Source organism: Lissotriton vulgaris, chromosome 1_1, assembly GCF_964263255.1.
Source record: "Lissotriton vulgaris chromosome 1_1, aLisVul1.2, whole genome shotgun sequence".
NCBI lineage: Eukaryota > Metazoa > Chordata > Amphibia > Caudata > Salamandridae > Lissotriton > Lissotriton vulgaris.
Window position 1 is genome coordinate 1,016,000,758 of NC_141685.1, and position 144,179 is coordinate 1,016,144,936.

Genomic DNA, 144,179 nt, shown 5'->3' on the forward strand with positions numbered 1-144,179 from the left:
AAAAAGATGACAGAGTGCACACCGGTTGTCCAATTTTTTTCACAGTTCTTTGGTGTCCATTTGAAGTTGAACCTGAGCTGGGAAGCTTGAGACTAAGCTGAGAAACTTGTGAACGCAACTAAAGAACTTTGATTACAACCTGAAGAACTCTCTTTTTGAAACCATATCCTTGAACTGTATGTTGGATTTTTGCCGTTTTGGTCTTGTGTAGTTTAGAATAAATATCTTTATTTTCCTAAACTGTTGTGGAATCAGTTTGTGGTCTTTTCACTGTGTTACTGTGAGTGTTGGTACAAATACTTAACGCATTGCCTCTGGTTAGCCTAGACTGCTCAGGCCAAGCTACCTTGAGGGCGAGCAGGGGTTATCTGAGAGGGTTATCTCCTTGTCCTGACTAGAAGCAAGGGTCCCTATTTGGACAGTGGTACCCACCTCTGCCAACTAGAGACCCCCAGTTCTAACAACTGGACACAGAACGCCAGGTAAGTCTATTACTTGTTTTTTTTAGGGGTGTCATCTGTAAATGCTGATTTTACCAATGAGGAAAATAAATTGGTTTTCTACTTGATTCTCTTGGCACAAAGAGAGATATGTAAGAAATGGATTAGTAACGTGTCGCCAACTGAAATAGAATGGATAGGAGCTGTTAAAAGTATCATGAGTTTGGATAGAAATGTGGAAAAGAAGAGAATAGATATTGGTCTGCTTTAAAATGGTTGGAAAGAGAAGTATATGGAAGGATTTGGTCCAATGATTACGCCTTCTATTTATCTTCAAACTCCCAACTTGATCTGCACTTCAGCTGGTTTCGTCCGCCTGGGCAGTGGAAATCCGGAAGAACTTTAGAAGACATTAAGATCCTTGGTGTAAAGAAATAGCTCTGGATGGTGCTGGACCAGGGGGGGCCTCGAAATGTTTCTGATTCCAAGGTAAATGAGGGGAAAAAATGGAATGAGTACTGAACTGAAATTGATTCTATTGAATTAGGAAGTGTACCACGCATGTGAGGGTGTACACCAGTGGTCTTCAAACTTCATAATGCTGCCCCCACATGTACAGAAAAAAGCAGTACCCCCTCAGTTTTCACAATTATTCTGTTAAATTGGCAATGTTTAAATATGTCTAAACATATTTAAACATGGCAGTTAAACTCTGTTACTCACTTGTACACATACTCCCAGTCAACATGTAAATCACTAAAGATGTTAGTGATGGGCAATTACAAAGTGGCTTACTGCTGCTCATTTTGTAGTGCTTAAAACAAACGGGTGCTTCTCTTGCTGAGAGCCTGGCGCCCTAACCTGGGATCACTTAAGGTAACCCCAGGGGAGCCTGCCTCCCAGTTTGAAGAGCTCTGATTCACACCATTGATTAACAATGACATATTAAGGATTGAGAGATTCTCATGTTCTGTTTGACACCTTAAGTGCAATCAATAACCTGTTTCCCTATTAAAAGCAGCATGTGCAGAATGAAAGAGTGCAAAGAAAGGACTACATAAAGAGAGACAAAACAAGTGAGAAGCCAATAAAAATATTAAATGTGTATTTTCATATATAGCGGATGATAACGAGCATGGATAACAGCCAAGCATTTGAAAAGGACTTGGTCAGACAAAAAGACCCAATTGGGTATACCTAGATAATATGTTTGGAGACCTATTGGAATAACTATGTGGTGATAACAATCAGACTACAATAGGAAACGTACCTATATTGTTGTTTCAATGTCTTGATGCAATAGTAAGATTTAGATAAGCTGTTTATTCAGAGTACAGGCGAGGCCTGATGTTACAGTCATGTCGGAGAGCAATATTGTTGTCTGAGAAACAAAAGCACATGATCCTAAAAGATTTTGCAAACTTTCTGCGAAAGTATGATGATATGAGTAAAAAAAAATAATGCAATGCAACTTAATATGAATATGATACATATTGAAGAAATGTGGGAAAGATGGTAAATCATAGAAAGTAGAATATAAGCAGTATCATAATGACTATCCTCATTCATGATTTGGGTGTATGACAAGAATGAAGATGAGATTTAGAGAAGGTCCTGCATAATTTAAAGATTTTGATAGCACCAGCTTTAAAACAGTAACTCTGTATATTTAGGCATTTCATAGTATGGATATAATGCGGGTCTTCCCATGTTCACCCATCTATCAAGAGGGTGGTATGCAGGGTTTAGCCTGCACAAGAATCTCGATGTCATGCGAGGGTTAACTTAGCTTAGTTGATGCGTGTGTCCAAAAGTGAAGACTGGCTGTATGATCTGAGATCGGCTTAAACATGTGGCATGTGCTAACATATATGTTACCAAGTATTTTCAAAGCAAGTTAAAGATATTGCCGATGCTTCCCTGGTTAATCGACCACAGTTGAGAACATTTCCTGTCATGTTATGAGTTTATATACCATTGATAAGCACAGAAGTTTCAAATGGGAGGTTTGCAACATGGAATGGGTTCAAATAATCTACAAAGGCAACCAGGCTTTGTCAGAATACCACTCTGTATAAGGATTACAATATATAGCGAAGACCACTATAGGCACATCCACCACAAACTCTGCTAATTGTGCAGCCTCTTAGAGACTGTCTAGTATTGAAATTATATATAACAGTAGTGTGCACTTATTATCGTATGCATTACATATCAATTTGTATTAGTCCAACATTAAAACACAAGGATGCAGGGTTTCTTGTCCATTCATTCATTTTTTATTTACTATACAAATATTCAAAATGCCTCTATTCATGATTCTGTCACAGACAATATTCGAACAGCTAATGCTGTTCAATGCATAGGGAACTTCTTCAGGGCTGCAAGATATATGCATGGGTATATGAAAATTATATACTTTATTTTTCTTTAAAAAAATTATGATTCATCTCTACCACTTTATTTTCTTACATTTATATTAAAACTTCTCATATTCTTGAAGTGATATTATTGCTTGAACAAACCCACTTGTTTACAAATGGAGCACATTTCTACATATTCTTATGGTTAGAACAGTGACATAATCATTACATTACTGACTAGTAGAGTGTAAAAATTGTAAAACGTACTTCGTGTGAAAGAGCTATTAGCCCTATTAGCCAAAAAACGAATATCACGCTTTATAGTGATTTGTACCAATATATTCTATTAATATGCAATAAATAAATCATCTTCAATGTGATATGGCAGAGTGAAGCCATAAGAGCCGTAAATATGTACTTGGAAGGTGACTGCATAGTTGAGTTATATTGTACCATGACAAGATTAAACATGTTGATGGAGGGAGGAGGCTCGGTGATTGTTGGGGTAGGCCACCTGCTATTACCTTTTGCACTGAATGATACTGATGTAACTATGCCGTTGAGCTGCTGATTTGTAAGTTGGTTCTGTCTACTTATCTACTGGTGCTGTCGGATAATTTCTATGACGGTATATTGTCTCAGTTCTTATTTTATGTACAAAACTGTAATAAACAGCTCAAACAAAAAAAAAGAATATCATCTTCAATCCACAAATACATGTTTCTATGTAATTGCATATATCCCAAAAGTCATCGGTGGATGATTAAAAGCATGCATTTTTATTAAGTTCAATTTTTTTTAATAAACAACTTTTATTGTATTCATAAGGTAGCATGTACCAAGGCAATCTATGGAGCACCCATTTCATTATAAATACATTTTGTAGCAAAGACAGTAGCGTACCCAATCCAGCTTATATCACAATAGGAAACATAAAGCTTTTGTTTACATATTCAGTTTGACTTGGTTCCTGTATCCTTCGCCCCATTGCACTTACCCCAGATATGTTTAGCAGGAAATCCCCAGGCTTTGTACACAGGTTTCTCCTGTTGAGCACACCAGCCTCCACAGCTTGATTGTTGGTGCCCTGGCGGCTTTCCACCATGCAGCAATATCCTTCTTAGCCACCATAAGAGCAGTACCCATCAACTTCCATTTTTTAAATATAGCATCACAGTATTACATATCTGAATCAAGATATCTGAACTTAACCTGAACACAACTTTATTTTGTTGTCTAACATTGAATGCATTCAAAGTGACAAGGAGAAAAGACGAACATCTGTTTTACATGGACAAATAGCCACATTATCTGAAATTGAGCCAGCCAGCAGGATTACATCAAAGTCTACCAATTGTCTCCATGAGAATGATTGCCAACTTATTAGTCATAAAAGGCTGTTGAAACTGACATTGGAGAGGCTGTGAAAGTGTAGTGTATACCGCTGTGTGGCTTGATTATTGTCCATCTTTCTTCAGGGGTCTACGTCATTGCTTACAATGTATGGAAGAGAGTTTATCGGTATTGTTTGATAGATCATGTTAATGTTTGGTTATTCTTTGAATCTATGTTACTCAAGATCATCTAGGCTTTTTTTGACACTGCTGCTTTTTCATGAATTATTGCTGCTAACAATTAGACTGCATTATATGTTCTTATGGGGTGGCTGTTTCCTGTTATTTCTATATTGGTTATATTCACACATGCCAACCTCTAAAAGATCCTATAGGGTTAGCTGTCCTACCGGTGCACACCTGTTCAAGACATTTTGTTTGTGTGTGTGTGTCTTGTGTGTTATGTGTTTGTGTGTGTGTTGTGTGTGTGTTTGTGTGTGTGAGAAGTAAAGTGGCACCAACATACATGGATGCTCAATGATACCACAGGAAGTAACATCGCACAATAAAGACGGGGCCAGTGTGCTATACTTTACAACCTTTATGAAACAAATAATAGGCTGAATGTCACTAACGTGTGCCAAACACAACCACCCTTTTTAAATTCCCCAAAGGTCTGTGTTTTTAGGGAATAAATGCTTGCAGATGCCAATACTAAGCCTATTCCCATCCCTTCTTAAAACTCACCTCAACTCTAATCCTTCCAGTATCTGAAGCTACGATGTGCTTCAGCTAACATTTGTATATATGCTTAATCTGCCTTAATTTGGTCATAATATCTGTTTGACCTGGCACCATTGGTGTGGGTCTCCCCTGGATTTTTTCATTTGCCGCCTTTGTTTTTGCTGTGTGTTGGACTTTGTTTTGCTGGTCCAGAAGCTTGGGGCACTTTGCCACTGCTGTTCAGTGCCAAAGTACAAATGCTCCCTTTGTTATGGATTGGTGTTTTCATGACTGGCTGTTTGACTTACTTGTCAGCCCCTAGTATAGTGCACTGTGTGTGCCCAGGGTCTGTAAATCAAATGCTGCTAGTGGGCTGCAGCACTGATTGTGCCACCCACAGAAGCAGCCTATAAAATGTAACTCTGGCCTGCCATTGCAGAGCCTGTGTGCAGTCTGGGATTGCCAAAGGTGCACACACTTGCCAGTCCCTAAACCTTCTGTTTTCTACATATTAGTCACCCCTAAGGTAGGCCCAAGATACCCCTGTGGGCAGGGTGCATTGGATGTGAAAGGTAGGACATGCCCTGAAATGTGTGGCATGTCCAGATAGTGAACTACTGCCAATTTTGTTTTTCACTATTGCAAGGCTGCCTGTTCCCATAGGACAGAATGGGGAGTTTGTTTATAACATTGTATAAACATAACTGGCCCTGGGAACAAGGTAGGAAAATACAGTTTAGTATGCCTGAACTCAGAATGTTAAAGTGCATCTTTTAGTGAGGGGGATTTTTACATTCTGTGTTAGAAAATACCACTTTTAGAAAGTAGGTATTTTCTTGCCTAACCATCCAGTGTGCCTCTGCTGGGTCTGTGTAATGCATGTCTGTATTTTGGATGACAGGGGCTGGAGAGGGGCAGTGGCTCCAAAAGTCTGACGAGTCAGGGCTGGGCTGAATAGACCTGGGCTTCATTTAGAGTAGGAGGAGGAGATTTCCTTTCACCTGAATGGGCCCGGTCTGCCTTCAACAATGCTGTCTCCACCTCCTGCCAGGAAGCTACACCAGTGAGGACAGAACTGGTTTCGGCTGTGTACAGACACTCTCTGCCTTCAGAGAGCAAAGGATTTGTGTGTATAAAAAGAGGGGCCGAGACCCCACACTTTTAGATCACCTCTGGAAATCAAGAGGAACCTTTGCCAAGGAGAAGCTGAGGAAGAATACTGCCCCAGTGCTGTTTGCTGTCTGGAGTTGGCCATCAGTGGCTACTTGCTGCAAAGCAAAGGAGAAAAGGACTTTGCTGCTTGCTTTGTCCCCCTGCTTGAAGAAAAAGATTTCCAAGGGCTTGAACTGAGCTTGCCCCCTGTTCTAGATGTCTCAGGAACAGCACTGTGCCCACAGACACTATGTCTGTGGGCACAGTCTCTGATTGCCGTCGCAGACGAAAAGGGTAACCGACTCTGTCATCGAGTCCGTTACATGATTCGGTGTCCTGAAAGTACTGCAGAGAGCAACCGCTGCTTGAACTGCATCCTGTGGGCACTGCACTCCGCAACACTTCGCTACACGCTGCAAGGACTGTACAGACTCCGTCGCTGCCCAACCGGAACATTGACCGGCTCCATCGCCGTACCGTGACCTGCCAGCACCGCAGCAAGCACTTTCTCACCCTTCAATGCAAGCCCTGGTCTCACCGACTCCATCAATGAGCCGCTGCCTGCACCCAATCGTGGGACATCATCCGCCACAAAGCTCTGCTTCACAATGTGACCGCGATGTTTGCCCCGACCGACTCGCACTGACATGTTGGTCGCAACAAGAAAGGTACTGTGTCTGAGTCTGTTGACACTGTAGCTGGCCTGTATTGACAGGGTCGGCTGGAATTGTTAGACAAGTACTATTTTACAAGAGTACTGTATGTTGGATTTTTATCGTATTTGGTCTTGTCTTTTTTTTTCTTCATATTTAAAATGTATTTATTTATTTTTTCTCATCAATAATACAGATACAATATCAGCAAGTGTACATAAAATAGCTAACATGTAGCTCTAAAAAACTAGCAAAGATAAATAGTCTGCAAAAAGGCGGTAGCAACACTAATTCATTATACAGTCCACTTTGTAAACAGACTCCAGGATAAAAAGTGCATACTTAATGAAACATGTCCAGCCATGTTGTTAAAGCTCCCCATATCTTCCTCCCCTTCCTTTTAGCCTGCATGCCCTTACGAGCACACAGAGTCATTTCAAACTGATATACTTGTAGAACGAGCCCCTTCCATTGCTTAAAGGTCAGAGGTAAAGTATCTAACCATAATGAAGAAATACAGTCTAAAAACTGTCATTACGATAAAAAACATTTCCATCCCAGGACCCAACAATGTCTTGTCCACCCCAAAAACATAAGTTGCGGTGATAGGGTGATTTTACATTTCAATACCTCCCCCAAAGAGCCCACGATTTCTGATTCTAACAGTTTTAACCTGGGGCAGGAGTAAAATATATGAACAAGATCAACCTTCATTGCCTGACATCTGGAGCACCTTGTATCCGCCACGCCACCCCATTTTGCAGTCTTTGCTGGAGTTATATAAAGATTTAACAGTGTCTTATAATGTTGTGACTGCAAATTCGATGCAAACATAGTTGTTCCTGCCAGCTCTAGTGATTTCAAAAAGCCAGAGTCAACCAGCTCAAGTCTATCCTGCCATTTCCCACACTGTTTCGCCAAATCATCGGGAACCAATTCCAACAAACATCCATATAACTGAGAAATGAAAGGGGTCATGTTTTTACCAACACTTCCAACAAGGGTATTCGGTCAAAGCCAGCTATTCCCCCAGTCTTTTTCCGAAAAAAATCCCTGATCTGTAGGTACTTAAAAAAATCCTGTGGCCCAACATTAAATCTTCTATAGATCACATCGAAGGGTGCGAACAGATTACCAGCGAGGAGATCTCTAAGCCTGCCTAGCCCACAGCTGCCACATCTATCAAAGCAGCTGTCGTGAAATATGCAGGGCAGTTGTTCATTCTGGATCAGGGGAGTATATCAGCTATGCCTGCCTACCCCAGTTTTCTTTTGAACCACCTCCCAGTTTCTATATGCAGCATACAAAGTCTTAAAGCGGGTTTGCTTAGAATAGCTTGGCTCAAAAAACTTCAATAAGCATCCATAAGCTGCGTTGCCAGTCAGTAGCTCATAAATGACGGGTACATGATTGCCGGTGCGGCGCTCCGTTGTCTGACTGTTAAACAATATATCATAGCACTGCATAGCAGCGGCAAGATAGCATAGTCTGAAGTTAGGAAGCCCCCCCTCCCCCTTGCTCTGGGTAAGTACATGAATATATTAGTTCTTCTAGTTTTCCCATATGCCCAAATAAAGCTTGCTACCAATCTATCAATTTTCTTAAACCATTCACTGTTGAATTCCAGTGGGACAGAACTAAACACATATAGCAATTTAGGGAGGAAAATCATCTTGACTAAGTCAGATCTTCCCATTATAGACACTCTCAGATTGTCCCATCGTTTAAAATCCTGCTTGGCTTTCTCAAGAATGGTGATCAAATTTAAATCAATTATATACCCCACCTTAGGAGTAATACATATACCTAAGTAAGTAGCTTCACTCATTTAAGGCTGGGGTAAGGAGCGAAACCCTGAGTTTTAGCATCTCTAAACAGAAGAAGGCGGTGGATGCAGTAGAGAGCTTTATCAAACGCTGAGCAGTCTGGAAACAGAATTAATTAGTGATGTTAAAAACGGTAAAGTCTCAGCCTCTGTTTTAAACTTGATAGCTATTACTAAGGCACTCCCAAATGAACACATTGCAGAGGAAACTGCTGGGAAGTACCTGTCCAAGAGCAGGACCGCAATGAGTACAGTGAGCGCATTGGGCGGTTTTTGGTAGTTAGGGCACAGCAAAAGAGCACGGTTGGTTGTATCAGTAAAGTTGAGAATCTACTTGGAAACAGTTAGAGATCCCGTCAAAATTAGAGAGTCTTTTAGGGGCTTTTACGCCGATTTCTATAAATACTCCTCTAAGCATAGCCCCATGCTCTCCGATAATTGCTTGGTGGATCAGCCGGTACAATTACAGATGAGGAAAGGCTGATGCTAGGGGGAGTAATGTTACCTGAGGAGTTACAGACAGCTTTGTTTGTCTTACCATCGGGGAAGGCTGTTGGAGCATACCACATTCCTCTGGAATTTTACAGAAATACAGCAGGAACTGCTGTGTCTAGTAAATGAAGTTAAAACCGGACTCTGCCCCCTAGATCTTGGGGTATAACTAATATAATTGTCTTTTTAAAGAAAGGTAAAGACCTCATAGCTATGGGCTTATATAGACCAATCAGTGATGTGAAGGTATACTCTAAAATCTTTGCCACCCGATTAGCTGGTGTAATACACCAGTTGGTGTCTGAGCAGCAACATGGGATAATCCCAGGCAGAGGGACCCCGGATCACGTTCAGAGGGTCATATCTCTATTTGATGCAACTGAAGTTCTGGCAAAACCAATGGGGGTGGCCATACTGGATGCTGAAAAGGTCTTTGACTGTGTGTTGTGGGCCTTTTTGTGGAAAGTTCTGCAAGACAATGGTTTGGGAAGTAACTTCATTGGTGCAATTTGTGCAATGTATAGCAAACCTATTGCCCATTTGTAAATAATGGGACATGAAGCTGAACCCTTTCCAATAGAGAGAAGTATGAGACAGGGTTGTCCTATTTCCCATCTGTTATTTGCCTTATTTATTGACCCTTTTCCCAAGAGGCTAGAGTCTTCACCGGATATTGTACCCGTTAGACTACAGGGCTGGGACACGAAAACCCTGGCCTATGCCGACGATGTGGCCATAGTTACCAGCGAACCAGACAGGGCTCTGTGGGCGGCTGAGGAGATTGCAGAAAACTTTGGGAATAGATCTGGGTTTCTGCTAAACAAGGCCAAAACCCAAGTCTTGATTAACAGTCATACACTCACCTCTGACAGCAGGTGTTTTGGGTTTAGCTTATAATTTACTATTTTTCTAAACTGGTGTGGTGTTCTTTTGCAGTGATTTCACTGCATTACTGTATGTGTTCACAAATGCTTTACACACTGCCTCTGAGATATGCTGGCTGAGACCCCCATTAGAGAGACTAGACTAGAGACCCCCATTTCTCACAATATCCTCCGATTAGGAACCACAGGAATTGTGGTAACATGCCAAAGATTTTTGGGAGCCTACATTTTCTACTGTATGAGTACAAAGACATGCAAAGCACCCAGTGCAAATCACAGCAGAGCGGCACTAGTCATGCTTAAAGCAGGAAGTGGAATCAGAGAGGAGTGGGTACCCTGTTTCCTCTCACAATGTCCGATGTGACTGGTCACCTATTGGTAGGCGTCACTTCTGCCTTGAGACATTGCACCCACCGGGCAGGGTAAGGGGTACATATCCTTGAAGGTCATGATCTGTTAATAGCTCTACTGGTGGGGTAGGTTGCATTTGCCAGTGACCCCACCCCATTGTGGTAATTATGCCAAAATATATCATTTTATGACCTAGAACACCTTCATTTGATGTATCTGAGCCCTATACGAGGGTTCAAGCTGGGTAAAGGGCCTGGTTGGAGGGGAGTTGGCTTGCTGCTGCTCCATATCTTCTGTCCCTACACTGCTGTTGCCCAAAACATGATAATTTACAGGGTATGATCGATTTTGGTTACGTAGTGCCTTGAACTGGGATGGTACAGGAAGTGGTTTCTTGGTTAATGGTTCTATAAATAGGTAATTATGGGTTCAGCTGTAGGTTATGTGCTTACTTGAGCAAATGGTTAGTGGCTGAGGGGCGGTGCGATATCCGCGAGAAGAATGTACATATTATATGTGTAAGATGTTAAGCCAAAATTCTGGGAGCTACTATGTAAAGTATGCTATACAGTGTCTGTATTTGGAGAACAATCTGTACTACTTGTCACATGCAATTTCATGATGTGTTTGGAAGTAAATCTAAGCTAATTCCACACAGTTATCAGGGTTCTACTTTCATAACTGTTGGAGAGGGTGGGGCCAATTACCAGGCCATCTTTTGTCATGGGTGAGCTGGACCCAGGCCCAGGGCACCAATATTCTGATAGACATGTGTAGTCATGTGCAGTAAGGCTATGCAAACAGCAGCTCCCCTTTCACCTTGCTTCAGACGTGTCCGTGTCTTGAGTTATAGGTACTCTGTCAGATTTGCCAGTTAAAAGTGGCCCTTCCTTTTCATACCTTTGTAGGCGATGTTTTTAACATTCCAGTGGCCCCCTTTGTTGCCCTCCCTTTACCCTCTTTCCATGCTGGCATACAACAACAACCCCCCTCATCAACATGAGGCAGCAAAACTATGGGTGATTTAGGTGAGCTGCAAGAGGTACAGAGATGTTTGTGTGTTTGGGGGCCATTCAGTGCTCGGTCAGGGACTAACCAGTGAACACAAAGGTGACCCCCTGCTGCTTCATTTTATTCACCATCATCTGCAAGGGCCCCAAATTTCTCTCCACATAAGGTGCTATCTCAACGCAAAAAGATGATGGATGGAATACTGAACATAGTCAAACATTCACCTCCAGTCACAGATCTGGCTTTTTAATCCATCTTTATCTGTTCACCAAGCCACCCCAGTTTGGACCCAGCAATATGCAAATAAGTCTTGACCCTGCTCTCCATGGGAATAGTCCAGCCTGAAATTCCAGGCCAAGTCCTCCCTGAACCAGAACCAAGCTTCCTTGAGCACAGGACCCCTGTTTGGGCATATCCTTCACACTTAGGGTAACTTTAGCAACACAAAAAGATGATGGGTGGAATGCCGAGCATTGTAAAACATTTAGCCCCAGTCACAGATCTAGGTTTAATCCATATTTTGTTTGCTCCTCATGATCACCACAGTTTGGACCCAGCCATATGCAAATAAGTTGTGACCCTGCTCCCCATGGGAACAGTTCAGCTCGAACTGCTACGTCAAGTCCTCCCTGGACCAGAAACAAGCATCCTGGACCGGTTTTGGGATAGCACATCTCATCAGCCAGGCTAACCTGAATCCAGTAGCACCGTGAGCACGGGACCCACTTCTTGGCACACCCTTCCTACTTAGGCCGACTGTAGCAACACAAAAAGATGATGGACGGAATGCTGAACATCGTCAAACATTCACCCCTAGTCACAGATCTGGGTTTAATCCATCATTTTAGCAAGGGTCGGCTCTGCCCATGACCTTGCACAATGAGCGCACTTAAGCTGATTTACTCAATACCAACAGTGGTCGAAGTGGGCAGGATCGGCAGGGCACGGCGTGCCTCTACTTCTTCAATTCAAATTGTTCCTTTCCCCATCTTTTTTATTTTGAAAATGCGTCCCAGGACGCAAGAAATCACCATCGCCTATAAATAAAGCTCGGCGTTCCTGGCGTTCGAGGACGGGCGGCAGAGAAGTAACAGGACTCTGTCTTGTCCTTCTTGCCCAGAGAACAAAAATCCAATGTTCACTTCTGCTCAGCTGCTTCAGCTGCCCCCTCCCCCACTCTTTCCTTCTTCCCTCTGTTTCTGTCTAGCAGTTCTTCTCTTACCGAAAACCGTGACTTCAAGACAGGGTTTTCACTCTCTTTCCTCCCCTTTCTTTTATTTGCTCCCCTGTGAAATGGATCCAAAAAAAGAAAAACATTTTTGCTGGAAATGTCGTATTTTTCCGACAGTTTAATTCCAAAGTGCAGCATCTGGAATAAAAGGTTAAAAATATGAAAAAAAACTAAATAAAGTAAGACAGAGTGGTAGCAAACTGGCCAGATTGATTTTATTCACACCCAAACACATTAGCGCCACTTTTACAGAGTTTGCCAGTGAAGCTCTATATTTGTTTTCTTGTCTTTGTTTTCCCTGGGCTTGCAACTAGTGCACCAATCCTCGAGGTACTGCAATGTGTGGATTGGAAAAAAAATGTGTACTGCGGCTCTGCGTCCAGGGATGTGGTCTTTTTACCATACTGCTTACGATTTGTAAGGTTATAAACAATGGACATCGAAATGGGTCCATTCAGGGCCCTGAAGTCATGTCCTTAAATTTTCAGGCAAAAGCTCTCACTGACTTTTGAATTGTGAGTGTAAAAGCGTTAAGGTAACCATGTTGATCCTGCTTACATTTCACATGGTTTGCTAAATTTTGCATTCCCTATGTGTGTTTGTTTTTTCCGTCATGTTGTTACTTTTTTTGTAGGCCGCATATTGCTCTAGTCTAGTGCGTCATTTAAATTGAGCCACATCCAGGTGTTTATAGCCAGCAGCAATTGGGTTGTAGTTGAAGGCTGTGTGAGTTTTTCTCAGTGGGGTAGTATGGTGTTCAGTGGGGGAAGAGGATGTGGCACTATGGCCAGAGCTGCTGAATTTGGAACCGGTAAACCATGTTCAGCCGTAATAACCAGTCCACCAGATCACTCTCCTGAGAGAGCACAATCCCATGCTAGACCTTAGAAGGCTTTGCAAGACTTTAGACGCCCTGGTGTCCTAGCACCAACAGGTGGACTCCAGCAGTGACAAGTGTAGGTTAACATTCAAGGCTTGTCCACCGCTATCCATACTGAAGTTCACCTCCAGTCTTGCAGGCAGGCCTATGAAGCAGCACAGTCTAGAACAACAGTGACTCTGTCACTGTGGTCACAGGACCCTTGAGAAGGTCCAGCTCTAGGGCAGTGCTGACTTTGGGTGGAGGCATGATGTTTGCAAGTATATTAAGGTTTTAAAAGTGTGTGCTGCCTCCTTCCTGACCTCCAGCAATTTTTGGCAACAATAAAACAATAAAAATGTCATTATGACTCTGGTGTTTAATGTTCTTCCTAGAGAGATCATTTTGTCTAGTGGAAGTTTTGATTCATGGAAAGGTAGCTCAGAGGGTTAATGCGCCTGCTGCAAAGAACATGTACCATGCAGATCACAAAGTGCACATAAGGAAATAGGTCAGTGGGCTACTGCTTTTGTCAGAGAGATCCTTTTTGTTACTTAAAGTTTATAAGTTAAAATGCTAACATAGAACAGTGAGCTATTAATTTTCATCTAAGAGCTGCATACAAACTGCAAGGTATAAATTAGAGCGTTCTGTTTTTCCCCCCAGTCTTTGATTATCCTAATGCTGCAAAAAGTGTTCTTTTGGACAGAAATCAATTCTGATTATTAAAGAGAACCCCCAACCATGGTATTACGTTTTAAATTCTGAGTTGTTTCTCCAGACCAATCACTATTAAACTATGCGGCCTACTAGTATGGTTGTCATGTGACTCCTACATCTTGTAGTCCTTAGTCTAATGTAACATTTTCTATACAGTGATTTACACAGATATTGATTGTCTCTGAGTAATGTGTGTGATGTAAAGTGCTCTGACACCCTACACTGGTATGAGTGGCGCTGTAAATCAAATTAAATGCATCTGAGAGAGTGTGGTTATGGAGACTTGAGGGGCACTGTTAAAGGGTGGTGGTGAGGGAATCCATGGCAGAGGTGGTCATTGGGGGGCAATAACAAACATTAATGCACAGGGCACCACCAGTGCTAAGGCCGGCCCTGCCCTTGAGGCCAGTCTTCCTCACCCATAGGTACCTCTATTGGCCTTGTTTCAGAAGTAGTAGCTGCAACTCACCAGGGATTGGCAATGCAGGATTTGCACGCACACCAAACTATGTTCGCAAACTTCACAGTCTCTCTGCTACATTCACAACCCTTTTAACGTGCTGCTTGCTGTGGGGCCACTGGAATTAATTATGCAGCAAAGGAGGACAAAATGATGTTGCAGTGTTGACTAAATTATTTATTTTAAAAAAGGCTGCAGTGTAGTGCAGTATATTTTCTGATATTTTATTATTTTGACATGTGTACACATGCTAACAGTCTCTGGAAAGATTTTGCCTTATTAGTACCAGTGTAACATACAAATGCAACAGTGAGAAAGATGATCAGTCCACCTTTGCAATAAGCCATCCACTCCGCAGCAAAACAAGTCACATTTTCTATTAACTTTTGATACGTTTGAGCAATAAACAATTTATTAGTTTAAATGGTCAGATCATGCAGCAGATCTTGCATTATGAGGCAAATATGGCAGAGCCATAATTATATAGAAAACATTTGCCAACTAGGATATTTTGCCATTCACGTTTGAACTTCTGTTGTTTAAAAAAGGGAGATAGTGCTGATGACAGACTCCATGGCTCGGCGACAAATGGCTTGTGCTTCCACATTTTATCGTATTTGGGACATTCTGTGATTAGAAGCATGTCCAACTTTGTGAATGTGTTTTAATGTCAATAACTCATTATAACCTTAAATAATCATGTGTATCCATTAGTTGATTAAACTGGGCAGTGAAATGCCAAACAAATACAAAAAATTGGGATGTTTGCACATTCTGGCCACACCTCTGGCTCCGCCCACTGATTCAATCCTTGGGTTATTCTCGCCCTCTGATTCTCCGCCCACAGTTCCCCTACTTTTATTCCCCCACTTCGACCACTGAATAACAACAACCATTTTCATTACTGGCATTACATTACAATTGCTCTATGCGACCTTTAATCGTTTTATCGATACAGGGTTATCCAACATAAATCCAGGAGAACTGAATCAATGCCAGATTTTCAGGATATCCACATACAATAAATTTTGTATAGTTAATCTACACGAAACTTTTTCGCAAATTTAGTGGTCCTCCTTAAAATCTGGAACTGATCCGGCCATTACTTGATTAGATTTGGCAACTGTGGCTTAGTAGAATCAATGTTTTTACATGAAAAAACACACTACATTTGACATGTATGCCTACTTTCAAATCACAGTGTTCTCTGCGAACTTAAAGCACCCCAGTTTCCTTGCTAACGTTTAAACACATACCTAGCGCTCACATTTCTTTCTCGCCGTGGTCGAAGATATACAATTGTCCTACACAAACTGTGGAAGGTTTGCTACCTCCCTATCGTTTACAACGGTTGCGAAGGTGTTTGAAATTGCCGGAAGCCTGGAAACAAATCGTATTAAAAGTAGAAATGTCTGGGTTATAAGAGCTACCAAAAATTGTTCGTGGAGGAATTTTCAGCCACAGGCGAATCAGCGTTGAGGTGACATATGCCACTGAATTTGAGTGAAATTAGGTAGTCCAAAAAAAATTGCTGGTTGAATTATAATTATGGACACTTGTGACTTTTCAGACAACTTCCTTAACAAAACGGCAACCTTTGAGCTGCCCACCTCTATGCCGACCTGGCTACATCTATGTTTAAATTGTCCAAGCTATGTGGCTGGCTGTGAGGGAAAATAAATTGATTATTGCGCAGGTCTCTCTGCCCGCAGAGCAAAAACCTCGAAAAAAACAGTACCTCAGCTATCTGAAAGTATGTTTCATTTTCCATCCTGTTTGAAAATGGCAGGTTCTCAGATCGGCGTAAACAGGAAACAGCACGGGATTCTGACGGTTAATTATCTTATGTTTAGCCATTGTCTGCTACTATTAATTATTGCAAAATAAAGACATTTCTTGAATGAAAATAGCGGTCTGTCGGACTCCAACCCAACCCCTGCGACCTCTCCTATGGCTCTATTTCCGTCGAGATAATCTCGCTTCTTTCTTGGTAACATACATATGATATTCCCTTAACCTTCCCAGTAACCCACTAAGGCTGATATATAAGGCCTCTGCTGGTGTCTCTCTCTGACCTTGTCAGGATGCAGTCCGCCGTGGCGCGAGAAGGGCTCCAAGATGATGACTTCATGCTGTTCTCCGGTAAGTGGCTTTGGGAGATGTGGCCTAAAGGTTTAGGGGCACATGTACAATCCCCTATCGCCACCACAACGCCGCTTTTTCCGACGTTGCTTTGGCGATAGGAGCTTCACCTTATTTACAAGGCAGTGTTAAGCCACTTAACATGGTTTAACGCTGCCTTGTAAAAAAGGCCCCCTTTCACGCTATGGTTAGCCTGAAAGGGGTGGGCAGTGGGTAAGCCTGAAAGGGATGGGCAGTGGGTGAGCATGAAAGGGGTGGGCAGTGGGTGTTGCAGTAGGAGTTCCGCCGCAACACCCATTGAGTTTGACACTGCCCCCTATTTACAAGGGTGGCGTACATAGGAGGCAGTGCCACAATTAAGACCAGGGAAAACCTGGTCTTAACTTGGGGAAAGGAGGAATAATGCTTTATTTCTCCTTGTTTTTGTTTTGTTTTTTCCATGTGTGCTGCCTTGTGCAGCACACATGGAAAAAGCAAGCTGCCATAAACATAAACATAAACAATCCATGGAAAGTCCCCTTCCTGTACAGAAAAATCTGTTAGAATAAAATGCCATTTTGTGAGTTTCATGTTTGCTGCATGAAGCAGCACATATAAAAATGGCATTCTAGGATTGTTTATGTGCAGGAAGGGACACCTTCCTACACATAAACAATTCTTCCCTGCATGCAGACTCCCTTGCATTATGGTGCAAGGGTGCCTGCATTGGTGCTTCACTGCTAAATGTAGTAGCAGCGCAGGGGGGAACACAAGGCTGCACCCGATCCTTGTAAATATGGTACAGCCTTGCGTTTCTGAAGTGGCAGAGTGAGGCATTAAGCCATGAAGGCTAATGCCTCATTCCACCAGTTCCTCGTACATATGCCCCTTAGTTATTGACTTTGGCACTGAGAGACATGTATTCGAAAACCAGCTTTCCGACTGGATCACAAATCTGCTTGAATCCTGTTCAATTACTCTGTCAACATCGGGAGTGCTTAGAAACGAAAACCTTGACAAACCATGGTATTTTTTAAAGAAATATGGGATAAAATACCCCCTGCAGTTCACTGTAGGGATTTTGCAAGGTACATAGCATTTCCAGAACCATATAGAGGAAGGAGGCCAATGACCTAGTTCTTTTATAAGGTTATTGAACTCCGAGGTGATTTACAATATCCTTATCATGTATGGCAGGGGGATCTTGGTCCCATATAACACATGGTCACACCATCACCTTTTCAACAAACCACTTAAAACCTTGTGCGTAGCTCTTTGATATGAAAGAAAAAGCATGTCTGCAAATATGAAGAAGAAAAATCAAACCTCTAGTACAAAATTAAACATATCCAAAACATATTAAATACTTGTTAGAAAAAGATATTAGACACAGTTCATTACAAGTCTTTTTTTTAAGATGCCATGGCTCGGAACGGTAGAAACATGCAGAAAGATTCTAGCTTTTCTTTATCTAAGGAGTGAAAAAAATAAACATGATAGTCGAGTTATGACATCTTTCCTTTATAATCATAGTCGAGTTATGACATCTTTCCTTTATAATCAATGACTTGGCGTATCTCAAGTCACTGGTTATAAAGAGATTAATGCCTGCAATTTATACAGGGCAAACAATAATGTTCCACCCTGTTCGTCCTAGAAACTCATAAGATGTTTTCACATGATGTAGAGTAATGCAGCAGGGAGAATGATACCCGTTTTTCTCTGACTTTGGTGCATGACAGGATACTATCAAGCAGTCAAAAACATCTGCTCCCATTGTCTGAGCTCCTCATTGAAATATTTGAGATATGGGGGTTGAATATTTAAAGTAATGCACTTCTAAACATGGCCAATGTTTACTCATTTTTTTGTTGTTGAAATAAGTAATGATTATTATTTGCAAGAGAAATTTACCTGCATTGCTGCTACTTTTCAATAATCTTGTTTTGATGATGTTGAGTATGAAATAGCATGCTTGATTTTCAATGTCCTAGCAGTGTGCACCTGTTAAGCAACATCTAATGAAAACCCTAACTGCAATTTTAGGAAGGCACCATACTTTTTTTATCATATGGTCAGGGAGTCGCCAATGTCCCATGGGTACTTACCATTACATAAAACATCAGTGTCACAGACAATGAAATGAGACCATCTCTTTGGGTTAGGGGTTATAAGAACCATGGGCACATTTATTATTTACACACAAACATTTTTATCATAAAGTTTTGCACAGTAACCCCATTATTTACATCTTGTTAACAAGTGAGACCTAGCCTTAACAAAGACTCTTGTACGTAGAAATCACCTAACATAACTAGTCTGTTCCTGTGCAACCAACAAAATACATACTGTTCCGGGTGATATCATGACTTCCTTTGTGACCCTTCCTCTTACACCTCCTATGTCCAAAGGATGGGCCCCTACTTAAGGGAGGGCCCCACCGCCCCTTTCCCATATCGGAAGCTGTCCTGCCTCAGGAGTTCTTGTGCCGGGGGCCCGGATGCCCTAAGGATACCTGTCACAGGCACCCCTACACCCAGGTTCCTCTCCACCAAGGGCCAGTGCTACCTTGCCCCAAGTGCACATGCGCGGGTGGTTGATAGGTAAGGGCCGCCCCAAACAGCGTGTCCCTGCAGTCTCCTTTAGACTTGGTGCCAGCACCCATTGGATGGTCCAGTGATGCCAATGTACAATTTTTAGAGAAAGGATGCCCTAAGGGGACCCGAAGTGTACCCTCCAATTATGACCTCACCCGCCGACTGACCTAAATACGACAAATCAACAAAAAACACTATAGTATGAAATTCTAAAAGAAAAAGTGTTAAGCATGACATTAAATAGGACACATAAATCCTGAATAACTTCCTGTAAAAGAAAACAACAAGGTTATCCCAAACGTCCCAGATTGTATAACCCTTGCAACTGTAAGCCTCCCGCCTCCTTGGGGATCCTGTTCTTGGTATGATTGATAGGGAAAAACTCTTTAGGCTGTGGGGCTCCCGGCAAGGGCATAAAATGGAGGGGCACCAGATGTCCGTTCTGCTTGCAGCGGGATTAAGCGCGGCGTCGGGACGAAGACTTGGCTGCGTCAACCTAGTTTGCAAGCCGTAGCAGAGAGGTGTTGCCACCGCGCAGCCCTTTAAATATGGGTGGGGTTTGGTTGGAGCAACCTCGGAAGCCTGGCCCAATCACCACTGCCCTTACAATCAGGATTCTGTGCATGGCCCCCTCTTCCCGCTATATTGTCAGCTCTCCAGAGTGGGAGAGTCTCTTTAAATTGCATTCAACGTGAACCTCATATCAGGTGCTGTCCACTAACAGTCGTAAATGTACAAAGTTACAACAGACTTACAGCTTGGGGTTACGCATACTTTTAAGTAAGATCTGTGTAAAACAATGAGAATTATGGGACAGGAGAACTATTGTGCTTGCACTAAATTCCATAGACAATCATTTGTGGAAATCAGCTGCTTTCATCCCTGGTCACCTACCTGGTAAACTAAGCAGTCCCACAGGCAAAGCGACTTGCAACTTTAAATTTCACATATGCATGCAAATTGTTTGATTTCCAAGTGTAAGCCTTCACAAACTCTGATACAGCACATGTGAATTAATGTAATCTGGTGTAATATTACTCCAGTATATTGAATATTAGGCTTGTCTAAATCTCCAGGAGTTGCCCCAAAAACCAGTGAACTTCTTGGTATTAAAAAACATGTCCATGACCCCAGTGCTTTACATGGGGAGGTACAGCCCTGTACAGAGTACACACACTTTTTAAATTTGAATGGAAAAGTCCCTGCACTTCTCAGCACTTGTGCAATACTTTTAATGGGAGAGTACAAGCACTTCTTCAATTTGAATGTGGGAGTACCTGTACTTCTTAACAATTGCACAATACTTTTAATGGGATAATACCAGCACTTCTCAAGAGACATACTCTTGATAGAGAATGCCAACAGTTCAATAGTTCCATTTAAAGCATCACATGGCCCCATCCCATGATGGAAATGGTCAGAAATGGACTCCTTTCTATGGCAGGAGATAATCTCTTACCCTAGTAGAAATAGAGGCAAACCCCGAAAATCGGTTGTTTTAAGGGAAGGGATTTTTCGAAAGGCAACAATAATTCCATAGAGGAAAAAAAATTACAAAATATTCAATGACTCTCGCAGTGGCGTAGCTAGCCCTTAGACTGTCCAGAGCGGTCTCTGCGTTTGCCGCCCGAGGCGGCCACATTGGGTAGTTGGGGGGATGCTGTCAGTTTTCTCGGTTTCTTGCCTCCCCTCGATGGTCACATTAAAGAGCTGACGGGGAGAGATTGCCGCCCGAAACGGCAGGTAAGAGCTGAGGGAAGACTGCCGCCCCTAAATCTTGTGCCACCCGTGGCGACCCCCCCCCCACTTGCTAGGCCACTGAACTCTCATAAAATAGTATTTTCACATGCATCATTGATTCCTAATTACAATTACACATGTTGAAAGCCCTTTTCAAACAAATAAATTGGCATTGGCAAAACCTTTGTAGCGAACGTCAGTTGTGTGCGTTACAAAAAATTTGTACATCTGTGAAAGTGGGCCCGACATCCCTTCTTCAGAGAGTGAGAAAGAAAGAGATACAGAGAAACAGTGGAAGAGAGACAGTGAGTACAAAATAGCAAGAGAAAGCAATAGGGAGGGAGAGAGTGAGAGTGAGCCAGAAATAGAGAAAGCGAAGTAGAAAGAAAAAGACATAAACATAGAGAGAAAGAGAAAGAGAGGAGGAGAGAGAAAAAGTGCAAGGAAGAGACAGAGTGGAAGAGAGTGAGAAAGGAATACAGAAAGAGCACAGATGTAATGCCTGCGTTGTAGTGACATGAGTTGTAATGACATGAGTTGTAGTGACATGCGATGTAACGGCTGCGTTGTAATGCCATGCGATGTAAAGGATGTTGCGATATAATTACTGCTATGTAAAGGTAGTGTGATGTCATGACTGCGTTGTAAAGGTTGTTTCCCGATATAGATATCTCAATTTATTGCTGAATAAACCAAGACTGATGTATCGGTGGATACACAAATTTACAGAGGTGGATACACTTGTTTGACAAAGACTGTTGTGGGGTTACAAAGAACACGTGTCTCAGGTCTGCCCTATGTTAGGGTGTTAACATTTGTATGTGAGTTTTAATTGCACCACCAATATTTCTTGATAGAACTACAGGTTTTATCTGCCACTATCATATTGCCTATATTGGGTGTGTTTAATGTATTAAATCCTGGGGTTATGGTGTCACTGTATCTCTTTATATTTTGACCTTTTAGTAACATTTCCTAATCTTTAAATTAGACTACTGGTTGTAGACAGATATAGAAAATTGCTACAACACTATTCAGTCAGTTACTTTAAGTCAAGTACTCCATGATTAGTTTTGTTAAGCCAATTCCCCAACCTTCTGTTTCATAGATAGGTGTGTTCCAAGTTTGTAACTTCAAGCAAAAAGGAACACTGCCATAATTCACTGTACATTTTAAAGACCCTTGAGTTGGAAACCCTTGATTTACTTTTTTAACGATATTTTGGTAAAATGCCCTTGGTTCTCGAGGTCACTGGGTTTATTTCGGATGATTTGGCCCAAAAATGTGTTATTAGCATTGGTGGCTTTGTGCTTATTTAGTGCTCATATTATTGTGCGTTTATAAGAAAATAGAACATAATATAAAGGGAATAAAAACCTATATATATTTCCTTCAGCGACATTGCTAGTACCTAAGGATCACAGAGCACTGGGACTAGCGGAACCCATGAGACGGAAGTGGGACATCTTGTTACCATGCCTGCTGTTTGCCTACAGGGAGGTGCCTCAGAAGTCCTTAGGGTTCAGTCCCTTTGAACTCCTGTATGGCCACCCTGTTAGAGGCCCCCCAGGATGTGTTCCGCTATGTGCTGGCCATCCGCAACCAGACACAACGCTTCAGGAAGCTCGCTCAGGGGAACCTAGAAGCTAGCCAGGAAGAAATGAAGAGATGGTACCGTACGACCAGAATTCCACTCTGGTCGAATTTCAACCTGGGTAGAAAGTGTGGGTGATGGCGCCAGTGGAGCCTTGTGCACTTCAAGACAAGTGGACTGGGCCATATGAGGTGGTGGAGCGCAAGATCGAAGTAAACTTCCTGGTTAACTTGAGGACTCCCAGGCAGCCCTTGAGAGTCTTGCACGTGAACCGCCTCAAACCCCACTTTGAGAGGTCTGAAGTGACAATGCTCATGGCTACAGATGCTGGAATGGAAGAGGACAGTGACCCTCTCCCTGACCTCCTGGCAGCCAAGGAGCAAGATGGGTCAGTGGATGGTGTGGTCCTCTTGCCCACCCTGACCCCAGAACAGCAGAGGGACTGACGCCAAGTGTTGGGTCAGTTTGCCCCCCTGTTCTCCCTGACCCCAGTTATCACCTACTGGTGTGTCCATGATGTAGACACTGGAGATAGTTTACCTGTGAAACAAAATATTTACAGAGTAGGTGACAAGGTCAGCGCCAGCATCAAGGAAGAAGTTTCCAAGATGTTGGCGCTAGGGGTGATTGAGCCCTCCAGCAGCCCCATGGCTAGCCCAGTGGTTTTAGTACCAAAAGCTGCTGCGCCCGGTGCCACTCCAGAACTCCAGTTTTGTGTGGACTACCGTGGGCTCAATGCGGTCACGAAGACTGATGCACACTCCATCCCCAGAGCTGATGAGCTTGTGGATCGGTTGGGAGCTGACCTGTACCTCAGTACGTTTGATTTAACTTCTGGGTACTGGCAGATTGCCTTAACTGATGAGGCCAAAGAGAGGTCTGCATTCTCAACGCCAGAGGGGCACTTCCAGTTCTGAGTCATGCCCTTTGGGTTGAAGAATGCCCTTGCCACGTTCCAGAGACTGGTTAACCAGGTATTGACCGGGCTGGAGGAACTCAGCGCCGCATACCTGGATGACATTGCTGTGTTCAGCTCCACGTGGGAAGAACACTTGCAACACCTCTGTGAAGTGTTGAAGGCTCTGCAAAGGGCAGGCCTCACTATCATGGCCAGTAAGTGCCAGATAGGGCAGGGATCTGTGGTGTACTTGGGACACCAGGTAGGGAGCAGCCAGGTGGCACCCCTACAGGTGAAGATTGATACCATACTGACTTGGGAGCCCCCAAGACCTAGACAGAGGTGAGAGCCTTTTTAGGTTTCACCGGGTATTACCGATGGCTTGTCAAGGGATATGGCACCATCGTTGCCCCCTTGACAGAGCTGACTTCCAGGAAGCAGCCCAAGAAAGTGAATTGGACCGAAGCCTGCCAAACTGCTTTTGATGCCCTGAAGAATGCCATGTGCACAGCACCGGTGCTCAAGGCGCCTGACTTCTCCAGTGAGTTCATAGTGCAGACAGATGCTTCAGAGCATGGTGTGGGAGCAGTACTCTCACAGATCACTGATGAGGCCTGGGACCAACCTGTAGCTTTCATTAGCCGGAGGCTACTCCCCAGGGAACAGAGATGGAGTGCTATTGAAAGGGAAGCTTTTGCTGTTTTCTGGGCTCTGAAGAAGCTGAGGCCCTACCTGTTTGGGACACACTTCCGTGTTCAGACAGACCACAGGCCCCTCAGATGGTTGATGCAGATGATGGGTGAGAACCCAAAACTGTTTAGGTGGTCCATCTCCCTACAGGGAATGGACTTCACTGTGGAACACCGCCCTGGCACAGAACACACAAATGCTGATGGTCTGTCCAGGTTTTTCCGCCTTAGTGAAGAGAACTCCCAAGAGGGTGGGTAATTCTCCCCACTTTCAGCTGGAGGGGACACGTGTTAGACCTGGCATCTTTGGCGTTGTTTCCCCCTATCTTTCTGCCTCTACCTCCTGTATTTTTGATGCTGTGCTGGATTTCATTTTTGCTGGTTTAGATGCTTTGGGAACTTTGCCACTGCTGTTCAGTGTCAAAGTGCAAGTGCTCCCTGTGTAAATTGTTATTATGATTGGTTATCCATGATTGACATATTTGTGTCACCAAGAAGTCCCTAGTAAAGTGCACTGAGTGTGCCAGGGCTGGTGATAACAAATGCTACTAGTGGGCTTGCAGCACTGATTGTGCCACCCACATGAATAGGCCTTAAATGGTGTCTCAGGCCTGCCACCGCAGTGCCTGTGTGTAGTCTGTGAACTACCATGTCCTCCTGGTCAGTGTCCCCACTGACCAGGCCTAACCCTTCCCTTTCTGTACACAATGGTCACTCCTATAGAAGGCCTAAGGTACCCCCTTGGGCAGGGTGCAGTGTATGTGAAAGGTAGAGCATGTACTTGTGCAGGTGACATGCTCTGGTTGTGAATTACAGCCATTTTCGTTTTTCACTATTGTAAGGCCGTCTTGCCCCATAGGCTATCCTGGGGGATGCTGGCTACAGTGGCTATCAGCATATCTTCCCATAGGAGCAAGATGGGAAATAAAAGTCTGGTATCCCTGAACTCAGAATTTAATAACACATCTTTTAGGAAAGGTTGTTTTTAAATCCTGTGTTTGAGAACAGCACTTTTAGAAAGTTGCTGTTCTCTTGTCTGACCTTTCTGTGTGCCTTGGCCTGTTTGTGAATTGACTGTCTGGTTTGTGATTGACAGGGGCTGGGTGGCTCCCAGAGTCTGAGTGGGCCATCTCTGGGATGAATAGCTCCATCTGCATCTAGAGTGGTGGGAGGGGGTAGCACCTGGGCCTGAATGGGGCTGTGTCTGCCTTTCACAATGCTGGCTCCACCTCCTGCTGGGCGGCTGATGACCCTGCCCCTCTCTCTGAAAGGAAAGGAGAGGCCAGGTAAACAAAGTGCTCAAGGAACACCCAGAACTGGTTCAGACCGGGCTCAGAGCCCTCCTGCACAAAGGGATCAAATACTTTTAGGGGTATAAGTACAGGACCCCTGACTGCAGAAAATTAGATCATCCTGGAAACAAGAAGGGACCTCTGCCAAGGTGAAAGCTGGAAGTCTGAAGAAGAAGGACTGCCCTGTTGTGTGATGCTGGACTGACCTGCAGTTGCTTTGCTGCCTAGGAGAGGGGAAGGACTTGTTGTTGCTTTGTCACCTTACTTGAAGAGATCTCCAAGGGCCTGTTGTGAGCTGGCTCCCTGTTTTGAAGTCCCAGAAACAAAAGGACTTCACCCCCAGCTTCCCTGAGCTCTGCTGAGAGAGCTCTGTCCTTCCTAGAGTGCTTGGGCCAGTTGTGGTGCCTCTGGAAGTTGTACCTGTGCTGGGAAACTGGAAACCAAGATTTGAGAGACTTTGCTACAGAAAAGTTATCGCATCGCTCGCTTGCGGAGCGCATCCCTGACAGTGCAAGGAAATTCCCGCCGCTACGAAGGCCGAGATCATCGCAGCACCTGTTGCCGCTGCCTGAGACTTCCTTCCTTCGTTTGCGGGAAGATCACCATCGTTGCAGAGCCTGTCCTCGCTAGGTGAGATCGCTGCACCGCTTGCTTGCGGACCGCATCACGTTGCTGTGAACATCGTTGCAGAGCCATCGGATCGAGGAGCTGCGAGAGGAAGATCGCTTCTGGATCACACATCGTCGCCCCGGAGATTGTCGCAGCCCCTACAGATCATCGCATCGTACCTTTGCGAGAACAAACTTCCTACGGAACCTACGCACCGGAATCCATACAAGTAATCGCCTTCCTCCCCATACAGACCGGATTTGTCGCAACACGCCCGCTGCTGCAGCGGGCTGTCACCAACGCCTCCCAATGGTCTTAGGAGCAACGCATCGCTTGTTTTCCACCGCACCAGGTTCTGCTTTGGAACTTTGTCGCCTTTAAAGGTACTGTTGGCTAAACGTGATGCAACTGTGAACTTTTCACGCAACTGTGGATTATTTTTATCACAACTTTAAGAACTCTTTCGCAACCATATTCTTGAACTGTGTATGTTGGATTTTTGTTGTTTTAGTCTTGTGTAGTTTAGATTAAATACCTTTATTTTTCTAAACTGTTGTGGAGTCAGTTTGTGGTGTTTTCACTGTGTTACTGTGAGTGTTGGTACAAATACTTTACACCTAGCCTTTGGATAAGCCTGACTGCCTTTGCCAAGCTACCAAGGGGGTGAGCAGAGTTTATCTAAAGAGTGTTTCCTCCTTACCCTGACTAGAAGCAAGGGTCCCTATTTGGACAGTGGTACCTACCTCTGCCAACTGGAGACCCCCAGTTCTAACAGCGGAGAAGCGCCGCTCCATGAGATCATAGCGATCGTCAAAAAGGCTGAACTGTCAAAACGATGCGCTGCAGCTGCTTAAAAAGACAATGACGTCAAGCCGACAGTGTGCAAAGTGAGCTAAAAGAACACTCCAAGGGACAAACCTAGTCCCGCCACAGGACACAAATATGGCTGACGACCCATGAAACCCTCTGCTGGACCTCACAGGCCTTCCAAGGACTCAAAAAGCTCCTGTTACAGATGCAGCAGCCAGACGCACATGGCCAACGACAAACAATGTCCTGCCTTCCACGTTAAATGTTCCTTTTGTGGGGTGACGGGACACTTTTGCAAAGTCTGCAGGTGGAGACCCAACAGCAAGGCTGTTAAGTGTGTAATGTATGACTCAGAGCCCTAAGCAAGGGAAGAGGAGGGTGACGACGATTGCATTTTGTGCATAGATGAACAAGTGTTAGGCATTGAGAGCAGCTCCAGAATTAATACCTCCTGTCTCTTAACCATTGGGGAGGTCCAGATTTCCATGTTAGCAGACTCAGGGTCCCCATTCACAATCACACAGAAAGACATATGGGACAGGGATTTTGCCAACGCCATAGGACACCACCTATACCCTACTGACGTACATCCTGTCACCTTCACAGGGAAAAAGATCCCCATGGTAGGGTTCCGGTCACTACACTTTGAGTTCAAGGGTTCGGAGACAACAGGAAAATTGTATGTGGCCAAAACAGGTCCCTCGGTCCTCAGATGGGTCGACCAAGGAGTACTGGGCATCCAACTCAACCCCGATGGAGAAACGCAAGAACTAATGACTGATGACCCTCCTACACAGGAGGTGGCGAACCTGCGCAAAGAATTCCCCAACTTCTTTGGTGGGACCATCGGACAACTGTCGAAGATTAAACACAAAATCCAGATGAAGGACGGCATGGTACCGGGCAGCCACAAAGTGAGAGTGGCTCGCTCCCTTGGTAGTGGCGCGCAAGGCCACTGGCAAAGTACCCCTTTGCATCGACCTTCGTGAGCTTAACAAAAACATACTGGCGGACAAATTCCCACTACCACCGATCAACGACATGCTAGACCAAACCACCGGAATCAAGTGGTTTGTGACCATCGATTTAACGGCCGTATACCATCAAATAGTGCTTCACCCGTCGTCAAGGAAGTTGACCTCCTTCAATACCACGTTTGGCTGCTACAGATTTCGGCGACTGCCCTTTGGACTGGCATCCTCTGCATCGGTGTTCCAGAAGCTCATGCACAAGTTGTTCAAAGACTGCTTTGACGTCTTATTCTTCCAGGACAACATCCTATTGATGGGTAAAACCAAGACAGAACATGATGAGACCCTCAGCACAGTCCTGCAAACCCTCTCAACCAATGGGCGCATCGCCAAACTGGAAAAGTGGCAGTTCGATCGACGCTCCGTCACGTACTTGGGGAATGAGATTGGTGGAAACTGAATATCTCCGAAGAAAGCCAACATCGAAGACATCTGGTCGGCGCCCAGGCCTCGAACCAAAGACGAAGTATGCTCGTTTCTTGGACTGGCAGAGTTCTATAGCAAATTTGTCAGGAAAATTGCAACAAAGATTCACAACATGCGCCAGCTGCTGAAGGAGAAAATCACGTTCCACTGGTCGACAGAATCTGCCGCGGAGTTTGAGACCATCAAAAGTGACATCTGCGATGCCATCCCCCTGCAAGGTTTCAACAGCTCAGCCCCCAGTATACTGACGACTGGTGCCAGTGAAAAGGGCTTAGGGGCGGTTCTATTGCAGCGCTCCAAGGACGGCACGGAAGTCACCATTGCGTTCGCGTCCCGCTCCCTTGCGCCCGATGAGGAAAATTCAGCGTCATTGAGAAGGAAATGCTGGTTTCCATCTGGGCCATGGAGAAATTTCGGCAATATCTCTGAGGCTTCAAGTTCACGCCCTGCACAGACCACAAGCTGCTGAGCAGGGTCCTCACGTTCAGCGGGCCCACTAAAGCGACTCCACGCATCACCAAAATGATGATCCAACTCCTCGATTTTGTCTATGAAGTGGAATACATGCCTGGCCACAAGAACAAGTATCTGACTTTCTCAGCCGTTCTGCCGTGATGGAAGTTGCCCCACACGCCGACAACTGGGAAGAATGTCAAGTGGCACTCACAGCCGATCAAGAGTAAATCATCAGCGCGCAAGAGTGGCAGATGGCCTACGAACGTGATGCAGATCCCTCCAAAGTAAAGACTTTCATTACCTAGGGCTGGTCAAAAAAGAAGCACTTGAAGGACGATCTCGGGAAGTTTTGGGAAGTGCGTGATGAGTTATCTCTCAGCGACAATGCCACGTTCCTCCTCAGAGGGGACAAGGTTGTTCCCCCAAGGATCTGCTGGACCTCCTCTTCAGCATACTGCATGAAGGCCATCTGGGCATTGTCAAATCCAAACTCAGGGTGAAGCAGTCATACTGGTGGCCAGCGGTAGACAATGCAGTGGAAAGATTTGTCCGGGCATGCCAACATTGCGCCAATGCATTCAGAGTGCACAAGGTGTTAAGACCCCCAATGTGAGAATTCACTACGCCCACAAACCCATGGGAAGAACTGTCAGTGGACATCTTGGGCGCCATCCTGGGCCCATGGGGAGTAATAGTCCTTGTCGACCAGTACTGAAAATGGCCAGAAGTAGACATTTGCGACTCTGCAGTCGCTGATGCCATCATCACATTCTTGACAAACACATTCTTATGGGAAGGAATTCCGAGAATCATCACAAGCGACAACGGTCCCCAATTCACTTCGGTAAAATGGATCGCTTTCCTCAGGAGAAATGGCATCAAGAACTAACACACGCCATTGTACCACCCCGCAGGCAGCGGTCAAGCAGAGAGGTTCAACAGAGTGATCATGGGGTCAGTCCAGGCCGCCATCGGCGCAGGCAAGAACTGGGAGACGGAAGTAAAAAAACTGTTTGGGCCTATCGCATCCCTCCCACCCTCACAGGGTACAGCCCATTCCAGATATTGCGAGGAAGGGAACCATTCACGAGAGACAACCTGGTATGGCTGGACTTAAAATTGCAAAGTAAATGGTCACCGGCAGTGGTTCGAAGCAACATTCTGAAAGCTCAAAAGATCTACAAAGACCATTACGATAAGACACATGGAGTACAGGAAGTCTCTTTAGCCCGAGGGGACTGGGTGCAAGTGAGATTGGGTCACCACAGAAAGTAAGACGACAGTAAATTCAGCCAGCCTCTCCAAATCAGAGACATGTATTCTCGATCTGCATTACTGAGCGACAACAAAGTATGGTCCCAAAGCCGCATGGCGAAGAGCAACAAGGTCCTGCAGTGGCAGACAAATGACTCAACCTCCACAGCGGAATCCCAAGGTGAGGCGGTGGATCTGGTTGACGACAACCCCACCAATGGCACCAGGATTGGTGGTCCGAATGGGGGGACAGCGGGCCGTGCTGAGTCCATAGCAGTACAGGACAACCACACCTTCGCACAACACACACCACCCCAGAGGCCCGACCACACAGACACCCTATGGATAAGACAGAAAGCATCCACTTCACAAAGGTAACAGCCTGGAGGGAGAAACACATGAGAAACAGACATCAGGCACACGCACCCGCACAGGTAGCTTAGTAGTGTGACCAAATAGGTACAACGACTTTACCACATAGACACACTAGTGGCCTTTCCATCCCTCCCCCCCAGGAGCCCTAGCTGGAGCACATACGCCCCCCTCACCGTCACATCCCTTCCCCACCCTGCACCCCTCTAGAAACCACTGTTCCCTGCAGGCAGCAGCAAGGTTACTCCAGGGCTCCTCCGTTGAGGAGTCACCCTGCAAGATTTTGTGTTGACTAACCCAGGTACAATCATTGTTCTTGTAAGCGTAGGTAGTTGTTTGGACACGCATTATCTATTTCCTGTCTAGTTCCTGTCCTATTGTGGTAGCGTATCTTTCTGGTTGAGCGCGGGGATGCCCAAGGGTAACCAGGCGCTATATAAATCTCTAATAATAATAATAATAATAATAATAATAATAATAATAATAATAATAATAATAATAATAATAATAATAGGCATTGTTGTTAAAAGGGGGAGATATGTGGTGTCACAGTCTAGTGCTTGCTAGACATGTGACGAGAGCGGTGCCTCATGGGATACTGGAGGCACCCGCTGTGTCAGAGAGTGAGTGCAATTGTACGGGGACACTGTAGAGAGCACCTCCTATGGTCTCCCTCTGTTGAAGGAATAAACTACGTGTCACACTATCCGCTGTCTCCTGTGATTATTGCTGGGGCACGTTATGCACACTACAGTGAATTTTATGTGTTATGAGTTCCTTGCCTGTGACAGAAAGCAATGTGAATATGTTCAAACATATTTTAAACTTGCTTTACACAAAATATAAGATAGGTTGCTGCACAAAAATAGTTTGCTTTAATATAAACAAAGCGCTTCCAAAATATGGATTTGAGTGAAATGCAGACTTATCCTAGTGCAAACATGTTTTATACCTGTCCATTAAAATCACACACTCCGCGGCTCACTAGGTCAACTTACAATACCTCTCAACAAGAATTGTCTTCAAGTGACTCTTGCAATTAAGCTAGTACCAACTTTCAAACAGTCTTTACATTTGCAGATTAAGCAAAGGCGCAATGCTTTTTTTGTAGGCATGCCAGACTACCTCTTCAAACAACTACAGGTAGTGAAAAATGCTGCAGCCAAACTAGTGTGCAACAAAGACAAATTCAGCTCAGCGAAGGACTGCCTAAAACAACTCCACTGGCTGCCCATGCATCAAAGAGCATGCTTCAAGCTCCTTGGGCATGCCCACAAAAAACTTCATGACACAGGCCCCATGATCCTCCAGAACAAAATACACTTCTACACTCCCACCAGATCACTAAGATCACAACACCATGAACTTGCCGAAACGAAAAGGATAAATAAGTCCTGAATGGAAGGAGGCACCTTTTCACATCTCGCAGAACGGCACTAGAACAAGCTTCCAGTCGAACTCAGGCTGACTAAAGAATATCACATTTTTAGGAGAAAACCTAAAACACACCTATTCCCCAAAGACTGATTTCTGATCTGCCAATCTTGCAGATGCTACAGATCACCACAGTCCTTAGTTGCCGTGATATCCCTAGGGATGAATGTAGCGCTCTATAAATAAATAAATAAGTTGGAGGATTAATTCCCCTTGAATCCTGAGGGTCCCTGGGGGCCAACTAGCTCACCAGGTACCTCCGGTAAATGCTACAGAGCTGCATTGCAGAGAGGTGTTCTGGGGCCACGACCCTTTTTACACCTCTCTGCAACACAACTCTGGTGCGCTTACTGGAGGTTCCTGGTGGGCTTGTTGGCCCCCAGGGACCCTCAGGATTCAAGGGGATTTAATCCCCAACTTAAAACGCCCCACAGGGTGCTTTTGCACACTTTTCACATCAGGCCACGCCCTCTCCCTTCACCACTGTGCAAACGCACCCCATGGTGCATTGTAAATTGGGAGCCAACTAGCCCACCAGCTACCTCCAGTAAGCACCACAGAGCTGCGTTGCAGAGTGGTGTAAAAAGGGGGCATGGCCTTGACCACCTCTCTGCAATGCAGCTCCCCGCGGGATTGCCTCTTTTTTTTTGCGGGAGGGGTCTGTGTGGCTCCACTCCCTGGCCACTTCTGGCCACAGGTACCCCATCCCCCAGGGTTTGGCCATTATTTTTATTTTATTTTTATTTTTGAGAAGGAGGGATGTCCGGCCCCCCTCCCCAGGCCAATTTTGGCCCCCCTGGGACCCCATCCCCTGGGGCTGGGCCATTCATTTAGGTATTGCCCCCCTCCCGGGCCACTTCTGGCCCCAGGGACCCCATCCCCTAGGGCCAGCCCTTTCCATTGGGGACCCTGGGGGATCATGGGGGGAGCCCGTGGGTGGAGCTTGCAATGCCACGGGAGCAGGCATTGCTATTCCACAAAGGGAGCTGCTGACATGCAGCTCCCCTTGTGGAACAGCAATCCTGCTTTGCTTCATTGAAGCAAGAGCAGGTTTCCCTGCTCACACTTTTATGGAGCAAAGCAGAGTTTGCTAAGGCAGGGTGAGAGCTGTATGGCTCCCGCCCTGCCATAGCAAACAGCAGTGTCCCAGGGGTGGCCACCCTGGGACACTGCAGGAGCCGGCCTTGGAGGGGGGTGGTCCCCAGGGCCTTCGAGGGTTCCAGGAGGGGGGCCACATGGCCCCCCTCCAGTATGTTCCGGAGTAATTTTTTGGCCATCTCCAAGTGGATGTCTGCTAATTGCTTGCAGCTCAATGCCAGTAAGACTGAAATCTTGTTGGTTGGGCGGGATGGCGAGCTGTGGAGTGAACAGTGGTGGCCTACTACTGTGGGCCATGTCCCCATCCCCAAACAGTTAGTAAAGAATCTGGATATTTGGGTGGATTCGGCTCTCAGCTTCCAGGCCCACACCAAGAAAGGGGCAGGAACCTGCGTGGGCTTACACCACTGTTAGGATACTTTGACCCGTCTACTCTGCAGGTCATCATCCGAGCTGCCATCTTGTTGAGATTGGATTATGCCAACTCGATATATTTGGGGGCTAATAAGTCAGATATCCTTAGACTGCAGAGAGTCCAGAACGCCACAGCCAGAACCCTTCTTGGCCTCCCGAGGACTTGTTCCATTTCTGATGCCATCCGCCAACTTCACTGGTTGCCGGTGGCAAGACGGGTGGAATTCAAATCTCTTTGCATCGCTTTTAAGATCCTGAAGTCCTCCTCTCAGGCCCACCTGGCCTCACTGCTCTTGCCTTATACTCCCCCCTCGCAACCTCCGCTCAATGGACCAATACTTGGCGGTGGTTCCCAGGGTGAAGAGAGCACGGGCGGGGGGACATGCCTTCTGCACACTGTCTGCCAAACTTTGGAATTCTCTTCCACTGTCAATCCGTAGTCTAAACAATTATCTGGCATTCCGCAGGGCAGCCAAAACCCATCTTTTCCCCTCACTTTTAGACTGTTTTGTTCTTTGGTGGCCCTCCACCTCTGAGTGCTATTAGAGCAGTGACTCCCCTTTGCTGGGGCAGCTGTGTGCTCTATAAGCCATATAACGTAACATAAAGTGTGTTTAAACCCCCGGGGAGGTGGTGGTCTCCGGGGTGTGTGGGTGGGTTCAAGCCCCCCAACACATTTATTTTTTTCAAAAAGCAGAGCCCCAGGGAGGTGGCAGTTCCCAGGGCTTGCGGGAGACCATGAGGCCCTCACCCTGATTATTAAAACAGCCCCGGGTAGGTGGTGGTCCCCAGGGCTTGGAGTGGCCCTAGAGGCCCCCCTAATTATTAAAAAAGCTGCATGCCCTCAAACATCATTAGGCTGTGGGGTTTTAGGTTTAAACCTATAATAACTGATAAAACCCCACTGAAAGAAAAATAGACCTCACCGGTGAAAACATATAAACACTGAAAAAACACCTGGACAACCACAAACTAAATGCCATTCAAAGAAAGGAAAACGAGAGTGAAAGAGTCATGTTTTTCTTCCTGAAGGCGTCAACACAATGTAACTTTGTTATACAAGCTAGCAGAAAGAAAGACTGGCTAACATTATTCTGCTTGAGTTTTGTTCTTTAGGGGTGCCACTAAAATATTGTTTCATCTTCCTTTTACTTTTTCAGTTTTGTGGCCTTGGGTCTAAAGATGCAGGGTTAATTAATTGTGTGCTTATATAGCGCAGGAATCACTCCCGAAGGGGTACCTCCGCGCTTCGACCGCTGCGAAACCCTTTCTGGCTTCCCTGAGAGATGGTCCTTTAGTGGGTATCTCCAGGGTGAGACCAGGCATCCCCGGCGGGGCCATTAGTGAAGATGAGGCAAGCTAGTGCCCAGAGTTTCCGAGTGTGATCGCTGATCAGAGTGGGCACCGAGGCGAGAGAATTATCGAGTCCGCTGACCCTGGTCCAGAAACCTGCCGCGTCGGGAATCGAACCCTGGTCCCAGGCCGTCCTCTGCTCTCGGGTCTGCCGCCTCTAACCAGTGAGCCACACTACTTCTACTTTTAGGTTTAGTTTAATTATTTTATAAACTATACAGAATCAGGAAATATCAAACTCATATTTGATATTTTGGCTGCATTTGATTCTTTCACTGATAAGTGAAATGGCTGGTTTTATAAACATCTTTCCTGATATGTGTCATCACATTTACCCACAGAGAATGGGTAAAAACCCTTAATACATCAGACCATAGTTTCTAGTGGGTCAGTATTGATAGTAGGTGAAATGCCAACACCTCAGACTTTAAACATTCAATCCAAGGTATAGTGACCAGTATATATATAACCAAGCATCTGGGATAGTAGTGAAAACATGACAACAGACTTTTGGAAAACATGAAATGCAGTGTCACTTGTAATGCTCTGCAAAAAAGGTTCTTTCCAAGTTAAACAACGATTGAAGTGATATTGTTTGTATTTGCAGTGATTCGGCTACGTATATAAAAAAGTTGTGGGATGACCTGTCAAAAATTGATACCCGAGCTGAAGTGATTCCCTGTAGTAGATCCTTGCCACTTGTTAGATGGTATGCTGAAAGCATCTTTCAATCTTAAGAGTTAATGAGGGATGCTATTGACTTGTTAGTCCATTCTGGTGCACTGTTTTCTTATGCAAAGGAACTAAAATGCAAATATTTATCATTGCGTGCTTTATGAGGCATCAGAGAAAGAGTCATCCCAACTGTGCCCCTTAGCTGATGGTTCTCAGCCCAATGGGCTATGAATGCTGAGAGGGCCTTTTCACAGAAGCTTACATGGAAAGGAAAGAGCGAGCGCACATGATCCAAAGACTCACTGAAGAAGTATGGTATGGTGTACTACAATAAGATTAATTTGCAAAAATCTATTTGGACCTCATATACACTATAAGTACACTGTCTATATACCATATTCTTTCAGTGCAGAAAGCAATCAATAACAAAAGTAAAACATTTCGTAAACACCAGAAAAACACTTTTTCGGTTGTTTTTAGTGGCGCGAAAATGTGTAACCACTGATAAAAACAGATTTTTAAGATATTGAAAACACTGGAAAAACCCCACCAGAATTTACCAAAAATAGAAACTGAAAACAGGAAAGCCTAAACATCATTAACAAAGCCCCGAGAGGTGGTGGTCCCTGGGGCTGCAGGGGACCCCCATAGGCCCCCATCACATATTAAGGCTTGCCCCAGGACCTGGCCCACCCAGAGGCTTAAATACTTTTCTACATTTCTTTGTTTCTCGGCCAGATTCGCGACCCCAGCGCAAATTTGCCCGATTTAAAAAAAAAACTTTTTGGGACCTCCTGAGCAGGCCTCGAGGTCAGGGTGTTTCTACCCTGCCCCCTTTTCTTGCTTTGTGTTGACAGCCAATCAGAGTAAAGCTCATGCCCGGGAGGGTTCGCGAACTGACTGCTGCCCTAGATATCGAAACTTTTTATTTTTCTAATTTCTCAAGAACTACGAAACAGATTTACACCAATTAAACAAAAGGGCTCTTTCTGAACCAAGGGCTACCTTTTTGCCAAATTTGGTGAAATTCCGTTCAGCAGTTCGGGCTGTAGCTTTGACTAAATTTTCCTATGGAAAATAACATGGGGTCAACGCATTTTTTCTCGGCCCCCGCTTGACGATTCCCCCCCAAACTTTTAGGACTAGAGCTGACCGGAGCGCCCCACCAGCTTTGTAAGTTTCACGAACATTCGTCAACTGGCGCCAAAGTTATTGAGAAAAGAAAAATCGCTTTTTGAATAGAAACAAGGGCCTAATTATAACTACCTACTGAAGTGCTCGGCGCACTGTGGTAACTTTTGGAAGTCTCAATGCTCTTGGGAAGACGCCGAGCCACCGCAGCTGACAGCGCATCGAAAGGCCATTCACATTGGGAGATGACTGCATCGCGTCACCTCTGCCTACTAAGGGAAGTGACACTTGGGCGCTGTTAGTATTGTTGGTAGGGTGTAGGTAAAGACAGATGACCCCCTAACACTACAATGACCACAATCCTGGGAGAGCTGCGGACACCGCCCACTGGGGCAAGGACTTCCACTAGTGTATCTGCAGCCAATCAACTCGTAGCTGCGGGTTGAAATTCATCTTCCCCTCAGTGGCAACCGTTGTGTGCAGGTGAATTCTAAAAACATTAGGCATCCGAAGAAGGCACGTTATGCCGAAATGCATCATGCCGTTTGTTTCCTGACATTAAAGGAGGTTTGTTTCAACTTACCTGTGTGGGCTGACGTCTTCTTGCTGGAGAGGTTCGTTTGTTCATATATATATATATATATATATATATATATATATATATATATATATATATATATTCCGTCTGCTTGTGTAAGCCTGCAGCTCCTCCAGAACAGAGGGCGCTTCGTCGTACGGACCACCCAAGCAAGGTCCGATAATAATCAGCAACAATTCCTTAAAGTAAGGATGACAAAGCCATGTTCTTGACAAAATAACAGTTTATTTGTCAGCTGTCGGACGTGTTTCACCTGACCTGCAGGCTTTCTCATATATATATTACCCAGTGGGGGTCACCACTGGTTAGGTATAGTTAGGTCAGCTTTTCCAGAGGAAATACATTGTGTGTTGCTAATAACTTTAGCACCATTGACGAAATTGATGAAACTTTCCAAAAATGTGCTCTTTGTTGCTTAGTTTGCGCGTGGAAAGTTTCGGGGTCATTCATCATGCACGGGGGTGCAAGAAAAATGGGGACCCCAAAATGCAAAATCCCAATGCATTTTCCATGGACTTCTTTAAGAAGCACTACATCAAAAGCTGCTAAATCGAATTACACCAAATTTGGCAGAAAGCTAGACCGTGCTCCGCAGATTGTGCTTTTAGTAGTTTGGTGTAAATCCGTTCATTACTTTTTGAGAAATGATGGTTTAAAAATATTTGTATATCTAGATGGTTGAGTCTGCAAGAAGTTTGAGAGAGTCTTGCGAGAATGCCGATTTAAAATTAGAGTGTTCTGATTGGCCTAGGGAGCTTTTTTTCCCTAGGGCCATCTCACTCCCATGGGAGTTAAACTATCTCTAGAGTGAGCGCTCTGATTGGCTGCCAGCATCATGAGAAAAATGTTGCTGGCAGTCATTACAGGACTCAGGGACCTAGGAGGAGGGATCCAGGAGGACAACCTCCTGGTGCCAAAATTAAAAAACAAACAAATTTTGACATGATCCCAGGAGTCCCATGGGATAGCTGCAAATACTAAAAGCAAAATAGCGGCTTGAAATATTTAAGGGGAGGGAATGCATGGCCCCCCTTTCCCCAAGCCTTTTTCATCCCCCGGGGTTCCGTAAAATTATTTAAATTTTAAATTCGGACCCATTTTAAGCCTCACAGAATCCATCCCCGGGACCCAATGTAATTATTTAGGAGAGGGGTCATGCAGCCCCCCTTCACCAACCCCAGGGACCCCAATCCTCCAGGGCCCAATGTATTTATTAACAGGCGGGAGGCCTCGTGGCCCTCCTCTCTAAGCCTTAAAACGGTCCTGGGCACTCCATTACCCAGGGCTGCAACTCAACTTTAAAGGGAGGAGGGCCAAGTAGCCCCCCCTCCCTGAACTTTCAATGGCCCTATGAACCATCCTCCGGAACAAGCTTATTTGCTGTGTCCCAGGCAGGGATCCCGCCCTCAGGGCGCTGTAGTTTCCCTACCTACACTACTGCAGGCAGGGAAACATGTGTTTGCTCTCGTTTGGCAGGAACATTTTCAAATCTCCTGCCAAATGGGCGCAAGTACTAAGGGGCTGATAATGACTAGGGCGGCCCATAGTACTGTCACAGCTGTGGTGGTGGTCTGAGCACCGCTGGACTGGCGATCCGACTGCAGTATTACAAGTGCAGCGGTGGGAACGCCAATGGCCCATCGCAACCCCCATGGATCATGTATTGCGTGGCGCAGCGGGCTGAGGCTGCAATATCCTGGCAGTGCCACTGGAGCACTGCCAAGCTTATTACGAGTTGCCTCACTGCACTCCTTTTTTATGGTTGTAAGCCTGCCATGAAAAGGGTGGCAATGAGGAAACTCAGGGGGGCTTAACAGGGCCTCTTGTCACTTCTGTGCATGGGGGCATTTGGGGGGTGCATGTTGTGCATCCCCTGTTACTGAATGGGAAGAAATGCACAACATTTTGTGGGCTGCAGCGGTCTCACGGCAGTGCACTATGTGCCGTGGATATGCACCACCGTGGGACCATCGCAGCATCACCACCTGCACAGGATTAACTCGTAATCCGGTGGGTGGTTTAAATACTGGATTGGAGGTCTTGCAGCATGTCGCTGTAGGGGCAACCTGCTGCAAGACCACACAACTTGTAATCAGATCCTATGTCTGCTCCCAGTCAGCGAGAGCTTTAACCCCTTAAGCGCTGCCGTCAGCCAATGGCAACGCTACCTCCCCAGTGCTGCGCACGACCGTTGGCCGACGGGCCAGCGCTCGTTATTCGAACGTTCAGCACTGGATGCTGAACGTTCGATGCAGCTATGAGGTTAAAACATATCCCACTGACTGGGAGCTGGCTTTTGCTCTTTGTCCCTGCTCTGATTCGGGCATGGAAACAGAAGAACATATTGCTCCCACCTGGAGGGTGCATAAATAGCTGCCCCCCCTTGGCAGGAACTATGCGTGCTCCTTCACTATGTGGGGAGCTGGCAGGGGCTGCAGGGGTCTTGGGCTCCCTCCTAGGCCCCCAAAGTTGTGCTTGGTAGATGCCCCATGTGGGCACAGGAGCACCCACCTCTTTAATTTGCAGGCCCCAGGGGATTGGGTCCCCAGGGTCAAAATAGGCTTGATGAGTGGGGTATCATGGTTTCCTTTCCCTTTTAAAAAAGGTAGACCCCATGGGATGGGTTTCCTGGAGCCTGAGAAAGCTCACGGACGGTGGCCGCACGACCTCCTGCCTTTTAAAAAAAGTTCAGCCCTGGGGGAAGGGGCCTTAACATGTGTAAATGTTCAGGGAAGGGGACTGTGCAACCACCCTCACCTTTATTTTACCTTTCGGTCCCGGTGATTGGGTCCCAGGCCCTATTTAAGCACATGGAGTGGGACCACACGCCCCCTCCCTTTATTAATTACTTGACACCGCTGGATTCTGCCTCCAGGGCTTAATATGGCTTGGGGAAGGGGACCACATGCCCCGTCCCTTTAACAGAAAATTGCCCCGGGGTAGGGGTTTGGCTTTACGCATGGTAATAAAATATTACATCATATTTAAAAAAAGCCTGGAAATTCACTGAAAAAAACAAAGCTTAAAGTAGCGTTATAGTTAGGTGTGATAAAAAGATAAATTTTTGTTTAAAAAAACACCTTAGAAATTCACTGAAAAAAATGAATGGTAAAGTAAATTTATAGTTCGTGAATATGTCAGTGACAACATTAAAGTTTTGAACTAAAAAGAACTATAGAAATTCCACAAGTTGCGCCCTCGCTATCCACTGCCTATGACCTCACATATTACATCACTAATGACATGTTCTATGACATCATTTATGTCATCTCAAAGAACATAATTGATTACATAACTGATGACATCACTAATATATATAGAAATAGATTATATTATAGATAGATAGATTGAGGAGAAAATAGATAAAGGAGGCAATAGATAGGTAGATAGATAGAAAGATAGATAGATAGATAGATAGATAGATAGATAGATAGATAGATAGATAGATAGATAGATAGATAGATAGATTCACTGAAAAAACAAAGGTTAAAGTTGAGTTATACATAGGTAAGTAAATAAGATATTAACTTACATTAAAGAAAACTTAGAAATTCCCTGAAAAAAACATTGCTTAAAATCAGTTATATGTAGGTCTTCTAATATTAAAAGAATATTATTTTAAAATCAAAGATTGAAATTCACAGGAGAATAGGAGGCAAGATGGCCGCGGGAGGGTTGTGGTGAGCAGTCGCACCTAACATCTCTCCCATCTAGATGCAAAACCAATGGAGTAGAGGGAGCTGAAATGATAGCGCTAGATCATTCGGATGGCTGTTGACTTTACCTGCTTAAAGGACGGACCCAGAACTGAGAAGTGCGGTGTGAAGTTGACTACTAGTCAGCTCAAAAGCAGAGCGGTGGCGGAATTTTGCAGTCTCAAAAAGGCGCTTAGAACGCTCACAGGTAATCTGCTGAGGCAAGTGATTAGTATATCGGCAGCTGGACTGAAAGAGATAAGCGGTACACTACGCACAAAAATGCCACTAAGGTCGGCGAAGGCTGATAAAGCTGACAAAACAAAAAGCGGAGATGGGAATGAATCCAATAAACCAAACTCTAGCGGTCCGGAGATTCCCGCCGTAGCGAAACCACAATTACCGATGAAGAACCTGGGCGCTATTAGGAAAGTGACAGTCCCTGTTACAAAAAAAGAAATTGGATCAAAAAAAGGGAAACCACTTGGCGGTGAGGAGAGCGATACAGTAAAAGGACGCATAAAAGTATCCGAGAAGCCGGCGTTGACAAAACCAAAAAACAAAGGTACCCCCCATAGGCAGTCCACCTTACCAGAATCATTCACCCGCCCAGTCAATGCAGAATCGGCGGGCTTAGCAGCGGCAGCAGCAGGCACCCTCGGGAATTCAGAAACAAATCCTGGAGCCGTTCGGCAGAGCGTCCTCGAGGACGCAGCGGCAGCAACAACAATGGGAGCTGAGGACGTGGCAGGCGTTGAGTCGGCTGTTGCTAAGCAACCGCTCTCCGTGAGCCTCGAGCAGGCTGAGCGAAACGCTGACAGGAGCGAGGAGGAGAAGGCAGAGGCGAATGCGGGGCAGAAGACTCTGAAAGATGATGAAAAGAACGGAGAGATCGAGACTCCGCGGAGTGCCAAAGAAGGATTTGGTGTTGTCATTGAAAATGGTAAGGGGGCGCCAAGGGGGGCTGAAAGCTCGGATATGCTACAAGCAATTATGCAGGTGGAAGCTGAAATACTGGCCAAATCTCCCAACCCCACATGGGGAAGTTCAGTAAGTTTGGTGGCAGAAAATTCAGGAGCCGGTATTCTCAGGGAGAAGGAAGATATATGCTCATTGGAGGGGGACCATTTTTTCTCAGTAAATGAGGATTCTGACTTTGTACAGCAGGAGAGGGTGACAACAGAGGAAGAGGAGGAAGAGGAGGTAGAGAAGGAGGAGGATGAAGAGGAAGGTGAAGAGGACTCATGGTCGGAATCTACCTCCTCAGGAACTGATATAGGTAAAGATTTAACACAAAAAAGGAAACAGATAAGGCGCTCCAGGCACGAAAGATCACCCACAAGGGGCATCGAGAGGAAGCTAGACTGGGATTACTCGGCAACATCACAAACATATCAGGAAGAGCAGGAAACCGGCTCAAGGCAAGATGGCGCACTAGGAATGGTTTTTAACATGTTGAAACAAATACAAACCGAAGCGAGGTCTACAAGTCGTAAAACAAGACAAGATTTCAAAAGGATTCAAACAACGCTTCGAAAGACAAACAGGCTATATGAAGGCTTGGCTGGGAGAGTTGCTGAGGTAGAGGAAAGAACGGGCAAGGTGGAGGATGACGTCCGCAGCTTCAGCGAATTTAAGTCACAACAGGAAAAAAAGGCGGACGATTTCCTTTGGAAGATGGAGGATTTTGAAAATCGTCAAAGACGCAATAATGTCCGCATTTTGGGGGTGGCGGAAGGGCTTGAAGGGCAGGACCCCAGGGGGTTCGTGGTTAAACTACTAAAGGACGCTTTTCCTGAACCCAGTGGCAGTGGGAGGTAGAGATCCAGAGAGCGCATAGGTTCCCCTTTGTCCTGCGTAAGCCATATGGAGCCGAAGGGGGCTCTAAAGCAACTCTCCCCAGAGCAATTCTAGTGTATGTTGGGAATTTCCTGCTTCGGGAGGAACTTATTCAGAAAGCCAGACCAGATAGCAGAAGAACTGTGGAAGGGGTTACTTTCTTTACAAGACCGGATTTTTGTCATGTGCCTGTTGAGAGGAGGTGGAGGCTTAGGAAACTGATTCCACAGTTCCAGGCCTTGGGCTCAGAGGCATACTTGTTATTCCCAGCCAGGCTTAAAGTGATCACAAAAGGCAAAGTCAGGATGTTTATGTCAGAAGTGAAAGCGGAAGAGTTTATTCAGGAGCTGGGAAGGGAGAAGAGATAAGGGCCTTATTCAGGTGTGGGGAAAAGTTATACCAAAGGATTTGAGAAAAAGGTTTATGCGGTAAAATAAGAAGGACATGATGAAGGTGGGAGAGGGGGGCGACTAACACAACCAGGAAGCGGCCACACATAGGTCATTGCTGACCTATTTGCCTGTAGGGAGGGGGGGAGGGAGGGAAGGGGTGGGGAGAGAGAGGGGAGGGGGTGGGGGTCAAAAAATCAGTGGAAATGTATAGTTTGGAGTTGTCTTTTAGCACACGTTGATTGCACATATAGTTTGTTATTTATATTTATATTTTTGAGAAGAGAAGGGAGGAGAAAGCACGGAATAGATGGGATACGAAGGATGAGCTGGATATGCAATACACTATGTCTTATAAATTAGTCTCGCTAAATGTATGTGGATTAAATGATCCGAGGAAGAGGGCGAATGTAGCAGCCTATATTAGAACTCTACAAGTGGATTTAGTATGTCTACAAGAAACGCATATAGAGGAAAAGCAGATATATCTAATGAATCAATTGGGCTTTGATGTTCTCGCAGCTAGCAGGCAAGGATCTAGGACAAGAGGAGTTGCAATTCTTGGGAAAATAAGGGAGGTGATAGTCAAAAGAAAGAGGACCAATGGGGGAGATGGGTCATAGCGGAATTATATTTCAAAGGTCTCAGGTTAACATTGGTAACCGTATATGGCTCCACGGAGGATGATCCGGAGATATGGCAATTTATAGATACAGAATTAGCACAATGGCCCGAACCTGTCATTTGTTGTGGCGATTTCAATTTACATGACCCTACAAGTTCATTTATGAATACAGGAGGGATGTATAGTGGTAGGAAGAAAAAGGTAAATAGGGCCATTACTAACATGGTTTATAATAATCTTTTGGTGGATCCATGGCTGATGCAACATCCAATGTTAGATAGTAGCACCTTTTATTCAGCATCCCATCAGGTGTTGGTAAGATTAGACTATTTCTTAGTCTCAAAATCTTTGGTTATGGAGACACTGATTGAAAAACAACCAAGGATTATCTCCGATCATAGCCCACTTATATTAACAGTCAAGGTTCCGCAAGTGATGCCAAAAAGATCAACATGGACTTTTGAGAGGAGCCTCCTTCAGGATGCCGAATATAGGAAGCATATGGAGGGATGGATTAGGGTTTTTTGGGAGATCAATCATGGTACTGCCTCTATAGGACAAACTTGGGATTGCTTCAAAGCGGGTGTGAGAGGGGAAACACTGTGTTATATAGTGACAAGACGTAAGAAAGAGAGATTAAAGAATGAGGCTATCCGTCAGAAGTTGAATATAGAGGAAGAGAAGCTAGCGGCTGCCATAGAATCTAAAACTAGCCTGGATCATATATTGCTAAACCTGGTAGTATTGAAAGCAGAAGCTGTAGAAAGTTTTTCCAGAAAGCTTGCTGAAAAATATACGGCTAAAAAAGAGGAAGCATATGAGTGCAGTGAAAAAGTAGGGCATATACTAGCAGTCAAAGTTAGACAACAGAGGGCAGCTGCAGAGATAAAAGAAATATTGGATCCACTGGGTGTCATTGTTACAGAACCGGATAAGATAAGAGATGTTTTTAGAATATTTTATGAACAACTCTATACACGGGAAGACACAGGGGGAATAGTGGAAATTAGCAATTATCTTAAAGATGTAGCCCCATCACCTCTCTCAGGAGAAGAAAGAGAAATGCTAGAATCTACTCGAGGCCTAGAGGAATTCGCCGATGCATTGAGTAGTTTACCATCAGGAAAGGCATCTGGACCTGATCAAATTCCGGTTGAGTTTTATAAGGTATTTAGGGAGTGTTTACTGATTTATATGTTTGAGGTTATGCTGTATGTACAACAAGGGGGGCAGGCACCGGATTCATGGGGAGGGGCAGATATAATTGTCATCGCTAAAAAAGGGAAGCCCTTAACTCTCCCTGGATCTTACAGGCCAATTACATTGATGAACTCAGATATTAAGATATATTCGAAGATGTTGGCAAAAAGACTAGCAGGCTGTATAGAACACCTGGTGAGCCCATCGCAGCACGGTTTCATACCCGGGAGGGGTACTACACAGCATATTAGGACAGTCATCACTATGTTTGATGCGGCAGAGGCTGCAGGCGATCCTATTTCAGCTCTCTTCTTAGACGCCGAGAAGGCATTTGATAGGGTCGCCTGGGACTATCTATTGGAAGTTATGAAGTGGTGTGGTATTGGGCCAGGATATATTCAGGCTATACAAGCTCTATATGGAAACCCGGTCGCAAAAATAAGAGTAAATGGAGGGCACTCAGATCTAGTACATATACAAAGGGGGACTAGACAGGGTTGTCCGTCTTCTCCATTGCTTTTTGCCTTATACATAGAGCCACTACTCCGCAAACTAGAGGGAAATCCTGAGATTCAGTCTATGTCATTAAATGACAGTACCGTGAAAACCCTCGCTTATGCGGATGACGTTGCTATATTGACTCCCAACCCAGATATAGCTATGGTAGGTGTAGAAGCAGAGGCACAGGATTTTGGACTGGTCTCAGGATACAGCCTAAACAAAACAAAAACTCAAATAATCATGAATAGGTTTGCAATTAGTCGGGATACTAGGGTGGTTAACAGTGCAATATATTTAGGGATTGATATTTCTGCAAATTTGGAGGAGGTAGTCGAGTGTAACATCAAGCCATTGATTGCGAAGGTAAAAAGCGATTTGGCAAGGATAAACAATTTGCACCTTTCACTGGTTGGCTGCACGAATGTGTTGAAAATGATGGTCTTACCCAAATTCTTGTATCTATTCAGGTCTATACCTCTAATTTTCGAGAATAAATGGTTTAGTACGTTGGAGAATGTAGTTAACAGATTTATATGGGCCCAAGGAAAAACTCGCAGGGCTTATAAATTCATTACTTTGCCAAGGGATAGAGGGGGTTGGGGTGCACCGGATTTTAGGTTGTATTATTTGGCTTCTGCTCTCCAGTATATGCAGGGACTAATAGGTGGAGGTGGAGGGTCATCAAAGTCTATTAATACGTCAATTGAAGCCTACACAGCGGCATTAGGACAGAATGCGGTGAACTGCTTCCTCTATTTTACAGATTTGGGTCATCTTAGAAGACAGACTTATAAGACTCTTAGGGCGGCACTTAAAATATGGGGCTCCTTTTTGAAGAAAACAGGCATGGGCAGGTTTAATAGATATACCAAAGTCTATAAAAATAAATCCTTCCCTGAAGATATTTTTGCTGATCATGTAATGGCTGGCTGGGAAGATAAAGGGATACATCAAATTGGGGACTTAATAAACTCAGAGACTATGGTACAATTCGAGGATTTGGTGAACACATATAACATAAATAGAAGGGATTTTTTTAAATACCTTCAGATTAGGAGTTTTCTAAGAAACAAGCAAGGGGGGCCGTTGGGGTTTCAACCTAATGAACTGATGGAAGGGATAATCGCGGGAGAGGAATACTCCATTAGGTCAATATATGCTGCTTTGGCAAAAAATAGACCTGATGATCTAGATAAGCATAGGGTTAAATGGGAGGAGAGAATAGAGGCTACTCCGGAAGCTTTTAATGAATCCCTGGAATTAGGTCGGACTATGCTCTGTTCTGCCCCCCTGCAAGCCCAACACTACAAAACCTTATTTTCACTGTATTATACTCCATCTAGGATTGCGAAGTGGGGGGGTATAGAGGGTATCACTTGTCCCAGATGTAACTCCACTGAGGCTGATATTGTCCACATGTTTGCTACATGTCCCCAGTTACATACATTAATTAAGGACATTGAACACTTCTTAGTTAATACACTAAGGATACAGATAACCCTTACAGTAAATCTAATTATGTTGGGGGTCGATGGGGGAAATGCCCAAATGGATTCGGGTGACGCAATGTTTTTGTTTATGGCAGCTGCTGTGTTTAGATTAATGTTAGCTAGAGTGTGGCTAGATAAGAGTCCTCCATCCATACAAACATGGTTAGCAAATCTTATTGCTATATATAATCTTGAGAAACATATATATGCTAGAAAAGGCAGGGTCGGGAGGATTTGAGGCATCAAGATTTGGGGACCACTGGAGAAGTGGAGGGCAGGAATAGGATGATAGGGTTTGTTGATGTTTTTTTTAGGAACTGCTTTAAAATGTTAAAATATGATACGTTTATGTATTGGCTTCCTTCTCTTGAGTTTATATTGTTTTTTGACTAAGGATTTCCTTTGATACTGTGAGGTGAACAAATGTAAGAGGAAAATTTGTCTTTTACTTTAATGTGTGCTTTTTCTTTGAAGTGTAAAATAAAAATATATTTTTTTTAAAAAAAGATTGAAATTCACCAGTTATACGTAACTTATCTCGGTATAACTTGCACTGCCATTGATTACACAAGCCAGTGGTGTTATACGTGAGATCATAAGCAGTGCATGTCAACAGTGGAAGTTTATTCTTCAGGACTCGAGGACCAAGTCCTAGTGTCATGTAATGGTGGCTGCAACATTTCTCCTCATGTTGCGGCCAGCCAATCATAATGCTCTATCTTAAATTGTAGTCCTGCAAGATGACTACAGAAGCCCAGCAGCAGTAGATATCACCACTTATTTGAGGCTTAATTTCTCCGAAACGGTTGAGCAGATTTACACCAAATCACAGCAAGCATCCTTTCTGAATAAAGATCTAGATTTAACCAAATGTGGTGCCATTTTGTTCAGCCACCGGTTTCTTGTATAATTGTTTAATTTTCCTTATAAAATTTCATGAGAGAAAAAAGTGTTTTGGGGCTCCTGCTTTTTTTCGGGCTCTCTTTGACAGTGCACCTCACAACTTTCCAGGAAAAAGCTGAGGTGGATTAATTTAGTTTTTTGGAAAGTTTTGGGAAGATTTGTCAAATGGCACTGAAAGTTATGAGCAAAGCAAAAAACCTCCATACGGAAACTCTGACTTACATATAGCAGCACAGTGGTGATCGCCACTGGGCACTATATACATATATATAAAATGCGTGTTTATATATTACATATATATGACTGTCTTCCCTGGGTTCATTGACAATATTGTTAGCTACTCACCATAGGCACATGGTCCTTTGGCTTGATGAACATCATGTTCACCCAAGGAGCCATGTGTTCTTGTTTGCACCTCATTATGGGTTTCACTCAAGGCCGGGCACTCTTCCTCATTTCTCCTTCTATGGGCGAAAAAGTTAATCCTTTCTGACTTTTGAAGCGCACTTGGGGCAGGGTCAAAAACTGGAAAGCTCACCCATTCAGGGTTCAACCAAGACTGACACTGGGATGCCTTCCTCCATAGATGGCAAAAGAAGCTTATCTACAGCTTGCATAATTCCTCCCTGGGGGTCTGGTGCTAGAGATGTACATCTTCTAAATGTTTGAAGAAAAGGGATGTGGGTTTAGATCTTAGACAACCACCAAACAGGCTTCTAGCTACAGTAGGGTATCACTCAAATTGGTATGTGTGTTTTTCAGGTATACTGGGATAGCTCAGTGATATATTGAGGAGAAGATTGTACTGCAAACCCTAGCTGTAGTATTTACATCTATAGATGAGGTGTTTTTGCAGTGACCAATACCATCACTAAGGACAGAGGTGAACATTGCCTGCTAACTCACTAACACTGTGTGGCATCTGCCATACCTGGTCGCCATTAGAGAGGCAGTCAAGCCATATTTTATTAGAGAGCATGGCATTTTGCGTCAATAATATGACATTACTCCATCAGTAGATCATTGGGCACTCCATTGAACACAATCAGAGAGGCAGTAACTATAAAACTGGTGGATCATAGCCTTCAGCTTTCCAGTCTATCAGGTGTTTGTAAATAATTAAGTCTCCCTTTAAAGTCAGAACTTTGAATCCCCAGCAGGTACATGTTGCCTTTTATTCTTCTAAGAACAAGAACACAATTGTCATTGAGTTGAGTGATTACTGTTAGCATTACAAATGTCAAATGTGACAGCATAATTTTTCTCAAATGCTACACAATGATGATTATATTGAATTGCATCATTAAAATGAATGGTTGCTTTATTGTATTCAGCGATAGGTGTCACAGTCATACCTATTGTATTAATTAATGCCCTGTGTTTGTTTATGTTACTCTTTTTATTTAAGACAAGAAATACTTCCCGAGAAAGGTGAGACTGCTTCATGTGATCTGCGCCCTGCTGGCACTGTCTTATATGCTTATCGTGGTGTTATTTGTCACATCTTCCACTAATGGTAAGTAATTCACCATGTTTTTTTTACCCTTTAGGAAACTTGTGTTAGGTCTCTTTATATATCTTACAGTACAGGCACTTGGACCTTGTGTGGTTATACAAATATGATTGAATGAGTGAGTCACTGTGTGAGTGTGACAGTTTAAGAGATCATCTGAAGGGCTAGCTGGTGGTACAGTGTGAGTGAAGGCAGCCATACCCAAATGCCCATTGGAAATTTGTATAACTTGGGCAGTGCAGGACTTCAATGTATGGAATGGCTGGGCTTAATAAGCGGTGGGTGGGCTTACTGGACGAGAATGCAAATGGGCTGTCCCCTCTTCTTTAGTAATATTTCAGCTCTTTGTTGTGCGCTCCTTGTGTTTTCTGGTACAGCCTAGGTAGAGTAGGTGTTTGGGGGAATTTGTGTAGTGAAGGAAGTACTGTGTGGGTGAGTGTAGTATTTATCAAAACAAAAATGTCGAGGACCGAAATATCGTTAAAAAACTGATACATATATCAAATTTACTACATATAGACTGATATTTCATTTAATGTAGATATTAGAGTGAAGTAATAACATAATCAAACATAAATAAAGCTATCTAAAACATATTAAACAAAATTAAAAAGTATACTCAAAAAATCATAACATCTTATTTAAATGAAAAATGGCATTACAATTATTAACAATAACAAAACATATCAAATAAAATTAAAAGGTAATATTTCTCAAAAACTCAAAAGAAAATAACAAATTCCTTTTTTTATAAATAATAGAAAAATATTTTAAAGCAATAAAAACAATATAAAAAAATGAACAATCCTAACCAAGCAACAGTAAGGAAAATGTTGGACTTTTGAAGGGTTAGATTTAGTAATGACTCTGTCGGAAGCGGTCGCTCCCTTCTGCTCTGCTCTCTCCTGACCACGCTGGCTGGGTATCGTTAGCGCTGCTCTGCTGACCTTCTTTAGCGCTTGAACATAGCTGCTTAATTATTTCATTATTTTCACACGCCCGTTGTATCTGCTCGACAGTGCCTGCATTGATTCACTGATTCAGAGTGCCTGTGTTTAGATCATATTAGCGCTTCGTTTGTCTGTTTGTTACTGTGGGCCATTGCTTCTGCGCCCCGCTACCCACCACAAAATAAATAAATAAGTCAGTCTCTCCAACCCGGTCTGCACTTCCCTTTTAGCCGCCATTACTACTGTTGTTCTTGTTGTGCCCGGAGCCCGCCCCCTCCACCACGCACCCGCCTCCCAGCTGCTCCTCCCTCCCACTAAGAGGCAAGGCTTCTACCTGAACATCGAGGCGCTGTGACTGTCCTGACTCTGTCGGAAGCGGTCGCTCCCTTCTGCCCTGCTCTCTCCTGACCACGCTGGCTGGGTATCGTTAGCGCTGCTCTGCTGACCTTCTTTAGCGCTTGAACATAGCTGCTTAATTATTTCATTATTTTCACGCGCCCGTTGTATCTGCTCGACAGTGCCTGCATTGATTCACTGATTCAGAGTGCCTGTGTTTAGATCGCATTAGCGCTTCGTTTGTCTGTTTGTTACTGTGGGCCATTGCTTCTGCGCCCCGCTACCCACCACAAAATAAATAAATAAGTCAGTCTCCCCAACCCGGTCTGCACTTCCCTTTTAGCCGCCATTACTACTGTTGTTGTTGTTGTGCCCGGAGCCCGCCCCCTCCACCACGCACCCGCCTCCCAGCTGCTCCTCCCTCCCACTAAGAGGCAAGGCTTCTCCCTGAACATCGAGGCGCTGTGACCGTCCTGACTCTGTCGGAAGCGGTCGCTCCCTTCTGCCCTGCTCTCTCCTGACCACGCTGGCTGGGTATCGTTAGCGCTGCTCTGCTTACCTTCTTTAGCGCTTGAACATAGCTGCTTAATTATTTCATTATTTTCACGCGCCCGTTGTATCTGCTCGACAGTGCCTGCATTGATTCACTGATTCAGAGGGCCTGTGTTTAGATCGCATTAGCGCTTCGTTTGTCTGTTTGTTACTGAGGGGCAATGCTTCTGCGCCCTGCTACCCACCACAAAATAAATAAATAAGCCAGTCTCCCCAACCCGGTCTGCACTTCCCTTTTAGCCGCCATTACTACTGTTGTTGTTGTTGTGCCCGGAGCCCGCCCCCTCCACCACGCACCCGCCTCCCAGCTGCTCCTCCCTCGCCCCTCCCCCTCAAGTATCCATATATGTCAGATGCTATTGCGTGCAGCGTTTACGCGCAGCGGGCGCACCCCATGCGCGCCGAAGGTGCACCAAAGGTAAGCCCGTCTACGCCCGTCCGCGCCCGTCCGCGCCCGGACCGCGCCCAGCGCCAGACCCCCTGGCCCCCATCCCACCCACCCCACCCGCACTACATACGACGCCTCCACCCTCTTAGCCCTAAACTCCGGTCGACTCCCCAACTGCGCCCAAGCCGCTCCTGGACACACCCATGGACCCTTCACATGCAACTCCTGCAAGTTTGACAGCACCATGACCAACTCCTCATCCACTAACACCAAACAGAGATCTGACACCAACCACCTAAAATGCATCCTGCTCAATACCTGCTTGGTCCACAGACACGCCATCGACCTTTGGAATCTACTAGACACCATCTCTCCGGACGTCGCCTTCCTAACAGAAACATGGATGAACGCCTCCTCAGCCCCAGGTATCACCATTGCCATCCCGGAAGGCTACAAGATCATCCGAAAAGACCGCACCTACCAAACAGGAGGAGGCATCGCTATCGTGCATAAGAATTCCATCCGCATCTCAACCAGCTCAGACGTCAACCTCGCTAACGCCGAACACCTTCACTTCCAGATCCACACCGACCCCAAGACCACACTCAGAGGCACCCTCCTCTACAGGCCACCAGGACCCCGTGCACAATTCAGTGAAGACATCACTGACTTTATCACCCCACACGCCCTCCCCTCCGAGGACTACATTCTATTGGGAGACCTCAATTTCCACCTGGAAAAGAGCAACGACAGCAACTCCACCACCCTTCTGGACAATCTCGCCAACCTCGGACTCAAACAACTTGTTATTACCCCCACTCACTACGCAGGTCACACACTCGACCCTATCTTCCCTCCAGCAAACATATCTCCTTCAGTCACACCACAGTTCTCCATTGGACGGACCACAGCTGCGTTCACTTTGTCTACAAAAAGGCCACAACCATCCTCAACCTACTCTGCGAAGAAACTGGAACAAAATCACCATCTACCAGATCTCCTCATCGCTTCTTCAAAACCCCCCTGCCCACTCTTCGAACCCCAACCAAGCAGCCATTAACCTCACTCAATGGCTAACCAACAGCGCCGACAACCTAGCACCTATGAAAAAACGTCAAATCAAACTAGGCAGCAAAAACGCCCCCTGGTTCAACGATGATCTTAAGAAATCCAAGAAACTCTGTCGCTCCCTTGAGAAGGCCTGGAAAAAAGACCCAAACACCAGCACCAGGGACGCCTTCAAAAGCGCCACCCGCATACACCACCAACTGATCCGACTGCCAAGAAAGCCGCATTCAAAGACCGACTAGACAACAACGCCCTCAACAGCAAGGAATTATTCAACATCGTCAAAGAGTTTACCAACCCTACTGCCAACTCCAACGACATCACTCCCTCTCAAACCCTTTGTGACTCCCTAGCTTCGTTCTTCCACGACAAAATCGCAGACATCCACAACAGCTTCGACAACCAACCGGGAGACCAACCCACCCAACCTTCTGCCGTACCTTCACCCCCCCTTGAACATCCTAATGACTGGAACCCAATCTCTACTGAGGACACCATCCGCCTGATGAACTCCATCCACTCAGGATCCCCAACAGACCCATGCCCTCACCACTTCAACAAAGCAGACTCCATCATAGCACCACACCTCCGAGACGTCATCAACTGTTCCCTCAACTCCACCACCTTCCCGGAAAGCTGGAAACACGCCGAACTCAGCGCCCTTCTGAAAAAACCCACAGCTGACCCCACCGAACTCAAAAACTACCGCCCCATCTCGCTCCTTCCATTCCCGGCCAAAGTCATCGAAAAGCTGTCAACAACCAGCTCGCCGCCTTCCTCGAAACCAACAAATCCCTCGACTCCTCACAGTCCGGCTTCCGAGCCAAACACAGCACTGAGACCACACTCATCGCAGCAACAGACGACATTCGAAGTCTACTGGACAATGGAGACACAGTCGCCCTCATCCTCCTCGACCTCTCCGCAGCCTTCGACACAGTCTGTCATAGCACCCTGTTACAACGCCTCAGAAACATCGGAATCCAAGGAAAAGCACTGGAATGGATCACCTCGTTCCTTGCCGGAAGAACTTAGAGAGTCCGCCTCCCACCATTCAAGTCAGAGGCCACTGAAGTCATTTGCCGCGTGCCACAAGGATCTTCACTCAGCCCCACCCTCTTCAACGTATACATGAGCCCCCTCGCGACCATCGCACGCCAACACAACCTCAACATCATCTCCTACGCTGATGACACTCAACTGATCCTCTCACTCACCAAAGACCCTGACACCGCCAAAACCAACCTACATGAAGGAATGAAAGAAGTTGCCGAGTGGATGAAGCACAGCCGTCTGAAACTGAATTCAGAAAAAACAGAAGTCCTTATCTTAGGTACCTCCCCCTCCGCCTGGGACGACTCTTGGTTGCCAGAGGCCCTTGGAAAAGCACCCGTCCCGACGGACCACACACGGAACCTGGGCGTCATCCTGGACTCATTACTCTTGATGGCCAGACAAGTCAACGCCGTTTCATCATCTTGCTTCAACATTCTTCGCATGCTCAAAAAAACATTTCGCTGGATCCCCACCGAAACTAGAAAAACGATCACCCACGCACTGGTTACAAGCCGCCTGGACTACGGAAACACCCTATACGCCGGTACCACCACAAAACCTCAGAAAAAACTCCAACGCATCCAGAACGCATCAGCCAGACTCATACTAGACATCCCGCGTAAAGACCACATTTCTGGTCACCTGAAAAACCTCCACTGGCTCCCCGTCAATAAGAGGATAACATTCCGCCTCCTAACCCACGCACACAAAGCACTTTACGAACTTGGACCCGAATGCCTCAACACACGACTTTCCTTCTACGCCCCCTCCCGCCAACTACGCTCTTCCAACCAAGCCCTTGCTGCTGTACCTCGCATCAAAAAAACCACCATGGGAGGAAGATCCTTCTCCTACCTGGCGGCTAAAACCTGGAACTCACTTCCTATTCCCCTTCGCCTCACTCAGAACCACCTAGCATTCAGAAAGCAACTTAAAACCTGGATATTCGACATGTAATTCTCCACCCTTCTTCAAGCCCCTTGAGACCCTCTGGGTATGTAGCGCGCTATATAAATTAATTAACTTGAATCTTACTCCAATCTAAGCAACACGAGGGAAAGTGTTGGACTTTGGAGGGGTCAGAGTTACTATTCCCATTCTAGCGTAAGCAAAATTAAGAAAAGTTTTGGACTTTGTATGGGTCAGATTTAGTCTTCCCACTATAATCCAGAAAAAATATGGAAAGTGTTGGACTTTGGAGGAGTTGAATTTACTATTCTCACTGCAACTGAAGCAAAAGTAAGGAAAGTGTCAGATATTCTAGTCCCACTCCAATGTGAGCAACAGTAGGGAATTTGTTTGACCTTGGAGGGGTCCAATGTTAACAAAAGTTGGGAAAATGTGGAATTTAGAGGGTTTAGATGTTCTATCCCCACTGCAATCCAAGCAACAGTATAGAAAGTGTTGGTATTTGGAAGGTTCAAATTTACTATTTTCACTTCTATTTTTTTATTAAAATAAAACATTTAAACATCTTAAAAATAGCATCTCCATTCATAAAATGTAAAACAACTAACATTTTAAAATACAAAGTTTAAATTACAAATACAAAAACATTTAAAAAAATAAAAGTCTTTAAATTAGAACACTTCCCTCCCTACTTCCCTAAATAATGAACACTGACAAAAATTAAAACTATTAAAGATTTCATATGAAAATTATTTAGATCATAACAGTAAAATAAAATCATGAATATTAAAGCAATTAATACATTTAAAATTGAATAACACAATATATTAATTAATTTACATAGTTTAATTCATTATCAGTTAAAAATAAATCAAATGAAATTAATAATAAATTAAAACCAATAAAATACATTTTAAAAAGCATCTCATCCTAATCCACTACAAACGCAACAAACTGCTACTAAGTTAACTATTTCTGTTTAAATCAAAAAAATGTATCTTGTAAAAATGTAGAAATTATACTAAAACAAATTAAGCACAAACATTATTATACTACTAATTACTTATACTGATAAAAACGAACATTAAATATTTTATACAACTAGATTAAACAAAACAATATTATATAAAAAAAAACAACATTAGATACCTAAAATAACGATATTCATACCTTTGATATTAAGGATCCTGATATTTTAATATCACAATATTCTGTCCCACTATATTTTTGATTTAATATTTTGGTGAAATGCCAAGTAATGGAAACGCAGGGTCAGAGTGAGTTAAGGAAAATGGTTCTGGTGCAGGTTAATGCTGAGGAGTCACAGGATTGACTGAACAACTACTTGGCTGACAAGAGAGCTGCAGTTCTGGAGGAGGACTTAGGGTTGGGTTTCCGTTTACACGATAAGAGACTTACAGAGCAGTGAGCAGTGCCTAACACGAAATAATCTAGATTTGTTGTACCCTTTTGATAGTTTCAAAGACGGCCAAGAGTGAACTCGCATTGAATCGCCTCCCCTATTGAATGGAAGATCAGTTTGTAAATTATCTTTTTAGACAAGAATGAAGACCGTGCAACTCATGAGGAATTGTATGAAATTAGTGATAAAGCAGAATACGATATGACTTTTTTTGGTTTGAAATAAATATATGCGTGGACAAGAGCCAGCCATTGAACTGCTCTGTTTTGTGTGTTTTTTTAAAAAGTTTCTCACTTTTCTATCAGACTTTTCTGCATGAAATACATTATTTGCATAACTTCTAATTTCTCAGGAGGAAAGAGGGAGAGGTCAAGTCAAGTCTATAGTCTTTTCAGGCATGATGAATGAAGGTAGAGGATCCAGCGCTAATTTGAACGTTTATTAGGCACGCCTAATAATGTAAGATCACACTGTTTTGATGCTTTCGATGATTTGTATGTTAGGGGACTCAGACCCATTATTTTATATTCTGGGAGAGACATATGCCTGCAATGGACAATAACATGGAAATTGTGTTGCCCCATTGTAACTGACAGTGGATTCGTGGACACACACCAAATACAGACTGAGAGTTTCCTGCATGCCTCTGGAGATGTGAATGACGGGAGACAAAGGGGAAAAAACTTGAGAGATGGGCTGGGAAGACTGGTTATTGCCCCAATATTAAAGGGTGATGCTAGGGATATTGTAGAGGTTGATCCTTGAGAGGGATAGGCGGGTGTGTCGAGCCTGCTTGCTTCCAGAGCTTTTAATGTGAAAACCAATGGGCTGCGCAGAATATTTTACTATATAACAAAGGTGAATATCCTCAGTTACAAGCAGAAGTTAACTGGTTAGTTCATCCTTTCTCTTTTGTAAACGTGTGCACACTGGCTGCCTCATAGACAGTGATTCACCAAAATACCAAGGGTAGTGGAAGAGTCATTGTGTACTCTTTGATCCCTGCAGGTGACACAGGCTTGACTACTTGGTCTGCGCTTCACCTCTTAACACTTAACATACTACTACTGCTCTAGCGCGTCTAGAAGAAGAAAAATGAGTGTAAACCAGAGAAGTAAACATGGTCTAAGAGCACAGTTGGCTTAGCAGGGGTCAGTGCCATGGGTATTAAAGGGCACGCCAGGAGTCATAGAGGTCATTAGGACTTCCAGCAGCGGCTTCTATCTGCATAGTAATCATGTGGTTAAATTCTTAAATATAAATACTGTCCTAACCTAGATTGTGCTTGCTGTGCCATTGCCATCTACCTGAATTTTTGGCCTTTTAGTGGCCCCAGAATCTGAAAATCCAATTTGGGGTCAACATGGTCATTTATTTGCTTGTTTTGGCATTTATCTCCTCCTTTGTTATTTGCATTGCCCATCTTGTTATAATGTTTTGTTTGTGAAACTGAGTAATATGAATGATTATTATTTATGTGGTTGTACTACACAAATACATACTTCACATGCCCTATGCTTTTGGAAATAAAGGACTAAAAGTAAATTAACAAACATTTCCTCAATAACTGTAGGTAGGTGTTGTGCTGTGTGTTAAATATTTTTGATTATTTTCAATTCTGTTGCAGGCCGAAAAGAGTAACATGACTGTACTGCTTTTTCTTGCTCAATGCAGCCAGGAAACCGCCCCAGCAGGAGAACAGCAATGACACTTCTATGGTCCTCGCTGCCCTGCAAGGCAATGGTAAGTTTGACAACAACCACTTTTAACTGTGACCCATGGGGATCCTCTGACTTAAGGTAGTCGGACATATGTCCAGGTAGACAGGACCCAGGCCAGATTTTCGGGATTACCATGTGCTTGTAAGTGGGATTAAGAACTTTGGGGCATATTATCAAGAACGGCATTAAATTTATCGCCGCATTAGCGGCAGGAAACTGTAGCTAAAGCGTGCTAAGGGGCTTATTAATATACCCTTGTGAATTTCCACAGAAGCCCAGGTTCTGGTGTGAACCTGGGCTTCAATGGGAATTCTCAAAGGGCATATTATCAAGCCCATTATCACCGCTTTAGCTGCAGTTTCCTGATGTTAAAGCTGCGATAATGTTAACACTGTTCTTGATGACATGCCCTTATACATTTAAATAGGAGGGTAGCAGATTTTTGTTCAAGCCATTAATGCAATGCCCAACGCAAACTAAGTTATGTCTAGGAGTTTCAATATTGGACGCCTGTTATTAACTGATAGAGCAGGGATTCTTAAATCTCAATCTCTTAGTATAATCAACCAATTCAACAGTTATTGCGAAGTAAAAGGGCTAGAAATTAATTCATCAAAAACTAAGTATATGGCCATTAATCCCCCAAAAACCTTTAAGAAGAACTTGGCCCTAAAAAAAATTAAATTAGAGTACGTGGAATTTTTTGATTACCTGGGTATCAGGCTTGATAGTGAAATGTCCTGGAAAAAACAACTGGAAAAAAGCAGGCTGACACTTAAACACAGTTCACTTCCTATTCTAAAGATTCATGGAGGGAGTGCTTCCAAATCTATAACTCCTGTGATGGAAGTATTCAAAGCCAAAGCTCAATCCGCAGCCCTATACGGGGCTGAGATCCGGGGGCCACACTCAATCAAGACCTTTGACATTGATGAGAACGCGTTCTTTAGGCGACTACTAAGACTACCCTTAAGTGCCTGTCTACTTGGACATTAATGTAAAACGTACAGACATTTTATGTTGGTTAAGGCCACTTCTTTACTGGTTAAGATTATGGTCTACCCCGGAACTCACTGACTATAGAAGTGGTTTACTGGAAATTATGGAACTGGATACATTTAATTCAATCAAATGGCTGAGACATATATCCACTTGGTTCACAAAAATAGGTCTTTCGCACTTTTGGATTAGCCCACTTGTACTGCCAATTAATTGTAAAGAACAGGTAAAAGCTGCCTTTTGGTCCTATGTTGTTAATAATGCATATTCACATGAACGTGGTACTGGCTCCCTAACTCAGACGTTTCTGAAATTTAAGGACATTCCCATGTTTGAGCTGTTTATGAACGAAATTGAGCCACCTTTGGCCAAAACTGTATATTTACAATATAGATACGGCGTTTTACAAATAAATGCAAATACCTGCCGTTGGGGAAAAACCACGGGGAATGATTTGTACAACTGCAAATTGTGTGAACTTAACCATAAAGAAGACGAGGCCCATATTCTCTTTTTTTGTCCGGTGTACAAACACCAACGTACGAAATGGATCAAACCACTTTGTAAAAATTTGGGTCTAAGAACTTACAAAGAGGCAGAGAGGATACTTAAATCCACAACCTCTCAGTTGGTAGCTTTTGGAGTCAGTAGGTACCTCCTCAGTGTCTGCTTGATTAGAAAGAAACTTGGGGTTAAAACATAGCACTAAACTCCATAAGGAATTTCTGAAATTTATAAACAAGTTAAAAACAAGTTTTTTAATTACTGGCATTTTAATTATTTATATAATGTACATAGGTTTTTTTTTTTTAAACCGGTCTTGTAACTGATTTCTAAATGGTAGCACATTGTACTCTGTACGTCATATTATACATAATGAAATAGTAATGTATCTCCACATAAATTGCACATATCCCCTGATGTTGTCTTGGAGCTCCATACATGTACTTATTGCACTTTATTGGTAATCATGTTATGTTTTCTAAATTATGTATGTGAATGTATTTTAAATGTTTTTATGGCTTTATGACAAATATGTCGAAATAAAAGCTTTACTGACTGACTAGTATAATCATCAAAGAGAATTCCTCCAATGGTCGTATGGACCATTAATTGTCGACTTGAAGCGTAATAAAGAAGCTAGCATCAGCAATGCATTTCAATCACGGTTAGCCAATGTGACTCCACCAGGGCGACAAATAGGCTGGTGCCTAAATATTAAGGGTTTAGTAGCAATTTAGCCAGAGTTACAATCAATTAGATTATCTGAGTTTTAGTAAAAATATTGTAAGAGCATACATATTTAGATGGTCATGCAATTGGAATTTGCATATTTCCAGGAAAAAGATGCAAAATTCAACAACATATGGAAGGCCAAGTATAAAGTAAAATAATTCCACAAATGAGTTTCCCTATTCTAAATTTAGCATCGAAAGTGTCGAGGGGATTTCTAAAAGGAAGGTGTTAGCATCTTTTGAACTGTTTAAGCTTTGGGGGAAAGAGTATGAGTGCTCAAGCATAAAGCTCCACACCCGGGGGAAGGGGAAAGTAGTAGAGTTGAGAAAAGGTATTCTCTCCACGAAGTTAGGACAGATCTGCTAAACTATTCTAAGAAACACATACGTAATACGTGAAAAATTCTGGAAGATTCTTCGTATTGGTTCCCACAAAATGGACCAACCAGCAGGCGTTATTCTCTGGTAGCAGGTAGCCTTCACAGGTTCCCATACTCATTGGTCTGATCTGCCTGGTACAGGAGGATCTCTCCCACCACCAAATTCTACATGTCTGCACCTGCAGAGGAGAAAACACATGAAACTTGCAAAGAATTTATGAATGTAGAATATAAGTAATTTGGGCCAACTTTTAAATCAAAAATGGCTTCTAAGCAAACACAGTTAGTATGCCTAAATACATTGATTCAATGTTGGTAATATATACGTGACTCTCACTACTTAGCTATACGGTCTCCTATTGTTATTGAATTATAAACAATTCACATGAACTTAATACATTTTAACACATGTAAATAGTAAATGTTAGGGATAAATTGCAGATAAATGGGTGGAGCACTAAAGTACGTTGCACCATAACTACTCAGTAGTACATGTTTCATGGAACTTAGATTTATGAAGTCTGAGTCAACCCGCCAGGTGGGCATTCCTTCCTGGGGCATGGAGGATACATGCAGCTTACTAATTAGATACTAGGGGCCTAAATTATAGGGTTTTGGCGCAGGATAACGCCGGAAGGAATCTTGCTGCGCTTCCCTACGTCAAAACAACAGGGCAGGAATGCGCCATATTTATGAGATACATTGCATTTCTGTCCTTTTTCCCTGTGGGGGAAACACCCGTCACAACGCGACTTTTACAACGCACTTCCATTACAACGCTACTTTTACAATGCAGGATCCATTACATCGCATGCCTTTACAACGCATGACATTACATAGCAGATGCTATTACAACGCATGCCATTACAAAGTAAGTATAGGTAAGTATTTAATTTAATTTTTTATTTTATTTAACATTATTTATTTATTTTAATTAATATTATTAAAAAATAAATATATTAATTTATGTATTTTAATATAATAAATTAAATATATTAATTTAAGTAATTTTTAAAAATAAGTATGAATATCGGAGTATATGTTTTGGGGTACTGAGGTATATGTTTTGGGGTGTTTAGGTATTTTTAGGGTTCAGGGCTAGGTTTGGGTTATGGGGTACAGGGGTATTTTTAGGGTTCAGGGCTAGGTTTGGGTTTTGGGGTACAGGGGTATTTTTAGGTTTCAGGGTTGGGTTTGGGTTTTGGAGTACAGGGGTATTTTTAGGTTTCAGGGTTGGGTTTGGGTTTTGGGGTACAGGGGTATTTTTAGGTTTCAGGGCTGGGTTTGGGTTTTGGGGTACAGGGGTATTTTTAGGTTTTAGGGCTAGGTTTGGGTTTTGGGGTTGGCTAGGTTTGGGTTTTGGGGTAGAGGGGTATTTTTAGGTTTCAGGGCTGGGTTTGGGTTTTGGGGTACAGGGGTATTTTTAGGTATCAGGGCTGGGTTTGGGTGTTGGGGTACAGGGGTATTTTCAGGTTTTAGGGCTGGGTTTGGTTTTTGGGGTACAGGGGTATTTTTAGGTTTCAGGGCTGGGTTTGGGTTTTGGGGTACAGGGGTATTTTTATGTATCAGGGCTGGGTTTGGGTTTTGGGGTACAGGGGTATTTTTAGGTTTTAGGGCTAGGTTTGGGTTATGGGGTACAGGGGTATTTTTAGGGTTTTGTTTTAAAATAAATCTTTTATTTTAATTTTAAAAATTAATTTTAATAATTTTATTATTTACTAATAATAGTTCTTTATTAATAATTGTTCTTTTAAAAATAAACTTAAAGTAATATATGTAGAAAATAATTATTTAAAAATAATTTAATTTATTAAATTATTTAAATTAAAATTAATTACATTTAAAAAAAAATAATATACTTACCTATACTTACGTTGTAATGGCATGCGTTGTAATAGCATCTGCTATGTAATGTCATGCGTTGTAAATCCATGCGATGTAATGGATCCTGCGTTGTAAAAAATGCGTTGTAACGGTGTGCGTTGTAAAATTTCACGTTGTAACGTCATACATCCCCCTGTGGTGGTGCACAATGGTCTGCCATGCGTCAATACAGACACCCTTGCAATTCAGTGCAAAGGTGCCTGACCTGCAGGACTAATTGATTTTGTGCATGATGGGATACCTTTCTGCTCAAAATCAATCACTTTAGGCGATTTCCTCTTTCTATGTGTGCTGTAGAATGCAGCACACATGGAAAAAGGAAGAAACAATGAGAAATAAGGATATTTCTCCTTGCTAAGCCTCCCTAATGCCATCCATGAGGTTGCGTTAGGTTCTCACTAATTTCCAGGCTTATGATTTTTCGTAAATCTGAGAATGCTTCAGATTCCATGGGTTTTGCGTGGGAACACCCACAGCAACACCCATGGAACACCCCTTTCACGCAGTGTTTTACGTGAAAGAGGCACATATTTACAAGGCTATGAAATGTGGCCTTGTAAATGTGCCACGGCACTGGAACGTCACAAAAGTGACGTTCCGGCGGCGCGAATGTGCTGCAAGGGGCCTCATAGATGAGGCCCTAAATATCTTGTTATTTGTTAATATTGTCCATGATTCAGGATGTCAAGAAGTGGTGGCAAACTAGCTTTCATACCATCAAGTTGGTGCTCTAAATAGCTCTACAGTATAGCATAACACATGTAGCAAGTGAAAAATAAAAGGGAGCATAGCATGTCTAACACAAAACACAACTCAGGGCCTATTTAGTGGGGCACAGACTGGGAGCTACTGGGTTCAAATTGTTGTGGTTGAGTTAATTTGTCACTGGTGTCCTCGTTTCCATTCTACTATCACACTGCAAACTGGACCATGTATAACTCTTTCTTCATTTGACTCTCAGTGTAGTGAAGGCAAGTATTCACAGCCTTCTCTAACAGGTTGTGTGGTAGGCAGGACACAATTCGATGGCCAAACAACATACACTAAATCATAAGGTCCAAAAAAACACAATGTCTTGCTATGAATAGAAAGTACTAATTTCACAGCCGAATAAAATGCAACATAATTCAAATATTACATCAAACAGAATCATAAGTTATGCTTTAACCATGAGGCAATACACTTACCTTTCTTTCCCGTGTAACCATCTTCCCTCTGACAATAGTTGAGATCCCACTTTTGTGATCTCCTCTACATTAGAGAGTGAACAGGATTAGGCTCACATGCAGCTCACTCAAATGTTCTCACAAGTTAAGTATGCATGTCAGTGAAACATCTCCAGCGGCCTATGTACCAAATTCTGCCATTTGCTGCAGCCGATTTGCCTGCGCGCCTCAGTCTCTCATCCCCAGGTGCACGTAAGCCCTACAATGGCCTGTTGGTGAGAGGCAGCCACCCGGGCTATGCAGCAGGCACAGGTGGCATTCCTGCTCTTATGGGGTGTATTCATCCTTTGAAAATCACTGCAGAAGCTGCTGTGAGCATGGTGATTTGTAGAGTACTGGGTCTGTATGCAGCCACTTGTGTCAGCACAAGTCTTCGGTAGCAGCGACTCTTCAAGGTCGGCAATAGAGTGATACTCCAGCTTGTGAAAGTTGTGTCCACTGGGCCGGGTCTTCTTCATCATGTCTGGGGACAATTGCAGCCTCTGGGTTGGTTTGGGGCCTCTTGATTTGATGGCGGTTCAGTCTACTCCTTCTCACTATTGAGGCAGCACCAGCCACTCGACCAGTTGCAGGCTACGAGGTAGCACCTAATGACAGGCTCTGGTAGAATCCAATTTGAAGCTCCTCAAGAACTGTGTGGAGAGACTGGGGGAACTCTTCAAACCATTAGTCACTCCTGGATTGCTCTCTTTGGAACATCAACTTCCTCTGGGTGATCCTCATGCCTGGAACATTCTAGGCCTCTCTTCCTGGCCAGTCTCCCCTGCAGGTCCCAGTACCTTCCCTCTCTCATCAGGCAGGCAGGCAGGCTTACAGGCTGTGTAGGCAGATCCTTATAGCTTCAATCTGAAAGTGCTGACTTCAGGCGATCTCCTCTCCACTCATGGACACTGGCTGTCAGACAATCACTAGCCCTGGCTACACACCAGCTCTTTCAGTACTCTGCAGAAAATTCCCTTCCTTGCTCAAGAAGAACTCGGGACTGGATATAAGTAATTTGTTTGAATCACATTTTTATACACATTTTCCAGACAGGGGAGGCATATTCACTATCTGAGGCTTCAAGACTGGTATGGAATGGTTCTCTTTCAAATGTCTTTCACAGACTGCTCTCCAGACAAAGTCTTTAATTGGGGTTCTGGTTTTGACAGCAAGTAGCAATGAGGTGGGGGGAGGGGGGGGGGGAGGGGCCAATCTGGAGTACCCAAACAGGGGAACAATTAAGTCTGAAATCTCTACACATGATTGTCATAAGCCTTCCTGAAGTAGTAATCAGAGACAGACAAAAGGACAGGCCACACCAAGAAAATCCTCGCCTTGAACAACAGAAACTTCAGTCAACACTCATCCCTACAATTTATGTAACAGAAATCACCAGCATTCACTTGTTAATAAAGTCTTCATAGAATTTCTAAAGGCAAACCTGTGCCACTCCTCCTCGGTTCAATGTCTGGGTCTCCACCCCCCCAGCTACAGTTTTGTAGGTAAATACACTTTCACTGTCTGGGGAAACTACCCTTACCCTTAATCTAGTGCCAGGCTACAAATAGGGGCATCAAAAATGGGTCCTGCTGTCCTCAGTACTTACATTCACACAAACAGAATCCCACTACCATACGTGTGTCATGCGCTGACTGTAAATTCACACATACTCAAGATGCACATAGGATGCCAGCACTGGGTTCTGGTTTCACATAACAGCAGGACTTTACATTATGGAGGTCAGTAGACCATGGCAGTGCCAAAAACAAAAATCAGGATACCAGTTTTACTTGTATTTGGGTGACTCTGGCAGGGAAAAACATATGCATACCATGAAGGAGACATTCTTGTTCCATCAACGTAACATGAATTGTATACCTCACCGAAACAAAAAAAAATAACCAACCATAATAGAACTCCATATAAGAAATGCACCATAACCTAAAGCATACAACTCAATGTAACATAATACTCTAACATAACATAAGACAGTCGATTTTGTTGCCATGTGCCATAGTACTAGTTAAAATAAAAGGGAGAATCTTAGCATAAAAAGGTGTATATGTTTGCATTAGTGTCCTAATCATTATATGATCCCGCCTGAAATCGCCCGATTATTAAAAATTGTCCTTCCCCATGCTCATATCTTTGTCACCCAACCCAAATGGTCTTTCAATGGATGCCCCATCAAACAGCACATGGTCTTCAAAGCAATCTGCTGAGTTCACAAAGAAGGTCAGCACCAGGTACCAGACAAGACTGACAGACTGCAATGGGCAACTACCAAAGTAAGAACTTATGGCCTTATTTGGAGTTTGACGGACAGAACACTCTGTCACAAATGTGGGTGATATTCTTTCCACCATATTACAAGTGCCATAGACTAAAATGAACATTTAATTTGGTGAATGAGACATCTACCACTTTTGTGAAGGAGTATCCTGTTTGCCAAACTCTACATAAGACCATTATTTCTTATTCAAAGACACAATTCCTATCGCACTGTGGCTACCTCACCAGTTGCATTCATCTAACACACAAACTTCTAGATGTTGCTTATGTCATAGCAATGTATCTGCTACATATAAAATTTTAGATTTTGAATTTTAATTACATTGAAATTATTTTGTTACATTATATATACCTTCAAGTATCCATTAGAAAAATTGGGAATACAAAAAATGTGCATCCCACCCACTACTTGTGATTTTACCTTCAAGCGTCCTGTGGGAAATAGTGATGGAGAAGCATGGACAAATGCATGGTGCCATTTTCTTACTTGCAGTATGTTAAATACCCTCCTGGTTAACTTGATAGCGTGAGGGTCCTTTCAGAGTACGAGAGTAGGTTGGCTTCTTTTACTCTCTTCTGACTGCAGGAGAGAAGCACTGACCTCTATTGGATATGAGAAGGTGTCTGTCAATGATTCTGCCTTAGAACAGCTCTAGAACAGCCTCCTTTCACCCACATGATGAGATTATGAGGAGCTTAAGGTACCTGAACAGATGCTGTCAGGAGCTCTGGATACTGATGGTGTTAGAAGCTTTGTGCAGATCAAGAGGCAGGGTGAGAAGGGTGAGGTTTCTAGCCAGTGTTGGTAAATGAGGGTGCATTAACCGACACTGAGAGGCTTTAGGTTTAAGGACAGACAGACTGAGCAGCCTAAGGTCCATAGACATACGGTGTGAGTAACCAGTGTACATAGCTAGAATTAGGGGTTTGGAAGCACATGGACATGCACTGTGAAATACCTGTGACTAGGGTGGTGTCCTGTGGAGTGGGGCGCTGATTTCAGGGGGTGCACAGTGTTTACCAATAACTTATGATTGGAGAAATGAGGGACACTTTTGCCCGGGAGAAGAGTGAAGAGGTTATAGAGGTGCCAAAAATCATTGTCACACCAGGCGCCACTAGCGCTAAAGCCAGCCCTGCCTGAGACACGTGGACAAGGAGTGTGTACAGCTTCAGCTACAGAACCAGGCATTGTGTGGACCTCAGGAAACATGGACAGTATGAGGATCATGGGACGCACAGATAGTGTGAGGGGTACGGAGCATAGGAACATGAAATACGAGGATCCTGGGACCCTTGTACAGTGAAAGAAGCCTGAAACACTTGTACATGCAGTATAAGGAAATTGGTGCACACAGTCAAGCAGTCTGAGGAAGCTTTAGTCACATGGACAGATCCATGCATAATTTCAGTGTCCACTCCCCTCAGCTGCCACTTTTAGTTGACTGTTACCTAAGCACCCAGAGGAGATTTAGCTACTAGTCTGTGGCGGCTGGAAGGGAACAGCGGCAGAGGGGTGGGGGGGGAGGGGGATAGTGAAAAAAAGAAAAGAAAAGAAAACCTACCTGGTGGTCGCCACTGCCAGCCGCTGCCTCTCCTCCAGCAGGAACCAGGAAGCCCCCAGCCTCCCAGAAGCCCTACAGCAGTGATGTGATTGGCCTGAGCGCCGTGGTTCAGGGCTCAGAGAGGGACTGGGAGGCTGTGCATGTTCTCCACCCAGGCTGTACAATACAGCCTGTGGAGAACATGCAAAGTGCGCATGACTGTTTGGCCGGCCTAAGACGTCCGGCCAAACTGTCATGCGCACTAAAGGTGCAGCCACCACTCCTCCTCCTGTCAGGGGAGCCCGGCTCCACCCAAACAACTTGGCTGCAGTGCAACTGCAATACTCAATAAAATGATAACGTTCCAATATTATCACTTTCTTTTTCTTTTGCACTGCTTTAAAGCAGTGGGGCGACGCTCCCTCCGCCCTTATGGCATCCTATTTTAATAAAACACTTTATAAAAGAAGGACTTTATGAGCACTGATAGTGATTGATGAAACAAGGCAGATGGCACATCAGTAACACTGACATCATACTTGTGAACTTTAAAAGTAAAGTATATAAAATCTACACTAATTATCTAATTTTCCCTTTATGTGACAGTTCAAACTTCAGCTGATGGCCAGGGAACCCTTGGTGAACAAATGACTGCCCTGCAAAACAAAAGTGAGTTTCCCTTTTCTCTGTTTTATCGACATAGCATTGCAGACTTAGCATACTTTGCAGACTTTGCATAAGCACCAAAAAACCTGCTCTATTTTACAGCGTTGTCGATTCTTGCATACCAGGGAATGGTGCAAGGAGATTTCTTTTGTCCAAGTTGTATAAAGATTTCTGTATACAAGTATACAAATGGTACAAAAATTGCCAAAAATACAAACTCAGCTGTTGCTTAAACTGCATTCTACATGTGTAAACAAACTATTCTATAAATAACGTATGCAGAATAAGGCTTGATTTTACTGAATTCGAACAAATTGCTTTTTCCCTAAATTTAATTCAACGTTCTAAAATAGCAACACAGATAAATGTTGTTTGCTTCTTTCCTGTCTTTTGAGCTCAGCAAAATTTGTGGAAATTTCTTCTAACTCTATATGTGTTTTGCTCTTTCTAATTTACTTTGTTTGCTGTTTTGATTCTATCATTTAAGATTTCTGATTAAAATGAAATGAAATGAAATGTAAATTACAAACAAATATATATTATGTGCCCCCATATATCTAACAAAAGTATAGGAAACATTCACAATGTGCATACCACTTACTGGTGTTGGTTTTGCCTTGGATCTGATGTGAAAAAGTCACTAAAGGCGAGGCGGTGGGCTGGTGTGCATATTTTGACAGGCAATATATATTTAGATTGTGAAAAAGTTTAGCAAACTGCAGGATTTGCTGGAATGGGTACATTATCATTAACTAGAAGAATAGAGGGGCATATTAGCAAGGGATTCATCTCTGCTTTTTTGGCTTTAAAAGCCAAGAAAGCAGAGATAAAATGATCTCCCTATCAGCAACAGGGTGCTAACACACAAATTCACATGTTAGCACCCTTTTTCTCTACGCTTCCCCTTGCATCTCTAATGAGATGCAAAGGGGACGTTCCAGAGAAAAATAATAGGAGAAATGTTGTTAAGCGACATTTCTCCTATTATCAAGGATATCGCTAACCCTGTTAGTGATAAAAAAAAGCAGCGCTAACCGCGGTTAGCGCTGCTTTTTTTACACCTGGTATTTTCCTGACTTAGCCATGACATCCTATGGAAGGTGGATATCATGGCTAAGTTTGTGAGACCCTATCACCTGACTTAGCCATGATATCCTATGGAAGGTGGATATCATGGCTAAGTTTGTGAGAACCTATCATCAAGTTAACGCCAAACTTCGAGAGATTATCATTGGTTTTCCAGCAATAATCTCTCATTTGGCAGTTAGCGCGAGGATTTTTATCACTTCTGAGATAAGCGTTGCTAAAAACACGCTATCTCAGTGATAAATATCCACGCTACCCGGCGATAATTATCCTAGCGCTAAGTGCGCTTAGCGATAATTATCGCTGGGGCTTGATAATATGGCCCAGAGATATTTGTAATTTTTAGCGCATTTTATGAAGCGCTGCAAGAAAGTATTTCCTTTTATCATTATTATTTTATTATTATTATCATTATCAAGGAGCAGTATGACAGCAATGAGATGCAACTTGATGAATGACTTGATTGTAATTGTCAAATATTGAATCTGACTCTTCCCCATGAGTTGACTAAATATGAGCAGTCTTCCCATATTGTGAGATAAAACAACAATTGCAAGTAACTTGGTGATGTGCCCATTATCACACAATATGAAGTACGGAAGCTGTGATTCAAATTAGAAGTGATGTCTCTCAGTTTAATTCTCGTTCAATCATCCACCAGCAATATCTATCAAATTGTTTTAAACTGACAGATCCAAGTAAAAGTAGAGGGTGAGCAAGATAATCTGTACATGTCTACCAATTTTCATTGACATATAATCTGTTTGGACTATGTCCCCTCCTTCAAGCTTTATCGAGCCTGGTGCTATATCAGCCTTTCCTCCCTGTTAATCACCTGAGAGGTAGACTTCGAGATATACAGATTATGTAGATACCACTCAAACACATCACATATTATAATCTAAAATGTCGTTTATAGTTCAGACCCCAGTTCTAGAAGATCTTTTCTCCTAACCTGAGTGTCTAGGATGCCTCAGATAAACATAGTTCATTGGGAAAGAAGCCTTCAACTTTCCTTGCAAGAGAGCCGGGCAGAACACCTGGGCTAACTTTTGCACAGAGAAATTATCTGTTGAAAGGAGCATTTTTTATGCCCCTGATAAGATGCCCAACAGCAACTAACAATGGTCTCTTGTATTGACTTTCTGCGTGCTACACTGTGTCCTTCATGACCACCCATGAGCCACCATCTATTTGCATCCTGCTTGACACCAAAGTGTTTTGTGTCATTGAGTTAGTGCTCGTTGTCCATTCAAAAGTAATTTTGAAGCACTCAGGGACTGTGTTTTTTTTATTTTTTATTTTTTATTGAGAATTTTCTGGTACACAACAGCAATAGATAATTTAGATATTACATAATTCTATACATCAACATTATAAATAAATACAATAAATAATGTCTTCTGAATCTTTATTGGAAATGCCATATCTCTGTTGGATAGTCTCGAAACTCAGCACATCATTCCCTTCCATGACATCTCCTACTGTTCTGATTCCCTGCTGCTCCCAACATTTCCACATTCCATCAATGTTAAGTTGTGGAAAGATACCTGATTTCCACAGTGGCATGTGACAATTAATTTTTGGAATTGCCAGTGACTTTTGTACAAACTTCCAAACTCCCCGTGCACTGCATATGACCTTGTAGCGCATTTTCTTAAAGTACCGTCTATCTGTTCTCCTTTATAGTAATCCCACAGCCTCCCTGCCCAATAATAAATCGTAAATAGAAGGGAGATTTTGATAACCCCAGTGAACATACTTGATCCAAAGAAAAAGGTTGTGTCTAGCGGGGTAGTGATAGAAGTGGAACAATGCCATATCTCAGGAGGAGGAGATATTGGGGCAATAAGCTCTTCCGATGTCCCACTAAATGAAAAAGAAAAAGACAAGGAAAGGATGGAGTACGAAAAGGATAAAGATAATAGTGACTGGTTTCTTTCGGTCTCAGAAGGGGCTGAGTGGGCTGAAGAGGAACGGAGCTCATCTCCGGGGGAAAGCAATCTCGACTCAGATAGAGACCCCCCTACAACTACTAAAAGGCCTAATATCCTACCAGAAACTCACGATCAAGGTATAAAAGACTGGGGGTCATTTTGGGCGCCATCTTTCTTTGGGACACCTCAGCCAGCGGCGGCCGCCATCTTGGAGCGGAGCGGACTCGCACGCTCAGGGCTGATTGGAGCGCCTATTTAAAGTCGCTCCCTCACGCGCAGCGTGACGCGCAGGTGGACGCCTTCGCTTAGCCTGAGTCGTGCCGGAGTCCTGCCCGTCTGCGCCCGTCAGCGTCCCGGAGGCGACGGGGCGGCGGGGGACGCCGGTCCGGCGACACTCTGGCTGAGTTGATCTGTTACACCTCTGCGATGTTGCGGGATATGCGGGGCCACTCTAGCTCCTGCCGTTCCGTCTTCCCGGGGCGATTTAAGGGTAAACGCCGTTGTCCGGGTTGTGGCTGGACGCCTTCCTGGACCCATGTCAATGTTCCTCGTCCTGCAATGGCTGGCGCACAGCATCTTTGTTTGCTGCTGAATACGAGGTCGGTAGGTTGCCATGCCCTGCATATTTACGATCTTCTTGTTAGGGAAAATCCCCTTTGCCTGCTACTTACCGAAACCTGGTTGGGAGAGGCTTCCAATCCGGATGTCTTCTCAGCCATTCCTCCGGCGTATAATATCTTCCGGCAGGATAGAGTGGAGGGCAGAGGCGGGGGAGTGGCGGTAGTGGTGAAAAAGCGTTTCCTGCTCAGTTCTTCCCCTTAATTCCATCGGGAGCGCTGAGTCACTCGCCTTCACGCTCAGACTGTCCCTGGGCCAGGCTCTGAAGGGGTTGTTGGTTTATAGACCACCCGGCCCTTTGGGTTCTTTCCTGGAAGATCTGCAGACAGCTGTCTCTGAGTTGGTGCTGACCTCACAGCACTGCATCATGGCCGGTGATTTCAACTTCCACCTTGACGTAGCGGACGACCCGGATGCGGTTAAACTGTTGGATATCACATCTCCACTGGGTCTGATACCGTTCGTGTCGGGGCCAACTCATGAGAAGGGGCATACCCTGGATCAGGTGTTTTCGTCTGTCCCTCTTATGGAGGTTGACACCCTGCCGGTGCTCTGGTCCGATCACAGGTTGATCAGATTTTCGGTGCTGGAGAGTGCGCGGCCGGATAATAGTGCCTCGGTCTTGTCTAGATCGGCCTCGAGAGCGCTGCACAGAGTGACACCTGACATGCTGGAACAGGCGCTTCTGGATCACCCTTGTCATCTTTCGGGTGATCTGGATAGCGACACTGAGGCTCTGCAGCTGTGGCTCATTGATAGGCTGGACGATCTGGCCCCCAAGGCAGCCCCCCGATCCACGGTGGCACGGCAATCTGCACCGTGGTTTACGGAGGCTCTTCGTGTGGCTCGCAGCCTATGCAAGGTGGCCGAGAGGGCCTGGCGACGTTTGTATGATGGGGAGGCTAAACTCGCCTACAAGGCGGCGGTGAAGGCCTACCATCGGGACATTCTGGGAGCTAAGAGGGACTATTTGGCTAGGAGGATCGAGGCATCTGCGAACTCCTGTAAGGAGATCTTCACCATTGTGAAGGAGTTCACGACCCCTAGTTCCCAATCGCCCCCTTTAGTTTCTTCGGATACGTGGGCAGGTGATCTTGACGGCTTCTTTACTAATAAGATCAAGGCGATTCAGGCCTCCTTTGTGGAAGGACCGGAGGATGGAAGCGGCGTCACCGGGGCTGGGTGCGGACTTCCGCACACACCGGCGGCGGTGCTGTCTGATTTTCCTGCTGTTTCCAGTGATGTGTCCAGGCAGCTGTTGGCCAATTTGAAATCTGGCTCGCCACTTGACCCCTGCCCCGCCAAATTCTTGGCTGGGATGGCGGAGGTAGTGAATCCACTGGTTAATCCCATCCTCAACGCTTCTCTGAGGGAGGGGAGGGTCCCTAGCTCTTGGAAAAGAGCGATGGTGATCCCCCTCCTAAAGAAACCGGGTCTCGACGCCGAGGCTCTGGCCAATTATAGGCCAATTTCACTTCTTCCGGCCCTCACGAAGATCACGGAAAAACACGTCCACGGTGTCCTGTCACGCTTTCTGGAAGCTAACAATCTGCTCCACCCATCTCAATCCGGTTTCCGCCCTAATTTTAGTACGGAAACGGCATTGCTAGAGGTCACTGAGATCATCAGGGAGACTCTGGATGTCGGCGGGAGGGCCATGCTGGTCCTGTTAGATCTATCGGCGGCCTTCGACACCGTCCCCCATAGGGCGCTCTTAGCGAGGCTTTATGACATCGGCCTTAGGGGGACGGCGCTCAGGTGGTTTACATCCTTCCTTGAAGGCCGCCGCCAGACGGTCTGGGTTTCCCAGAGCTCTGCCGAGATGCCGCCATTGGGAGTTGGGGTTCCACAGGGTTCTGTGTTGAGCCCCACGTTGTTTAACATCTTTATGTCCCCTTTGGCGGCCTTGGTGGAAGCATATGGGGCCCAGATCGTCTCCTACGCCGATGACACGCAACTCCTCTTCACATGCGGGAAAGACCAGGAGTTTGATGGAGGGAGAATTCGGGACTGTCTTACATTGGTCTTTGACTGGTTCCAACAAAACAGTCTAAGGGCCAATTCTAGCAAGTCCGTGGTTCTATTCTTCGGTTGCGTTGTCGATCCGGAGTGGCAGCACTGGTGGCCGTCCGACATGAGCCCTCCTGCACAGTCTTCCTTGGTGGCTAAAAATCTGGGTGTCAAGCTGGACAACCAGCTGTCGCTGCGAACACATATTCTGGGTCTGGCTGGCACCTGTTATGGAATTTTGAAAATGCTCCGTAAATTCCTGCCCCTACTGTCTGAGGAGCACAGGCGTATTACTGTGCAGGCTCTCGTCGGCTCTAGGCTAGATTATGCTAATGCCCTCTTCCTTGGCCTCCCTGATTACCTAGTTCAGCGTCTACAGGTGGTACAGAACTCTGCCGCCCGGGCTATCTTTGGCCTGCGTAGACGAGCCCGAGCTTCCGGGCTGCTACAGGCGCTACACTGGCTGCCTATCCGGAAGCGGATCCAGTTTAAATCCCTGACTCTGATGCACAAAGCCCTGTTTGGATCAGGGGCTGGATACCTGCGGCGGAGACTGGCCTTTTATCGACCAGTCCGCTCCTTGCGCTCGGAATCCCTTTACAAAGCGATGGTCCCTCGGGTGAGGAAGGCCCGCACGGGAGGGCGCTCTTTCAGCTGCAAAGCTCCACAGCTGTGGAACTCGCTTTCTCTTTCGCTGCGCAGCACTGCCAATTTGTTCCAGTTCAGGAAGAGCCTGAAGACCTGGCTTTTTAATCTTTAGGCTGTTCTTATTGTTTCAGTTTCAGTTCTTTTTCTCATTCTTTTTGCTGTGTTGTGTTATTTTTATTCTGAGCTGCAGGTGGAAAGCGCCGGGACACTCTTTTCGAGTAGCCGTGCGCTATACAAGAACGCTGTAACATAACATAACATAACAACATAACATTAAGACGGTATTACTCATCTACCACCCCACTCTTGGGGGGTCCTAACACCGAAAACATCGCAACCCCCCCTATGTTGGAGGTAATCCATCAGGCTATTCTTTCACATAGGGAGGAACCACGCCAAGACAGTCGTAAATCCCAGGCAGCAATGAGAAAGATGCAGGGAGTGGTAAGGAAGCGCTCTAAGGCGTGTGTAAATGTTGCAGATAGAGTGTCAAATCTTGAGGATAGGATAGTCGCAACAGAATCTGAAGCTGCAGCCGCTTCCACCCAAGAAGAGGCCCAAAGCGCCCAGGTCAAGGATATTCAGTGGAAGCTGGAAGATCTGGAAAATAGGCAGAGAAGAAACAATCTTAGGGTGTTGGGGGTACAAGAGGGGGTGGAGGGGTCAGATGTAAGGGCATATGTAATTGATCTGTTTAAATCTGCTTTCCCTGAACTTCTGGAGTGGAACTGGTTGGCAGAAATTCAGAGGGGGCATCGTACCCCTTTTAAAATATGAGTAGGTTCAAGAGGAGGGGGACAAGCCAAGGGCAATACTGGTATTCCTGGGGAACTTCATCTTGCGGCAGGCAATATCAGAGAAAGCAAGACCAAAAGCAAGGAGATCAAGTGGGGGGGGTCACTTTCTTTGTGCAACCTGATTATTGTCACGTAATGGTGGAACGACGCTGGAGATTGAGACAATTAATCAAACCATTTGAAGAAAAGAATATTCAAGTATATCTTATCAATCCAGCACAACTCAAAGTGATAAATGAAGGACAGACCCGGTATTTTACATCTGAAATAAAAGCTGAAGAATATTTAGATTCTCTGGGCAACTAGGGGAGTGTAATACCTGAATGTTTTGTATCAGGTTAAGGGGGCTGGCCCATAGGCAATTTGCAAATAGTATGTGTAATATGTTTGGGTGGTAGGTTCTGAGACGGCTGCTCAGTCTATTTGTTTTCTCATTTTTTTTTTCTTTGGGGGGACTAAGGGGGTAACAAGCCAGTTTGAGTAGGATGACCTGTCCGCTATTGCTTCATGCATCACATGCACAGACCTCGGTCTGAGCGCTTCACTGGGGAGGGAGGGAGGGTTAGGGGTTTGGGTAGCAGGGAGGGCGGTAGGGGGTGAGGAAGGAGCCGAGGGGAGGAAGAAAATAGATTTTTTTTAAAAAAATGAGAATATCTGGTACTATTTTGTTTCTACTTTGATGCAGGATCTTCTATTTGGGATATCTTTTTTTGTCGGCACAAAAGGGAAATGGGAACCTCAAAGTAAAGTATTGCGAAACTTAATATATGCTTTGTCAATATTGGGAGGCTTAAATGACTGGAAAACGAGGCAAAGACTAACCGATTTTATAAGATCAATGCGTATAGATGTTATATGCTTAAAGGAGACACATCTACCATAGGGAAAGAAACAGTTGCTGAGCTTGAGAGGTTTTGATATACTGGCCTGTTCTTCCCAGACTTCCACAGTTAGAGGAGTAGCAATTTTAGGCAAACCCACACTTGGGGGCGCAAAGCGCCATAAGGCCGATACATTAGGGAGATGAGCATTGGCCAAGCTTTCTGTCGGCATTACAATTTGTGGGATCTATGGTTCCAATCAAGACGATCCGAAGATATTTGAGTTATTAGAAAATGAATTAACTAGCTGGCCTACCCCTATTGTAGTTTGTGAAGACCTAAATATTTCTGCAGATCTTACCAATAAATCCCCTTATGTAGGCCGGAAACCTAGGGTATTTCAGGCACTGAGTTCCCGGATTAAGTCACATGGATTAGCAGATGTCTGGGGGAACAAAGAGCCTAATAACCCAGGATATACCTATTTCTCTTTCCCACATCAGAGATATACAAAATTGGATTATTGTTTAATCTCTTTAACAGAACTGAGAAATGTTAGTATCAGGAAACTTCCCAAAATAATCTCTGATCAAAGTCCACTAATATTGAATTATGACCTGTGTATGTTCAAGAGAAAACAGGTAAGATGGACTTTCGATAGAAAGTTACTAGCAGATAGTGGGTATGTGGAGCATTTAATGAAATCGACCGTAGAAGTTTTTGATGCAAATCATTTCAGCGCCTATAGAAACAGCGTCTGGGATGCATTTAAAGCAGCTTTGAGAGGCGAGACAATTAGTTATGTTGCTCAGCTTAGGAAGAGGCATGGTCAGAAAATGAGAGGTTGACGGGGCAACTGATAGCAGCAGAGGAGTAACATGGGAATGATATCTCGCAAGGAAGGGAAGGAGAGCCAACAGAGAATTAGCACTATTAAAGCAGAGATCCATAAACAGATGGCCAAGAAAGCTGCTAGCGAATTTCAGGCCCACAGGTGCAGACTGTATGAAACTGGAGAACAGGCAGGTAAAGCACTGGCATTATGGATTAGGCATGGAACCACAAAGAATGTAATATCAAACATACAGGAGAATGGCCACGATTATGCGGAGCCAATGGATATTTGGAGAGTCTTTAAAAATTTCTATCAAGTATTATATCAGGAAGAGAGTGATATGGATATGATAAAAGGAGAGTTCGGGGATGAAGGTCCTAATCTGGATGATGTAGAAAAGAAAGCTTTACTTAAAGATTGGTCAAGTATTGAGGTGCTCGAGGCACTGCAAGAATTAGCAACATGTAAGGCTGCAGGGCCAGATAGCATCCCATTGGAAGTCTATAAGAGCATCTCGAGAGAAATAGTCCCAATACTGTTAGATTTAATTAGAGGGATAGTATGTACTGGCCAAATCCCCGAGACCTGGAAAGAAACAAATATTGTTGTATTCCATAAAAAAGGGAAACCAAAAGAAAATCCTTGGTCTTATAGGCCAATATCCTTCATAAATACGGACACCGAGATTTACGCCAAGATTCTCACTAAGGGGCAGGGGTTGATCATTGGGGGTTTGGTCTCCCCCCCGGCAGCATGGATTTATCCCAGGTGGTGGGACAACCGACCATATAAGGCATGCTATAGCTCTTTTTGATGTCCATGCTGCCACGGGGGGACGGATGGCCATGATCCCCCTCGATGCGGGAAAAGCCTTTGACCGCGTAAGGTGGAAGTATCTATGGGGGATATTGGACCACAGGGGTTTTGGCCCCAAAATCTTGACTGCCCTTAAGGTCATGTATTGGGATCCAGTAGCTAGAGTCCAGTTAATGGGAGAAAGTTCAGATACAATTCATATTACAAGGGGGACACGCTAGGGGTGTCCCTTTTCACCCATACTTTTTGTGCTATATATTGACCCGTTGGTCCAATGGATTCAGGGCTGTGTGGATATTATGCCAGTAGCTATTAATGGGTTTGAGACTAATCTATTGGTGTATGCCGATGATCTGGCAGTAATCACCCCGGAACCAGACCCGGCACTCTGGGACTGTGTGAAGAAAAAAAATGCATAAATTTTATCAGTTGTATCTCTGGGGAGGGAAATTGTACTACAAGTGGCCATCAAATTAAACTCACAGACTAACCAATTGGCGTTTAGCAGGTGTTGGTGAATAGACTGACCATTGAGTAGGAAACACAAGTCAGTGTTGGGATACGCTTTCACTGAATCCCATGTCCAGGACTGTTAGTGCAGACATTTTATATTTTGCCTGCTTTGTTTAGCATCTGGGACATCAGAATTTACTTTATATTCGACCATTGAATTTGTGTTTCTTGAATGCCACAAATCAGCTATAATGTGCTTACTGCACTGGATGATATGTGTGGGAATTCATCTGTCCAACAATTCCTTGCTAACCTCTTAATATTGCTCTAGGTTTTCACAGGAATTTGAAAAATGGGTAATATGTAAGATCCAATCTACCTATTTAAACCGCACTCTAAGATGATTGGTGCAATATAGGGATTTTATTTAATGTGGTTGTATTGAGCTTAAGCAATGTTTCAATTTTTCAGTTTGTATGGAAAAGAGTTTACGTCTTTTAGTGATTACATTGAACTTACAAATGGCAGACAATCACATGTCACTTTCTTTTTTGACTTTTAGTTGACACCCTCTTGGTAAAAATGACTGATTTGGAGAACACTATAAAGAAAGATTTCCCAGGTGAGTTCCCATTCCATCCTTTGTGTTTAGCGTGACGTCTGAAGAATTTTCCCACTTAGAGGTCCTGCTGTCAAGTGAGGTAATGTTATGCGGGAGATTTAATGTGATCTACGTGTTGCTCCATGATTTGCAGTTGTCATTAGAGGGTTTGTAGTATTCTTTGATTTGAATATATGCTATTCAATAGTATGGTATTTTAATTTTTAAGACGTTCTACCAATAAAAGACCTTTATAAATCGAACCATGAGTTACTGAGAAATTACCCCGGATCATGTTTAACTGGTCTTGTATTGAAATTCATGTTTGCAGTTTCAAGTTAGGATTTGTCATGCTTTATGTACAACTACTAAGCACCTTCTAAATGTTTGTCCTATCTATCTATCTATCTATCTATCTATCTATCTATCTATCTATCTATCTATCTATCTATCTATCTATCTATCTATCTATCTATCTATAGATCTGTCCATTGGCTTTCCAGCATTTTGCTTGTATGTCAATCATACCAGCAGTCAAGTAGGGTGTGGCCCCTGAAGATCGAACCCACAATATTGGTGGGACAGAATATCGAGGACAAAATATTTTAAAGAAATCAACAGGTAAGTGAGTTTAGATTTCCTATACCTAACTCCACATGTTTGTCCATACACTGTACATATATCTTCAAGGAACGTAGATGTGGATTTAAGGATAGTAAATCTAAACTTTCCTATATACACTGATCTTTCAAAATGTTGTCCCTCGATACTCTGTCTTCAATATTATTGTACCACGATATTTTTGATGTTGATATTTCATAGTACAACCATCAAGTGTGGTACCTGAGAATAGAATTCACAGCTTCCCAGGTCAGCTACGAATGATTTAACTCTTAGTGGTATCTGACAAATAGTTATTTCTTAACAAACACAAGAAAGACAAAGGCAATGAGAGAGAGGATTGCTAAATGGCCTTCCTAATTTAATTAACAAATGCCTTTTGAAACCCATCCCCTGAGGCTGCCTCAACATTATCATGTGCGGTGATAGCAGTAAGCAGCTCACACAGAGTAATACCAGAAACATCATGTCAGCATCTGTAGTTTTGTTATTAATACGAAACGTGTCTGGATGTGCCTGAAGGAAAATTGGGGCACTCTGTTAACACCAGAAGAGGAGGGATGGTGAGCTGGAAGAAAAGGCAATGGTCCTTTTCCTGAACTTGACACACTGTGGTTAACTTGTGGAATCATTGAGGCATGTTTTTTTGTTCAGCACCTACTTATGCAAGCATGAAGAGTAGAATTATTTGAAGACGAGAATTGGATTCTAGGAAGTCTTAGGATATTAACTATATCCTAGTGAGTGCTTGGCTGACCTCATAAAATACTTGAATTCTGGAGGGTGGTCAACCAAAGTCGTATCCACGCCACATTTTCAGGATACTCTTAAAGGATAAATTTACATGCAATTAATCTAAAGAGGAATCACTGACACAGTCAGTAGTTATAGTAAAAATCCTGCATGGATCTGTTGTCATGGACAAACAAAGAAGACCTTGGTTCTAACTTTCAAACTCTGTTAGTAGCATAGCTCATCCATTGCAGAAATCTGCATGTAACTCAGTGTGTTCCACTCCGCCTTTATCATTCTGAAGCCAAAGACATGAACATGGTGGGCCAATCATACCAAGGCTGATTACTTGAACATGGTGAAATAATCTTTTTTGGTGTTCTCTCAGTTACCTTTCTCGGCAGATTCCCTCATTACCACCCTCCAAAGGTTCCCACAATCTCTCATAGACCCTCTTTCCATTTAATTTTGTTGATAGGCCTATTCATCTTAATGTAGGGTGTCAAAGCTCTTTACTTGACACATACATAATAAACAGAGACAATGAATCACACAAGTGTGTAAACCAGTGTCTAGGAAATGTTACATAAGACAATGAGGGCTGCAAGGCCTAGGAGTTACATATCATCCATACTATTAAGCGTGTATTTTAGGAATGATTGTTCAGGAGAAACACAAACCCAGGATTTAAAATGTAAGAACGTTGTTCAGGTTATCTGCACTAGTAAGAAATTAATACCATTCACAGGAACCATTTAACCAACCTTAGCATAACAAAAGACTGAGGAAAATTCAATAAGGTACTTAACCTGTGCCTTGCAGTCTGAACGCAGCTCTTTGATGCTTGTTCATAGTTCCCTGTACTATATTAGGATTATAACAAATGGACAATAAGTAACAAAAGGATATCTGTGACAAAAGCAGTAACCCACTGAGATGTCCACAAAAAATACAAACGAGATCTACATGTTACATACTGTGCTTTGAACCAGGCACGTTAATCGTTGTGCTGCTTTATGAAGAGTCAAATCTTTGACTAGACAAGACACAATATAGATCTCTTACAAAGTACATTAATTACCACAGTTATCATGACATTATTATGAATCCCCTGAAAACCTGAACTAGATAGCATGTTGAAGGTTAAAATTGTCAAATTGTTCGTAAATACAAATGTGAACAGCACGGATATAAGACGGGAAAAGTTGTAATCTTCCAGAAAATAAAAACACACAGCTGCTGTGAACCACGTCCAGCAAATATGTAATTTGCTGGAGAAATAATTATTATTGAAGGCACTTGATGGTGTTTTTTTATTAGCAGTAATATGTGATAGTAATGCAAGATTTCTTATACACTTCTTGGTACTGAGTGTGTATACATAACACAGTGCCACAGTTTAACTGTGCTTTATTTGTTAAATCAAATATTAATAATAAATAAGTGCAGAGACCTTAAAGTTTCTTCTAAGAACAGCCAACATTGCCAAATACCATGGTTGCTTAGTTTTGATTCCCCCATCAGACACTTCCTGTCACTTTATCTCATTCTTATAGGTTCTTGTTCATCCCTGCCTTCCCTTTTTATTCTGCTTTCATATCATTCTCTTTCTTTCCTACTTTGCTGTGTTTCTCTCTCTTGCTCTGAGTTAATGTCCGATGAAAAATGAGACCCGGTCTGCAAAAATGATTGCCGGTGTCCAACACCTGCAACCACTGGAACAAATGAAGTACAGTATTTTAATCTTTGTAGTCTAGCTAGTAATATTGCCATCACTGTAAGACTTAATAATCAATTTAAGTGCTGTTTGCAATGCAAAGATTTAAAAATGATTTAAAATAGATACTATTTTGATGTCAAACATTTTCAATCTTCTTTGAATTGAACGTGTATGTCACACTGCATTTGTCTAAAGATTGTGCCCTTGCCCTGGGATACCCACTAAGTGGAAGGAGTAAAATATATGGCTTTTCACACTCTCACCACATGACAGAATAACTTTAGAATATGATGTCTATTGTAGATCTGGTCCACCTTTTAGATTCCCCGTTATACAAATAACAAAACAAAAATATGCACTTCATTCTAAATAGGGACAGATAAACTAGATAAAATATTTATTTGGTTTGCTTTAATTTTTGCTATAATTTAGGCTCCTAGTTTACCGGTTTTAGATTTTTACTCTTAGATACAGACAGTAGCAGCCGGCATGGATCAGGGGTGGCGGGGTGGGGGGAGAGAGGGTGGTGGGGGGTGGTAAGGAGATATCTAAAAAAAAAGAAAACCTACCTTACTGCTGTGTCTCTCTGTCATCTCTCCTCACGTCGGGAATGAAACAGGAAGCAGGCAGCAATGCAGCCTTGTGATTGGTAAGCACCCAGGCTCCCCTGACCAATCATGTGATTGATCTGAGCACCATGGTTCGGTGCTCAACCAGGGACTGGGGGCCTGGATGTGTTCTCTATGCAGGCTGTAATGCAGGCTTAATGGAGAACAGGGAAAATGTGCATGACTGTTTGGCCAGCCTGAGAAGGCCAGCCCAAAAAATCATTAAGCACTTAGGAGGGTGCTACTACTCCTCCCCTGCATCCTCGGCATGTCACGCAAAGCTGCCACAGCAGAAGGACAAAATACAATAACAATACGTGTTGGACTTGACCCTTTTGGCAGGTTCACCCCTAAACTTTTTGCTTTTAAATGAGACCTGATTTTAGTTGTTTTTGGCTTCTGCGCACTTTAGCACTGTGTCCCAGTGTAAAGTGCATGCGCAGTCTGAGTGCAAGTGGTGAGATTGGCCTGCCCTCCCATAGGAATGCATGGGGGTTATGTGTGTCCATGATCTTTTCTGGTGTGAGAGGAGTGCAGGGGCTAGTTTGGTATAGGCGAACTCGTGAGAATAAATACTGCGCAATGGTGTGCTCAGATTTATTGCGTCTAGTGGATAAGTGCCACTTTTAGAAGTTGGCATTTCTGTGTGCAGTGAATGTGAATTGCCTGTCTGACTTGTGATTGACAGGGGCTGGCTGGTGTGCCTGGCTCCAGCAGCCAGGATGGGTTTGCCCGGTGGTGAATAGGGAGATCTGCATGTGGATGGGAGAGAGGAGTTGCACCTGGAACCTGAATAGGGCTGTGCCTTCCCTACACAATGCTGGCTCCACCCCCTGTGGTATGTCTTATGTCCCTGGCCCATCCTGTGAATAGAATAAGAGGAGCTGAGCAAAACAAAGTGCTCAAGTACTCCCAAACCAGCTTCATCTAGTTTTCCCTAAACCCTGTGCTAGGAGACAAAGGAAATGTGTGTATAAGAAGGGGCTGTGACCGCCATGTATGTTGTTCTCTTGTTCCTGACTTGGGGGGCCTGCTGCTGCTGCTGGGCAGCAGGAGGAACCGCCACTAGGGACTGCCTCCCTGCTGGAGAACCCTGTGAGCTGGCCTCTGGGCCCAGCTTCTACCCCCCCTTCATTCAAAGACTTTTTCTTGGACTTTAGTGCCTGGGAGCGCTTTATTTTCTGCAGTGGAGAAAAGCAGAGATTTGTTTGTCCCTGGACAGAGCGCTGGATTGGTGCCATGGTGAGTGCTCTTTCTCTGCCCTGCTGGATAGGGCTTTGTCGTCCTCAAGCAGGTGACCACCCTGAATCTCTCTACTGAAATAATGAGCAGGAGCCCACCCCGCATTCTGTGCCTTGGTTATCCCCCTAGCGGGTGCCCACCCTACCAGGGACTTTGCGCTTTTGATATCCCTAGTGGGTGCCCACCCCTCCAGGGACTTTGTGGTGATTTTTAACCCCCAGCGGGTGCCCACCCCACCAGGGACTTGGTATTGAAATGGGAGCCTACCCCGTATTGTGCCCCATCACCGCCACCAGCCCGGGGGCTTCAAACGAAGCGATGCGCCCCAAAGAAATTACTGCAGCTCTGTCAGCGGTTACCTGGAAGAAACAGGAAGTCAGGCAGCCCTTGCCGAGACGTGGGCGGGGTCTGACTAAAAACCAGCAAGAAGTGGGCGTGTGGACCGGCAGGGCTCCCGTGCTGGTAGAGAGCCCCGTGGATGCCGAGAAGAAAAGCCTGAGTCCGGCGGGAGCCCACCCCACCTCTGTGTTGCCGTGCCTGCCGATCAGAAGGTGTCCCCACAGCTGATGAAAGGTGGGACCGGCCAAGGTTCACTGCCGGTGCCCTCCAGCCGCTGCCTCAGCAGCATCGCCAGAGAAGCCCCGCTGAGGAGGGCTCCCACGAGCAGTACACGCACCAGGAGCAGCGCCGGAAGGAGAGTCCCTGCAACAGTCCGGTGAGTGGGGCTCCATGTGAGGTGGTTGAGGGGTGTGTCGGGGCACACTTTCTGTGCCCGCCCCAGTGACCTAGTGCTCATTTCTCCTTCCCACTGCCCAACTGGACAGTGGGCAGGGGCAGCGCCTTGGGAGCATTTTTGCCTCATCTTCCTGTTGGCAGTTTGGAGTCCCGGAGTGGGGCTCCAAAGGCACAGTGGTGCCCGGGCTAAATTCACCACAGCTGCACCGCAAGAGAGAGCGGGCAGCTGCCACGTTTGGGGGCAAGTTTATTTCTGGATTCCCGGAGTGGGACGGAGAGCCACATTGGTGCCAGTGTCTGTTAGGTGGTGCTTCCAGCTGCCCCACGAGGGAGGGGGCAGCTGTAACATTTTTGGCCACATCTGTTAGAAAGCCCTGGTGGAGGCCCAGAAGGCACTGAAGTGCTTGTGCCCCCAAGTTGTGTCTACAGGTGCCCATGCTCCCTGCCACAGCTGTCCAGCACTTAGTGGGCAGCTGCCTTGTTTAGGCCTGACCTTTGCTTTAGCTGCCTAGGCAGCGCCCCCTGACTATTTTGGACATAGGGCTTCGGAGCCCTGTGAGAGGCCAGTTGGCCTGGGGACAATTTTCCTGTGTGGTGCCCCAGCCTGGGGCACACTATGTTTATGATGGTCAATGCCTAATGTGATTATGGCATAATGTATGTATGCACCCTGTTTTAGACCTCTAAATGTGTTTTCATGATTAGGAGGATGTTTTACCTAGTATGGTTTATGCTAATGAGTTCATGTTTCTCTGCGTGATCTATGCCTAGGGTGATTAGTATTATGTAGTGTGTTCCTACCCTTTACAAGTGGTTACTGGTTGTGTTCTACAATGTTTATTTTGTGCTACAGTTATTCTATGTTCTACATCTACTATTTCTACTAAGTGCTGATTCTGACAGTGGCCCTCTCATGTGTAAATAATCCCCTGTAAATACTGCCCAGTGCCAGTTGGCACAGTGTATATGTGTGATTATGATCTAATGTGTTTATTGTAATACAAAGGCTATTTTTATATATAACCTTTTTGTGGTGTGCCTAGTGTGTTGCTGCTGTGTGTGTGTGCTGCGCAAACGCTTTACACATTGCCTCCGGGATAAGCCTGACTGCTCGTGCCAAACTACAAGGGGGTGAGCAGGGGTTATCTTGGCGTGTAACTCCCTTGCCCTGACTAGAGTGGTGGTCTCTGCCTGGCTTTGGCACAAGCCTTAGCCAACCAGAGATCCCATTCCTAACAATACGTTATTATCATATTATTTTTTCCTTTCTTTTACTGCTTCAAGGCAGTGAGGCGACGTTCCTTTGCCTTAGCGGAGGAGCCGCCACTGGATACAGACAAAAAGAATGAGGTTCCCTTTCTGAAGTACTTTTTTTTCAAAAATAAAACACGAGATTGCCTCTCTCTTTCGGTGTCAATCATAACTGACAGGCCAGTAGATATTCATAATGACACTGTCTAAAGTTAAAATAGGAGATGGCGTCCTTTTGAAGATGGAGTTTCAATTGCTACACATGCTTGTACTACAATATTAGTTTTATTAGATGAATTCATTGTTGTGTTGTATATGGCTAGTTATAGCACTGACCACCTAAAGACATACAAGCCCAAGTTAAAATTGTGTTGACTAAATGAAAGTGGAAAAATAAAGGTGTACTTTTATTATTTTACAGAGCTAAAGCTAATAGAGATAAACCGAACTAAGGGGTCCATTAGGATGGCGGACGGATCGCCACCGCCATGCAGGCGGTGGCGATCCGTCCCCCATCCTTGCCCGTCCTCCACCTTTCTTCCCCCCGCCATATTACAATGGCGGGGGACCGTGGCGGAGGGGAAGACCGCCCGCCACTTATGGTGGCGGTGTCTATCAGACACCGCCAGCCATATTAGGATGGCCTGGGAGGAATGCCTTTCCATGGCGGCAATGCCGCCACGAAAAGGCATACGGTTCCTGCTATGGGGGCCCGTTGCAGATCCCCAAGGTGAAGGGGGGGTGCACATGGGGGGTACCTATGGTACGCCCCTGCGTTTTACAGCACATCATGGCAGACACCGCGCGGTGCCTGTCATGTTGTGCTGTGAAACGCACAACAAGCATTTTTCACATTGCGGCGGCCGGTGCTTTAAGCACCGTCCGCGGCAATGTTAAAAATGCGGGATGCACCCGCCACTGTTGCAGGTGCATCCTAATTGGGGGCACGGTTCCTCCACCCTTGTGGCGGACGGTACTGGGCCCCGACAGGATGGCAGACGGACTTTGTCCGTCCGCCATCCTAATGGACCCTTAAGTGAGAGCCCTGGATTGATGTTATTTATGAGGCTTTGTGATACTTCCACAGAAGTAGGCGCATTTTCGGTGATTGAGAGTCTTTAAACTGATGTAATGCAATGTGATGTAATGTGATGCAATGTGATGTATATTGCTATGTACTGTAAATTAGGAGCAATAATGTCAAGTAATTTAATGGTACGCGATATTATGATATATATATTTACCTGAGTTTTTATGTTACTTAATGTTGAGTATTGTGAACATTTTTGGTGCTACAAAACATTCGGTTTTAATTTATAAAAAATGAATGACTATACTATTCAATCCCACTCTGCCATTTGTCTGGTATCTACACGCTGATAGCAGGAGTTAATCATTACCATATTCAGTGGCACTAATTTTACCTACATCGAAAGGATGAAATATCCCCTGAGATCCAAATCTGTGACCTTTCTTCAGGTTATAGACAATGGGTGCACTCGTCCATAGATTTATCTTACCGGTTTCATGAATTTTTTAAAGTTTTTGATTTTATGAGCTCTTTTACACTGTTTATATTTCGATTTTATATAACGTACGATATATTGGTATACAGGCCCGGCTCCAGGAATTTTTATTTGGGTGGGCCAAGGGTGCATTTGGGTGGGCCACTGCGGGCTCGATTTCTTGCATATATGTCTGGGCAGGCCTGCTTCAGGGCCCTCCTTTCTCTCTTATCAGTCTTACAAGGCCCAATAAAACGCACTCTTTTTTAAATCTCTTTCTATATATTATCACTCTCAAAAAGTGTTTTTTCCATGTAATGTTCCTCTGATGGGAAGAGGAGGTTTCTGAGGTGGGAGTATCAGGCAAGTGACACTTCTCGGGCTCCCTCTGTGTGAGCCTTCAGGGAGAATCATTCTTCATTACTACCGCCACTTAACCCCGGACTCTGCAAACCTCTCCTTTACATGCTTGATTATCCACTACTCCTCTCCAGTGCACCTTATCTCACAGCTGACCTTGGGCCCCAGCCCAATATCAGGCACCATTGGGCTCCACTTTTTCCCAGTAAAAACATTAGTAAAATCATCTTCAAACTTGAAACATTGAATATAGCAGTAAATATAATTAGCACGCACTTTAAAGTATGTTCCACAGAAGCCCTATGACCCGACTGCTTCTTAAATAAACAAAAACAGAAAGGCCATAGCGCTCATGCGAAAGTCTTTTTTGGCGCCCCACCAATGACCTCTTTCTCCGTTAATAACTTTACTACCACCTTCCAACAGTGCCCCTCATCCCTCCATGGCCCCCCTATTGATCTCCTCCTCGGATTCCCTCACTGTCACCCTCCACTGGTGCCCCTCATCTCTCTGTAGCCCCTCCCCCTAATGACCTCCCCCTTGTATTCCCTCACTGCCACCCTCCACCAGTGCCCCTCATCTCTCTGTAGCCCCTGCCCCTGATGACCTACCTCTCGGATTCCCTCACTGCCAGCCTTCACTGGTGCCCCTCCTCTCTCTGTAGCCCCCCCATGACCTCCCCCTTGGATTCCCTCACTGCCACCCTCCACTAGTACCCCTCATCTCTCTGTAACCCTCCCCCTCATTACCTCCTCCTCAGACTCCCTCACTACCACCCTACACCAGTGCCCCATATCTCTACCTAGCTCCCCCCTGCCCCCATGACCTCTTCCTCGGATTCCACCACTACCACTCTCCAACAGCGCCCCTCATTGCTCTATAGCCCCTCCCACTACCTCCTCCTCGGATTCCCTCACTGCCACCCTCCATCAGTGCCCCTCATCTCTCCCTAGCTCCTCCCTCCACCCCATGACCTCTTCCTTTTATTTCCCTCACTACCACTCTCCATCAGTGCCCCTCATCTCTCCCTAGCTTCTCCCTCCACCCCATGACCTCTTCCTTGGATTCCCTCACTGCCACCCTCCAACAGTGCCCCTCATCACTCCATAGCCCCTCCCACTACCTCCTCCTCGGATTCCCTCACTGCCACCTTCCACCAGCGCCCCTCATCTTTACGTAGCCCCTCTCTCATATGCATTGCATTTGTTGTATAGCGCTACTCATATCAGTGTAGTGTGTGTCAGTACTTTACACCACGCACACATTATACAGAGACAATGAATCATACAAGTATGTAAACCAGTCTACAGGGAATGTCACATAAGCCAATGAGGATTACAGGATGTGTAGGAATCACGTGTCATCCATACTGGTGGGCATTATATTTTAAGAGGGTTTGGTCTGGGGAAACACAACTTTAGGATTTAAATAGTATTCCATGGGGGTCAGCTTTAATGATAAAAATGTATATCTGCTCAAAACTATTCATTTTAGCAACATTAGAATAATGAAAGACTAAGGAAGTTCTAACTGTATCACAAAACAAAAAAAGCGAAGTTCTAACTCTACCATTCATGTTTGTATGCAACTCTTTGGTAACAGTTCATTAGTTACTGTCCTACGTTAGGATTGTAACTTCTGTACTGCAAGTAACACAAGGATCTCTGGCAAAAGCTGTAACCCACTGAGCTGCCACATAAAATACAGTTTATCTGCATTTAAAAACTACTCGCTAGCAAGATCATTTATCACCAGCGTTATCTGGGCATTTTGTATAGTCTTATTGTTGTCCTGCATCAGCCATGATAATTATAACAACTGTTTAAATGAAGGGCACGAAGTATGTGTCCTGCTGGGCCTGTGCAGATTTTAAATAGAAAAACAAATAGTAACACATTCTCTTACCTACTATTCCATTAGTCAAACTTTGTGTCACAGCCTGATGTGCTAAGCAGCTGCAGTGGTCAGGAGAGGTGAATAGGAATAAACAAACTTCTTTTAACCTGTGCTGCATAGAAAAAGGAATATCCACACAGCAGAACAGTAGGCAAAGGTAACCGTTAACAAAGCAAGGATTTGTCGCCTTTCGCCATACATGTTAATGGTCTTTTAAGACCTGTGAAGTACTCGGGTGGGGCTGCGAGAATCTCTAAAACGGTCTGTGTGTGTGCGCCCGTGAAGCTGTCTCGGACCAGGCAGACACACACGACCTGTGCGCTGCACGCCTGCCTTCAAGCCCTCACTGCGAGGGCCAAGGCTCCTGTTTGAGTGGGCGGCAGGGGCGGATTGGCAAGGCGGGCATTCGGGAATGGGCCGAAGGGCCGGTGCCTCAGTGCCCTCTGTGGGCTGTTTTTTCCTCCCCTGTCCCAGTCCACAGAGAGTGGACTAGGAAAGGGGAGAAAAAAAAACGGCCCACAGAGTGCACGGAGACAGACAGAGAAAATTAAAGCAGCCTCGCTGTGCGGCCGGACAGCGATTGTCAGCTGAGGCCTCTCCTTCACCCCTACCCTGCCAAGCAATCAAGCTGAGGCTGGGCTGGGGAGGGGTGATTGTTTGCAAGAATCGGCCTCCCTGGGGGCCAGGTGTTTCTCAGGCCTTTGAGCCATTTGCACCTCGGCCCCCTGGGGCCCATGCAGCCCAGAAACGGTGTTTGTCTTAGCACCTCGCCCACAGCCCTTCACATTCAGGGCATAGTGGACGGGGAAGAATGGGTCTTGCTGTGGGGGCCAGGTGATGTTTGGAATTTTTTTATTTTTTTTATTTATTTATGTGATTTTATATAGCGCGGATTTTACCCAAAGGTGTCAGAGCGCTTCACACAAGGAACAGCAATAATACATGAGGAGAAAAATTACAAGTGGACAAATTACAAAAGCAAACGTTAAGTTACATGAATCAAAAGTTTCAATAGTGAGCAACCAAAATACATGAGGTAGCAATCGGTACATTACAGGAGGAAAAAGTGATATGTGTGCAGGTTACAAAAGCGTACAAAGTACAAGTAGAGGTATAATACTGCAATAAATGGCGCTAGGAAATATTGGCTTTTACCCCTTATTAGAAACTTTGGTTGTAGGCAATACCTCCCGATGTATAGAATTTTAAAAACTGATGTCTCGGGACCAACAGTGTTTGCACTAGCCAAATTCCTTACAAGTGTCTGGCATACCCGCACCCGTATTTTAAAGTCGCAGATGATTACTTAAGTATAAGAATATGAATTTTAATGTATGACCTTTTATCTACTGTCACTCAAGAAGTACTCATTTTTTTATGGTGGAAAGGTTTTATATTGTATTACATGTGTTTTACTGTATATCTTTGATGGTCAAACTGGCAGAAATAAAGATCGAAATTGGACATATAGCGCGGATTTTACCCAAAGGTGTCAGAGCGCTTCACACAAGGAACAGCAATAATACATGAGGAGAAAAATTACAAGTGGACAAATTACAAAAGCAAACGTTAAGTTACATGAATCAAAAGTTTCAATAGTGAGCAACCAAAATACATGAGGTAGCAATCGGTACATTACAGGAGGAAAAAGTGATATGTGTGCAGGTTACAAAAGCGTACAAAGTACAAGTAGAGGTATAATACTGCAATAAATGGCGCTAGGAAATATTGGCTTTTACCCCTTATTAGAAACTTTGGTTGTAGGCAATACCTCCCGATGTATAGAATTTTAAAAACTGATGTCTCGGGACCAACAGTGTTTGCACTAGCCAAATTCCTTACAAGTGTCTGGCATACCCGCACCCGTATTTTAAAGTCGCAGATGATTACTTAAGTATAAGAATATGAATTTTAATGTATGACCTTTTATCTACTGTCACTCAAGAAGTACTCATTTTTTTATGGTGGAAAGGTTTTATATTGTATTACATGTGTTTTACTGTATATCTTTGATGGTCAAACTGGCAGAAATAAAGATCGAAATTGGACATATAGCGCGGATTTTACCCAAAGGTGTCAGAGCGCTTCACACAAGGAACAGCAATAATACATGAGGAGAAAAATTACAAGTGGACAAATTACAAAAGCAAACGTTAAGTTACATGAATCAAAAGTGACAATAGTGAGCAACCAAAATACATGAGGTAGCAATCGGTACATTACAGGAGGAAAAAGTGATATGTGTGCAGGTTACAAAAGCGTACAAAGTACAAGTAGAGGTATAATAATGCAATAAATGGCGCTAGGAAATATTGGCTTTTACCCCTTATTAGAAACTTTGGTTGTAGGCAATACCTCCCGATGTATAGAATTTTAAAAACTGATGTCTCGGGACCAACGGTGTTTGCACTAGCCAAATTCCTTACAAGTGTCTGGCATACCCGCACCCGTATTTTAAAGTCGCAGATGATTACTTAAGTATAAGAATATGAATTTTAATGTATGACCTTTTATCTACTGTCACTCAAGAAGTACTCATTTTTTTATGGTGGAAAGGTTTTATATTGTATTACATGTGTTTTACTGTATATCTTTGATGGTCAAACTGGCAGAAATAAAGATCGAAATTGGACATATAGCGCGGATTTTACCCAAAGGTGTCAGAGCGCTTCACACAAGGAACAGCAATAATACATGAGGAGAAAAATTACAAGTGGACAAATTACAAAAGCAAACGTTAAGTTACATGAATCAAAAGTGACAATAGTGAGCAACCAAAATACATGAGGTAGCAATCGGTACATTACAGGAGGAAAAAGTGATATGTGTGCAGGTTACAAAAGCGTACAAAGTACAAGTAGAGGTATAATACTGCAATAAATGGCGGACACTCCAGCACAAGAACAAACGTTACGTAGGCAATGGTGGCACTTGTGCAAGTATCTAAAGCAAACAAAAGTGAGAGGTAGCATACAGTGTGATACCAGAGAAAAGTGATGTGTGCAAGTTACAAAAGGGTACCATACACAGGTACAAGGGTAATACTACAGTAAATGGTAAACACTCAAACTGCCAGAACACACTGGGAAGGCACTTCCCATGCACCAGCTTCACCTCAGCCTTCCCCCTGGCTACCTGGCTACCTTGGATGACCCAGAAAGCTTTGTTTTGTGCTCCCCTGCCAGGACATTTTCGCGAGGCCTGGAGGGCTGATTAATTTACTAATTGCAGGGGCCTTACCTGTTCATGTGCTCCTAAGCTGAAGGTCTGGGGAGGGCTAAGTAGGTTAGTAATAGCAGGGGCTTTGCTGCTTTTCAGGTGCTCCTGTGCTGGAGGGCTGGAATAATTTTGTGACAGAAAGGGGCCTTACTATTTTTTTTATATGCTCAGCATGTAGGCCATTGGCACCTTTGCCCTGTGTCCTGTGCAATAACAGTATCCTCCCACTTTCATTCCTTGTCTGTGCAAATAGTGTTTCATGAAAGGGCACGCCCCTTGAATGTGGGCCACGCCCCTTAAATATGGGCCACGCCTCTTGAATGTGGGCCACTTTTTTCGTCAGTGCCCGGGCCAAATTGTGATCCCAATCCGACCCTGGTGGGCGGGCCAGGCTCATGTTTGGGTGCGCCTGGCCCACCCACTAGAATCGGGCCTGTTGGTATACCATTCTATGCAGTGTCATTTTATTCTTTGTAACTGTAAGGTATTTAATATTTTGAAATGTAATGGTATGCTTTAAATTTGTGTTTGTATTTCAAACTGTAATATTATGCAATGTGATTGTACAAATGTGATCTTATTACTCGGTATGTAATGTTACACTGGTATTTAATGTTATGGGTCACCGTATATTTTCCTACCTTCAATCTTCTAAAATTAACAGCACCTGCAATGTTTTCACCACTTTGGCCCTCACTATGGACCACTTGTTCCCGTTGGGGCCGGTAACCAGTTAACGGCCCCATGAGATCCGCTGGAACACTCCTCTTACCCGGATATTTATTTTGATGAAAACAGCTAAAATCTCCTGGTGAAAGTCTGGGGTAAAATGAGAAATTACTGGGGAAATCAGACACAGCTTCATGGGCCACCATGCACATAACTTACGTATGCATGGGCGCCACGCTTTATATTTTAACACAGCACCCGCTGTCATTATTTTTTTTTAATTAAAGTGAACAGGCGCCGTGCTTTATGTTTTGCACGGCGCATGCTTTTATACTTACAATACCGGCGCTGCGCTTTATGTTTGAGCATGGCACCCGCTTATAGCAATAGTTATAAGTCTCGCTAATGCAAGACCTATTGATTGCAAATGCTTGTTTTCTTCTCTTTGCTACAGTTGGCCTTTGCAAAAAATATTACTGTTTTTGTTGCACAATGGTACAAGACCTTGCTGTGTTAAGTGCCATTATGCTATGAAGTGAGGTGTTTGTATTGGGCTTCTACTATCAAAGGACCATTTTCACACCTCATTCTTAAATTGTCACTTCTGTGTTGCCAGCCAACCCATGCGGGGCAGGTCCTGAGGCCTGGGAGTATTATAACGGGAGCTGCTATTTGTTCTTGAATGTAAAATCCACCTGGATGGACGGAAAGCTGAAGTGCGAATCCAAGAGCGCGATCCTGGCTATCATCACTAGTGAGGGAGAACAGGTAAAGTGAGCTACTGGATGTTCTGCATGCCTTTAACAGTATTAGTAACCTTTGGAAGCATCTACCTATCATGAGTGACTGCAACACTGCCTAGGAGAAGTATAAATCATGACTTTTCGTATCTGACAGCCCCCAAAATTCTCTTTGAGCCATTTTGTTGGGTGCCTCTTTAATTGCATTGTATGGAAGCACTAGAAGATTGACTGCTATAAAAGTAGTCTTTGTCACACTGTTCCTACTAATCAGTAGGATCTGCACGTTTGTGGACAACGTAAACTTTGGGTGAGGTGCCTGGACTGATTCCATGCACCCCCGTAGTATATGTTGGCCTAGAGACCAGTCAGGTCACAGTGTCATCCTAACCAAAACAGGAAGTGAATGGTTTCTGGCAACCGCTGAACATGACAACCCAGACCCCTCAGGGATCATGGTAACAGATCTAGAACATTTTCACTTAGTCACTCGTGCACTCTTGTTCTCAGAGAAGTTTACAGAGAATACCACAAAATAGCATAACAAAATAGATATAGCACATTCGTCCCCAAGGAGGTTCCTTGATGCTATCGCAATGTATGATTACTGACAGATATACAGTTATTAGACGCAGTGTTGGCCATCCTGACTGTTTCTTCAGAGGCATTCACTGAAATCTCAAACCTTCTTCCACCTTCTCCTCAGAGCTTCCTCGCAGGCAAAACTAGAGACCAGCGCTATTGGATTGGTCTCACCGACATGGACAAGGAACAGGAATGGCAATGGATAGATGGAACAGACTACAAATCCTCTATAAAGTAAGTGTCCAACATGCTCGGAGACACTTAATATACTGCCACTTGCGGAAGTAATGCCATTGACATATTTCTCTGATTAAAAACTTTAGGTTTGCAGTTAAATTCGCCCATAGGCACAGAAATATGTAAAAAGGGGGAGCATAACAGAAAAAATGACCACAATCTGTAAAATAATTATTTTGGTGAAAAACACGTTAAAATCATTTAAATATTGAAATTATATGCCCACAGGCACGGGATTATGTAAAATGGGAGAGTATATCAAAACAGCTAAAATCTGTAAAATGATTGTTGTGGTGAAAACCACATTAAAATGATTAAAATATTGAAATTAAGTGAAGGTTGAGTTCTTACCAAAATAAATACATGGATTATTTTGTTAGGTGTTCTTAACACAAATTCTAATAGCTATGGTAATACTTGGGCCAGTATAATACAGGATTCTGTATACGTATGTTCAATAGGCCATTTAACCCTACATTATCTCTTCCTTCTATCCCACTAGGGACTAGCATTGATCATCTAATAAAGCACCATACCTGGGGCCGTATTACGGATTGATATTGTTTGCGCCAATGTGCGCTGGGTGCAAACAATGACAATGCACCCTAAATAGTAGAGAATATCACACGATTACAGCACACATACACCACTCGCTTTAGATAATATGCTGCATAATGGTCAAAGAGAAAGCAATGCCCAAGTGTTTCACCACGGTCAATCCTTGATAAAAACTGAGAGCCTCATTTATGAAAAGTGTAGCATTGCTGGTAAAACAGCGATGCAACACTTTTCAGTGTACCCTCCTTTCAACAGCATGGATGCGCTGTATTTACTATATGGCGCAAGGATTTACTGATATGTCAGTCTTACTGATGTCCCTGTAGGGTGCAAAACTGGCACATTGCTAGAATTTGTCCGAAAACCGATGCAACTCCAGTAATGTGTCTTTTCACATGTGGCAAGTCCCATGTGAAAAGCCCTGCTTCATTCCTTACACCTGATTCAAGCAGGCATAAGGATTAGACGTAGTGGCGCCCTAGTGTCACTTCTACATGGCTTTCCTGCGCTGGAACGCCCACCCTGCATACATTATACCTGATGCAGGCATAATGTAGATCAGGTTATACAAAAGGACACATCTGCTTAGATGGATCACGTTGTAAATATGGCACAGTGTGGCGCATTTATTACGCTGTTGCAGTGTCACAAAAAATTACGTAACAGCTGCATAAGGGCCTCATAATTAGGCCCTGAATCTAGCGTTACCAGGTAGCCAAATTAAAAGCTAAGTAGATCCCAAAATATGATACTTGTTACATGAATGCATGAAGTATATTTGTTTAGCTGCTTATTTGCTACATTTTACGGTATATTCAAATCAGCGCACTGTATGAGGGAGGTTGAGTTTGTATTTTCTGTGTTCTTTTAGCTGAGATACACAGTAGATCTCACTGGCTAAATTCAAGGCAACTGGAATTATGTGGCAGGAGAGACCCATTATCTGGCAGTGTTGAGTAAAATATTCCACACAAAAGTCAAACAATACGGCATAATGTTGCACATTTTGTAATAGTATTACTTTACATTATTTCATAATTTCAAATTTGGTAACACTGTCTGGGTATAGGTTGCACCAGATGTATGACATTACAACGCATGCTTTTACCACGCATGCTTTTACATCGCAACTTTTACAACGCATGCCTTTACAGCGCATAGTGTTGAGGGGTGCTGGATAGTGAATAGTTTAATTTACTATTCCATCTCCAGTCCCCGTGGATAGTAGGGAAGGTGTTGGATAGTAAATTAAATCTATTCCCTATCCTAGAGCGCCCCCCAGCGCAATGTGTTGTAATGGTTTGCATTGTAAAAAATGCGATGTAAAAGCACTGCGTGGTAAAAGTTGCGGTGTAAAGGATGTTTCCCGGTTGCACCTCATTATAACAATTTAACACCCAAATATAATAATAAGGTGTCCAGTCCAGCTTTGCAAAGGGCATTCCTCTGTGCAGCAAAATGTGTTGCAGCATTTTTAGTATCTTATGAACCGTTTGTCCTACAAACATTTTTTTGGTGGTTAAAATCCGCAGATAATGCGACAGATGATGGATTATGTGGCAAATGTGGCAAATCTATAATTATGTGAAAACTGCTGTGGCCACACTATTGCCTAATTCCAGTAGCCTTGGCTATATTCTAAATTGGGTTAACTCTTTTATTACCAAAAGTTACCATAAAAAGTAATCGTGTTATGTGTTCTTGCCCCCGACTTGATGCCACTAGGACTCAGGGGCGTGGTAAAGTATTGGTAAATCATGGGTGATGTAACCAAAGCTGAACTAAACATTATCCACAGCATTTGTAGGCTAATGGAAATATCAAAAACATTCTAAAACTCTAGAAAAGGCATCTGTGTTCTGGCCGTGAGAAGAAAAGACATAAGCAATACATAATGTTGGTCAACGTTTTGAAAAATTTCACCGAATTTTCCAGCCATTTGTTTGTCAGACCAAGAATCGAAGTTAAAGCTCCAAATAAAAGGCAATCAATCCTTTATCACCAAGAGTTTACTGTAACTCTATCAGCAATAACATCATTGTTTGTAGCGGATATGATGACATCATCAATAAAGGGATTGTTCTAAGACAGGGCTATTCAAAGTCAGTCCTGGAGGGCCGGGTCTATGACAGATTTTTAAGATAACTACATATATCTCAATGGGGATTTGCTAAATGTTGGCATGAATTCAGCCCTCCAGGACTGACTTGAAGATCCCTGGTCTAAACCTATGTATTAGACACAAAATAAATCACCTCTCACAAACACTAATTCTTTAACCGCATCGCTGCGGCAGTTATTTTTCCGCTGCACGGCTTTTTTCTAACAGCTGCGTTAGATGACGAGCTGAGCTCGTCATCCGCACACGACCACCGTGGCTGATGACGAGCTGAGCTCGTCATCAGCATCGAAGGGGTTAAAAATGAAAGCTGTAAAGAATGGTGGGTCATCCCAGAGTAAAGATAACTGAGTGGATGAGCTGACTGCTACATACATAGTTGTCCAAACCGTTAGGTCATCTTTGAATCTCACGATTGGCTCAGCTTTTCATCAACGGCTGATAAAGGGTACACCTTTGAGTTGGGTAGAAGCATAATCTAACTTTTTAGATGGAAGCCAGACAGTTTCCTAATAAGGCGCTTTGTGAAATAAATATCAATTATGCATTATTTGAAAAATGCTGAAATTCTGAGCTTAATCTGTCTCCACTGTTGAAGGCAAGTCATGTTGGTGGTTTTTTATTTCTAGGTTTTGGAAACCCAACGAGCCAAATGACAGTAACAAAAACGAAGACTGCGGCCATCTCTTGGCGGGTGGAGAATGGAATGACGTGCGCTGTACTGACCTGTGTTTCACTATTTGTGAGAAGAAAGCGGGCACCTAGCGAGCAGGCCTGTCATCTTTGAAACATTGACATGTGCCCTTCTGTGGGGAGTTTTTTACCTATCAACATCATAGGAGGAAACTTCCCTTTTTCTTTCAAACTGCAGATTTGTTTATATATTTCAATACTAACCCAACTTTGTAACTTTCCGTTCTTAATCGTAATACAAAGTAACTGCAGTAATGGGCTCTAAATTGCCACACATCTGATAATGCTGTACTTGACTATGTGGTCAGTAGTTGTTGAATAGAATGTGTAGTTTAGTAGCCGTCTGTGGCATATCTTGATAATTCCTGGCTTGTGAAGACTATCCATGGCATGTAAATTAAAACCATAGTATATGATCACAAAGATAATTTAAAATGGCTCTTCCTGGCACATGAATGTTGTCCGTAGCATGCCCAGGAGCGGCTCTAGGCGCATGGTGGCCCTTGGCAGGGAGCGTAGTTAGGGGGCCCAGAAGAGGGGGTCTGGGCGTGGGTGGAGCACGGAGGCCAGTGAAGAGGGGGGGTGGGGGGGGGTCAGGGTGTTTGGAAGTGGTACAGAGCCAGAGGCCACCAAATCCCTGCCAGGGGCCGCCACGCAAATATGTATCCATCCTCAGAGGATTATTATATTAAGGATATATATTGGCGTGGTGGCCCCTGGGGTTTGGTCGCTCTGTAAAGGTGCACAGCTTGCACATGCCTAAGGCATGCCCTGGCATGCCGGCAACACCTAGGAAATTACAGCGATACCAGACATACTAAGATGGTGCATGGGCATTTGAGGATGAGCATGGGCATAGTCATGCTCTTGTGGTATATGATGGTGTTACTTGGGGATATGGGGCAGTATGGATATATGAAGCTACATGTGGCCTGGAAAGCTGAATCTGATGCTGGAGATCTCATGGCGGGCAGTGAAATATGAGAGTGCTTAAAGGAAAGGAGAAACTCATGTTTCGAGACATGCATTTGTAAAGACAAATAGGCCCCTATTTGTGGCCAAAACAATTTGATTTCAGAAAATGACAAGCAAATGCCTGAGGACAAAGTATTTCTATTTTCTAAAATTCGAACGTTGGTAATTGGGCGAGAAAATTGTGTGTTTTTAGAAAGCAAGATTCTGATGAGGGAGTGCACAAATAGTTTTTTGGCAAAACATGAAAATGTGATCTTTTTTGACAAGGTATGTGGAATTAGCAATAATGTCATAGTAATATTTGGGGAAAAATAATAATGTCCTGATTATTAAAGCTGATATAATAAAGTCAGAAAAAATAAGATGATGAAATTGTACTGAATTGTTTTACAAATGAAAAGCTGGTACTTTGGTGATTAAAAGCATGTTTCGGAACTGACAGGATAATGTTTGGGAGCAAAATTAGTTTACTCAAAATATTAAAAAATGTGTTTCTCTGTCTGCACTTAATTGGTAAAAATGGAGAAAAACAGAAAGCTGATATTTTGATAAACTTCCCATAGGGTCAATAAACTTGCTAAGCTACTGATTGTACAAATTGGTCACAAGATAGTGTAAAAAAAAAACCTCTCAGGATTGCCACTGCTTGAAGACTGGCTCTGCAGCAATTCCAGTTCCCTGTCATTGGGTGTGTTAATTGGGGGAACCTGGGTTACAGGCTGGTCCCCAGGGATTTGCTTTTGGTACCCCTGGTACTTATTGCCCTTGCAGCCCCTTGCCTCAGGTCATGAAGGCAATGACAAGAATAACAACTAAATTATAGGAGCACCCTATCTCCCACATGGGCTCACCTAAAGATTGATGACCTGAATTGCACCCACTGGAATATACAATGGTGAAGGTAAAAGCATGTATAAAGAATAGCAGAGCAGACAGTGCTCCAGGGCCGAATGGACTTCCAGCCGCTCTTTGTAAACAGGATGCTGATGCCTGGTCCTACTATTTTCAAAGGTAAACAAGCTTTATAACGAAACTTTTACAACGCACTACCATTACGAGGCAATTTTTACAACGCAAACCATTACAACGCATTGCGCTGGGGGGCGCTCTAGGATAGGGAATAGGTTTAATGTACTATCCAACACCTTTCCTACTATCCACGGGGACTGGAGTTGGAATAGTAAATTAAACTATTCACTATCCAGCGCCCGAAAGCACTATGCGTTGTAAAGGCATGCGTTGTAAAAACCGTGTTGTAAAGGCATGCGTTGTAAAAGCATGCGTTGTAACGTCATACATCCATTTTCAAAGCTTATTTGCATTCTTTCTTACTACCCAGTCCATCCATCCCAGCATCGTGGCACAGCTCAATACTGCAACCAATTTACAATAAAGGGCCCACTGCTGGCTGAAGTAGCTATCAGCTAATAGCATTGCTAGATGAAAAATCCGAATAGTTTGCCAAACTCTTGTTGAAGGACTTGACAACTTGGGCCCGAAGCCAAAATTTGATACCATTCAATAAAACAGGTTTCCATAGAACTGCAATTACCACCGACAATCTGGTTGCTTTATCAATGCCAATACAACAATGGATACACAGACACCTGGGTGCAGATCAAGCTGGGCCAAAATCAGTTTGCCTCAACAAAAGTTTACACCTATGGCGTCTTCCGGCAAGGCAGCATCCTCGATCCGTTACTTGACGCAGTCAATTCACCCTCCCAGAATTGGTTCTCAGCTCATCACTTCAGTATGCTGACCATGTTGAGCTTCTAAATCTAACAGGGTTAGCCTCCAGATGCTACTAAACGTGTTAAACTGTTTCAGCAAAATAACTCAAATGACAGTAAATCTTAAGAGTATAACAGTGGGGATGTCATATAGAATATGGAATTAAAGGGTGAGAGTTCTTCGAACTGCAATTGCTGCTGGACTGGAGAGTTGGAGGATGTACATTTGTACATGAGTAATAAAGTACCCTTTTACTCACATGACAAGATCACTAAATACAAATATCTAGGAGTAAATGAATGAATGAATAAATGAAAGGTTTTTGTATAGCGCAATAGTTGCTCCGAGGAGAGCCATGGTGCTGCAAAGACCAGGGGCCTCATTTATGAAGGCCTTGCGCCACTGGTGTGTCACTTTTAAAATCGGAAAACGTGACGCACCAGCGGCGCAAGGCCTTCATAAATAAGGCCCCAGGAATATCAAACATAGCAACCGTAAATTTAGGAGGTTGGGAACAACCAGGTTTTAATCCATTTTCTGAAATGCCAATAATTTTGTGTATGGCACAGAGATGCAGGGAGATTGTTCCAGGCTTTAGTGTCCACAAAAGAAAAAAGAGCACCATTCTCTCCTGGAACACCTGAGCCAAGATGAGATGAGCCTCCAGAGAACGCAATGTTCAAACAGGATTTTGGTTTTAAGAATGAGGGGGGCATTTACAACATCTGAATTCGCTCAAACCAATGACCTCCTCTCTATGCTTTGCCTTCCAAGTTTTGTGAGCAAAACAATTACCCCGGCTCTAATACCTAGTATTCTCAAAGTGACAGAATCAATTCTCATTGTTGCATATGGTACAGAGGTGTATCTTGATAATTGTGGGCCCTTTCCCAACATCACCTGTATAAAAAATATATAGACTTCTGCTGAAATTTCCTAAAAAGGTCACCACAAACTCAGATCAGACTAGAACTTGGCCTGATGGATCAACATGTGGTCCAGAAAATTGCATTCTTAAGATACGCTTAAAACTGAGACATGCTCACAAATCCACCCTGAAACATCATACCTGAGAAAAAATGAAACTAGGAGCTGTCAGCACAAAGAATCAATAGTCGATTTACCTCTTCAAGGTCTTAATCTCATTCGGTGTAGACACTTGGGGCCTAATTACGAGTCTGGTGGTCCTCAGACCACCAGACTTGTGTGGGCCCGGGGGTGGAGGTCCAGCTACCTCAGCACCGACGGTCCAACCACCCAATTACAACTTTGGCAGACAGACCTCCATTGCACCACCGCACCCGCTAGGGAACCGCCAATCCCCAGCGGTGGCCCGGCGGTCAGGGGCTCAGCAATATGCTGGTGTCGCAGTTGCGGCACATCCATGCATCTTACGAGGTTCAGGACCACCAGCGATGTCATGGAGGTCTTTACTCCATGAAAAGGCTGGCGGTCCTGAAACAAAGTGGGCCCAACAAGACCCCCTGTTGCTCAATTGCATGGGGATGCATCGAAGGGGACACAACATGTGCCTCCCTGTGTGCATGCATGCTAGTTCCTGCAATGCATGGACTTTACATGCTTGCACAAACTGTTTTCGCCATTGCTATTGAGGTGCCCATTTTCAGAGTCACCGCTGTGAGACTGCCAAAAAAAAGTCTGTCACACACAAGGAAACTCATAATCTGGCAGTGAGGGAGCAGGCCACCAGCGTGGTTGTCCGCTCCCGCACCGCCAAACTCGTAATCAGGCAACAAACATGCAAAGTGAACCTCTCTAGCCACAGGCAGATCAAGTTTCAGTAGAAGTCATGAATGACTAGTCTTAAACTCCTATAAACTGCTCTCTCCACAGAATCTAGCATATATAGGAGGACCCGAATTTATCCAGCAGAAACCTTTGAAGCCTACTACAAAATGCAATTCATGAAACCACGCTTTGGGCTTCCTCCTTGTTTGGAGTTATGCTGAAATTGTTGGAAAAAACACTCACGCAGGAATGTCAGATTTGCAATTGGGATCATGAAACCCTGGCCCATATATTATGCATCTGCACCACTTTATTCAATAGGCACAGATTATGACTTCAATATGACTTTAATCAGTGCTGCATACACACCTGCTGCCATACCATCACTGCTGGACTGCTAGTTATTAATCGTGTAAACCGGCTGCCCGCAAGACTATTAAAGCACTTGTCACCTTGACGGTTCATGTGTTTCTGCGACAAATCAAAGTACTGACAAACTTAACCCAGCCACAATATATGCATTTTCAATGTGGTATCCTATCTCTTATGTTGAACACAACTTTTAACATTTTTGTGATTAAGTTTACCAAGGTGCAAGGAGTCTATCTTGAAGTGATACCTTTAGTAATATTCACCCTTAAAGCACATTTATACAGCAGTGTCTCCTCCGTAATAGCAGAGGAGCTTCCTCCCAATGCGCAGAAGCTCCAAATCTGTGCCTGTGATCCAAACTTGATTAGAAGCTCTTAATCTGTGCAGAAGCTTCGAACGTGTGCTGGGGCGGGGCATCGCGATGTGAGTCAGGAGCATTGAGGAGAAGTAGTGGTGAGCACTGTAAGTGCGCATGACAGTTTGGCAGGTCCTCTTGCGTCGGCCAAACTGACATGAGTACTTCACATTTCTCCACCCGGCTGTACGATGCAGGCTTTCGGGCCCTACCTGAACCGCAAACCAGGCTCCTCAGACCAATCCCAGCATATCTCAGCATGAGAGCAGCACTGGGATTGGCGTCTCTGAGCCTGCGCAGTGTGCAGCAGTTTGTGGACCTCAGGAGGCAAGGGTTGGGACAGAAGCAGAGGAGTAAGGAAGTATGCATATGGTAAGTACTCTTTTCTTTTTTTGATCTGTTATGTTGTCTGTGTTTTTTATTTAAGTATTTCTCCCGCGCTGCCCATCACTTGGGATTGATGGAGAGCATCCAGCGCTGCCTGGTGTGTGACTCCCCTTGGACCATGACGAGTAGGCCTCACCCGGTCCCTATCTGCCTCTTTTCCATTCTTCAATGATTTAAGATGGTCAAACGCAGCACATGACTGAAACCGCTTTCACTCTGGAACCAGCCAAAGGAAATGAAACCTGGCCCACAACTGCAGCCTTTCTCCTCCAGCACATAGTGATTGGAGTTCAGTGCCCACCCACTATCTCCCATTTTAGTTCTCCTACCAGGACTAGGAGTACAGAATCTAACTCTTGTCTTCCTCTTGTCACCTCTTAAACTATGTCAAAGCATTCTGACCCTCAAATGAGCAATCACCTGAGACTTTTCCCCTCTTCGTCTAGAAACAGCAGATCTGAGCCAGGGGGTTACACGGGCCCCTGTGGCGGAGACGCTCAAACCCTTCTGGGGCCACCTACCCTTCAGGTGTCTTCCATTCAACCCAAAGCCTATCAATATATGAGATAAATTGGAGACTCTGGGCACTATGTCACATTCTGGGGTGGGACACATCATTTTTATTACATCACTGGTCGGAGCACAGCCCTCGGCTGCTAGTGCCACCTTATCTCTATCCCACTACTAATAGGAAGGCAAACCCTACCTCTCTTCCACCTTTCTCTGATCCCACCAAGAAACAGTTTTCAGAACCTTTCCCCTCTATCATCAAGCCTCATTCGCGTTTTCCCTTGAAAAAAAATCTATTTAGCATGTAGTCAGAATTAAAGCAAGAAGCCTAGAAGCTAACGAGGACCGCCATGTAATACTTACCCACCCCTCTCCTCCAGTGGCGGCTGGCATGGCTTGCGGGTAGCGGGGTGGGCGGGTGGGGGAGCAGCTGGGGAAGTGCAGGGTACACGTCGCACAATGTAAAATGAAATAAAAAAATACACTTACTTTTCCTCAGGGTCCCGCGACTCTGCTCCTACTCTCCTCCATCTCAGATTCAGTCACAGCCAGGTTTCCCTGACCAATCACAATGCTGCAATACAGCGTTGTGATTGGTCTGAGCGCCAAGACCCAACGCTCAGCCAGGTGCTAGATGGGTGTGCATGTTCTCCATGCAGGCTGTAATGCAGCCTGCATGGAGAACAGGGAAAGTGCGCATGACGGTTTAGGGCGGCCGTAGAGGACAGACCAAACAGTCATTGTGCAGTAGGAGTGGGCAAACCACTTCTCCCCTCCTCTGCAGCCCCACCCTTCACGCAAAGCTGCTGCAGCAAGAGGACGAAATAAAATGATAATACCATTACGTTATTATCATTTTATTTGTTCCTTTTTTCCTACTTCATAGCAGTGGGGCGACGCTCCTCTGCCTTAGTAGAGGACCCGCCACTGCTCTTCACAAAGTACTCGAAGTTCTATTAAGGGCTAAACACAAACTTTCAAAGTCCAGGAACTATCTACTTATGGTCTCTGTAAACTCTGATCCCAGCCCACTTAGATGCTGAATATATTTTTTACCAATACCAGTTGTCTTTTACTTTGTCTTACTTTTTTGTGTGCGTTTTGCAAATAAATACGACAAGGCATTTGTCTTTTTTAATCAGAATCATATCACTTTCTTAGCAGGGAGACGCTTAGAAGTGAATTTGACTGTGGGACCTTGGTATGCAAAGGGCTCAATCCATCCGTCCATCCATTCATCCATTCATCTAGCCATCCCTGCACATTACTACAAAATCCATTAACTCATCATTTTGAGCATTTGAGCATCTGTAAGAATCCGTCTATCGTTCATCCATCAGTGCATCCGCCCCTCCATTAATCCAGCCATCAATCCAGCTCACCTTTTAATTTCTATGTGCATAACCCATCTAACCATTGCCATCGATCTAAGCACTGAAGATTCATTAATTCACTCATTTTTATGTTGTAATCCCACGAATACAACAGCACAGTACCTGCATGATGTAATCAGTGTTAGTTTCACAGAAGTTTGCCGGAGCCCATGGCCTGGGCCTTCACTCCAGAGTATTTTATGCAGCCGTGTAAACGATTGAAATGCAAAAAAACAGATTCTCGTGTGTGGATGGAATGGTCAGTGGTTGAAAATATAATGCAACTGTCAGAAATGGGGTAGCCAATTCTACAGGGGTAGCATGGTGCAGAGCGGGCAGGCCAAACTCCTGAGGACATGTGTGAAGCATCCACCCAGTACACACAGACGATGCTCAAGGCACACCGCAAAAAGAGACACAACACCAGTTTTGGTGAAAAAAGAATAACTTTTGTATTGTCTCAAATCTGCAACAGAAATCACAGTAGTCACTATACTGCGCCAACTGGTGCCAGGGCAATATATACACGGGGATTATTTACAGGGTAAATGAAAAAGAAGAAAAAGGTAAGTCCATTAGTTCCAAGGATGCAAGAAAGACATAGGCATTAACTCTTGGCATAACCTTATGCAGTAGGCATATAACAGCAGGCATTCAGCATAAAATAAAGCATTTGGCGTAAAAGCACAGTATGACTTTCATTAGCATCCCCTGCAAAAAGAACAATAGGCTTGAACTCCTCAGTGTGCGCCTTAGGGGAAACATCAACACATGGTGCATGGCATAACACAGGGCCTAGAAACCTTCCTTAGCATGAGCACCTCCAACTGGGGGGCCTAAACCAGTAGCATGAACACATGTAACATGGGGACATATACCATCAGCATAAAAGCATGGGCAAGTCACATTAGCTTGAGGCAATACAGTGGTATCAGGTATCAATACATTAGGTATACCTTCTGGCATTGTCACTGGGGGAATAAACTCATTTGCATAACTCGCTTTAGTATAGGGCCTAAACACCTTAGGTCAGGCATGAACTACCTGAGATCTTCCTAGTATGGCATCAGTCAGGGTCCCCGCACCTCCTAGGGTGTGAAGACACAGGGGGCACACCTATGTGCTAGGCATCAACAGGAGCATAATACACAATTTGGCAACCGCCTCAACATTTAGGCAACATTACTGGCCTCAGGACCTTATTAGGCGTAGGCCTAGACTGGCGAGCATAACCGTATCAGGGCGCGCCTACAGCTGGGCGCGGCAGCAATAGCCATTCCGTGTGCGTCACACTGGCGGCGCGGCCGGTGACGTGGCCGAAGCCCCAGCCGTGTGACACTGTACTCCCTGGCTTCACTAGGCCCGGTGCGGCCTACCGGTGATCCCACAGTGGCCCTCTCCAGGGTCCAGGGGCCGCGCAGTGGAATCAAGAGGCGCGCAGGAGGTCGGACGGCCCGGACAGCACTTCCGGGCAGCACAGATGACCCCGGGCAGTGGCGGTGACTGGGGTAACAGTCGAGGAGCTCTCGAGACTCCGCAGCATCTTGGGGGCACCGCTCTTGGAGCGGCAATGCGTGTTATGAGGCCACAGCGCCTAGAAGCAACAGGACTGCAATGGGGCACGCTGATAAGACCTGGGCTGCAGCGGTGAGTCAGGCAAGGGGCGCTTTAGGAATGCAGCGCTTTTGAGTTCCCAGGCACAGTGTCCTAGCTTCAGGTCAGGCAGTCCAGGGGCAAGATAGCTGAGGCAGGACAGCGCGATTCAGCCACATCGCCTGGGTCCATAGCATGTGGTGGAGCACAAAAGCAGCCTCTTTCAGCTCTGATGCTGGCAACAGCGCTTGGAGCAGTACATCGCTTTGGGATTATAGCGCTTAGTGGAGCAGACAGTCCCAGCAGCAAGCCTCAGGGGCCCCAGGGTAACGCTCCTCACCTCCTGGGGGGTCCAGTCCAGCCCCAATATAGCGCTCTCCTCTTCAGGGACTTTTAGGTGTAGCGCTCGTGTGGTGCAAGGTCCCTGCAGCCTCAGGGACCTAAGATGGCGCACCTTCTTCAGGGGCCAGGTAGCAGAGCAGCAGGCACTACTGGGCAAGGTCAGCAGTCAGTGGGTACTCATCAAGACAGGGCGGTAGGCTTTAACCATCCTCCACTGTAGCATGGCACTCCTCCTGTACAGCAGCCTGTACTCCTGCACTGGGGCTTCCACTAGCCCTGGGGGACAGCAGAGAGGCTTTGGTTGGGTGCAGGGTCCAGCACACAGGCCCATGTGGTGGTATACCCTGGCATCAGGTCCCCTCATGTTCGTGTCCCTGCTCTATCTGAGCACATGGTGGCACAGCCCCCTTATTTATATGCTCCTCACCCCTCCTACCAGTCAGTGCCAGAAGCTTCTAGAATCCTCTGGGGAACTGGTTTAAACTGGCTCAGGGGGAGGAGTAGAGCACCAGGTGCCAGGCTTTCCCTCCAAATACTGTGATGGCTGGGTACCAAACAACTTGACCGCTAACCCACTGCAGTCAGGTGGCACAACACAGAGCCATGGCATCCATTTTAAATGCAGCATGCTACTAGTGTACATTTCTACTATGGTGGTTAATAAGTGCACACACCATTGTATTACATTACACTTGACATCTCACTACACACATGGCCTATACAGTGTTCTACCATGGGGGAGACATCCTAAAATAGGGGGGTGAAAAGCGAAATATTTTGGGAAAAGGGGCCAAGTCCAACAGCAACCTTTCAACTTTTTTTCATAATCCTTGTGGGCTAGCTCCTACACATGTTCTGCTCTGTAATCATGCCAGGAACTCTTCGAGCATATGTTCGTTATGGCTGAAGCAGCATGTTCACCTTTGTCACAACTTCCTCTTTAACTGAATTTTGCAATAAATGGCCAATCTAATTGGTGGCCTCATTAGCAGCACTTACATGCCGCCACATGACAAGGTGAATAAGTATCCACACCCCCGACACTTAAAAAAATCATGGGATGCATGAACCGCATGTAAGACATTAGTGTGCCACCTTCCTTTTCACAGGCGTGATGCTGCCATGGTAACTGTGCACACTGCATCTAACATGTGTAAAGTCCTATCCGCAGTGAAAACAGGATTCCTCTCACGACTCATGGGCCCTCTTCCTACTTGAAGTCATCAGTACCCACACCTTTCACATGGCATCCGGAATTGGCAGAAATACAACAGGCGCATGATTCAGACAGTTTTCCCATTTTACTTCGACATCACTACAGATAATGTGAGAAGTTGAAGCTCTTGCTATGTAAATGTGTGCAGGAAAGAGCATATTTTAATAAAAAGCAACTGCTTTTCCAGGTACTAGAAAAGTAATTAACTCAATAACAGAAGAGTATCACTAAATCAATCAAGGAATTGACAGATATGAGTATTAACCTTAATTATTTTTTCTAAAGCAAACATTTAATCTGTATCATGGTCCTAACATTTCTACATGGAAATGTGAGCAATGCCGCAAAGAATAGCCCTGCCATGTTTTTTCTTTGTAAATGAAACTGCACACATACTGATGTTCTTATTTGAGCAACACATTCACAATCAGTGTATCCACTACAATAAAACAGTGCATCACTCGCTGCACAGCAGATTCTTTTAATGTTCCAATCACTTTAGCAAAACATCTACTGTATAATGGGGGCAGTGCTGATGAACTTGTCTCCAATTAACATTAGCATGGGCCACCATCTTTTAGAGGCCAGTGTGCAAGCAGCCTTCATATGTTGTAACATTAAGAGCCTCATCACAATGTCAGCCGGAAAGCATTCCGACCGACTCCTTGTCGGAATCGGATCTGACCGGCTCGGGTTCAGCGTGTCAGACCGACCAATTACAATGTTTCCGAACACCGTTTGGTCGGACTCCCATCGACATCAATGGAAGCCTGTGTTCCAACCAACAACACAGGCTCCCATTGAAAAAAAGGGGTGTTTGCGGAAAACCTTGTACCCTGTGGCAGGCACCCCATGGTGCTTGCAGCCTCTGCATGGCTGTAAAGAGGGGTCCCATGGTTACCCTCAGGGGCCCCAAAGTTAGTTTCCGACAGCCGTTTCGTGTCGGACAGACCGAGTCGGAAAAGCTGTAGGAATCCGACATCGTAATATGTCGGTCGGAAACACGGTCCATAGACCTGTACGATTTGGCTCTGACCAGAAATGTTTCCAAGCTGATCAGAATCATGGGTTCTTTGGGTTAGAAAAATCCGAATCCCGTTCGGAGCCTTTCCGACCGACATAGTAAAGAGGCCCATAGTTGCCCTCCAAAATGGCATTGGTGTAGTCTATTCCAATGACAGAGGACTTCAGAATCAGAGAAGCATCTTTATAACTTTAACAAGCCGAAAGACATGCAATTTACATGCAGTATTTGCAGACCCTTACCAGGAGTGAGGAATGTGACACCATGTGCAAAACACACCAGACAGGATTGACTGAAATGTCCCATGAGGCATGGGGCATCTTGACAGATTTCAAATGGCTTGGAAGTAGGGACGACCAACTATAAATAAATTCCAGATCTCCACAACCCACTCCAAATGAAGCAGTGAAAGACTTAATCCTTACAAGTAGTGTCGATGTACGCATGTTACCTGTTCAAGAGAGTGAATGCTTTATATTTTTTATGTATTTATTTAACTTATGCTAGTGTAGCGTTCCAGCCTTATAAACCACAATAACTTTTATTTTCCTCAGTAGATTTAAATTGTAAAGGTATATCAACACATAAGGAAATCTGTGAGTTACTCAGCACTGTTATCTCAAAGTCGTTTATGAAGTTCTATGGTTATACTGAATAAGCAGCTGCCCACATCATTATCATACGAAATCTCTCTTTATTGATGTCATAACTACACTTCCACAATTTCCTTATTAACCTTCTTGCTTTCTCAAATTTGCTTGAAAATGCAACAGTTGCCCACTCTTTTTACAAACTGTTCTCACGGAGAGAACCTCCCCTTATGACAGTCAGGCTCACTCAAAATGTTATGCCTCACCACTTTCAAATGTCTCCAACCACCACCCATTTATACTAACATTGCCTTTATGCACATAGTTTCAAATCTAACTTGTAAATGTCACACCATATATTTGTCTTGCCAAAAACTATTGTTTGCGATTTTATCATTGATTGTTATAAATAAATGTTTCTTATTTAACCAAAACACATTTCAAAATCCAAAGGAAGAAAAATGTCTTGCCCCGCCCTCCGACCCTCTGTAGCAAATAAGAGGATGTTGAGGGGCTGAAGTCTGGAGAGTGTCAACTCTATGATGTCATCGGAGTCAAAGGCTGCATGGTGTTACTTCTGATACCCATGGCAATTTGATGAATCCATGCCTGTGCTTAAATTGGATAACATTAGCATCTGCTATTTACAGAGCTTAGAGATGACAGAAGAAGTGTGGTATGCAGCACTATATAAACAAGCATTGGTGAAAGTCATATGATGTCACATTTGGGACGTTTTGGATTTTTCAATCCCTTTTGGCGATTCTTGCTGATACTGTGTAGCCTGACCATAAGAAAAATGAAAGCAGGGTAAAGCGGCCTCATCATTTTGTAGACGTGATGTTCTATGCACACATGTGTTATCACTCAAGGATGTACCAAAGTACATGTGTGTCGTATTTATCAAGATAGATCGGTAAAAAAAACAAATATAAAGAAGCCTTTTTGTTTTTTATAGTGTTTCCAGGCCCTCTCAAAGTGAAGAAAAATATTTTAAAAATAAGACTGTGTGGGTTGTGAGGGCAGCGCTGGAGCCAATCAGGGGAGCTCGTAATGGATTTAATTAAAAATAAAGGCATGTCGGGGAAAGTGGGGAAAATGCAGTATATGAGGAATGGAGCAGAACTGAGGCTCGCGAGAAAAGAACATGAGGGAGACAAAAACCCAAGTGCGATTGGAGAAGCATACTAGGTAATCTCCTTCTTTTGGTTTTGATTTTAAAGAAAAAGGAAAACGATGAGCACGTTTGATTACCACTTGCCAATCCCAAGAAGTGAGTTCAGGAAATGCTGAGGAAAAAAGGTCACAAACAAATTTGCGAACATCAGATCCACCTAAATTTTCTGGAACCCCTAAAACTCGTAGATTGTTCTTCCAAGACTGATTTTCAAGCTCAGTGAGTTTAAAACTGATATCATCTCGTTGTGCTTTAACTTGCTTGAGTTCATATTTTTGAGCAGCAACTTCGTCCTCTAAGGTGGATATTCTGTTCTCAGCCTCTGATACCCTAGCCGACATATCAGTACATATCTTGGTGATGCGACGAACAGCATTTTTAACCTTTTGGCAAGTGGCTTGGGCACATGCAATCTCGGTTTTAGTGTCAGACCGATGTGCTTACATAGTTTGATAGATCATTGACAGAGTCACCTCCGGATCAGAACTAGAGTCAATTGTTTCTGAAAGTACTTGTTCATTTATGGAGCATGATTGTGTCGATTGCTGGTCTTCCAGATTGCTAGATTTGTTTCTCGAGGCCGGTAGTTTCCTCAACCGGTGTTTCTTGACTGCAATAGTTGAGCCGGGCGAGATCTCACTGACCCCTTCATCTTCTTCCTCTTCCATACTGCTATCTTCTACGGGATAATCAGCCCAATCTTTGTCCAGGCTCTCATCAGATGTTAGATCAGACATAGAAAAAAAAAATTCATTAGCCTCCTGTATAGTGGCTTGATTTGAAGCTTCGTCAACATCACGAAGTACACTGGATTCCGCCACTAATTTAGTTATGTCCCCCTCAGATATAGTACGGGTTTTGTTAGAACCAAAAGAAGGAGATTACCCACAAGCGATTTTGGTTAGGTTTAACAACTTTTTGGCCAGAGAAGCCGTCTCTAACTTAGCCAGACCTGACAAAAAACGCTCTGCAAAAGGGTGCAGCTTTTTTGTTAGACCTGACTTTTGTCAGGCAACTGTGTCTAAACGATGGCATCTTAGACAGCTAATTTCTGGTTTTCAAGAAAAGGGTGCCACAGTCTACCTTCAGAATCCGGCCAAACTTAAAGTTATTGTAAAAGGACAAACAAGATTTTTTGTATCTGAAATTGTTGCTAAAGAATACCTAGCTTCTTTATGATCGTTTGTTAAATGTGTTGATAAATGTGTACAGATAAGCACTATCATGTATAGTCATATATGGTCTCATTTTTTAGTGCAATTAACTATGATGACACCTTGCTGATTTAGAATTCCTAGGCTGGTCTGGCTGGGTTAGGTCGGGCTAGGCTGTCAATCAGCTTGGTTTTTTTTCCTCTTGTTTAACCTTAAATTTTTTCTTTCTTCAAGTCAGCTGGGAGGTGGGGGGGAAAGCACTCAGTGATCCCAGGGACTGGCTGTCCCTGTGCCTCATAAGGTGGGTTGGAGGTGTGGGTGGGGGGGTTGGGTGTGCGTGGGTGGAGTGGGGGGGTGTAAATCAACAGCAGTTGGAACTGAGCAAAACTTGTATATTACGGTACTTATTCTGTACGGTCTTTTTTTCTCCGATAATTTAGTTTGTTTTAGCAAAAGCTTCGATAATAGTATAATAAGGAGATCTCTAGTGAATAAATTGTCACATGGCAAGAATATTAAATGTCTGGTGTTTGGTGAAGATTTGCCGATGTTTCATGACTATTTTCCCTGATGGGTAGGGAAATTAGAATTTGTACTATTAATGTTAATGGTCTTTCCGATGGTAAAAAAAGAGGAATCCTAGCCAAAATGATATATTTGTTACAAATTGATATTCTTTGCCTCCAAGAAACTAATGTTTCTTGGGGGAAAAGAGATTTATTAAAGAATCTGGGACTAGACTTATTGATTTGTTCTAAACAGACAGGAATTAAACGAGGAGTAGCTATACTTATGAGGCGGAATTTATGTATTGTTCTTCAGACATCAGCTGATAAGTGGGGTAGGTGGGCCTCAGCTGAAATTTTAGTGTTTCAGAATAAGATTATGATTTATTCTGTTTATGGCCCCAATCTGGATGACTCAGAGCTGTTTAATTCTCTAAACCAGGAGCTAGCATTATGTAATACTCCTATTATTTTTAGCGGAGACTTAAACATTCATTTGGAAGCTAGTTTTAATATTAGGAAAAATAAAAGCTATGTTGGCTCCAAATCACGGACGTTTAAGGCTTTAAGGTCTTTGGTAATAGACAATGGCCTTTCTGATGCTTGGCACACCTCACATTCTGCAGTTCCTGGGTACAGCTTTTTTTCGGCCCCACATAGGAAATTTGTCCGTCTTGATTATTTTTTTCTCTCCCAGTTCTTTTCGGATAAATATAAGATACAAGTTCTTCCGAAATTATTGTCAGACCTTAACCCTATTTTTCTCAATTTTAACTTGCCATCTATTGGCCCGTGCCCGCAATCAACCTGGTAATTCCAGAGGAACTTGTTATTACAACAAGATTATATACTTTTCATGACAAATATTATTCAAGAGTTTTTTCAGATAAATAATGAATCCGCATCAATTCCAATTGTCTGGGATACATTTAAATCTATTATAAGAGGTGAGACCTTAAAGTACTCAAATTTTCAACATAAATGCAATCGGGATAAATTTAAAAAGACTGTGATATGGTTCTAGAAGCAGAATTATGACTAGCAGAAAGTATTAAAAATAATAAGTATATAGAAGAATCTCAAATCGATCTATCCATTAAACGTAGTCAAGTTTATTCTCATATTGCTGATCAGGTAGCTTTACGCTTTTCTCAATATCGTACAGAAAGTTATGAACTGAGCGAACAAACAGGGAAAGTTCTGGCCCAAAGACTTCGTCAGCGTGCAATGTCTAATGAGATCTTTAAAATTTTCGATATATATGGAAATGCGAAAACTTCGAAAGGTGACATTTTGGTAGCATTTATTGAATTTTATAAAATATTATATCACCAAGTCAATCAATTTTCCGACTCAGATATTAATCAATATCTTGAAGAAATTCCTAGAACTGAATTATCGATTGAATAAAAAGAGATACTTAGTGCTCCAGTTATCTGGGAAGAAATTGAAACAGCCATTCTTAGCTTAGCTGCCGGCAAGGCAATGGGACCAGATCAGATTCCATTAGAATTTTATTGGGTCTTTATGAATGTCATAAAGTCAGAATTGACCAAGATTTTTCAGTCTGCTTTTGCGGGTCATCCACCAGCATCATGGTCGTCCGCTACAATAATTATTTTTAAAAAGAAAGGTAAAAATAGTGAAGAGTTAGGTTCATATAGACCTATTTCTAAGATTTTGGCTAATAGACTAAATACATTAATGCCATCTTTGGTTTATATTAGACAACACAGATTTATTTTTAAAAGAGACACTACCGATCATGTCAAAAAAATAATAACCTTGCTGGATTGGGCGCAGGCCTCAGAGTCTCCCGTTGCGGTGGCCCTGTTGGATGCTGAAAAAGCGTTGGACAGGGTCACCTGGAGTATTCTGTGGTCTGTACTAATATGGATGGGATTTCCACATTCATATATTACTGCAGTAAAAGCTCTTTATTCCAATCCTAAAGCAGTTATTAGGGTAACAGATACTAACTCTGAAGGCGTTTCCATAACAAGGGGGACAAGGCAAGGTTGTCCTTGTTCCCCCTTGCCGTTTGCCTTAGACTTAGAACCCTACCTTCGCAAACTATGCACTGCAACAGACATCATTCCTGTAACAATTGGTGAGAATCGTTTCAAAGTATTTGCTTATGCAGATGATGTCGCTATCACCACCACAGATATCAGACGGGCACTCCCAAAAATAATTAGTTTAGCTGAAGAATTCGGCGCACTCTCTGGCTATAAATTAAATATAACCAAAACTCAATTGATTCACTCGGAATGGGGGCGACCACACGAAATAGCTTTTGCTCCAGAAGCCCAATACCTGGGGATAACTATTTCCCCCAAGATTGATGACATTATACGTCTTAACATCGAGCCCGTCCTAACATCTTCTAATAAGATGCTAGAAAGGTTAAACAACTTACATTTTTCTTTGTTCGGCCATGTTAATATTATTAAAATGTTAATTTTTCCGAAGTTTTTGTATTTATTTCGCACAATTCCTTTACTAATTTCGTCACTTTACTTTACTAAAATTGATATAATGGTATCCAGGTTCCTCTGGGGCTACCATGGCTCAAGGCGTGCCTTAAAATGGTGTATTCTGCCAAGAATAAGAGGTGGCTGGAGAGTCCCTAACTTCCGGCTGTATTATTGGCTTATTTTTTTAAGACATATTACTTTTTATGGATGTTATTATTGAGGAATCAGCATATCCGTCAGTCTATGAATTACTGTTAGGTGATAAAGTATCTCAAAGCTTGGTAAAAATCATAGAACCCAGCTATTACCCAGCTATTACAAAAAAAAAAAATTAAAAATTGTATTAGCGGCATTTATTGTTTGGCGGCAAATAAGGAGAAAAATGGTAGGTTTAAAAGAACTTCGTTATTATTCTCCCATTCTAAATAATCATAGTTTGCCAGCAGTTTTTCATGATCAAATTATCACAAGATGGTATCAATCTGGCATTCATGTATTAGGAGATTTATATCAAGATTCTAAACTTATTTCTTTTGTAGATCTCCAAGTTAAATATGGTTTATCTGAATATGATTTTTTTAAATACCTCCAGATTTTTAGAATCTAAAGGCCTTCTAGACCATAGCTGTATGAATAAGAACTCTATTTTAGAAATAAGTAAGAAAGTTAAAAAAAATAGGTTTAGTTTATGCTACTGCAATAAATCAAATCGAAGATGATCTTTTGTCAGTAGAGAGCCAATGGAAAAGGAAATTTGAACTTGAGAGTGTTGACATCGGAAGATCTATTGAACTATCAATCAAGATTCTTTTTAATGGCTCACTTCAAAGCCAACATTACATGTCAATCTTTGATTTGTATTATTCTCCTATTAAAATAGCGAGATGGAAAACAGGTACTGGTGATAGCTGTAACCGATGTGATGAGACCGGGGCTGACTCTATTCACATGTTTTTTAAATGTATGAAACTTTCTCGATTTATTGCTGATATAGAATATTTTATTAATAATTGCCTAGGACTTGATGTAAAGCTAACCCCTGAATTAGCAATCCTAGGCATACAAACGGATCACATCGGTATTAAATCGACAGCCGACGAAGCTTTTTTGTTTATCTGTATGTCAATTTTTCATTATTGTATTACTTCTAGATGGATTGATGTTGAACCTCCAATTTTTCACCACTGGCGTTCCAAATTGCTCTCTATATATCGATTAGAAATTGCAATGTATAAACTTAAAGGGATCAAAAGAAGGTCAATGGGTCTAAAAATATGGGAGCCTATAAACAATTGGATCTAATACGATTTAAGTACCTTACATTAATTGTTTGCATTTTAGCAGCATTATTTATTATGTGATATCCTTTTTTGTTTCCCTTTTTAATGATATTTTTTACTTACCTGTTTTGATTTTGGTATTTATTTGGCTCACCGTACAGCTGACTGCTGAAATAAATGTTAAGTAAAATAAAAAATAAAAAAAGGAGAAGCATACTAGGGAAAGCAAACAATGAGAGTGGGGGGCCAATGGAGAAGTACACTAGCTAGAGAGAGAAACACACTCTTCTAGTAGAAAGAAAAGCACACAAGGGCGGCAGCTGTGAAACACATGCACTCTCAAGGAAAAAGCAAACAGCAGCTCCCTAAAAGTGAGCACTGGAAGGGTAGAAGACAGCCAATCAAAGATGGTAAAGATACTGTGCTACAGCTGAGGTGCAAGCCCAAGATGAACAAGCTGGGTCAAGGACAGCCCTTGAATGAGAAGTCAGCAAATCAGAGTGACAATCAAGTGAACCAATGGTAAGGAAAGAGTGGGTCATAAGCCCATGTTAATCCCACAATAGGTCTTTCACAACTAGACAGCTTCCCCAGTCTGGTAGGCTTGACCTTAAAATTCATTCCATGAATAGCAAGAATCCTCCAGGGCATCTTTTTGTCCTATTTCAGACTGGGCAATAACATCAGCTACACCCTGCATATCAAGGATGAAGACGTTGTATTGCAGTTGCATTTATACAACAATTCAGATCCCTGACAAGGTGCCAAAGTGCATTTGAAGATAGGAGTGCTGTGGATGGGAGAGTATGCCGATATGGGTAGTATTCTTCTGTCAAGAGTGAGAACTGAAATGATGCCTTTCTCATGTTTAGTAACTGTCCCCAGAATTGTTAGCACTCCTGCAATGCCGTACTAAATGGCAAAAAACACACTATACAGTGAGAGTGAGAGTGAGTGGAAACACAGGCAACAAATGGGGAAAACTGAAAACAGAGGAAACAGAGCGATGCAAGGGCAAAAAGAGCAAAAACTGAGTGAGGCACAAGGAGTGAAAGAAAAAATCAGGGCAAAAAGAATGTGAGAGATACAAGGAATGAAACAGACAAAGAGGGTACAAAGAATAAGGGAGACAGAAGGACAAAAGAGTGAGAGGAAAGGTGATCAGAGAAAGAACAGGTATGTGAGTGAGAGCACTGGCGTAACGAAAAGTGAGGGGGCCTCCCTGTACGGTACTTAGGGGGGCCCCCTCCGGGCTCAATCAGGAGCTCTTCAGGCCAGAGTTCAGTGCCGAGGGGGCCCCTTGGAGCTACCGGCCCCCCGCACCGCGTGGGCTGCAGGGGCCTGTGTTACGCCCCTGAGTGAGAAGGGGAGCAAGAGACGCAGGAGCGGCAGAGCCTCTAGGCACAGGAGCCAGGTCCATGAGAGCCAAGGCCGGTCGGTGAACCTGTCCAGTTAACTCTAGGGGACTAGGCCTAGGTAGCTGCCTATTATGTGCAAATTATTTGAGCTCCCTTTCTTGCTGCATCACAATATAAGGCCAGTTGCTCTTTCGAAAACAATTCCCTCGTAAAGGTTTCTGTGTGTACCACAGTTGCTCCCAGCAACCTGCAGCTTTGTGTCACGTTCGCCTCCTCTCCTCTTCCTGGGTCCCAGCAGCCCCTGGGACAGACTCCTTCCCAATTCCCGCGCTGGAGAGCAGCGTGGGATTAGTCTGAGTAGGCAGGAAAGACACTCTGCTCAGACCAGGGAGTCTGTGGGGTTTCGCCAGCCTGGCTGCTCAATGCAGCTGGGCTGGAGAAAACCTAAGTGCGCATGTGTGTTTTGGTCGGCCTGAGACGGTTATCCAAAACAGGGAGTGTAGTGCACTAGCACTCCTCTTCTCCCTCCCATACCTTGCCTCACCCCTCACAACATCGACGAGATGCAACAAATGTGAAGGAGCATCGCCATACTGCCTATACTGCCTGACTCAGAGCCAGCAAATGTAAAATAAAACGATCTTCTTGCATCATTTTAATTTACATTTGCAGGCTTTTAGCTAGCGGTGTTGGGAGGAGCAGGGCCAAGGCATGAGGGGGGTAGGAGTACTACGTGCACTCCACTCCCTAAGTTCTCATGTGTGTTTGGCCGGTCGTTTAAGGCTGACCAAATCACACATGCGCAACTAGGTTTTCCCCAGCCCAGCTGCATTGGGGTGGAGCAACCCCGCTGACTCCCTGGTCTGAGCAGTGCGTCTTTCCTGCCTGATTGGACAGAGAGTCTGTGCCAGGGGCTGGTGGAACCAGCAGACAGGAAGAGGAGAGACGGCGCGACGAGATGCAATACTGGAGTGTGCGGCGGCAAAAGGTATGTTTTTTTAGATTGTATCCTACCCCCTGAACGACCCCACCCGCCCTACCACCCTTTGTTTATGGCAGCAACCGTTGCCTGCAAGTGCCTGGATACCCTGATGGGTGATTAGCTGCGCTTTATAAATCCTGATTGATTGTTTAACTGAACAAATGGGGCAGGAGGTTGTTTTAGACCAGATTACACAAACAAACATGCTAAGGATGTGGGGGAGGGGTGGAGGTAGAAACCCATATTTTTGTATCACAGGTCTTCAAAAGCATCATGAAATGTAATCCACTTGATGATTAAAAAGCAAAGCCATTGGTGGGTAGTGGACTAGTTATTCTTCCAGTAAGGTTAACATGATGTAGGTGCAGGCATAGAAGCAGCACGTTTGAGATACGATTCTCACACATTGATTAAACACCATCATTAAGTTTGAGAGAAGTCAAACTAGTCTACGGCTGTAATAGTTACAAAAGTACAAACACTTTGATTTTTAACTCCGATGCCAGACCTTGTAAATAACAATCGTGTTTAATGTCTAGGACAGTGGTTCCTAACCCGTGCTCCTGGGACCATTGAGGTCCGTGGCACCTACTCAGGGGGTCAGCGACTGCTTAGAAAGTTAAATAATGTTAACATATTAATAAAGGGTATATCAATAAATAAGCAAATATAACATTATGATAATTTTTAAATGTTCTGTTATTTGAAGGAAGTTGAAATACAATGCTAAAAATTAGGTTTATATCCTAAGATTGTTTTGTGCTAGCAGTGCAAGTGAATCACACAGAATATAACATGGACGATGGGCCCAACTGAACTTTGAAAAGCTCCAACCTTCACATTAAAGTTAAAATGTGGATTTTTAAAATATTTGTTTGTGAATTAAATAAAATATTTCATCATTTGCGTATTTGCTTGATGATTGCCTATTTCTGTATTTTTTGTATTTATTTACGGTTCAAGTCATCAAAATTGGTTAGGCAGGGGGTCCTGGATTCCAATTATGACCCAGTAGGGGGTCATCAGATTTCAATAATGATTGAGTGGGGCTCCCCAAAAGTCAAAAGGTTAGGACCACTGGTTTAGGACATTTTTAAAGTACAAAAATAAAACACCACAAGAATGACTCCTCTCGCAAAAAAAACAAATCACTAAGTGCCCCATTTCGTTGACGCTCGGACAAGTGTCCGACCGCCGTCGCTGCGGGATGGAGACCGCTAGATAAGTAGTCGGCGGTTCCTCCCGCCATATTATGATACGACCACTGTGTAGGTGGTCAGAAACATGCAGTTTTCTAATGTGCCTTGTACTGTGGCCTGGAAAAGGGCTGCAGCACAAGCCGCAATAGAAAAATGCATGTTTGCAAACATCCATGCACCGTGTGCCAAACACCACATGTGCCCCCCTCGCCACATAGCGGAGGCCCACGGGGGCCCTGCTAGAGGGCCAACAAAGTCACTTTCCGACAGCCTTAACATTGCATTAGAACTGCCAGGAAAATGCTGTGGGAAATAGACATCATAATCCCTACAGCAGAGCCTGCGCAGGCACGGCCTTCATTGTTGGGATTACAGTCTGACCACTGCCCTGATGGGCTCCTTGAGCCTGTCAGAGGTGGCGGTCTTTCTCCCTCACCACTGTGCTTCAACTGCCAGTATTGTAATCCGGCAGTCGGACCACTGCCCTAGATGTCGGGTGGACCGCCACCAATGGTATGTTGGTGGCAATTCGCCCGACATCATAATGAGGGCCTAAATATTATGCAGCAAGGAAAAGATCAAAAAGAAGAGGGCCTCTGAAGCCCTTGGTGGAATAGTGCCCATTAATATCACTGGGAGCACATAAGGAGGAGACAGCGTGCACTTGTGTCAGCTGTAGCCTCTGCATTTGAATTTTTCTTGATGGCCCTCTTATCAGAAAAAACAACAAGTTGCTTGATGGAATGCTTGAATTAATCTCAGCCACTGGCGATCTGGGCTGCATCCCAATCCATTGCTTTTCGCCCACAATGCCAGCTCAGTTTGGACCCAGCCATATGCAAATCAGTCTTGCCTCTGTTATTCGTAAGAACAGTCTAGCTTGACTGCCAGGCCAGGTCCTCCCTGAACTGAAACTCAAGCAACCCAGAACTGGTTTTGCCCTTGTTATGGGGTCTTCAGCTGGGTATAGTTTGGTTCCAGTAGCACAGTGAGTCCTTAACGCACTGCCGGGCGCACCTTGCGCACATAGGGCGTCAAATGCAAAAATAAAAAGGTGATGGAAGGAATGTTAAATTAATCTCAGTAAATGACAATTGCTCTGGGCCACATTCCAATCCTTTGTTTTTTGCCCACCCTGCCACCTCAGTTTGGATCCAGCCATATGCAAATCAGTCTTGACCTTGTTCCTCATGCGAACAGTGCAGCTCAAACTGCCAGGTCAGGATTTCCATGAACTGGAATTCAAGCAAAACAGGACCACGTTCACCCTTGTTTTCTGGAAAGGCATTCTGTTGCCCTGACTACTGACTGGGAAAACATATTCCTTAATGGGTTGGTGGAAGAAATAAATGCATGTTTTCAGTTTTTGATTAAGTGGTGGTCTTTCCCAAGCAAAACCCAATGCACAACGGAATAAAGCAAAATCAGAAAAAATCACAACAAGCAGCACACATTTGAAGGGAAGGAAGTGTTGTGCAACCTTAGGATGCCTTCTGTATCCAAATGATACTTTCACACATAGCGCAGCAATAATGCGATTCTCTGCTTAATGCGTTTCTTTTCACAACCTGTAAAATTAAGGCAGATCGCAGGGGTGATGGGGGGCAGCAATGGAGGAGTTTGTGGTAAGAAGCAAGGGGCAGGGGGCATTAAAAATAATCTGGGTGGGGAGAAGAGGAAAGTCAGCATACTACGCAGAGAACAACATGAGGGCGGTGGAAAGCACACGAGGGAGACGAAGCCCTGTAATTTAGTGCTCCATGCATTCATTTGCAAATTGTACTCAATGTTTGTGTAACAATATAAGTATGTGTGCATTTTATTACTCAATGTAGTATGTGGTTATGGTTACATTTAGAAAGAAGCGCCATTATCAAAAAGGAAATCAGTACATTACCTCCTCGTCCTGTCTTCCTCGCCACAGTAATCACCCATGAGCCTCCGGCTCCACACAGAACTCCAACATAAAACAAAAAAACGCTCTAGTCTCCCTCTTCCTCCTCCTAGATGGCCCCTAGTGGCTCCAGCCAATCCCATAAAGGGATACAGAAATACCAACACAACCTGTTCTTATTTTCTGCACTACTCCGAGTGCTGTGTTCCCTGCTGGCCAGGTGAGTGGGGCTGGGGTCTTGCTTGAGCAACCCCTTGTGCCCTTGGGTATTTGAATGGGGGGAAGTTAGTTTTCGATATTTATTTCCTTCGTGATGTTAAAAGTTGATGTTTAAAATTGTGTTTGTTCCCTTTTTCTATTGCCAGGCGCCTTGTCCTGCATCCGCGGACTTGTGGTGCTTTTTATTCTGCGAGTTCGCATGGTGGGCTCGCTTCTTGGGGCCGCTCCTGCGCATCCTGCTGTGTGGGGGGTTATGTTGTGGTGTGCCCCTTGCCGACTGCGTGTCCTGTATGCTGGGATTCACGCAGTCGGCTGAAATCTGTTCCGGTTTCTTGTTTTTGGGCTTACTTGCTGGCCGTGATGGTTGTGGACGAATGGGGTAGGCGCGCTGATGTCGCGCTGCTGGATTGTGCCTGTTGGGGGTCTGGAGCCTCGTTAGGGAGGCGCGCATGGCTTCCTCGATGTTTGTCCTAATTGGGGGGCGTGCCATGGGTGTTTTCCTTTGGTTGCCTGGCAACATCCAGCCTTTTTTGACCGGTGAAGGGGCTTCTGTGCACTGTTTCACTCAGTGGAGATGCATGGCTCAATGGTTAGAGCAGCAGACCCTGCTGCAGAGGTCTGGCCCGGGACCACGGTTCAATTCCCGCCTCGGCAGCTCTTGGACTAAAAATGTATTGGGACATCGTGGTTCTTCGTGATTTACTGATCCTGCACCCTTGGGGGATACTGGTTCTGGTGTGACTTTTCCTTATATGGAATGGTTGCAGCATATGGGCAATTCTGCTGTGGTTCCTGCTTTGCGGGATTGATTGCCAGTTCCTCCTGTCTAATGGACGAGGATTGTTGACGTTCCTTAGGTTGACTCTGGCAATGATGTCCAGGGTCGCTTTGTGCAGGGTGCCATCCTTAAGGAGGTGCTGTGTCACTTTCGCGACTTGTACTGGGTTTTTTCTGGGTCGGTCGTGCCTCTGGGGGATGACTTTTTCATGGTATCAACGTCCTGAGCGTGATTCTTTGCCTCTGCAGTCTTCTGTATTGAAGGTTTTTGGGCATGGGCTCTTTTTCGCGTTTTGTTTTGAAGACGCTATCCTCTGTTGGACTTTGCTGATATTTTCACGTCCTCGGTTGGGGTTGATTTATTGTTGGCCTGTATGTCCTCTCAGGGGGCTGTTGTTTCTGAGGATTCCTCTCCTGCGGATCCTGTGGTTCGTATGGTGGATGGGGCGATTTGTCGCACTTTTGCAGCTGCTGGATTTTATATCCGGGCTGCGGCCTATTCCTCTTGCGCGCTCCTTTCCCTGATTAAGGGTTTTCAGTCTTTGGCTGAATTGTTGGGCCAGGGGGACGATGTCTCTTCTACTCTGGCTATGTTGGAGCTGCAGGTTCGCCTAATTTCTGATGTCTCTTTGTTTACTTGGAGGTGGCGGCTTCTGCGGCGGGGTCTTCTGTCGCTGCGAGGCGTCAATTGTGGCTTCGCTCCTGGAAGGCGGATGCTGCGCTGCAGTGTCTCCTGATGACTATCCCTTTTTCTGAGGTTCGGCTTTTTGGTTCACCTTTGGAGATGGTGATGATGATGGCGGAGGACCGTGTAGTCCTTGCTCTTGAAAGGGCCGGTCGATTCCGTTCCGTTTGTTCTCGGAGGGCTTTTGGTCCTTCCGGGTGGGGTCATGCTGGTCGGCCCTTTCGTGGGAGGGGGCATGTCCGGGGTGCGCCTTCTTTTGGTTGCTCCCGGTTCTCGGATGCTTCCTCATCCTCTGCTCCCGCTTCCGAGTCCTGACTGGTTCTCTACTGGTGTGGGTCCGGTTAGGGGTCGCCTCACTTTCTTTGTGGTATCTTGGCGCTGGTCTGTGTCAGATCAGTGGGTGCTACAGGTGGTGTCAGGAGGTGTTCATCTTGGATTTTCCCTGGCTCCCCCAGACAGTTTCATGTCCACTCCTTGTTCCAGGGACGCTTTGATGCGAGTGGCTCTTTTGGGAGGTGTTGAGTCCCTTGTTCTGTAGGGGACCATCGATTCCGTGCCTGACGATCAATTGGGGTTGGGGGTTTGTTCCATCCTCTTTCTGATGTCAAGACGCACATGGGATCTCAGACCTGTGATGGATTTGTAATGGGTGTGTTCTCTCGTTCGTCGTTCGACATTTGTTTTGGTTTCCCTCCAGGTGCTCCTCCCTCTGATATCTCTAGGGCATTTCCTGGCCTCCATGGCTTTGAGGGATGCTTATCTGCATGTGCCTGTTCACCCGGATTCTCAGAGGTTTCTCTGTTTCTGCATCCTGGGTCATCACTTTCGGTTCCGGGTACCTTCGCCCAGGATTTTTACTTTGGTTCTAGTTCCTCTTATTGGCCATTTGCAAGGGCAGGGCATTGGTATTTTTCCCTTTATCGCCGATATTTCGTTCTCTGCTTCTTCTCTTTGGAGGCAGTGTTGCATGTCCGGTAGGTGTGCCTTGGACTGGTGCCTCACGGGTTCCTGGTGATTGTTCCAATATCCTCCCTGGTTCTGGCGCTGGTGTCGACTTTCATTGGGGCTCTGTTTGGGTCTCGGTTGTGGATGGTGTTCCTGACCCCTGCTCGGATTCTGCTCCTGGTGTCTGCTGCGCGGTCCCTGTTGTCGAGACCTTCTCATCCTGTGAGCCTGTGATTGCGGGTTCGGGGTCTGATGTCTGCACCTTTGTTGACCATGCCATGGGCTCGCCTTCACATATATCTGTGGGTGTCCCGCACTTTTGTTGCATTTGGAACCCCTGTTCCCTAGATATGAGTGTTTTGTTCCCTGTGTCCCCGGGGGTTCGGGTGGTCCTGGAGTGGTGGTTGGCCGAATGTCGTCTGTCCAGGGGCTGCCCGTTTCTGGTTGTTCCCTTGCGGGTTATCGCCGCCGATTCCAGCCTGCTGAGGTGGGGTACTTCTCTGGGGGTTTCTATGAATCGGGGGTTTGGCCTCAGGCGGTGTTGTCTTGTCCTTCCAACTACGAGAGGCTGGGTCCTTCCTGTTGGGTCTGTTGACCTTTTCGGATCCCCACGGGGTCACCGTGTGTGGGTCCGCACGGACTGTCACGTTCCCTCGGTTGCCTCGCCCATCGGTTTGTTGTTGGGCGGCGATGTGCCTGGCGTCCCTGTCTGAGCTTTTCCTGACTGGTCGGAAGTGCTTTGTGATGGATTGTCTGAGCCGTGTGTTTCCATCCATGGGGTCTTTGTCCCTGCCACCATTGATGTTCAGATGGTTGCGGGGGATGTTTGGGTCTCCGATTGTAGACCTCTTTGCTTCCGGGACCTCTGCCGCATTCCGCTGTTTTTACATGTTTATGCCTTGTCTGGATGCTTGGAGTGTGGTCGCTCTGTTGTTCCTTTGACCGACGGGCCTGTTGTATGCCTTTCCTCCTGTTCCCCTGATTCCGAAGGTATTGCGGAAGATCAGGGGAGAGGGGTCGTTTGTCCTTCTGGTTGCTCTGGGGTGGTGCCGTCGTCCTTGGTATCCCCTATTGCTAGAATTGGCTGTATCTCCGGGCTGGACATTACCGTTCGTGCCTTATCCACTGTTGGGTCCTCTTCTGCCTCTGCCTGTGTTCTGGTTCCTGGGTCTGCGGGCCTGGCTCTTGAGTGGGGATCGCTGTTGCGTGCAGGTTGTTCTTTGCGGTTGCTGGCGTCGTTTAGCAATCTCGGAGGCCTTCTACTCTTATGTCCTACGCTAGGCATTGGGATAACTTTGCCTCTTGATGTGTGTGTCACAGGCTGTCGATGGCTTCTTTGGGCCCTGCTCGAATTCTGGATTTTTTACTTGATGGTTTCCTTTTGGGCTTGACCATTTCCACTCTCCGGGCTCAATGGGCCGCCATTCGGGCATTTCATGTCCTGCCTTTGGTTCAAATTTCTCCTTTGGTGGCTCAGCTTTTTAAGTCTCTTTCTTTGCCACGTCCCCGTCCTATCTTCTGTTCTCCTCCTTGGGACCTTACTCTGGTATTGCGTTCATTGCAGTCGGCTCCTTTCGAGCCTTTGGAGTCGATGGGCCTGAAGTTCTTGACACTCAAAGTGGTGTTTCTTGTGGCTATTGCATCTGCCAGGCGTATTGGTGAGCTGGGTGCCTCCTGCCTGCTGCTCCATTTTTGGTCATTTTGTCTGATTGTGTAGTCTTGCCCCCTCATCCTACGTTTATTCCTGGGGTGGATTCTTATTTTCACCATTCTGCTGCAGTGGTTCTTCCGATTCTTTGTCCTGATCCTTCCTCGGCTGAGGATTGCCTTCTCCGCCTGTTGGATGTGCGTCATGCATTGTTGGTTTATTTATCACGCATTTCTTCCTTTTGTAAGGTTGACAATTTGTTTGTCAATTTTGGTTTGTCTCGTCAGGGCCTGAAGCCCTCCCTGTCCACTGTCAGTCGTTGGATTACGGAGGCCATACTGTTGGCTTATGGTTTTGTTTCTGATCTTCCCCCTCTTACTGTTCAGGGTCGGTCCACCGGATCTGTTTCTGTATCGTAGACCGCTTTTAAGGGGTTGTCCATGGAGGATTTTTGCCGGGCTGCCTCTTGGTCGTCCCTGCATACTTTCAGGTCCCATTATCGCCTTCAGATTGGGGGTGGGGGTTCTGTTTCCTTTGCCTCTTCTGTACTGTCGGCTGGGATTCCTTGAGGTGTATGTTTCTGTGGAATATGTGTCCCTCTTGTGATTAAAATATATTTCTCTGCATGATTTCTGAGGAGTGTTTTCCTTGCATGAAGCTGATTGCTTTGGTATCAGCTCATGGGTGATTACTGTGGCGAGGAAGACAGGACGAGGAGGTAATGCCCCGGTTACTTACTGGTAATCTTCATTAATCCGAGTCCATGTCTTCCTCGCCACAGTATAGTTTCCCTTCCCTCCCGGTCCTGTTGGTGGCTTCATGTCTGCGGCTTGGTTCTTCAGGTCGTGTTGGTATTTCTGTATCCCTTTATGGGATTGGCTGGAGCCACTGGGGGCCATCTTGGAGGACGGAGAGGGAGACTAGAGCATTTTTTTGTTTTATACTTGGAGTTCTGTGTATAGCCGGAGGCTCATGGGGGATTACTGTGGTGAGGAAGACATGGACTCGGAGTAATGAAGATTACCGGTAAGTAACCGGGGCATTTACTCATGCTAACCATACTTACTTGAAAGCCATGTTTTCTAAAATTGGCCTAAATTGTAACCAGGCCTGCATGAATTTGGCATTTATAAAATGTTCTGTAAGTCTTATGTTTTCTCCTTCTGCAGGTACCTTATGAGATTTCTCATTAGCTAGAATAGAGGTATTGTTATTGTACTTTAGTTAGACGTTATTTGAAATTTGGCACGGGACACACAGGTTAAGTTGGTGGGAAAAATCCTCCTGTGCCAAGCAGACCAGATCAGCGATACATCCAAGGTTGCACAGATGTGTATTTCATTGACCTGTGCTGGGAAACTACAGTTTCTACCTGCTCCCAGAAAACAACATGCTCTGATTTGACCGTTTGGTGGGAACTGACTGTGTGAGCATTCCAGAACTTTCTTTCTTGTATTAATTATGTGTTTCATAGTATAGGTTAGGATCTCTTCCTAACTCACCTGACTTCCCCTGCCTGGGGTGTTGAGTTTTATGCTTGAGCACCTAAGTGTATCCCCTGAACCTTATCCGTGGTTCTTCTGATGCTGACACCTTCCTCTTAGAAATCCCTTGCTCCACTTTCAATACTTATTTAGAATAGGGAGGTTCCTGTATGGAACCTGTCTTCCTATCTAATATTCTGTCTGCTGTATGTCATCATATTTAGCATCTTTTTCTTGATAACATAAAAATTCAGATAACAAGATCATTTTAATATAAATGCTTATATCATTAACTAACTAATTTGCTGGTATTTGCTTGTATTGCAAATTTTGACTAAACTACTTTAATAACCCCTTATGATCTGGACATCACATTGACTTCACTGCAACTGACATGTATTGCTGATTCTAACTTCTTCAAGTAGACAATCAAAGGTCCATACGACCAGTGGAGGTTCCTTTTTGGTGATTACACTAAACAATTGAGGTTTAGGAATTCCCACTCCATCAAGTGGTAGCAGAAAGAAAGTGGTTTGTCACTGGAGTGAAGGGTGCTAGCATGATCCAGAAAAGGCATATAACTTGCCTAGGTTCAGCCCAGGCCCAAAACGTTAATGGCCAAGTTCTGAGTATTGGCGATATTCCAGTGGTTTTGAAGGCAGTGGCAGAGGAATGATTTTATTAATGGTTGGCCATCGCAATTTGTCCATGACAAGCTTATGCTGGTGTGTGAATATTGTGGGCCAGATGTAAGTATCCAAATACCGGTCGGAAACGGCCGAACATACCGATTTTCGGCCGTTTCCGACCGGTATTTGGATATTGAGATGTAGGGGCATGTTAAATTACAGAATCGGGGGAAACATCCTTTACAACGCAACTTTTACAACACAGTGCCTTTACGACGCAACTTTTACAATGCAAACCATTACAACACATTGCACTGGGGGGCGCTCTAGGATAAGGATTACGTTTAATTTACTATCCAACACCTTCCCTAGTGTCCACGCGGACTGGAGTTGGAATAGTAAATTAAACTATTCACTATCCAGCACCCCAAAGCACTATGCGTTGTAAAGGTTTTCGTTGTATATACCGCGTTGTAAAGGCATGCGTGGTAAAAGTATGTGTTGTAACGTCAGACATCCCAGAATCGGTAATTTTACTGAATTTGTCATTTTTCCGATTCGGTAAAATACCGAATTGGTAAAATTACCGATTCTGTAATTCAACATGTAGGTAGCACTGTAATCAGTGCTACAAGGGTTTAAGAATTTGTTATTTACCACCAACTAGAAGTTGGTGGTAAATAATGAAAACCCTTCAAAAAGCATTTTTTTGCTTTAAAAAACGTGCCATGTTGCAGACATACATGCCCTAAGGGCATGTATGTCAGCAACATGTGCACCCATGCACAATTGAGGGTTGCAACAGGGTGTCAAAGGGACACCCTGTCCCCCTTGCAAATTCGGTAATTTTACCGAATCGGTATTTACCGATTCGGTAATTGGCATTCATTCCTATGGGCCTCAAGGCCCATAGGAATCAATGGCAATTACCGAATCGGTAAATACCGATTCGGTAATTACCGAATCATTCCGATTCGGTAATTTCAAAAGTGAAATTACCTACATCCCATTTACCTACTCTTAAATACCGAATCGGTATGATTCTGTATTTAAGAGTAGGTAAATCGAGATTACCTACATCTGGCCCTGTGTGTTTTGTGGTGTAGTGATGTATATTCTTTACTTGTGTTAATGCATGTGCGCTTATAGTTGACCAGCTGATGATATAGGACTTGTTGCAGTCCAAGATCCTGGAATAGATAAGAAGTATATTGTTGTCTAATTTGCTTGCTAAGGTTTGTGATGTCGGTCCTTGAAGTACCATCAGCTGCACAATTAAGATAGGTGCTTGTAACCAGTTGTGAGCGGATTTATAGGGTATACAACGTTTAGCACGCATTTTTTACAACGCACTACCATTACAACGCAGGCATTACCACGCATACCATTACAACGCATTGCGCTGGGGGGCGCTCTAGGATAGGGAATAAGTTTAATTTTATATCCAACACCTTCCCTAGTGTCCACGGGGACTGGAGTTGGAATATAAAATTATACTTACCACTATCCAGCACCTCAAAGCGCTATGCGTTGTAACGGTATTCGTTGTAAATACCGCGTTCTAAAGGTATGCGTGATAATAGTATGCGTGCTAACGTCATACATCCGATTTATAGTGATTGGTTCTGGTAGATTCTGTTCCATAGAGGAGAAGCCGCATTAGTCAGAGTGATTTCCTGCTGGTCGAGATCTTACTATGTGCATGTTAATGTTGGAAATAATTATTCCCCTCTATCCTCTTAAATGAACAATTAATTTAAACTTCTTTAGTGGAGCAAACAAGAGTTTTTTGTTAATTGTGCGTGCTTTGGCATTTTTCTTAAAAGTTATGCTTTTACAAAAGAAAATTGTAATGGAAGGATAGGTGAAGTGCTGTAATACACGTTATCAGGCATTGCACTTATATTGGTCGGTTGAATAAGGAGGCACGCTGGTATTGCTTGTTGCATCATCAGGTGCCGTGCTGTGATAGGTCTGCATAGAAGGTGATGAGCTGAGATTGGACAGTGGTACAGCTACATAGTTTATTGTGATTTGGTGGAACCACCAATTGTCTAAATTCTGGCCCCTCCCGTCTACATTGCAAAAAATCTCTTCTTAAATGAAATGCTTTAGGGTCTTGAGAGATTTAGTGAGGAGAGTAATGACGGATCCCGTCCGAGAGGGGGAGGAAGTTCCTCCTGACGGTACACTAGGTCTTTTTATGGCCATAAACATTGAGCTTCACACGTGCATTTGGTGTAACCAATGGAGCACGATCACTGAGAAAGAAGGGTACTTGCAGTTTTCCAAATATGGTACCTTTAATGTGATCATAATTGAAAATTTGAGACAGGTACTATATGAATTGTATCCTCAACCCAGACTAGTACAGTATGAGAATTAGAAGCAAAGAGGGCTGTTTGAGGTTGGGTGTATGCTAAGTGGCATGCAGAGCAGCAAATGTGGAAGAGAGACATGACTGAAGGAGCCAGATTGTTTCTCGTAGTCACAAACAAGAAACCTAAGATGAGAAAAGAGAAGGGAGAGAAAGACACAGATGCACAAGATCTGGGTAGCTTTGTCAGTGATTCTAGTGATGACTATTTAGAATATTTGTAGTCTTCCAGGCTGCTACCCTTTAATGATGTCCAGCCCACTGGTGGTGGAGGTACCCTAAATAGTATTACTGGTGCTACTTAGCATGTTGACCCTACTGCAACCCAAACAGGAGGACCTGTCCCAGTCGTTACAGTTGTGACTGTCTTGAATTGGGTGACCCCTCTTGTGACAGACCCTATTTCTACTGGCCCAGTTGTCAAGTGCCTGCAGTAATAACCCCTGTCTTAACCTCCCAGACGATGACTGTTTCAGCTGTTACTACCCCAATAACCATAGCCCAATACTTATAGTAACAGTAGCTACTGCTGGTGCGCCCACTCTTACTACTGTCCCCATGACACTGAACTCCTAAGTAGCCCTTTGGAACCTTAACCCATTCATAGGAGTTGTAGGTTCCAGACAAACTGTAGTAGTTATGACACAATGGTGTTTAAGGTGCAAGTGATTGATTTGATTTGATTTATAGATTTGTATAGCACGCTTATGCCCAAGGGCGTCTTGGCGCTTGTATTGGCAGGACGTTGGAGTTTGGCAGAACCTAGTGATGCTGATATGAGATTCACGTGAAATCAGTTGGAGAATAGCCATGTTTTCAGCAATCTTCTGAACAACATGAGTGACATGCTGCTCTTTATCAAAATCGGCAGGAGGTTTCAAGTTATCACTGTCCCCAATAGGAAGCTTCTGCCTCCCCCCCCCCCCAGCGAATCTGCTTGTACCTGGGTATTAATAACAGTTTTGAATGAGATGATCTTTAATTTCTGACTGGCAAATACCTTTTCAAATGGGTTCTCAAATACAGTGGTCCTTTACCCTGTAGGGCTTTATATGCTAGGCACTGTGATTTGAATTTAATTCTTTTATCCACTGGGAGCCAGTAGAGGTCTCTCAATCTATGGGAGACTGATTCATATTTGGGGATGTCCAGTATTAATCTAGTTGCAGCATTCTTCAATCGCTGCAGTTTTAGTAAATACTGGGATTGTATCCCCACATATAGGGCATTGCCATCGTCCAGTCTGGAAAGGGCCAAGGTTGTGACAAGTGTTTTTAATGCATCCGGTGGAATGAAAGGACGAATCTTCCTGATCATCCTTAAAATGCTCCAGAAGGTGGAGGCAAGCTTGTTACTCTGACAATCAAACGCCAACCTGTCATCAAAGACAACACCTAGGTTCTTAAACCTAGGGACTGTAATTGGGCATTCCCCAAATTGGCCCGCCACCATCTCGGAGACCGAAAGGAAGCGTTGGATCCTAGCAGCAAGACTTTCGTATTTCCCCATTCAATTTCAGGCAGTTTCTCTGCATCCAGGTATTTACCTCAGACATGCAATTAAGCATGGGCGTAAAATCCGTTCCGCTCGCGGAATTTGCGGATTTTCGGCAAATTCGCGAACTCTCGTGAATTTGCCAAAAATTTGCACGCAGAGGATTTTTTTGCTTGGTGATAGAGTATTGCGGCGCGCGGTGTTCACTTACTGTCATTGAGCATTTGCAGAGTTGTTTTTCTCCATATTTTGCGTGTGCTGCTCCATTTTGGATCTTGCTGCGGGATCCCGCAGGATTTTGGCGACCATGCTTACGTCATCGCGGCTTGCCACCTTGCAGAGCACGCATCGCGAGAGCTCGCAATTGCGAACACGTAGATGCGATGGGCAGCAACAATCTTGCACTCGCGAAATTGCAAAATTTGCAATTCTGCACAAGAAATCCACCAGCAAGCAGCATAAACCTTCTGAAAATGATGATTTTTATAGGAATAACTCCTCAGGTTGACATTTGCCTGCACTTTTTTTTGCAAGGAATCCATTTTGGGGGTGGGGGGTGGGAGGAAGGAAGTGCCTCACAGTCTCCAACTTCCTATTCCTGTCCAGCAGGCTCCTCCCAGTGCTTTCTTCATGTGCTGGTCACTTTGATTTGGATCTTGACCTGGAAGGATTACTTTTTGTGGATGCTGCTGGATATTTGGATTTGAGGCCTTGTTGACTTTCTTTGGATCACTTTTGGATTAGAAATTTCGCAAGTACGTTTGTTTGGGGCATTACAGTTGCTGCAACTACAATTTTGGAATTTTCGATTTTTGGGCTGTTGTTGGGGCCTTTTGCCCAGGACTAGTGAGTGGTGCATTGACTGAGTCTTTCTGTGGGGTCTCTGTCTTTAATGTAAACATCATGGAGGGCATGGATGGCATGGGATTGTGCTGATTTTTGTGTGTTTTTCGACTTTTTGGGGTGTGTAACTGATGTTCCTCTGTCTTCCAATGCTTTTAGGTGCACAAGAGAACCACCAGTGCCAGGAAGAAGTCCTGCAGCGGTGTGTGCAGCATAACGTCACGCGACGTCACGTGTGGCCACAGACAAGACAACTCTGCAACTCGTGCAACTGCGGCCTGCTGTTCTGACATCTGAAGAAGATGGCCCTCTAGCAAGAAAGTTGCCAGTAAGGAGCAGAAGGAGCAAGTGGAGCCACTTACCAAGGAGACTGGTGTGCCGCCTGCCACATTTTTTGGGATTAAATAAAAAAGGAAGCCTGCAGCAGCAGCGGGATCTGCTGGGGACAAAGCTGGGAGCAGCACCCGCTCCATTGGGCTCAGTGCCACCACCCCGCCAACTTAAGTCCAAGCCCTTGAGTGCTTTAGAGGCAGCCAGTCTAGGTGTTCAATCACCATCGACCAGAGATGTTGGCTCATCGCAAGAAAGTAGCAGCATCCCTCAATCAACACAGGTTGTTGTAACTCATCTGACAAGTGTTCAACAACCACAGCCACAACAACAACCACATGTGCAAGTACAAGCTCAAGTACATATGGAAGGAGAGGCAGCGCAAGGAGATGCACAAGCAGAGGTGCATGGAGCGGCACAAGTGCCCACAATAGTTGTTCCTCCCGAAGTAGGGGCACATCAGGAAATCGACATTCAAGCCAAGGTATCATTTGAGGAAGCCACTCCTCCTGATCATTCATTGTCTTCCAGATCCCTAGCAAGTAAAAGATCAAGGATGGTGTCTACATCTTCTTCAAGCCCCCTTCCTTCTGATGATATGGATCTAAATTGGGAACCACCACAGCCGTCTGAGAGTGAGGCACACCATGATCTGGCAAAGGTAGCTAAGCGTAAAAGGAAGGTCCCCGAAACTCTCGTACTTATGGGGTGTGATGATGACGCTGAAGAAGAAGTGGCGTATACTACTCCTGCTGATGAAGACTCTCACGAGCAAGACGCAGTCATCATAAACGTCACTACAGGCTCATCGGGCATGCAGCAAACAGACATTTTTACCCTAGCCCAAAAAGCTGCTGAGCGTGATGTTGTCGACGAGGAGGAAATTGGACCACCACCATTGCAGTCAACTAGTACACCACCACCTACCGCTTCCATATTTTATCGCCAGAAGGGACCTCCATCCACCTCGACCTCCATTTCCTCAATTAGTGGTGCTGCAAGTGCACAACGTAGTAAAGTTCGGCAACACACATCCTCCACTTCATCTGGCATTAGCAGCATGACCAGTATCGCCTCCTCCGCCCCCCACAGACATTTGAAGTCTGCAGTTTGAGACTTCTTTAGTGTTTGCACAACAAGGGACAGCATAGCCATTTGTAGCATTTGTAAGCTTGCAGTTAGTCGTGGTAAGCTTGGTACCAACTATGGTACCGGAGGCCAGAGAGGTCATCTTGAGAGACAGCACACTGTCCAATGGCATGCGCACCTAAGGAGATCAAGATAGCCCAAATTGCAAGTCAACAAACTGTATCCGTTGATGTTTCATCTGATGATGACGAAGAGGAAGAAGCGTCAAACACTTCACTTACACCCAGTACCCCTGTCAGCAGCACACCCCCTGTGAGCCACACTAAGAGTGTGGGAGAGAGTGAGACACCAATAGGAAAAAGTTCATCATCACTGAGCGTAACTGGGTCGAAGAAGTCATCATCATCATCATCCCGTAAAATCATGGTCCAGCCCACCATTAGAAGCATGTTGTTTTCAGATGATTAGTGGCAAGGCTCTGCCCTAAATGGAAGGTTCCTAGCCGGTTCTATTTTGCCAGAGTTGCGGTTCCAGCACTACATAAAGATGTGCTGGAGGTGATTGGGGCAGCTTTGCAGAAGAGTGCTGTTCACACTATACATCAGACAACAGACATGTGGACCAGTTGCGCAGCCACTGATTACATGTGCATCACTGCACACTGGGCCTCTTTTTCAGGGGTTAAAGCAAAGCTAAACACAGGTGTTGACCCGGACAACGTTTTTAAAGCTGCTCGGAAACATGCAACACTAGCCATGTTTGGCATGGAGACAAGTCATACAGGAGAAAACATTTTGCAGGAGTTTAACACAAAGGTCTTTCAATGGCTGTCCCCAAGAAAACGCAAGATTGGTTATGTTTCCACGGATAATGGCGCCAATGTAGTTAAGGCCATGGCTATGGGTAACTATTTCAGAGTGCCGTGTTTGGCGCACTGTATAAACCTGGTTGTAAAAAAATTCTTGAGTGAAGAAAGTCCAGTGTGCGAGTTACTGACTACCTGCCGAAGAATGTGGACACATTTCAGCCATTCTTTTAAGGCCTGGAAGCATCTGAGGGGCCTGCTACATCAACATAAACTGCCAGTGAAAGCACTCATCCAGGAGGTGGCAACACGTTGGAACTCAACCTTCTACATGCTTGAGCGTCTGTATGAGCAGTGTGCGTTAGTCGATCAGTATTTCTTTAGACAGGGTGCAGCTATGAAGGACCTGAGGATACATGCGGATCAAAGGAAGCTAGTTCAAAGCCTGACAGACATGCTTTGTCCTTTTGAGGTCTTCACGCGTGCAGTCAGCAGGGAGGACTGTAAGCTATCCCATTGTTGTGCATGCTAGAGCACCAACTGAAAGCGGTGTCTTCTACGTTTCAAAAAGATGAAGAAAAGCAAGAAGCTTTTGATTTGGCGGAGAAATTATTAGAGCGCCTACTTTGCGATGAACGTCTTCAAAAGATCCACACAGAACAGCATTACATTTGTGCTACTATTCTGGATCCACGCTACAAAAAGGCACTGGCAGGCAGAGTATTCTTTCCTTTTGGTGACGCAGAGGTTTCAAAGTACAAACGTTGGCTAGCTATGTCAGCCATGAGGTTTGAAAGAGAACGGCAGGAAATTGAAGGAAAAGGCAGTACATCAGCATCAGCAGGCCATCCGGAGTCAAAAGAATCCACTTCTGCACCTGTGGCTGTGGCAGAAGTGAGTGATTTTCCCTCTCAGCCGTTAGACACCAGCAACCGGATCATCTGCAACAGACACAACAGTAACATTGTGTGAAGAAGAGGATTGGCTAACTCAGCTTGGGTTTGCTTCTCAAAAGGTCCCAGCAAAAAGTAAGCAAAGTGGAGGAACCGTGGAGAACCTTGAGTCGATGGTGCAGGACTATCTGAATTACTCAACAGAGGTCTATGTTCATGATGACCCATTGGCGTATTGGCATGGGAAAAAAGAATTGTGGCCAGAGATCTCCAACCTGGCTATAAATTACTTGTCTTGCCCACTCGCAAGCATGTCTTCTGAACGTGTTTTCAGTGATGCTGGTGGCATTGTAACTTCCAAAAGGACCCGCCTCTCGCCCAAAAATGTGGAGAGGTTAACAATGATCAAGATGAATCAGCACCTCATACCACCAGATTACAAAATATGAGAATACACGTAGGAAGAAGACGAGGAGGACACCCACTTAGATGAGGGAAGTTCTTCTCTGTTAGGTGACCTACTCCCGCCTGAATTCACAGAGTATGAAGATGAACTCTTCTTCCCTGACACCGAGCCCTGAAAATGAGCCAATGAATCAATAACTTTCTTTTTCATCCTTATTCACTTTTATTCCAGTGTGTCTGTCTTTCTTTGTTTTGCAAAGTCTATATAAAAAAAATGTAATCACCTAATCACAAAAACAAGCCCATCAGCAGAACTGTCTTCACTTATTTGCTTATTGATTTGAAGGTGCCGCAGTCTGCATTCCTCAGGTTCACAAGTTCACAAGAACATGCTCCTCTATCCTCCTCCTCCAGACTCCTATTTCCCTCAAAGCAGATGGCTGGATTATGCCCAATGAAGAAAGACTCTGCACTTGTGGGGGTGTTCTACTTCTTTGCGGGTGAGTTGATGGCTCTTGGGCCATTGCTGGGAAGGTCTAATACCGGATAAAAGTGGTTTGGAGAAAATCCATGAGGAAAAAGTTTTTGCCTTTTTGCTCACTATCGTGTTTTATGGGGCCTGTTTTGGGTTGGTTCCTGGTGTTTGGGGGTAAGTTTTGGGGTCTGGGAGCACTGCTGGCACAGTCTAATGTTGATTGCATTTGTTTTCCAGAACATCCATTGTGGAAATGTGGAGTTATGACCTATCTGCACAGCGCGTTTGGACAGAAGGCCGAAAAATATTGTAAGTATGAGATTTTCCATTTTTGCTTTTTGCCTGTTTGGGGGTGTTGTGCTTTTTTGTGGGTGGGTTGGCGGGTCTTGGGGCAATGCTGGGAAGGTCTAATACCGGATAAAAGTGGTTTGGAGAAAATCCATGAGGAAAAAGTTTTTGCCTTTTTGCTCGCTATCATGTTTTTGGAGGCCTGTTTGGGGGGGCTTCCTGGTGTTTGTGGGTGGGTTTTGGGGTCTTGGAGCAACTCTGGGTATAGATACTTTTGATTGCAAGTGGTTTGAAGCAAATCCATGGTGGCAAAGGGGAGTTAGGGCCTAGCTGCAGAGCGCACGTGGAGTGATTTAGGAAATTTGCCTGACAATTACTAAGTCCCCATTTTTGTAGTTTTGCTTTTTGGCTGTTTGGGGGTCTTCTACTAGTGTTCGCCTGGGTTGACGGCTCTGGGGCCATTGCTGGGAAGGTCTAAAACCGGATAAAAGTGGTTTGGATAAAATTAATGAGGAAAAAGATTTTGCCTTTTTGCTCACTATCGTGTTTTTGGGGGCCTGTTTGGGTGGGTTCCTGGTGTTTGGGGTCTGGGAGCACTGCTGGCACAGTCTAATGTTGATTGCATTTGTTTTCCAGGACATCCATGGTGGAAATGTGGAGTTATGACCTAGCTGCACAGCGCGTTTGGACAGAAGGCCGAAAAATATTGTAAGTATGAGATTTCCCATTTTTGCTTTTTGCCTGTTTGGGGGTGCTTTGCTTTTTTGCGGGTCGGTTGGCGGGTCTTGGGGCATTGTTGGGAAGGTCTAATACCGGATAAAAGTGGTTTGGAGAAAATCCATGAGGAAAATGTTTTTGCCTTTTTGCTCACTATCATGTTTTCGGGGGCGTGTTTGGGGGGCTTCCTGGTGTTTGTGGGTGGGTTTCGGGGTCTTGGAGCAACGCTGGGTATGGATAATTTTGATTGCAAGTGGTTTGAAGCAAATCCATGGTGGCAAAGGGGAGTTAGGGCCTAGCTGCAGAGCGCAGTGGAGTGATTTTGGAAATTTGCCTGAAAATTACTGTCCCCATTTTAGTAGTTTTGCTTTTCAGCTGTTTGGGGATCTTCTACTAGTTTTCGCCTGGGTTGATGGCTCCGGGCCCATTGCTGGGAAGGTCTAATACCGGATAAAAGTGGTTTGGAGAAAATCCATGAGGAAAAAGTTTTTGCCTTTTTGCTAACTATCGTGTTTTCGGGGGCCTGTTTGAGTGGCTTCCTGGTGTTTGGGGGTGGGTTTTGGGGTCTGGGAGCACTGCTGGCACAGTCTAATGTTGAGTACATTTGTTTTCCAGGATATCCATGGTGGAAAAGTGGAGTTTGACCTAGCTGCACAGCTCGTTTGGACAGAAGGCCGAAAAATATTGTAAGTATGAGATTTTCCATTTTTGCTTTTTGCCTGTTTGGGGGTGTTGTGTTTTTTTTGCGGGTGGGTTGGCGGGTCTTGGGGCATTGCTGGGAAGGTCTAATACCGGATAAAAGTGGTTTGGAGAAAATCCATGAGGAAATTTTTTTTGCCTTTTTGCTCACTATCATGATTTCAGGGGCCTGTTTGGGGGGCTTCCTGGTGTTTGTGGGTGGGTTTCGGGGTCTTGGAGCAACACTGGGTATGGATACTTTTGATTGCAAGTGGTTTGAAGCAAATCCATGGTGGCAAAGGGGAGTTAGGGCCTAGCTGCAGAGCGTGTGTGGAGTGATTTAGGAAATTTGCCTGAAAATTACTAAGTCCCCATTTTTGTAGTTTTGCTTTTTGGCTGTTTGGGGGTCTTCTACTAGTTTTCGCCTGGGTTGACGGCTCTGGGGCCATTGCTGGGAAGGTCTAATACCAGATAAAAGTGGTTTGGATAAAATCCATGAGGAAAAAGTTTTTGCCTTTTTGCTCACTATCGTGTTTTTGGGGGCCTGTTTGGGTGGGTTCCTTGTGTTTGGGATCTGGGAGCACTGCTGGCACAGTCTAATGTTGATTGCATTTGTTTTCCATGACATCCATGGTGGAAAAGTGGAGTCATGACCTAGCTGCACAGCGCGTTTGGACAGAAGGCCGAAAAATATTGTAAGTATGAAATTTTCCATTTTTGCTTTTTGCCTGTTTGGGGTGCTTTGCTTTTTTGCGGGTCGGTTGGCGGGTCTTGGGGCATTGCTGGGAAGGTCTAATACCAGAAAAAAGTGGTTTGGAGTAAATCCATGAGTAAAAAGTTTTTGCCTTTTTGCTCAATATCATGTTTTGGGGGCCTGTTTGGGGGGCTTCCTGGTGTTTGTGGGTGGGTTTTGGGGTCTTGGAGCAACGGTGGGTATGGATAATTTTGATTGCAAGTGGTTTGAAGCAAATCCATGGTGGCAAAGGGGAGTTAGGGCCTAGCTGCAGGGCGCGCGTGGAGTGATTTAGGAAATTTGCCTGAAAATTACGAAGTCCCCATTTTTGTAGTTTTGCTTTGTGGCTGTTTGGGGGTCTTCTACTAGTTCTCGTCTGGGTTGACGGCTCTGGGGCTATTGCAGGGAAGGTCTAATACCGGATAAAAGTGGTTTGGAGAAAATCCATGAGGAAAACGTTTATTCCTTTTTGCTCACTATTGTGTTTTCGGGGGTCTGTTTGGGTGGGTTCCTGGTGTTTGGGGGTGGGCTTTGGGGTCTGGGAGCACTGTTGGCACAGTCTAATGTTGATTACATTTGTTTTCCAGGACATCCATGGTGGAAAAGTGGAGTTATGACCTGGCTGCACAGCTCGTTTGGACAGAAGGCCGAAAAATATTGTAAGTATGAGATTTTCCATTTTTGCTTTTTGCCTGTTTGGGGGTGCTTTGCTTTTTTGCGGGTGGGTGGCGGGTTTGGGGCATTGCTGGGAAGGTCTAATACCGGATAAAAGTGGTTTGGAGAAAATTCATGAGGAAAAAGTTTTTGCCTTTTTGCTCACTATCATGTTTTCGGGGGCCTGATTGGGGGGCTTCCTGGTGTTTGTGGGTGGATTTCGTGGTATTGGAGCAACGCTGGGTATGGATACTTTTGATTGCAAGTGGTTTGAAGCAAATCCATGGTGGGAAAGGGGAGTTAGGGCCTAGCTGCAGAGCGCGTGGAGTGATTTTGGAAATTTGCCTGAAAATTACTAATTCCCCATTTTTGTAGTTTTGCTTTTTGTCTGTTTGGGGGTCTTCTACTAGTTTTCGCCTGGGTTGACGGCTCTGGGCCATTGCTGGGAAGGTCTAATACCGGATAAAAGTGGTTTGGAGAAAATCCATGAGGAAAAAGATTTGCCTTTTTGCTCACTATCGTGTTTTCGGGGCCTGTTTGGGTGGGTTCCTGGTGTTTGGGGGTGGGTTTTGGGGTCTGGGAGCACTGCTGGCATAGTCTAATGTTGATTGCATTTGTTTTCCAGGACATCCATGGTGGAAAAGTGGAGTTATGACCTAGCTGCACACCGCGTTTGGACAGAAGGCTGAAAAATATTGTAAGTATGAGATTTTCCATTTTTGCTTTTTGCCTGTTTAAGGGTGTTGTGCTTTTTTGCGGGTGGGTTGCCGGGTCTTGGGGCATTGCTGGGAAGGTCTAATACCGGATAAAAGTGGTTTGGAGAAAATCCATGAGGAAAAAGTTTTTGCCTTTTTGCTCACTATCATGTTTTCGGGGGCCTGTTTGAGGGGCTTCCTGGTGTTTGTGGGTGGGTATCGGGGTCTTGGAGCAACACTGGGTATGGATAATTTTGATTGCAAGTGGTTTGAAGCAAATCTATGGTTGCAAAGGGGAGTTAGGGCCTAGCTGCAGAGCGCGCGTGGAGTGATTTTGGACATTTGCCAGAAAAGTTTTATGTGCCCATTTTTGAAGTTTTGCTTTTTGGGGTCTTCTACTTGTTTTCGACTGGGTTGACGGCTCTGGGACCATTGCTGGGAAGGTCTAATACCGGATAAAAGTGGTTTGGAGAAAATCGGAGTAGAAAAAGATTTTGCGCTTTTGATCACTTGCCTGTCTTTGGGGTGCTGTTTGGCGGGCTTTTAGGTTGTTGTGGGTGGGTTTTGGGGTCTGGGAGAACTGCTGGCACAGTCTAATGTGGATTGCATTTGTTTTTCAGGAAATCCATGGTGGAAAAGGGGAGTTAGGGCCTACCTGCACAGCGCCTTTGGACAGAATTGAAAGAAGGCCGAAAATATTCAAAGTATGAGATTTTCCATTTTATTCTTTTTGCCTGTATGGGGGTGTTCTGCTTTTTTTGGGTGGGTTGGCAGGTCTTGGGGCATTGCTGGGAAGGTCTAATACCGGATAAAAGTGGTTTGGAGAAAATCCATGCTGAAAAGCGGTTTGGCACATTAACGTAGGGCTCGTTAGGGTTAGCACTAGCAGCAGGATTGCATGTGTTTCGGGGTGTTTTATATTTTTGCTACTGCGTTCTGGGGTCTTAGAGCACTCGTGGGAATTTGTAATTTTGGTTGCAAGTGGTTTGAAGAAAATCCATGGTGGGAAAGGGGCGATTTGGCCTAGTTAAAGAAAGCGTTTGCCACTATTCTTAACTTAGGGCTCGTTAGGGTTAGCAGTATTGTATTGCATGTGTTTGGGTGGGGGGCTGTTTGTGGGGGGGTTTGCGAGTCTTGGAGCGATGCTGGGTATGGATACTTTTGCTTGCTTGCAAGTGGTTTGAATACAATCCACGTGGGTAAGGGGGGATTTGGGCCTACTGTACTTTCAAAGTACGTTTTGTCACCATTTTTCTACTAGGCCTCGTTTTTTGAGATCTGATTGGGAGTCTTCTACATTTTTGCGACTGGGTTTAGTGAGGGTCTGGGAGCACTGCTGGGAAGGTCTAATTTTGTTCTAAAACACAGTTTACAGTACACCTAGCTTGAGGGGAAAAGATCCGCTAAATTAATTCACCCATACTTATTTATCCTTCAAAAGGAGATTCAGACAGAGTACGCACTTTCAAAAATATTGTACTGTCTATTAGGAAACTCAAAGTGTGACTTTTTGCAGTACACAGCGTACATACCTCATATTTATTTGTCAGTGGTGTTCTAATATCACTTCCTGTTTTTCCATCAATAATTACAGGCCGGGTTTCAGTCTGTGCAATGGGAAAAAAAGGATGAAGTCAGGCTTCACATTAGCGAGCCGCAATTCAGCATCCGCCAGGCAGGCAGTGGACAGGGTGTCTTCTGGTCACCAACATTGATGGACGGAGCGTCAGCTGGAATGGAGGAGTCCCGCTAATAAGAGGAATGGTTTGATGCATGCAACTTACCAAATTCAACAGGACAACTACAACAACATACAGATACAGTATCCGTTCTTTTCTAATTATCTTATAAGTCATGTTATTGCTGTGAACCTCTATGAGTGTGACTCTGCATTTCTTTGATCTCTGCTTCTAAATTCATCCCTACAGCCAGTCTATAGGTTTTACTTGTGCTATTTTCTAAACCTAATTTAATGCAGGAAGTGTTTCTCTGAGTGCAGAGATAGGCAAGTGAAAACGCATAATTATTACTGCAGCCCTGTACTGTCTCATTCTTTCATTCACGGTTGTCGAAAGTACTACTTACTTTTCAGTAACCATGCATGCGGTAGTGCATGCACTTCCTTTATGTCACTTAAAAGATTTATGGTTAGCTTTGTACTCAAAGATTTCTTTATCTTCAATTATTGTTTGTCCATGCTGTGCTTTTTTTTTCTTCTCTCAACAAAACTTTCCCAAAATCCCCCATTCCCATCCATTTTCCAAACCCTAACCCTCTTCCCCCGGACTGTGTGGTTTTGATTGATGTGTGACTAAATGACAGCAATAATTCCACACACTTGCTGGGGAGGATAAGGTCATAGCAACAGGCTGGTGAAGGAATCCGAGGATATATTCTATTCTTACTCAGCTTGACACTCAGTCACTATTGGCAAATGAAAGCAGATTTTCATGTGCGCCATCAACTTGATTGGTCATCAAGAACATCCTCCTCCTAGACGTGGCAAATTATTACGCTGCTGTGTCCTTCACCTTCGGTACTATTTCTTGTAGTAGTAGCCAATGTCAAAGAAATTCAACGCAAGTACTAGTTATACTTTCAATACTTTACCATTTGTTAGGCTACATTGTGGCACTGTTCTGGTGTACTGTCACCTGCTATATTCTCTATCGTACCGTTCTAATGCTACGGTAAGAACAAACAAGGTTTCATTTTCTTTTTTTTCAGATGCTGCAACTGCCACTGTGTAACACCACAAGTACCACCGCAATGATGACATTTCATCCACCCAGGATTGCCAAACTTAATCGCCAGCCCTGTGCCTAGCCCTATTTCCAAACACAAATTACAGGTAAGATAAGCGTTTGGGGGGAGGTAGTATAATGGAATATTAGGACTCGGAGAGACGAGAGACTGACGGTCCTAGGACTATTGAATTCACTTACTCTGTGAGAGGCACTTAGTTTTGAAAACATTTGGGCCATTAGTACTTACACAACTTGAATCAAGATGCCACTTAAGTTTCTGGACTGTTAAACCCCCACCCACCAGCCTCAAAAGCAGTAAAATACACGTATGCTAAGATAAAGTTTAAAGTATAT

General features: G+C 44.4%; 1 protein-coding gene across 1 annotated transcript; it reads left to right on the forward strand.

The window, feature by feature from the left end:
* The first annotated feature begins 16,520 nt into the window (after positions 1–16,520).
* On the forward strand, positions 16,521–99,305 carry LOC147748428 (hepatic lectin-like). Its single transcript, XM_086961475.1, has 8 exons — positions 16,521–16,640; positions 49,141–49,248; positions 57,602–57,670; positions 67,797–67,859; positions 78,440–78,499; positions 93,653–93,804; positions 94,483–94,595; positions 97,905–99,305. The coding sequence occupies exons 1-8, from the start codon at positions 16,583–16,585 to the stop codon at positions 98,038–98,040; spliced, it is 759 nt and encodes a 252-aa protein (XP_086817601.1). The 5' UTR covers positions 16,521–16,582; the 3' UTR covers positions 98,041–99,305.
* The last annotated feature ends 44,874 nt before the right edge of the window (positions 99,306–144,179 follow it).

Bases quoted from the DNA above. Each gene is read 5' to 3' on its own strand.
- LOC147748428 (XM_086961475.1), top strand. From the start codon at position 16,583: ATGCAGTCCGCCGTGGCGCGAGAAGGGCTCCAAGATGATGACTTCATG. The intron at 67,860-78,439 runs GTGAGTTTCCCT...TTTGACTTTTAG, and splicing joins GACTGCCCTGCAAAACAAAA to TTGACACCCTCTTGGTAAAA. The intron at 94,596-97,904 runs GTAAGTGTCCAA...TTTTATTTCTAG, and splicing joins GACTACAAATCCTCTATAAA to GTTTTGGAAACCCAACGAGC.